General features: G+C 34.3%; 6 protein-coding genes across 11 annotated transcripts; 5 read left to right on the top strand and 1 right to left on the bottom strand.

Annotated features, from left to right (window-relative positions):
- The first annotated feature begins 2,396 nt into the window (after window positions 1-2,396).
- LOC126815192 (probable E3 ubiquitin-protein ligase HECTD2) lies at window positions 2,397-34,792 on the top strand. Its single transcript, XM_050540751.1, has 18 exons — window positions 2,397-2,423; window positions 8,884-8,955; window positions 12,540-12,601; window positions 19,539-19,584; window positions 20,713-20,822; window positions 21,852-22,000; window positions 23,782-23,899; window positions 24,004-24,100; window positions 25,577-25,684; window positions 26,216-26,348; window positions 28,065-28,153; window positions 29,110-29,271; window positions 29,802-29,876; window positions 30,921-31,008; window positions 31,125-31,231; window positions 31,551-31,666; window positions 32,293-32,433; window positions 33,213-34,792. Exons 1-18 carry the CDS (start codon window positions 2,397-2,399, stop codon window positions 33,331-33,333), a joined length of 1,821 nt encoding a protein of 606 aa, XP_050396708.1. The 3' UTR covers window positions 33,334-34,792.
- Window positions 34,793-40,224: 5,432 nt separating this feature from the next.
- On the bottom strand, window positions 40,225-44,896 carry LOC126816014 (3'-5' exoribonuclease 1). The gene is made up of 6 exons (XM_050542143.2): window positions 44,684-44,896; window positions 43,242-43,390; window positions 42,816-43,026; window positions 41,977-42,060; window positions 41,443-41,558; window positions 40,225-40,703 (listed from the first exon to the last, which is right to left on the bottom strand). The coding sequence occupies exons 1-6, from the start codon at window positions 44,777-44,779 to the stop codon at window positions 40,226-40,228; spliced, it is 1,134 nt and encodes a 377-aa protein (XP_050398100.1). The 5' UTR covers window positions 44,780-44,896; the 3' UTR covers window position 40,225.
- Window positions 44,897-48,675: 3,779 nt separating this feature from the next.
- LOC126815499 (uncharacterized) lies at window positions 48,676-57,910 on the top strand. Of its 3 annotated transcripts, none has more exons than XM_050541178.1 (5): window positions 48,676-48,758; window positions 52,704-53,019; window positions 53,973-54,111; window positions 54,308-54,462; window positions 55,001-57,909. In XM_050541178.1, the coding sequence occupies exons 1-5, from the start codon at window positions 48,682-48,684 to the stop codon at window positions 55,328-55,330; spliced, it is 1,017 nt and encodes a 338-aa protein (XP_050397135.1). In that variant the 5' UTR covers window positions 48,676-48,681; the 3' UTR covers window positions 55,331-57,909. The 3 variants fall into 3 exon arrangements, 1 of the variants encoding a protein (XP_050397135.1); XR_007677941.2 differs by lacking the exon at window positions 48,676-48,758 and adding an exon at window positions 48,790-49,049 and having other exon boundaries at window positions 55,001-57,910; XR_007677942.2 differs by lacking the exon at window positions 48,676-48,758 and adding an exon at window positions 49,081-49,789 and having other exon boundaries at window positions 55,001-57,910.
- A 12,130-nt stretch (window positions 57,911-70,040) lies between these two features.
- Window positions 70,041-95,238, top strand: LOC126814847 (cytosolic purine 5'-nucleotidase). Of its 4 annotated transcripts, XM_050540248.2 has the most exons (18): window positions 70,041-70,198; window positions 78,126-78,325; window positions 78,531-78,604; window positions 79,458-79,575; window positions 85,502-85,597; window positions 85,739-85,827; window positions 86,155-86,212; window positions 86,848-86,941; window positions 87,181-87,260; window positions 87,447-87,507; window positions 87,813-87,848; window positions 88,020-88,124; window positions 88,507-88,573; window positions 89,147-89,369; window positions 92,085-92,145; window positions 92,325-92,382; window positions 92,658-92,776; window positions 93,026-95,238. In XM_050540248.2, exons 2-18 carry the CDS (start codon window positions 78,228-78,230, stop codon window positions 93,272-93,274), a joined length of 1,686 nt encoding a protein of 561 aa, XP_050396205.1. In that variant the 5' UTR covers window positions 70,041-70,198; window positions 78,126-78,227; the 3' UTR covers window positions 93,275-95,238. The 4 variants fall into 4 exon arrangements, with proteins under 4 accessions (XP_050396205.1, XP_050396206.1, XP_055955509.1 ...); XM_050540249.2 differs by lacking the exons at window positions 70,041-70,198; window positions 78,126-78,325; window positions 78,531-78,604 and adding an exon at window positions 84,607-84,735; XM_056099534.1 differs by lacking the exons at window positions 70,041-70,198; window positions 78,126-78,325; window positions 78,531-78,604; window positions 79,458-79,575 and adding an exon at window positions 83,327-84,735.
- Window positions 95,239-98,966: 3,728 nt separating this feature from the next.
- On the top strand, window positions 98,967-103,744 carry LOC126815716 (myosin regulatory light chain, smooth muscle). The gene is made up of 7 exons (XM_050541600.1): window positions 98,967-99,096; window positions 99,668-99,687; window positions 100,566-100,733; window positions 101,157-101,232; window positions 101,356-101,536; window positions 101,873-101,921; window positions 102,885-103,744. Exons 2-7 carry the CDS (start codon window positions 99,676-99,678, stop codon window positions 102,990-102,992), a joined length of 594 nt encoding a protein of 197 aa, XP_050397557.1. The 5' UTR covers window positions 98,967-99,096; window positions 99,668-99,675; the 3' UTR covers window positions 102,993-103,744.
- An 8,844-nt stretch (window positions 103,745-112,588) lies between these two features.
- On the top strand, window positions 112,589-116,603 carry LOC130012305 (myosin regulatory light chain, smooth muscle-like). Its single transcript, XM_056099908.1, has 7 exons — window positions 112,589-112,656; window positions 112,857-112,876; window positions 113,808-113,942; window positions 114,216-114,291; window positions 114,419-114,599; window positions 115,920-115,968; window positions 116,289-116,603. Exons 2-7 carry the CDS (start codon window positions 112,865-112,867, stop codon window positions 116,394-116,396), a joined length of 561 nt encoding a protein of 186 aa, XP_055955883.1. The 5' UTR covers window positions 112,589-112,656; window positions 112,857-112,864; the 3' UTR covers window positions 116,397-116,603.
- Window positions 116,604-119,250: the final 2,647 nt, after the last annotated feature.

Below are 119,250 nucleotides of genomic sequence, written 5' to 3' on the forward strand. Positions count from 1 at the left end.
CTTACATTAATAATGTAATGTAATTTCGATGATTTGGTTAATAATTCAGGCGACAAGGTCTGATATTTTATGTTGCGAAAAAAGATGTTAAATTACTTCCCATATTTACATTTTAAAAAAAGCAACACAAAACAAACGCAGGTGCATAATAACAAGAATGAAATAAACGCGAGTTCTGTAAGATGGTGAATTGTTGATGAAAAGAGACGTTAATTAGGTATTCTTCATGTTTACATTTAAGAAAAAAAAAACCACAAAACAAACGCATGTGCATTTTCAAGAATGAAACAAAAGTAAGATCTGATAAGATGGTGAATTATTGATGAAAAAGTTGATTGTTTGGAGATTTAATCAGACGATCACACCACGACAGTATAGTGCCTTTGTATTGATTGCGACTGTACTGAAAGATTTTTGTTCTATCCACAAAATAAACTAGGAATTATAAATGTAAATGATTCTCCCAGACCGAGGGAAATGGGGCAATCTGTCTTGCAGTGAAAAGAAAAACATAATTTAGGACATTTTCCATGTCAACTATTCAAGGTTTTGAACCTTAGCCTACTTAAAATAGTGCAGTTTGTATGCTCGGTAAATTAATAAGAAGGACAAATCAGTAGTCATAGTAATTATGTACACACATCGATTTTTATTTGACGGGCACGTGTCAAAACAAAGATGGCGGCTTTGTCGAAGCGGGTGACTGTGGCATTGGCAATATTGTAACTGTGTTGGAATAGTAATTTTGACAAATATGCATTTAAAAGGAGTATGACAGCGGCATGTGCTATGCCCATGGCTACAATTTCAGATGGGGAAACGACTGTGATAACTTGTCCGACGTGTGATCATAGTGTGGCCCAAGCAGCGGGGTCAAGACGAACGATTTGTCCAAATTGTGGCAATTTCTACAATAATGAAGCCGCCGAAAGACCACCGTCCTATAATAGGCGATCTCGGATGGTTCAAGAGCGTAACAAAGACAACAACAATGTAAGATTAAGTAGCTGTAGTTTCTTTCAACCGTGGCGTAATAGGGATATACTATAGCGAGAAGTGAAGCGTTTTCTGTTGCATTACTTACGGTATTATCCACCCAGTTCAGTGTTCTCTTTTCTGTCATATTTGGCAGACTGAAAGTGAAATTGACCGTCTGGATAACTTACTTGTCAGTCAATTTACATGCTATGAAATTAATATATTAAAGAATTTAACCATGAAACAAACTAGATAGTGTACAGTTTAATTTATCGTTTTTATATAGGCCTGTAAAGAATTGAGATAATGCTAAAAATTCTCATATCCTTTGGAAAAAGTATCTTGCTAATATGTCAAAATTAACTGGCTGGCAAAATTATAAACCCTGTACATACATGTCTTTCATATTATATCTTTGTATCCATTGACCTTTCGGAATAATAAGAAAGACTGAATTACTGATTGATCAGTTCAGAAACAGTGTAGCCTATGCCAGAATTGTGACGGTACCTGCTGTCGTTGGGGCAGAATATTTTATTTAATTATTAATCTTTTCAGGTTTGTAAGGGATCAGTATACTGGGTATAATAGTAAACAAAGAACTGAAACAAGAAAAGTTTTCTTTTATATAATGTTATTTGTAAACTCTCACATACTTCAATCTTTCTTTCAGGAAGAATCAAGTCGATCTGGAGGAGGTCTTCAAACTATCACAAACTTTTTCAATAATCTTGGTCCCAATCGAAAATCTAATTCTGGATCATCTAAATCAAATAATGAAGGAAACAAAACTGAATTACCACCAATAAATGGAAACAATAAGGTTACAAATCGCAGTAATGGTCCTGCATATTTGTCACCACGTTCACCAGCTGGCAGCCAGTCTTCCTCAGATAATCCTGCTCAACGAAATATAGGCAGCTCTGGTTCTAACAATAGAGTTATCTATCCTGTTAGAACCAAAACAGCTGAACAATTAATGTAAGTATGACAATTTTTAGCCTTGAGTAGGATCTACTTTTATCAAATATATTAAGAGATTAATTTGTGAGCACTTTAAAATTGCAGTTAATCTAGTTGAAGAAAGCAGGGGACTATTAAATTGGGGTTAGCTGACTCCAGTCATCTGTATATACATCTGTCTTTCACACTTGTTGAAACTCAACACAATATCACTTCTCAAACTTCAGCTAAGTAGAGATAAACAGTTTGAGTGAGAGTGATGATCAAAATTCATCTACACCTGGAGTTCATTAATGACCATTTTCTGCCCAAGTTAAACTTCTGAGTTATATGAGCTGTTTGAAGGTCGAGAGTGATGATACTTGCCTATGTTCGATGATGAGCGATTTCTGCTTAGGCTATGTAGATAAGCAATTTATTGGTCAAGATCTTGGAACACAATAACTGCTTCTATAATGGAGGTAGAATTACCAAGACTTGATGTAGATGTTCATTAGGTGAATGTCTTGCCTGAGCTCAATGATGAACATTTTCTGCTTAGGCAAAGTATGGATAATCAATTTAATTTCATGTTGGTTTGGGACACAATAACTGTAATTCTAATTGAGAATGATGAAACTTGGTATACATTATACAGTTTCAAACTTTCATTACATCAGTATTTTGACTAAGTTTGATAATGAGCATTTTCAGCTCAGGATAAGCGATGTGGTAAAGAATTTGATTACTCGATGCTTTACAAAAAGATAAATGAGCAAGTGATTAATTGTTTGTTTATAAATTAGATAGAATGGAAGTCTGATCTGATGTTGGAAATAATTCATTCCATTCGCAAGAACATAAACACAGGTCTATGTGAAAATGCTATTGTGTGATGTTTTTATGTACAAATTTTGTTGTGTGGGTGCAGAAAGTATTCTGTAATTGCTTCTGTCTTGAACTTTATGTTAATTTTATGTTAAATGAACTATAATAGTTATTTATTTTAGACTTTTTTTTATTTATTTTTTTATTATAGCGGGGATATACAGGCTGCTTGGGATTCAGAGGACTGGAAAACTGTAAAAGATTTTTATACAACAACATTTGAGTCTGTTATAGAATTAAATGCTGCCTTTAAGGTTGGTTTTTTTAAGAGTAGATAATTTATATATCATTTAATACGTTCATTAGCCCATATATTAATATTGTTATCACGCCCATAATTGTCCATCCCTCAAGTTACATCAGTTTTCACATAAACAGAACTATTATGATTTACATGAGCACGGATTTAGATATATTTAACAATGGATCCTATTTTCTTTTATAACCTAGGCTCAGTATAAACATAGAAAATTAAGTGATAATGGATGCAGGGTTTATATCGTTTTTGCTTCCTATTATTGCCAGTTAAAATGAAACTACACTAGGTATTGATTTTTTATAACAGTATGATATAACAGTAGAATCAATTAAATACACACAGAATAAGTCATGGAATTATTCATTTATTTTCACCTTTCTTCTGTGTTAAATAATGGTAGATAGTATCTTGATATACTACCAAGTGCAAGATACATTTGTAACAAAACATAAGATTTGTATCCAAATATATGACCATAATATTATTTTTTTGTTAGTATTTCTTGGAGAAGAATGAAATATGCTACATGTTTTAGAATTGGCCTTTCTCTGTCTTAAAGTTTTAATTTGTGCTTTGTGTTTACAATATATAATGTGATAAATATTGCAATGAGGTCGCCCTTAGGCACACATAAGGTAAAGCTGTATACAATAAATTTTATTGATATTGTTAACAAGAGTATCACAGAAATTATTGATCAAAGAATTAAACAGTTTTATCCACTGAAATATATATGGGCATGGGCTGTCTCCTTTAAAGTATGTTTTTGCAACGTGTAAACTAGAGTCTATTCCTTGTCCTATGATATATTTTCCTGTCTTGTTTAATCATAATGAAATATGATGCCAATAGTGACACCTGGATGTAGCAAATAAATATTTTCCTTCGTACTCACAGTTAGTGATAGTGCCCCTAGAATATTGTTTCTGCAAAATAAAAGTAGATATTTACAAAGTACTTGCGTGAAATGTGGATTATCTTTACTGCCAAAAAAAAAAAATAGCTTATTTGGAATATGTAATTCTCACAATTTCTTGGTAAGAAATTTTCACTAATCTCTAGTGTTTATTTTTAAAATGCCAACAAGACTGTCATACCACTGTTTACAACTTTTTTCTGTATTTTTCTCCAGACACATTAAGGATTTAATTATTTTTTTTTTTTAATAAGATTGGTCTTAATGCTTTTATTTCCAAAGATAGAATTAATCCTTTTACACTGTATAATGTGTCCATATATATTGGTTTTGTTCTAGAAAATTCTCATTGAACGTGTCAATACAAAGTTGGTCAAATAGAGAATGACGATGTGGACATATTGTCAACATCGATAAGATTCCCAGATACTATCAGACATTCATTATTAATTATCAACAAAACATTCAATATAATCTTCTGTTGACGACTATTTATACAGGATCTGACATATGACTTCTATAATGTGCACTTACCGGTATCTGTACTGGCCATTGAATTTCGAGTTAGATGGTGGAGGTCGATTGTAGCCATGTTTGAAAATGAGGTTTTGAAAATATGCTAGTTTTTATGGTGTGTAAATTGATAGATGGGTCCTGAGACATTTTGGTAAATTTATTAGACAAGTGGTCTTGACCAGCATATATGGCTAACTTGAAAGCAATGTCTGCCATCTAACAATGTTACATATTAATTAAAAATAGTATTAGGAATCTGGAATGTGTTTAACCTATTCTGCCACATACCGGTATGTTAAAGTGTAGGACAGCAACATTGTCCATCAAAGATTGATTGCCTATTTAGTTTTGATACAGTTTTTGACAAAAGTTGAAAAGACATTGGTAGAATGTTATTTGTGTTCAACCCCGTATTGATTTATTTAACATTATTTATTTAACATCATTAGTTTCCCATGGTTAGTTTCATGTGATAGACTATAGAAATAACAATTCCTGCTATATATAATGTAGGTAGAAAAAAACAATAGAGATGAGACATACTTAACAATTTCATACCAAACCATCTCTTTTGTTAGATAATATATGTTACAAATTTGAATCAATTCAAGAGTATGGGAGAGCTAAGTGATGTCATAATGTCATCGATATCTAGCTCAAAAGTATAGACGACCAATAGTAGAGCGCATTGGCGTTCATGATGCCATCATGGTCTCCAAATTACGTGAGCATACATACACACTGAGATTTTTAAAGAGAGAAATCCAACAACCCTTCATTGATGTCTATACAATAAACTTCGCATAAGTCGGATCTAAATGGACTGACCAATTTTATCTGAGTTACGCGAAGATCCGAGTTAGCCGAAGACCTAGTTCAGCTCTGAACGTAGGTCTCATTATCGCCCTGTACATTCAGGAACCGTCCTATTGAATCCTTGTTGAAATAAAATCGGTGCGCAGTCAATTTTACTGGGCAATTTTTTACTCTGAACGGTCGTGTGTCAGTCTCTATGAACACCTGAACAATGGAAAGGAACATTTAAGTGAGAAAATAGGACCTTGCTTACCTGGCTAGAGTCAGTATGTGCAACACAACATGCTGTTAAAAATGTGTCCCCTTCTGCAAAACGGCTTTGGCATTTGGCGGAGGGGGGATGTATTTTTGACAGCAAGTTGTGAACATACTGCCGATCTGACTTAGGCGAAGGAAAAAAGCCGGAATTGGATCTGCCCTGTTTCTATATTTGACTTTCTGTTAATCGATTTCAACTAAATTTTGTACTTACTACTGGTAATTTAGAAGATTTTACATCCCCGGGAGCCAAGCAGGGGTACTTCAAAGGGACTGAGACTAAAATCTTAATCATTACTACCAGAATCTATAAAAATCTGAAAATTAAACTGTTCTTATTTTACACTATAGACAATGAAATAAAAACTTGACATAAAAATAAAAGATAATATTAATAATCGAAGATGTGCAAATTTGAATGAGTTCCAACTTAAGTCTGTAGAGTTTGATGAACTGCCAGATATGTTATAAAAAATCAATTAAGCCAGAACTATATTTAGACGGAGATTGATTATGTCTTAAATATAGACAATATACTTGTTACTTAGCGTACTTACTTTTATTCTATAAAGGATATTACCGGTAATGAGTCATATTATAGATTCTGTGACAATATTTCTATGAAGTCAAAAGTCAAACAAATAACTTCAATAAGGCATGATTGTTATATAGTCAAGTCTTAAGCATTTAAAAGAACACAATATATAGCAAATACTGAGTTACAACAAATGATTTTGTTTAGGGTTGTCAAGGCTCAGAGGTTTGGGGGGATAATTTAGTATTAAGTAAGAACTTTGATATAGCAAATTGGGATAAAATAAATACGAATAAAATGACCGTTAAAGTATGTAAGTCTATCCTTACACACAGACACTAAAAGCATCCAATATAGGATGCTTAGCCAAATTAGGAATTTTTCCTGTTAATATAGATATATTTCAAAGAATGACTATGTACTATAAAAGACTAAATGAAAATAGGAACATCTTAAAGATAGGTTCCCAGAAAAGTAATTATCGGGTGGTTATTTCCGTAAGGGTTTCCCAAATCGTCAGCCCAACGATTAGGAATACCTGCACGTGTGACGTCGAAGGTTGCATGCGAAGATTGAGCGCTTGGTGTATATGTTGATAAACTTTTGAAGAGTTAGACATACAACACTTTCTGAGATAAAAATCACGGAAAAAGACGCGGGCAGTGGATAATCCGAGTATTTAATTAGGATTAGATATTTGTAATAAATAGTCAGCGATTAAAGACAACATAGTCTTGTGTATACAATGAATTCTCCTCTGACTTCGGCCCCGTTGCTATAGGTACCGAGAGAGGTAAGTCACGTGACACTGAAACATGACCTCTTTTGATCGATTTTTATAGCAGGGTATTCCTTGGCAATTACAATGTTTTGAGAAGGATTTGAAGCAAAATTATGATAAATTAATCAGTTTGAATATGTTTTTAGTCCAAATATATCATCAAATCACCCAGTTTGTACGCGGGAATGTATCTTTAAGTAACTCATTACTTAATTATGCATACAAGGAAGACATAAAAATTTCGCAATCAAACCCAAAACTCTCCTGGTATGCGGCTATCCAAAATATCTTCAAAAAATATGACCTCTCTCCAACAAAAATTTTGAGACAGAATGTTAAAATTCAATAGAAAGTAAGTTCTATCTCCTTGCTGAATCTTGCAGACCTAACCATAAACTCAGAACCTTCAGATTATTCAAAAAGAAATTCAGAAACACCCCAAAATATCTAGAGGTTGTTAATAATAAGAAATTCAAAATTGCGATGTCTACCCTACGATTAAGTACTCATCAGCTTGCCATTGAAAGGGGTTGGTGGGTAGATATCTTAGCGATATCTCACGATATTGGTAAAATAAATTATCGCGATATCGGGGATTATCGTCCGGAGTTAATTATCGTGATAATTAGAATTATCGTGCTTCAAAAATTCAATATCGTGATAATTACTGATCAAATCTCCAAACAGTCAATCAACTTTTTCATCATTTTATCAGATCTTACTTTTGTTTCGTTCTTAAAAATGCACCTGCGTTTGTCCTTTGGTTGTTTTTTGGTTGTTTTTTTTTTTTTTTTTTTTTTTTGCCAAATGTCACATATTGTTATTTATGACATGTACATATGTTTATAGTGTATGCTGTCCTCAATGGATATTTTGATACAATAAAATTTTATCTACCATAACTTGCGATCATTACTAGCAGTATGTCAAAATATAAATGAAATGAAAGATATATCCAGTACCAGGTATAAAAAAAACATTGGCATTTTTCTTGTCATTGTCATAAAACAAATTTAGTACTAAAATTTCTAATGGTTATTTTTTCAAATTTTGTAGGTAAATGTTTTAACCCAGCTTGAACCTTGTCCCACAGAAAGACATGAACTTGATATTATGTATAGATACAGAAATTAGGGTATTGATTTCCTTTATATCATCAGAAATTGTTAGAGTAATGCCCAAATAAATTTGTATTCTTTTTTTATTGTAGAGAGATCCTAACAAAGAGTATAAGACTATAGATGATTCAGGATTAAAGTTAGATTTTATAAATGTTGTTTATGATAATTTGATACAGTTGGTAAGTATCTCAAAAACATACTCAATAGTAAACACAAATTACTCTAAACTAAATGTAATATAGAAAACGTCAGGATTCACTAGGAACAAAGTACATGTATTGGTAATCTTAATGTTCTTGGGGTGACATTCTAAACAATGCCCAAGACTCTGATATTTGAGTACAGTCGGCATGAAACTTGGCATGTTTGTTGTTTGGACAATAGCACATGGATTGACAGACATCATAATTCCTGCCTGATTCCTTATTCATATACTTGTTATAGTTTAATTTTTGTTGAAGTTGTTCTTATAAAATTATATTATAAAGAGTATAAGACTATAGATGATTCAGGATTAAAGTTAGATTTTATAAATGTTGTTTATGATAATTTGATACAGTTGGTAAGTATCTCAAAAACATACTCAATAGTAAACACAAATTACTCTAAACTAAATGTAATATAGAAAACGTCAGGATTCACTAGGAACAAAGTACATGTATTGGTAATCTTAATGTTCTTGGGGTGACATTCTAAACAATGCCCAAGACTCTGATATTTGAGTACAGTCGGCATGAAACTTGGCATGTTTGTTGTTTGGACAATAGCACATGGATTGACAGACATCATAATTCCTGCCTGATTCCTTATTCATATACTTGTTATAGTTTAATTTTTGTTGAAGTTGTTCTTATAAAATTATATTATAAAGAGTATAAGACTATAGATGATTCAGGATTAAAGTTAGATTTTATAAATGTTGTTTATGATAATTTGATACAGTTGGTAAGTATCTCAAAAACATACTCAATAGTAAACACAAATTACTCTAAACTAAATGTAATATAGAAAACGTCAGGATTCACTAGGAACAAAGTACATGTATTGGTAATCTTAATGTTCTTGGGGTGACATTCTAAACAATGCCCAAGACTCTGATATTTGAGTACAGTCGGCATGAAACTTGGCATGTTTGTTGTTTGGACAATAGCACATGGATTGACAGACATCATAATTCCTGCCTGATTCCTTATTCATATACTTGTTATAGTTTAATTTTTGTTGAAGTTGTTCTTATAAAATTATATTATTCTGAAAGTGAACCTAGAGTCGTGGTTTGACTTAATATGTAATACTTTTCTGCACCTACCGAGAAGATGCATTGACCTGATAACCGGTTCGGCTTGGTTCATTCTGCCTGTGGAAAAGCATCAGTTACATATCTGCTTCTGTTTTCACATGGAACATATTGTATAACAGCCTATAACCGATTTATCATTGCTTTACTTTTGTTTTCTCGAAACGAAACACTCTGCTCGAGTGCTCTTCAACAACCCAACTGTTTATTCTTAGTAGAAATCTTTGATGGTTTTTTTTGGTTTTATTGTCCCCTGCCTTTAGAAGAAAGCAGGAACTATTAAAATGGGTTTGTCTGTCAGTTGGTCTGTCTGTCACATCGATCTGTCACACTTTTTGAGATGCTATGACTCTGCTTCTAACTGAACTAGAATGTTCAAACTTGGTGTAGATGTGTATTAGCTTTTGGACCCTATAGAGGTCATAATTTTTATCCGATTCCAAAAACCGTTTTAGTATATCACCATTACACCCTAAGGATGGCAGAGTTCGAATTTCGTGAAAATCGGACCAAAACTGACTGACAAAATGGCCGCCCATCGTTCTCAAATAGCGTAAAAAATATGGTATATCAAGGTTGTGGACACTATAGAGGTCACAATTTTTTTGAAACTTGAAATGTAAGTTTATTACCCAAAGATCTCAGTTCCTTTCGATATTCGCGCATATCGCAGCGTAACTTCCTAAATTATGGCCCCTGATTGTACGAAAAATCACGTTTTTAGCTTGTGGACCCTATAAAGGTCATAATTTTTATCTGATTTAAAAAAACGTTTTAATATATCACTGTTACACCCTAAGGATGGGTGAGTTCGAATTTCGTGAAAATCGGAGCAAAACTGACTGACAAAATGGTATATCAAGGTTGTGGACCCTATAGAGGTCACAATTTTTATCCGATTTTGTTGAAACTTGAAACGTAAGTTGATAACCCAAAGATCTCAGTTCCTTTCGATATTGGCACATATCGGACCGTAACTTCCTGATTTATGACCCCTGATTGTACGCAAAAGCGCGTTTTTAGCTTGTGGACCCTATAGAGGTCATAATTTTTATCCGATTAAAAAAAAAGTTTTAATATATCAAAGTAATACCCTAAGGCTGGTTGAGTTCGTATTTCGTGGAAATCGGTTCAAAACTGACGGACAGAATGGCCGTCTCTTGCACTCAAATAGTGTAAATATATGGTATATCAAGGTTGTGGATCCTCTGAGGCCACAATTCGTTGCTTGTCTGGCGAACGGACGAATCTGAAATATTTAAGTATTGAGAATTAGGCGTTAACAATTTGCGTTCTGTTGTTATCTCTGTAGCCATCAAATATTAACATTTATTTATGATTTAATATTTCATACATATACATCAGGACACGGTACGTCATTTACATAAACGTTATTATTTGATGGACATAGAGATAACAACAGAGCGCAAATTTCAAACTCATAATTCTCAATACTTAAATATTTCAGATTCGTTGGTTCGCCAGAACAAATTTTGATCCGATTTTGATGAAACTTGAAATACATGTTTATAACCCAAAGATCTTGGTTCCTTTCAATATTCATGCATATCGGATCATAACTTCCTGAATTTTGGCCCTTGATTGTACAAAAAATCACTTCTTTTTTTGAGCTTGTTCTCTGTCCATCTCTTGCAAAATGTGGGCATATCTTGCATGGCAACTGCTTGTTTATCAAGATTTGATTTATATGTTTTTTCTGGGTGATAAAAATATAATAGGATTAGAGTTATTGTATTGTATTATATAATAGGATTTTATGCCTAATAAACAATAGGCTAGATAAAATTACATTGTGTATCAGATTACCTGTTAATAATTCAAAGTGCGATGACTGAATTCTCAAGTATACTCAATCAATTGAGCTTGTTCAGCCGTGCAAGAATTTAAATTTGCTATATGCTGTTGATATTGTCTTTTTAAATATTTCAAAAATAGTAACAGACTGTGATGATTTACTGACTCAAATGTTAACTCCAGGAAGAACTAAAAGCCAACTATATCTGATAATTACTTTATAGGACCTTATATTGATAAGGTTTTAGTGTCTGTTAAATGCCCCCATTACCAAAAAAATAAACAGAGTGAGCAATAAATTGATGGATAGATGCTTTATAAAAAGATAAATGTGCAAGTAATTAAAGATATATATGTTATATTTAAAAAATAGATACCGGTAATGAAAAGGGAATATGTGAAAAATTTCAGTCAAATTACTTCCTTCTGAGCGAAGTTATCGTCAATTGCAGAACAGTGTAGTCACGATTGTCATTGCTACCATTGTTATGATAATCAGCAAAGTCTTGATTATCTATTTTAAAATTAAATCATTAACTGCCAATCGTATTTAAATCTGTTGAAAATCTAGAGCATCCGATGGCATTGAAAGTTGAGTATGGTGGTATTGGCAAGTTAATAATAATTAATAATTTAGATAATATTTAAGACCTAAAGAACGACCTGCAATAGGCTGAATGTCATCAATTTATTTTTTCCATTGAGGCAGTTTGGACTTGTTTACTGCCTGTGATCAACCTGAAAAATCTTGCGGTTACTAGAGAGATTAAAATTATCATTTGAGTGCAATAACCATAATGGATTACTCCAATAACTTAAACATACATTATGCAAGAGCTAAATCTGATTATTGCAAGTCTTAATTTAGGCTTCAGATGTTATAGAAATTATAAATTAGATCTTTATTTAAACAACAAGCCCCAAATCAACTCTGTAGACCCATGGATGGCTTGGCTACAGCTCAGATTTAAATAGGATTTCACTTATTGATTAAATCAAATATGGCGCACCCTGATAAGAATACGTCAGTTAGATCGAGGCTAAATGATAGAGTGTACTAAGCGAGGCCGCTGTAGAGCGTTTCCGCATGCCATTGAAAACTTTACTTGATAATCGAGATATGTAGCTGGAGTTAACACCTGTCAAACAAACGATCGGCCAAGGTTAAGGCACATTTCACTACCATTTCTAGTCAAATATTACAACGATGATAACTATGTTCAGAATAAAGTAATTTGACTGAAATTTTCAATATATTCTTCTTTCATCATCTACTTTTGAACTGTTATAGCAAGAATGGCCAACTCTCTATAAAAATCTCCCATAATGTATCTTTAAGCTGCTGTGGGTATATTTTTGTTGCCTGGCAACCACCTTTATATTTCATATTTTGATAACATAATTGAAATTACTTCAGCCTCAAGATGTACAAAAAGATGTTTTAAAAGCTATTATTAACAGTTTGCTCAAAGATAAAAGGTAAGATAGAAATACTGAAAACAACTTGTAATTTTTAAACCGGAAATAACATTTATTTATGGTTCTGATAAAGTAATTAAACAAATTTGTTATTAATAGATCTTTGCAAATAAGACATCTAATCATTTAAAGGACAATATTGGTGTCAGTCATTATCACATATGTGATAGAGCTGGTGAAACATGTTCCAAACATAATTTTAACAGAGATCATTGCTACGATCGATACGTAATGTAGGTTTCAACAATCGTAAGTGACAAACGCAAAAGCAAAACATGAGTTATCTCTCTATATAACTGACTAAAGTGACGAGTGATAACAGATACGTCGGCAATTTTCTGCTCACTAATAATTCCTTCGAAGACCAAAAGTTGTTGTGTGAGACTGTGAGAGAATATCTGACAATTCATAAAAAGAATCAACTGTCTCACTAGATAAGAGAACACGAAAGAAAAATAGAAAAAGTATAGAATTAATAAAAACAAGGGAATATATGCATTTAAAATAAATCTTTGTATCTTTTATGCAAATCCAGACATAGAGACCATAGAGTTTGGTAAGACATTGTTAAAACATTGTTAAAAATAAATGTTGTATGCAGTCAAACTGTTTAAAGGGGATGTCATTATTTAAATTAAGGAAATAATCCTTTTCTAAATCATTGTATATAGTTATAGATATTCATATCATCACCTTGGAAAACATTCACACATTGATACATATTCCTTACTGCTAAGGTAAAACTTCAGAAAAGTAATTGATTTTGTTATTATTTAAAAAGCCCCCCCCCCCCCCCAAAAAAAATAAATAAATAATGACATCACCTATCTATGTGCTACCCTGATGTAGTTTTGTTAAATGCTTTTATTTTGATAATATTATTTCAGTAGAGTACATTGCACACATTCTTTAGAATTAGTATCCCAGTATGGTGCTACTTATTTACTGTTATTACAAGTACACTTGTTATTGTCATTATATTTATGTAAAATCATGTAAATGTGAAAACTTGAGAGATTTGAGTTAGATTGAAAGAGATGATACAAATAGGACCTTGTATGGAGGTTACTGTGTAATATTGTACAATACATGTGTTAAAATGAATCATTAGTCTTACATGATAATTAATAATGTATTGTAATTGATTGAATAATTCTATAGGGAAATAGATTGCTTGTCAAGACAATAAATTTCCATTTCTATATTGTTTCTTATCGAACATGAAGATGATTTATGATCACATTAACAATACACAATTTTTATGGGAAACAATCACTGCTTTTATTCTAAAATATTGGTGTTTCGACAAGTATCCTCTTATCTTTATCAAACACAATGACATTCAGTAAACTTGAGGTCAATATATAAGATATGCATGGTGAAGCCATTAAACACTCTTTTATATTTATCTTTAAAGGGCTAATCCCAATATTCTTTTGTTAAAATCCCTTAAAATCTTCTACCTAAGGGTCTAGGAATTAACTCAATATATGTAATACATTTTCAAACAACTTAAACCCGTCAGTTTGCATCTGGAAATGGAGACCAGTGTCCCAAGCTGTATTATTTTATAAAAATAATGTGTAGGTGAAATTTACCTTTCGTTATCAAGTACAGCACATGGTTTATTCACTGTATAGACCTCTAAAGGAATGGGAATCGATTATCAGGTCGCCCAACAAGAAAAATGACCGAAAATCGTAAAAGGGTTACGTGTCCGGATAAGCAGTTTTGACATTCATGTCCAAACAACTCAATATTTTGAACTTAAATTTTGAGACAAGTTAAATACATCATTCCTCTATATTTTGGCACTTAAATTTCATACATACTCCAATTTTTATTTCTGAGACTCTGTTCAAATCGGGATAGACCCTTTAAATTTACTGATCTGACCAACACACGTAACTGCCACACCCTCAACAATCATATTTTTTCTCTTTTATATACCACATTCCCATCATGTAGGCCTACAGTTTATAGGAGTGATGATTTTCCTGCAAAATAAGAAAAATATATTGATATGACCCCTTCAATTTTAAACTTAAATATCCTACTTTGTACTCTAATTCCAAATTAGATAGTTTATGTTTCTCTAAAACCTAGTCAACAAAAGTTCCTGTATCCAAAAATGACACTTTTTAAAATGGAAAATCATCACCCCTATGTTTTAATGGCTAGTGCATGTAATTTAATTTTGCGCCAGTGTTTCATAGAACAAAAAAAACAAAACAATTGTTATTAAAAACCAGAGAATCAGAGTTGTTTGATTTGCAGATATTGTTTTCTATGACTTGAGAATATATACTGGGGTATTGCCTTTTGTCTGCTTGGCTGAGAGGAATTGATTTGTCGGTTTTCTCGCCATCAAGTTTATCAAGGCTGTATCTTTCCGGTTTTCGATATAAATAATCAAATTGATATGATGGTTACAATAGATAAAAGACATTTTATTCGATAATAGATTTTGATTGCCCTAATTGCTCTAATATGTATCAGATATCCAAATCAAAATGTTTTAATGGAATGAGAAAGTTTATTTTTTCATAGTACAGTAGAATCTGCATTAAGCAGCCACCCAAGGGAATTTTCACAACTGACCGCTTAACGGGAGTGGCCTCTTAATAAAATCTCGTTGCTTTTTGTGTGACATAAATTAAATATTACGCTTGAATGCATTGGAAGCGGTAAATTTGGCCGTCGCTGAATCTTGCACCGAACGAAAATTCTTTACTCAAATCTCGGACATAACTTAACGGGAGTGGCCTCTTAATCAAATCTTGGAGCTTTTTGTGCTGACATAAATTAAATATTACGCTTGAATGCATTGGAAGCGGTAAATTTGACCGTCGCTGAATCTTGCGCCGAACGAAAATTCTTTACTCAAATCTCGGACATAACTTCTGTAAACTTGTCATTTTGTACCAACCTTCGATACTACTGTGATGCATTCGGTAATATTTATCCATTTTTGTGAAGAAAATCGATGAATTCATTTTATTTTATCAAAAAAAAAACATCGCTAATTGTGTCACCTATTTACAGGGGGTGTAACTCTGTATGTAATATTATAGGAGGCGCTAAGAGAGATACTAGATGATCGTGACAAAACTCGGTACTTTTATTTTATTCAATCAGTATAAAATAATGTGTCGTTACGCGTGAAAACAATGATCAGGTTAGTCGTTTAATAAAACAAAAGATTAATTAACACATAATCCTGGGTTGATTGTTATTTTTACATTTCTTTTTACCTGATCAGTGGGGGTCCAGTTAATTAACTACTACTCACGGGATTAGCGGGGGTGTCACAAAGAACGACAAGATGGTATCATTCAACAATGGCCGTTGAATGGGCGATGTTTTGTTGAATTTATTAGTAAAATAGTGACCGCTGGCCGCGTTAGAGGAGTGACCGTTGAATAAAGAGATGAAACAACAGAATTTCTACGGGGGGAATTTATCGTGACCGCTTACAAGGAGATGTCGCTGAATAGGAGTGGCTGCTCATACAGATTCTACTGTACCTCCATATCAAATTCCAAGTTGTTGCCCACTTTGCTATTTCTGAGTTAGTGTAAAGTCAGAAATCAATGGAGAATGTTGACAACAACTATATATGGAACTATTATAAAATAATATTGATGACAGTTAACATGATGAATGCTCCCAATAACACTGTTAATCGATTCCAGGACTTTCATGGAAATATGTTTACAATAGAACTTTATTCCATCAATGTTGTTAACTATGAAAAGTCTGGTAGAATGAAAAATATTAGTATTGATTAAAGTAATAGTTTTCAGTAATTAGTGGTCTTTCTTCTTGATTGTCGAAGATAATTAAAGAATTCATTGTTAATTCCAAACCTACAAATGTAAATATTTCATTTTAAATGCTATCAGATATTTTAATACAGTTTTAAATGTAAATCAAACACTAGTAATACTAGATGTTCGATTGTAATGCCATTAACAAACGGAATATTGCACAACCTCAAAATTCTGAGCTATATTGACAAGCACAATTTCTGATTGTAATTGTGTAGCGACGGACAAGTGAATCTAAAGAACCCCTTTCTTATTACTCGTTGGAAAGCAATGTACAAAATAAAAAGTATAACCGGAACACAACTGGTTATTGGTATTTCTTTGAAATAATATCAACCAGCTTCAGATAGTTCATTTGGAAACTAGCATAAATTGTTCGAAGTAAAGCTTTCTATACAGAATTAACAAGTTTTATTCACTGGCATTTCTCCTTTAAAGATGCATTATGTAAGAACTAAATCTGCCAATATTGCAGGTCTTCTTTTTGGCTTCAGTGTTATATAAACTATTATTTAAAAATTTATTAATATGACAAGCCCATAATCAACTCTCTAGGGCATCAGATAGCACCGGTTTTAAGTAGATTAGAACGCTACAGCCATTTAATAATTTAATTTAAAAATGGAGAAGCGAAGTTGTCTCGAATGACAATTACTGATGTTACGATAATAAACAATCAATGTCACAGAATGTCAAAACTCCAAACAGTGATGATTTTTATTGTTTTTGCATTATCTATTTTAAAACTATTACATCAAGAATGGCCAGCTCTGCATCTAAATTTATGCATCTTCAATATGCATTTGGGTAGGTTTTTTTTGTAAAGAAAATAAACAAATGCTTTGTAAACATAACACAAAGTGCTTTTTTATTTTCGTTATTTATTAATTATAGGTAATTGCAACATTAACACATCAAAACATTAACATGGGCATATATTACTGATATTTAATAAGCCTTTTCTCCCACACACAGAGACAAAAAAAAACCAAGCCAAAAAATGTTACGTCATAACTTTGTGTAAATATTATTACTCAGCAAATTTATAGAACAAAGTAAACATTAAAAATATTATTAGATAATTATAAAATGCTTTTCATCATTGATGATAAATTTGCATATGTGGTTGGTTGGTGATAAGTGTTTCTGGGCCGCAGTTTCAAAGCAACTAATTGTTAGTAACTATATATTTATATATATACTAATTAATGAATGTGTAAAAAAGCTTTTGAACTAGCAGAAAATGTTTGATGAATTGGGACAATAAAAGTTTGTTGATAGAATGCGTTTATGACTTGATTTTATTAAATGTTCTTATTTTGTAGATGAATTGTCATTTCATTAAATTCATCACTGTGATAAAAGTACAATGAAATCAATTAATCAGGATATGCTAAAGGCATCTTTATTGATGAAATGTACATTTTTTTTATGCACCCACATTTTATATGGAGGTTAATTAATTGACATTTCCCGTGTTTCTTTGTCTATCAATCTTTTTGTTGTGAACACTTTGTACAATACAGTTCTTGTTAGCTTTTATTAAGATTTGAAAGAATTGTTTCTTTGGTTGTAAGTGAATGGATCCTCCATTGAATAAGGAGTTTTGTACAGCTCTGTTGTGTTATTTATTGATTTAAGTAAAACATTAATTTTGTGAAAGACATTCTCCATTTATATCTTTAGAAAACAGTTCTGATATAGTAGACGTTAAAATTTGTCTTGTAAGAATAAGAAAAGAAATTTCTTTATAACATATTGATTTAGAAAGCTTTTAGGATAATTGATGAGAATATTTTAAATACGATCAATTATTGTACGAAGTGTGTGTTGTGTCATGAATAAAGGTGATTCACACCAAACAGAATAATGTTATAGAAAATATAGCAATAGTTTATGTACAATAAACAATAAAACACAAGTGCAATAGGTCTACAATAAAAACAATTGTATCTCTTCTCTACATGTGTATCGTTTAAATTGTTTGAACAGCATTTAGTAACTGAATGGGTTGAATAACACATGAAACAATTATATGGAATACAAGTTACTTAAAAGATTTATTTCTGGTGATGTTTCGACCAGGATTCTCTGATCATTATCAAGCAAAGAATGACAACCACAGTACAGTGAATATATATGTATAAAAATATGGAACAATGAAAACATTAATGTACAATGAGAGAACCCTCATCAAAAAGCTTTTAAGTAACTTGTATTCCATATAATTGTGTTATTTGCATCGTTGTTATGCATTTCTTATATAATTTCATTTTTGTCATCCACCTTTCTAAAAAATGTTTGGGACTATTTTGTGCTTACTTAGGCTTAGCAGATCTCGAGATAAGCAATTTGATTTTTCAATGCTTTGAAATATGATAATGCTGATTCTATTTGAGTAAGACTAATGAAAATTTTGTTATAATAGACACATTACATCAAGACCTTGACTAAGTTTGATTATGAACATAATGAACACGATAACTTTTGATTCTCATTGGGTGAGAGTTTCATTACATCAAATCAGTACTTGAGTAACTTCGATAATGAGCATTTTCTGCCCAGGTGAAGCAGAGTGATAATCAATTTGACTGCTTAATGCTTTATAAAAAGATAAATGTGTAAGTAATTAATGAATTTTGTGATTGAGGTGAGGGGACATCAGCCGCACCGTGTTGGCTTGTTTATATTGTTTTTAATAGGATGAATTTACATGAGCTCATTCAATGTTGTAGAATACATGTAACAATTTAAATTAAAGAGACACAAACAGATAGCACCATATCAATTTCTCGCAGTCGAAATCTACTTACAGACATTGGGACCGGTTTATCCTGAACTAAACATGGTGGACCTCCTTGAAAGGATTTAAAATAAACAATCCCTGGTATGATATCATGTATTTGGAAATAGATGTTATTTATCAGAAATGGATTGCTGGCCAAGAATGCACATATAGCTGCCAAAATGTCAGGGACAGTCAGTCGGGCCATAGACTTGCCCACAAATGATCTAAGGCAAACCCAGCAGGGAAATGCAGTAGATTTGTATTTTGGTGTTTAGAATAGCACCTGTTATTGTAGTAAATACATGTTTTGATATTACAGGCCTCACTCCAAAGATGATTTACGAGGTTACCTGATATTATTACAGGTAATCAATATTTTATACATTATACCAATACTTCATATAATCCATACATTTATCAAACAAACAGCCTCCATAGATAATCCCAGTACTTGTCGCATAATCCCCAATAAATATTGAAAACACAAACCTTGGAAAGAATTGTGAAGGAGATATATGCAAAGGGGAGAACAAGATAATGCATTTCACTGATTGGCAACCTTTTTGGTGTCACTGCTCACTGCTATGGAGGTCCTGTGGTCGATCTCTGCGTTGCCCGAGAAAGTTCATCAGGATTTTACGCCATGGTTCCTTCTTGTCAGTGGTGTAGGATGGAGAGCCTGGCAATCAACAACTTATGGTCGTTCAGATGGGACGAAAACCTGAAGTCCTGTGTACACATTGGCATGCAAGTGAAAGAACCCTTAATGGCAGTTGGAATGTGAAAAAAAGAGTAGGTTGTAGCACCGCTATTCAGGCAAAATTTCCCATGTAACACACTGCATGGCATATTCACTTCTTCATTAACCCAGTAGGATGTTAAACCCCATTTTATTTCATTTGCCACTGCCAACTTTCGCATGGAAATTTTTCCACAGCCCCCCTTTATAGTAGATACCCAAAAGAGTACAAAAATATTGGTTTGCAGGTCAGTGTACTGTGTACATGTACTTAACTATCTACAGAGAATGTTGTAAAGACTTCTGCACATCTAAACAAACGTTCTAAAATATCAATCGTAAAATAACGGTTTCTTGAAGCACTTGCTTTACTAGTACCAAGGAAAGGTTAATCTTTCGTACACCCATAGTGTTTCGTCACTATTGTATATAGCGCATATAGAATATACCAGTACTCATTTTTCGGTTGTCAAATACAGATTTTGATGCTCAAAATACCATAACGCCCACTAAAATCTCAAATGGCCACCATTTTGTGCACAGTTGCTCACTACCCACCTAAGAGAGGAAATCAGCCACTGGTGGGTGAAACCACAAAGGTTGAAAAACCTGGCATAGCTATATATAGATATAGTAGATAGATACCTATATTATTTACCTATATAGATATTTTCAAAATTGTATAAAAGTTTTTATTTGTAACGTATGGTTATGTATACATGCTTGCCGGTATGCAATTTTTTTTAAATTACAGAATCCTCAGTTTCGTTCTACTACAACTTATGTGATATTTGCCCATCTCCTTCGTCAAATAGCCGCATTATCTGATCATGATCACCATTTCTTGGTGCACTGGATCAAAAAGTGAGTTTTAGTTATTTTTTTAAAAGACTTTTTACCTGGGCTCAGATTCACACAATGTTTATTTGAAGTTGCTGATCGTCATTTATGTTTTTCAGACAAGATCTAATTTTTCAAATCATAATCTATGCTAAAATATACTCATTGATTAATTAATTTAAAAAAAAAACAAATCAAGATTTACAGATGGCGCTGGCCATCCTTAAACATTTATTCATGACAGCCTCGACTTTTAGTCAGAATGGCATAGATTAATCATAACAGCCATAAAAAAAATTTAAAGGACCAATTAAATGCGTATTATTTAATGTTATTCACTAACCTCCAAATGAAAACCATGCTTGGTCAATTAAACCTTAAAATAGACCCTGGATAGCATTATCATCTGATTATCAGTAAATCTTTTTTATTATTTTTGATACTTACTTCATGGCCATCCTCGGTATCCCCATTGGTATCTCTCAGTTCTACTCCACAAACCCCTGGGAGACACATAGTAATTATCCGCCCTCAATAATTGTGCTATTTTTATCAACCAATAAAAAAAATTTCATAAATAGAAAGCCAGTGGGCAAAGGGAAGTATCTTGCATTTTATTGCAACTAAGATCACCACTTGTTGCAAACTTTGTCAAAATATTTTAGGAGATCATTTTGTGTGCATGTCAATTCTTTGATATTAAATTTCTTGCAATTCTCATAATTGAGCATGCAAGCTGCTGTATTGTAGTGAAAGTAAATATTGAAGCTGAGACTGGTATGTAAATTGTTTTTGATTGGTTAGTAAAATCAACGAAATGATACATGTACCATTGGGGATACCAAAGATGCTTCATGGCTTGCTGTCCTTTGATTAGCTTTTGATGTCTCGTAAATGTTCTCATTACTTTCCAAAGAATAAAAATATGACAGCCCTTAAGGATGGAATACTTTGGATGATTTGGCTGCTTCAGACGTATTTTGTTGCCTGGCAATCTAACTTATTTGAAAATTGTACATGGTTCATTTTTTGGGGTTCATTTTTGTTTTGCAGATTAGAGAAAGACAGATTTAAGGGCTTGCTGGACAGACTTCATAATTTTATATCTGTACGCTTATTTCCACCTCGACCTCAAGATTTACCCCCATTACCTAAATGCTCATGGTGGATACCAAGTGCCACTAAAGTCATGGCTTTACTGAGTACGTAAATTAAGAGATATAATCTGATAATGAATAATCATTGAATATTTTTTGATGTCACAAACACTTGAATGTTTGTGTACCATAGTAGCTATTGTAGCAGTTGAAATAATGCAAACATGCCAACTCCAGATATTTTTTTAGAGAAAATAATCCTTGATTGGTTTTACTTTATAAATAAATTCCAACTTATTTCTGCTTTACACGGAAAGACATATTTTATAAGAAAGTCAAGGTTACATATCACCTGTCATGTGACAACTGTTTGATGCAATTTCTTGTTTGAGTTAGTTCTTGCATGAAGTTAAAAGTGAGAGAAATTTGTTGGGTATTTTTTATCTCTCATGGGGATCTCATTATTGAATAAACTTCTTGTGGACCACCCTACCATAGAAAAACATTCAGTGATTATCATTGATTTTACTGGTATTATCGATTTACTTGCTATACTACAATCTTTAGAGAATTGTTTATTTTTAGGTGAATTTCATAAAAAGTTAATATATTGTTCAGCATGACTTGACAATCAATTGTTATTAGATAAGATGTTTTTATTGTTCTATACATGTTGACATGATAACTTAAACCATTAGACAACAAAGAGTTGATCAGCCGTGTCAACATAGGCTTGGGACTTAAAGTGGCCCGTTTTGCTTGTTATGCTAGGTAGTTCTAGTCTTAATTAAAGATACATTATGGGAGATTTTTATAGAGAGTTGGCCATTCTTGCTATAACAGTTCAAAAGTAGATGATGAAAGAAGAATATATTGAAAAATTCAGTCAAATTACTTTATTCTGAACATAGTTATCATCGTTGTAATATTTGCCTAGAAATGGTAGCGAAATGTGTCTTCACCTTCGCCGATCGTTTGATTGACAGGCGTTAACTCCACCTACATGTCTCGATTATCAAGTAAAGTTTTCAATGGCATACGGAAATGCTTTACAGCGGCCTCGCTAAGTACACTCTATCATTTAGCCTCGATCTAACTGACGTATTTTCATCAGGTTACCCCTTATTTGATTCAATCAATTAGTGAAATCCTATTTAAATCCGAGCTGTAGCCGAGCCATCCGTGGGTCTACAGAGTTGATTTTGGTCTTGTTGTTTAAATAAAGATCTAATTTATAATTTCTATAACATCTGAAACCTAAATTAAGACTTGCAATAATCAGATTTTGCTTTTGCATAATGCATGTTTAATACTAGACTATGTCTTTATATTAATACAATACAAAATTTTCAGTACCTGGCAGCCTATCATTTTATGAATACTTAATATGAAAACATTTTGTTTAATCATTTTTAAAAGTCATGCTGGTAAAAAAATATAAATGGAAATCTGTTCCATGCCTCTTAGCATATGTTAGTAGACACATAAACATTTTTCCATCGGTAAAAATTATATGACAAAATTATATATATTTAATACTGATTTTTATAATAAACCAACAATCGTACAAAATCTTGATTTAGTCCAAGGAAATTTCCACTTTGGTCTTGAGTCATGGAATGGTGTATGCTCTTTTTAAAATCTATTTTTTGTAGTCTTGGTCCATAAACTGACAGTCTAAAGTCACATCAATAGTCAAAGCAAAGCTAGATGATCGAGTCTATTGTTGTACTGGCTAGAAACTAGTAGGTGTAACTTTCGTTTCGTAGAAACCCATGGTTAAAATCATGAAGACTTTGTTCTATTAGAGTACCAGTATGATTTATTAATGTTTTTTTCATAGATTTGTTTCGTGAGTTGTTGTACCATATTTTGATTTGTTGTAGATGCTGCTAATACAGTAACACCAGTACTACCACATACTGCTTTCTATAACAGTACATTAGATCATCTAGATCTGATGGCAGAATATTACGCTTGGCAAAATCCTAGTTCACATGCAGGGTATGTTATTGTTTTTATCAATATATTTAATTTGAATTTGAGCTTTCTTTAAAAAAAAATTGAAATCAACCAAACATGAATATATATAAACCTTTTTGTTCCAGATTTTCTTTCTGCCAGTATCCATTTATTTTAAGTATTGCTGCCAAAAGGACAATATTACAGAGAGATTCAGAACAACAGATGATTATAATGGCAAGAGTAAGTATTTATTCCCCCCCTGCCTTTCCGTTAGTCTATCTGTCCATCTGTCCGTCACACATTTTGGAACACAATAACTTGCCTTCTAATTGAGCTAGAATGTTCCAAACTTGGTGTAGGTGTTTATTAGGTGAATGCCTTGATGGAGTGCAAAGATGAGCATTTTCTGCTTGGGGTAAGCAGAGATAAGCAATTTGATTCGTTGATGCTTTGGGGCACGACAACTTTAGTTCTAATTAAGTGAGAGTGATGAAACTTGGTGTAAGTTTCATTATATCAATACCTTGACTAAGTTAGATAATGAGCATTTTCTGCTCAGGGTAAGCAGAATGATAAGCAATTTGATTGGTCGTGACTTTAGTGCTCGACAACATTGATTCTTATTGAGTGATAGTGATGAAACTTTGTGTATAATTTCATAACATCAATACCTTAACAAAGTTTGATGCTGAGATCATTTTCAGCTTAGGCAAAATAGAGACTTCAGTCTGATTGGTTGAGAATATTGTTCAAAATTGGTGTAGGTGTCTGTTAGGTGAATGCCTTGACAGAGTTCGATCATGCACATTTTCAATTAAGGCCAAGCAGAGATAATCAATTTGATTGGTTGAAACTTTGGAACAAGATAACTTAGGTTCGAATTGAGTGAGAGCGATGAAATTCTGTGTATAGATTCATTATATCAATACCTTGACTAAGTTCAATGATGAGAATTTTCTGCTTAGGGTAAGCAGAGCGATAAGCAATTTGATTGGTCAAGACTTTGAAACATAGCAACTCTGCTTTAGATGTTCAGTAGGTGAATGTCTTGACTGAGTTCAATGATTGATGTTTCCCGCTAAAGCTAAGCGTATCATCAGGTCTGTCATTGAGTCAACTGGTGTGGTTTTGATTCCCCTGTTGTATGTGACAGGGAGTAGGGCCGTCTGTTTAACCTCATGGGTTGTTTTCTCCGGGTCCTCTGGTTTTCTCCCACTGCTAAAGACCCCTATGCCCAAACGAATTATTGAAATAAAATTGAACCATATGTTAGTCCCATTATGCAAGAGCTAAATCTTCCTTTTGCAGGTCTTTTCTTTTGCCTTCAAATATAAACTATAATTTAGACATTTATTCACAAGACAAGGCCATTATCAACTCTCCAAACCATTGGTTGGCAGAGATTTATATGGATTGAAACACATTTGCCATTTAATGATTAATTTAAAAATAGAAAATCAAGACATAGTCTTGATTATCAAGTACCTTTCGTACAATAATAAAGAATCTATGCTACATCTTGTCTAATTTGAATGAAATTTTCAATATGTTAATTTTCATTGTTTATTTTTGAACTGTTGTGGCACGAAAAGCCAGCTCTTTATCTAAATCTTACATAATGCATCTTTAGAATATACAAAAACACTTTTGATGTTTGAACTATAAAGCATTAGATGTAGATGTAAAACTAATTTGAAATCTGTTTATTGTCGACAGAAAAGTTTGGTTGCAAAGGTGCAGCGTCGACAGCTACCAGATATTGGAATGTTATTTTTAAACCTGAATGTTAGACGATCTTATCTGGTATCAGATTCATTAAATGAGGTATTTATGTCTTACTTTTATGTCAAACTCATTTTGATTTTACTTTAAATTTGGTTTGAAACTTGCTAAACCCTCAGTCAGTTTACCATGAATACAGTATGAACATGTTCTCTATATTCTGCACATGAAGAATGAATTTTCTGCAGATCATCACCAGAACAGCTACAGAGGATTGCAGCAACACAATTTTATAATGATTGAAGGTTGTCTCAGATTTTTGTATGCAAAATCTTTTCTTAAAATCTATCTTCGGCTGATGATCGGCGCGGAACATTGGCTAAGTATATATAATGTCTTAGTGCTCCCAACCATTTAGATTATTGCAAAGTTTTAAACTAATTTCATGATGTAAGTGCAGACTTTGTACTTTAATTATCTATGTGCTCACTGAAGATATTCTGGTGTACCGAAAGTGCCTTGCATGACGTCATTGCATGCCTTGTACTATGTACTATGTAGCAAGTGATAACACTTTGCTGTGGAGAATTTTAGTGACAAAATTTCTTCTAATTGTTATTCGTTTACTTCTAGATTGCAAGAAAACAACATGATTTAAAGAAGAAATTAAAAGTAACGTTTACTGGTGAACCAGGTTTAGATATGGGAGGTTTAACTAAAGAATGGTTTTTACTTCTTATTAGACAGATCTTTCAACAAGAACATGGTACTACATTCATGTTTTATCTTCACTGCATGCAGATTTAATGTTAAAGTTAAATGTTATAAAGCAAGAGAAAATAATGAATACACTTTATAAGAATGTTAATTTCAAAGTTTGGTACTGTGTAATAGTTTTAAAAAAGACATATAAAATAAGAGTGAATGTTTAAACAAGAAATAAGATAACTATATTAAATAAGAGTACATATGTTGAAACAAAATATAAATACATATATTTAAACAAAGTATAAATTAACATACCTCTAAAATATCAGTACATATATTTAAACAAAATATAAATTAACTACTTATATTTAAACAAAATATACATTATCAATACAGATATGAAAAATATCAGTACATATATTTATGGTAAACAGGATATAAATTAACTATTTATACTTAAACAAGATATAAGTTAACATTACATGTTTAAACAAATAACTATTAAATAATTGTACATATCTTTAAACAAAATATAAATTAACTACTTATATTTAAACAAAATATACATTAAGTGCTTATATTTTAAACAAAATATAAATTATCATTCTTGCTTAAACAAGATATGAAATAAAATTACATTAAATCAGTATTAAAATAATGGTACACATATTGGAACAAACTAAAAATTAACATTACATGTATTTAAACAAACTATAAATTAAAAGTACATGTTTTAGAAAATATAAAACAATTATTTATATTTATAATTAACCAAAGTAATAAATAATAGTATACATAATTAAACAATTCTCTGTAATAAATGTTAACGATTGTCACAAAATTGGACTTTTGATCCTTTTGGGATTGACTTACGGCTGTGTACTTCTATAATTCACATTAATGTAAATAATTTGTTCATCTAATGGATTTTTTAAGCCATGTAATAATCCACATCACTGATTACACAACGTCACACCTGATCGCTTTGATGATTACTTGAAGAAAAAAAAAACATGCACGCAGCAATCAATAAATAAAAAATTAATCTCTATGAGGTGTTCAGTTTAATCACCCCACCACATTTCACATGCATTCAGTTCAATCGCACTTGCAATCAGACATTCACGCTTACCAAATAGTACCTATCATACATCTTATAAATAAACAACAAAACCACATGTTTTAATAAATCAGACTTCATTATTACATAATTTGAAAAGTGTTCACCAGTTATTATGAACTGTAATAAACAACTATAACCAGTGCTGGACTGGCCTAAGCCTATAAAGAAAAAAGAGAAAGAAAAAAGAAAAGAGAAAGAAAGGAGAGGGGAGGAAAGAAAAGGAAGGAGAGGACAGGACACAGGACAGGAGAAAGAAAAGATAGGAAAAAAATGACTGACAAACAACACAAAAAACGGAATGTACTACAAGACTGCTTTGGTCTGAAATGCTTGGAAAATGGGTTTGCGGTTGTCAATTTTCAAAATTTTCTTGGGGAGAGAAAGTGCCCATCCCCCAAACCCCCCCTCGGACGCTAGCGTGCCTTCGCCGCGCTCCTGACGCGACTACGGCGCGTACTTGTGTGGGCCTTGGTCAATATATATAGCTGTGACTTTGAAATACAATCTAATACCCGCATGAATGTACAGAGACTGTTGGGGGCACTCGTGGCTAACTATCTTGTAATTTAATCTTGCTTTAATAACTATATTATAGTCATTATTCACAACAATGTTGCTAAACTATTTGCTAAACTATTTTATATATTATAGGTATGTTTCTATATGATAAAAAATCTGGAGTATATTGGTTTAATCCATCTCCAAGAGAAAATTACCAAGAATTTAATCTTGTTGGAGTTGTATCCTTTTGTCAATATGATTGTGATTAAAGATATAGTGTCTACATTTGTTTCAAACTGATTCTAAATTTATAATAATGACTACTTGCTGTTAAGTTTGGGAACATAACTTTATATGCCCACATTTAATGTGGACTTAAAATATTGCTCGCACTTGCTTCTGTTGCCCATCAGTGCATCTCCAATATCTTGCAGAAACTCTACGGGTGGCCCCAACGAGTAAGGCATTGGCTCACTAACCAGAAGGTTCCGGCGTCAATCCCAGTATTGACTGAGAAAATACCTCAGGGTTTTCTAGTATGGTTTTTCCTTGCCAGTGGGGGATCTCGCTGGCTAAGTGGGTAAGACACTGGCTCGCTTGTCTGGAGGTTGGGTGTTCGATCCCTGCATAGGCCAAGAAAGTTCATCCAGATTTCCCGGCGTGGTTCCCCCTTGTCAGTGGTGAAGGATGGAGGGCCTGACAAGGACAGCTGTCTAGGCATTCAGATGATACAAAAAAACGAGGTCCTGTGTACACACTGGCGTGCACGTAAAGGATCCCTTGACATTTGGAATTCGATATAAGAGTAGGCCATAGTGCCGCTGTCCGGGCAAAATTTCCCCTCATAGCACACTGTATGGCGTATGCCAAGTTTTCATTTGCCCAGTTCGGAGCAGAACAGTAGGACGTTAAACCCCATTTCATTTTAATTCATTTCCTTGCCAGTGGTGCAGGATGGAGGGTCTGACAAGGAACATTGTCTTGTTGTTTGGATGGTATGAAAAAACGAGGTCCCAACGAGGCAAATATGTAAAAACCTTTGACATTTGGAATTCGAAAAAAAGAGTAGGCCATAGTGTTGCTATTTTGACAAAAAAAACCTAATAGCAAACTGATGGTACGACTTCATTAGTCTTGTTGGTGTAGAAAAATAGGATGTTAAATCCGATTTCATTACCTTAACTATATGTGTTAGCTAATGGGATTAGCTGTTTATAATAGTATTAATCTGGATGTACGATTTCCTCCATCTTGTTATAAAAAACTACTGAATCCTGCTGTTGTACCATTTAGTAATCCACGAGCTACTGTTGGTGTAACAACCTTTACATTGGAAGATCTCAAACTTGCTCAACCGGTAAATATTGATGTTTATTATTGCTGTTGTTCATTAACATGTTTTTTTTAGACAGTTACTATCAGTAACAGGTACAGATAATCTAGATCAGGAAGTTCTTTTCTATGCATTGATGAGTTCTAGTGATGTGTCGTTGATCAAGTTATAGCACTTTAAATGAAATCTGTGGCTGTAATTTTGACACATTCACCGGCTCAAAAGGGGATAGGGACAATGCTGAGTTAGCTCTTACATCTAAAGACAAAATATTCACTTAAACCCAAGCTATTAATTAATTGTAATATTCAGCTGTTCAGCATCCTCTAAACGAGCCAGTCGTACCCATTAGTGTTGGTAAAATGGGTCTCTTTTTAATTAGTCAGGTGATTATTTAAGATTGATATTTTTGTTTGTTTTCTTAATTTGATGTTAAATAATCAATATTAGTACCATACATTTTAATGTGAATTAGGCTGTGAAAAACTATTGTCCGAAAATGCATGATCGGTATCAGAGACTGTTAACTTAAAAATACTATATTTATATTATAGGAAGTAGCTAAAGGTTTACAAGATTTGTTAGATTATTCTGGTGATGTTGAAGAAGATTTCTGTCTTACATTCCTGGTAAGTCATACTCCATTATAAACTGATCATAATATAATTTAAGCTAGGTAGTACCTAAAGTATCGGGGGTGTTGGATGGCCAAATGGTTAGCGCGCTGTATCATATGGCCTGTCATTGGTGTGGTTTCGAATCCCCGGTTGTACATGACAAGGAGTAGGGTGGCCTGTCCAACCTCGTGGGTTTTCTCTGGGTCTTCCGGTTTCCTCCCACTGATAAAGACCCATATGCACAAGCGAATTATTGAAATAAAATTAAACCATATGTTAGTCCCGAAATGACCTTGTTTGTGTCCAGTGGACGTCAAACCCCATTTCTCTCTCTCTCTCTCTCACCTAAAGTATCAGATAAGACTAAAATTTCTGATTGTAGTTGTGAAATAAGTTTGTTGATAATTATAAAACCATACCAAAACATATTCTAATAGGGAAATATGAACGTTGAGTAATAAATTAGGATATTTATATTCTTTGCTTATTTTATACTGCCACATTGAAATGTAGCTGTATATTGTCAACAATGTCCATTTGTCTGTCTTGAAAGTTGTATCCATTGTGTATGATCATGAAACAAAAATGTCTATTGATTTACATAGTTTTGAGATAGTTATTGTCATGGAGTTATGGACCTTGATCACTTAGTGGTAAAGTTATCATCTTCTTTATGATTTTGAATAAGTCCACATTGTTGATGTTCATGAGGTGAATAAGCCTTTTGATATTCAACAATTTCTGATAATTCCTGTTAAGAGTTATGACCCTAGATCACTAGATATTGGAAGAATTAGTAACCAAGCTTGGACAAACTTAACTGTTGTGAGTGTATATATTTCATTACATGGTCATCTATCTTTAAGTATGTGAGAAACAGGCCTGTAACTGTGAACAAATTGTCGACCATAAAAACAATAGATAACGTTGCCCGTGAATTTTACAGCACCCCTGAGAACACTTCCCGCCCCCCCCCCCCCCTCGTTACGACCCTGGTGAGAAACATTATATTTTGTTCACAAGACCTTAAAACAGAATTGTTTTATTATATTTTAGGCATCTTATACTGATATGGGTAATGTTATCACCACATCACTAAAACCAGATGGTGAAAAAGTCAACGTTACTGCTAAAAATAGAAAAGGTGATTATTAAAGTTTAACAGTAATGTACAGAAACGTTTTATTATTATATAAGTTATTTAATTTTATGTAACACAATCTTTTACACACCTTAGTTTATTTTCTTTTCTTTTTTCAGAATATGTAAATCTGTATGTTGATTGGATACTGAACAAGGCTGTATATCCACATTTTCAAGCATTTTATCATGGTTTTCATAGTGTATGTGCCTCTAATGCACTTATTGTAAGTAGAATTTATTATAATAGGCTTTATTATTAAACACATTTAATCTCCTCATTGCAAATGCATAAAAATAAATCATTTTTATTTCTATGTTTCATTTTTTGAGTCATTCGAATGATGGAAGGATGCCTAAAGATTTAGCAGTTCCCCAAGTTTTGGATTTTAGCACCAATCGTTAAAATTCAGCAATCTAATGCTGAGTTTATGTCACATCATTTTCTTTGTGCTTCTAGGTCTTACTTTAGAGTATTCTAATATCTGTTTTAGTGAAAAATACTAATGTTTATATATTAAATAGCTGTAATTAATGTATTTATAGATGTTACGACCAGAAGAAGTAGAAATGTTAGTATGTGGTAATCCTACTATAGATTTAGCTGAATTACAGAAAGTTGCTGTTTATGATGGTTATAATGCTACAGATCAAATAATTAAGTAAGATACAAATTTTTATATCTTACAAACATCCATAAGTTTCTTACATTCAATAGTCTCAATTACATCATTTGGTCCATGCTCTGACGGGAGCCACGGTGGCTAGGTGGTTAAGACGCTGGCTCACTAGCCTGGAGGTCGGGTGTTTGATCCCTGCATTGGCCGAGAAAGTTCATCCTGATTTTCCAACGTGGTTTCCCCTTGTCAGTGGTTCAGAACGGAGGGCCTGACAAGGACAGCTGTCTAGTCCTTCGGATGATACGAAAAACCGAGGTCCCGTGTATACATTAGAATGCACGTAAAAGATCCCTTGGCAGTTGGAATTCGATATAAGAGTAGGCGATAGTGCCGCTGCCCGGGCAAAATTTCCCTCATAGCACACTGTATGGCGTATGCCCGTCTTCATTAGCCCAGTATAGGAGCAGAACAGTAGGACGTTAAACCCCATTTCATTTTCATTTCCATGCTCTGACCTCAAACTGTGATTACCAGTATTGTGAACCTGTAGATTAGCCAATTGCAGATGCAACTGGATTTCAACTGCAGATAGTCTTCCTCTGTCACAAAGAATGCAAATTTCTAGACCCAATAGTTGTCAAGATCTTCTTTATCTATATATATTTCAGAACATTTTGGGACCTTGTAATAAATATGACAGTGGATTTACAGAAGAAATTACTATTATTTACAACTGGTAGTGATCGAATACCTATAGGAGGTATGAGTGAGATGCATTTTAAAATAACAAGAGTTGATGGAAGTGAACTGTAAGTAATTATTTTCCAGTGTTTAATTAATTTCATTGTTTCAAATGTGTTCTGTTGATTTATATTTTAGGTTGTATTAGCAAGGATAAAATTGTTGAAACACTGATAAAATTGTTGACACTGATGTTAGGTTTAGGTTTAGCAAGGGTAAAATTGTTGACACTGGTGTTAGGTTTAGCAAGGATAAAATTGGTGACACTGATGTTAGCAAGGATGAAATTGTTGACACTGCTGGTGGCCATAGAGTGGTGTGTTCAGGGCCCACTGTTTGGGGCTTGACATCATAACATAAGCTTTGGAATTTGCATCTGATCAACTACTGATGATTAATTATACATTGGAAGCAAATTGGATATCAAGATCGATAGAAGATGGTTTGAAATATATTTATCTTTGAGATATGGTTGAAAATTCCTACACACTAATGTTTGTTATGGTAGTAAGAATACACAGCACTGATTAGATATTTAAAAGATAATTTTGATAATAAAGTTACTAAAGTAAAACAAATAGAATGAAATATGAATTTTAATATTGGCAGATATTTAGATATTTAAAAAGATAATTTAATTGTTATTTGTTTCTAAATGCACAAAAGAAAATATTTTCAAAGTGGAAACTAACTTGGTAGCGAAGGAATTTACAATTGTTTTCACTAACAGAATAAAAGAAACATTTTGCTTTAACAAAAGAGGATTATTTTTTATTTAAAACGATTAGTTTGTAAAATTTATTTATATTATTTGTTAAATAAAGAATGTAATTTATGTCTATTCCAGGTTACCTATGGCTCATACATGTTTCAATCAACTTGTTCTGCCACCCTATAAAAGTCGTAAAGTCTTAAAACAAAAACTTCTTAAAGCTATTAACAATGCTGAGGGTTTTGGACTAGAGTGAAGTGAGAATGGTGATTACCATTCGAATCTTGTAAAGATATTATGATGTACATGACAGAATATGAAACTTATTTTTGTAATGTGTTATAGCTGTGATCTTTAATGACAACCGTAAAGTATTTTGTAAAGTCAGAATTATCCGTCCATGTCTTTAGAGAGTATCTCTATGACTACATGTGGAAATTATTAATTCTATATACATTATTTAGTGCCATTATTTTTGTTACTGCTGTCAGGAATGGAGATAAATGATGCAGATATTATTGTATCTCCAGTCGATATTAACAATTGATGAAAATTTCATAATCCAGAGTTCATTAAACTAAATGTGTAATCAGGAAATATGCACCACACTCTGTTTATGATTTTTAGAATTTAATGATCAATTTTAATACATTCCTTGTTTGATTCATTGACCAATATTGACTTGGTACCTGGTTTGGCTCAGTCAGCGCGGGATTAACCATTGTTTGGGCCCCGGGGCCTTGAGCATGTTGGGGGCCCCCAACCTAACACAAATGACCAGAACTTAGGCAGTATTATTCCACACACGTGGATGTAACTACATCAAGCCTAATTTGAAATCAGTCAGTGATAAATAAGGGGGGACCTTTAGTCATATCTGCGAAGTAACTAACCAGAGTTGATTTTTGACGAATGGCGAAATATCGTAAGTAAATAATGTGAAATATTACACATATTATACACACCAACTTTCAACTAATTATAGTCAGGGGCTAAACATTGAAGAATACAATGCAGCAAAAAAACAAAAAACAAACTATGTTCGGAGATTAATGGGTTCAGAGTTACTTTAATTGCACCTCCAAGTAGCACAAGAAACTGTAACCAAAATATTGCACTTAAGGAGGATTTTAATGCATTTTCTTGATACACTTTTCCTGCTAAATAAACAAAAAAAAAAGAAACACGGATACAAGGCGAAAGTATGACATGGCATCGCCGGATTACACCGAACTCTCAGATGTCAACCGCAACACAAGCCCACAATGGATGGAAGGGGCCCCACCATGCTCTGTTGTTAATCCGACCCTGGGCTCAGTACCATATCATCTTTAGCATAGGACCATACTAAATAATTATGTTTGTCTTTAAAATGTGTGGATAAAAAAAGGCACTAAATATATTTTTGGGTAGTTGAGGGTTGCAATTCCCTGCTTGCCTGTATCTGCACTTGATATTATGTTATGTGAAATAATGTCTACAAGGATTCTTCATATGTTTATATTCTTTTAGTTTTTGTCCTGTTATTGATGCTGCTGGTTTAGCCTTACATGTTGTAGAAAGATAAACAAGTGATGATGAAATTCAGATAGATCTGATTTTAAATGTTTTAAATGAGTGTTAATAAAATTTCAACACAGATATTAATAGATATATAATGTATATTTTTAACTGTGCAATCAATTTGAGGAATGATGAAAATTATACTGCGAAAATTGGACCATACATTATTAAAAAGAACTGTTTCTTTGTTACAAATTTTTGATCAATATTTAATTTTGATTCATATTTAAGTTGTTATTAATGTTAATTTGTAGAATATACAAGTTTTACTCTTAAAATAATTGATTTGTTTGTTAAAATGGTAAATTATGTGCAATATAAAGAAACTTACGGTAAATGCATAACTGCATCCATAAAGTTCTGTATTATATTTGAATTAATGTCTTCATGCATTATGTTTGAGAAAATTGTGCCAATATAGTAAGTGCTTTTGGACCTATAAACCAAACTAAATTTGACTGGAAAAATAACTGCTGACATACAAACCACTCTTACAACTCATATCGAAAAGTTAAGTTTCTTTACAGTTAAATCAATTATTTAAACAGAAGGTTTGGTTTTAAGGTCAACATAAGGAAATACATAGTTTTATTGGAGCTGTTGAATTAAAATATCAATGATTGATAATCCGAGCGGATTAAAAAGACGTCCATCAAAAGTTTTTAGCAAAGATTATCAGGGGGGGGGGGGGGATTGTTTTTTGACCTTATATCTCATTTAATTGTGCAGAGGACATCTAATGTTGACAAATTTTCAGTTCATTACTTTGTAAATACATACTAAACTGAAATGAACCGTTTTTGAACCGATATTCGATTTAAAGATTCAACATTCCCAACATTTTAGTTCACAAAGAATAAACAACCTGATAAATGATGGTCAGAGACTTTATTATAAAATAATATATGGAGTATTTATGTTGTATATCAGTAGTGCTATTTAACATAACACCGCTATAAAAAGTTAGTTGAAAACATAAAAATGATGTCATTATCTAATAAATGGTGTCTTACTTTTGCTAAAATTACAAGAAGCCACATATTTTAATAAAGAGTAGGGTGACTGGTTGATGCCATATGTTGACCCCTTTCAGGTCACATTAATTACACAACACATAATTAATTTCTTGTCTTACACTAACTAATGATAATCACAAGGTGTATACTTACATACATCTGATACCTGTATTACATTACCTAACTCTAAAAACTTTTTAGGAAAGATATAAGAAACACTGTATATTAGAATTAAAGAACATCCAACGTGTGCTATTTTACATTAAGACCTTGTCTATAGGTACTGTGAGGCTCCCAGAAAAATAGTTATATGTTATGAGTCTGGTGACAGTGTTTATTTTGGTCAAGTATGTCGACTCTACACATGACTTGGTAACACTACTCTTGTTTATAGGTCCATTAAAACAGTCAACATAAGCTGAAAGAGAAGGACTGTCAAAAATTCCAGTCAATTCTTTATTTAGTAGTCAGTACTAAAATTGTGATATGTAATAATAGTCTATTGTTTTACATGATGAGGTTGAAAAATATATGATATTGAAATTCGTGTTTTATTATTTTAGAGTGTATATTAGTGTGTATATTATAAATAGATGTATCACTTATAACTGTTTTTATGCTGTAAATGTGTACAAAATGTTGAAACACATGTTGCCTAGAACACTATTTGCCTACACATGATTCACTGTTCTGTATTGTTGTAATATTCACTAGTTTAATCTGTTAAATTTGGTTGTTAAGCATGGTAATGTTATTTATCTAACAAATCTGTAATTACCTAGATTATTAAATCAAAACTTGTATATCTAAAACTCATGTATGTATCCTTTCAACACTATAAGGCAGGGGTTAACATAGCTTCATATGAAGTTATCATGTTATGTTTTCAGTCTTAATATATAGGGGACTTAAGGGTTATAAGCCTTATCATGAATTGTCAGTACACATTTTTAAGATAAATGATTCTGGCAGTGAGTTCTGATAAAAATATTGGTTAAAGGCCTTTGTTGCGTCTGAATTGAGCTCAAAATATTTTCCTGACATTGGCAAACCGTCTGGATTGCTAAATATATCTCCAAATGCATGCTTTGATAGTAGAGATAGTTTATTTAAGCCATTGATATTCAAATCACTTTGTTTAAAATACAGATGTGACGTCACCCATTGATGTTGGCTTACCATTATTTCAAATAATCGTATGGCAACTTGCCAATAATACATTATTTATACTAGTGAAATATTAGACTCGCGTGACGTATTTTCACTGTAAAAGCACATGCAGAGTGTCTGTATTTTAAGTCGTTTAATGGTTTCGAGTTTAAGACATTGCGTATGTAATATATTGTCAAAACACTCGGGGCCCATGGCCCTCTTGTTCTCTTGTTGTTACAATATATTACTTAATGTCTAGCTCTTGACCATTAAACAATACATAAATCACACAGTTTAGTGTTTACATTTTAAAACAGACATTGATGTATTATTGTTCTAGACTTTTGTAAAAAGATAGAAATCAGATCCAATTTTATCTGAGAATACTTGAAGTGTTGTTTTCATCATAGACAATTGGTAGCACGTCATTTCGGTCCCGCGTCATTTCGGACTCAGCACAAACGTCGTTTCGGACTCAGTATGGCGACTTTTTAGATAATTTTAAAATGGAAACAGTTTACTACCTTGAATTCCATGCAATCTAATTTTTCTCACAGAATCCTTTAAGGTAATTCATGGATGTCTTTTTCTACCAAACTTGAACAATTTCATAAATCAAACAAAACACTGTGGAGTGTGTCTCTAAAACTACTGTATTAGAAAACCTGTTGAAACTTACTTTAAACAGTTGTATTTAAGAAAACAATTATTTTATCCCAAATGGGGGTTTTGCTTGACCTTTATTTATTATTTGAAGGTAAATTGACAAAAGCTAGCTACTCTTTCCCCACAAAATCTTTTGGAACTTTAAATGAAAATTGATTGTTTCTTATCTCTTTAAAAACATTTGTTTTTATTCCTGGTTATATTTTGATATTAATACATGTATCAAAAAAAAAATAATTAATTTGTCCCCAGGGTAATTTATTTTAACATTATGTATATTTGTCTATTAAAATGGGTTCGTCCGTCTGTCTGTATGTCAGTCCGCCTGTCCGTCACACTTTTTGGGACACAATAACTCTTTCTAATTGAGCTAGAATGTTCAAACTTGGTGTAGGTGTTTATTAGGTCAGTGCCTTGATGGAGTTCGAACATGAGCATTTTCTGCTTAGGGTAAGCAGAGATAAGCAATTTGATTGGTTGATGCTTTGGGACACGATAACTTTAGTTCGAATTAAGTGAGAGTGATGAAACTTGGTGTGTAGTTTCATTACATCAGTACCTTGACTAAGTTTGATAATGAGCATTTTTTGCTTGGGGTAAGCAGGGCGATAAGCAATTTGATTGGCCAAGACTTTGGAACACTATAACTCTCCTTTTAATTGAGCTAGAATGTTCAAACTTGGTGTAGGTGTTTATTAGGTCAATGCCTTGATGGATTTCGAAGATGAGCATTTTCTGCTTAGGGTAAGCAGAGATAAGCAATTTGATTGGTTTGATGCTTTGGGACATGATAACTTTAGTTCTAATTAAAGCGGAAATTGCAAATTTTTAAGTTATATTTTTAAAATTTATTAAAATAAAGCCTGAAAATAGATGGTATCCATAAACAGTCCTACCTTGTTAAAGAATAATCCTATTAATCCTATAATTCACTATTGCCAGCTGAGAAATTGGCAAAAATATCATTTTCCTCTTCTTTTTTAAACGTTTGAATATCGCTACTCCATGGTGGAGAATAGAAAACAAGGGAGGTAATTGGGAGGTAGTTGTGTTATTATTTCCTGTCTAAATGAATCTTAAGTGTAAGAATGACACCTATGATCGTATAATTGTGAGTTGACAACCTATTGAGCAAAAGACATAGAAATAATTACATTTTGACTTTCTTAGAAAATTTGCAATTTACGCTTTAAGTGACATTGATGAAACTTGGTTTATAGTTTTATTGCATCAATACCTTGACTAAGTTCAATAATGAGCATTTTCTGCTCAGGCTAAGCAGAACGATAAGCAATTTGATTGGTCGAGACATTGGAACACAATAACTCGCATTCTAATTGATGTAGAATGTTCAGACTTGGTGTAGACTTTCATTAGGTGAATGCCTTGATGGAAGTTCGATGATGAACATTGTATGCTTACGGTAAGCAGAGATAAGCAATCTGATTGGTTGATGCTTTGGGGCTTGATAACTTTGGTTATAATGAAGTGAGAGCAATGAAACTCTGGATATAGATTCATTATATCATTACCTTGACTAAGTTCGATGGTGAGAATTTTCTGCTTAGGTTCATTCTTTGGAACATAACAACTTTAACAACAATGTTTAAACTTGATTTAGATGTTCATTAGGTGAATGTCTTGACTGAGTTCAATGATTAACATTTCGAGCTGAAGCTAAGCAGAGCTTATCAGTTTCATAATCTTGATTCTATCTGATAGAGAGTGATGAAACTTAGTGTATAGTTTGATTGCTCTATACTTTTGAAAAAAATAAATGTGCGATTAATTAATGTGTCATCTAATTATTTTGGGATTTGACGGGGGACATCAGCCTCACTGTTGGCTTGTTTTATTTGTTTTCCCAATTTAAAAAAGTCACTGTATGTGTATTGTTATTTGTTAAATAAAGAGCTTGTTAAAGAGATTTTCTTGTTGATAATCTGTATGAAAATTTGAAAATTTAGAATCTTTGTGTCAAGGTCAAATATTTTTTTTATGGTCATTTTAATATTGGTAGCCATGCCTATTTTGGTCACATTTAAATGGACTGTATCTCAAAAACCAAAATTTTTTCAGCCAAACTGAATCACTGGGTGATTTGACAAGGAATGACCCTCTATTGCCCTAGATTATGTTGCAGAATCTTGTTAATGGTGATGCAGGTTGGATTCCAGCCTTGGCCTAGAAAGTTCCTTTGGGTTTTCCAGCCTGGTTTCCCCTGCCAGTGGTGCAGGACCGAAGGCTGGGTAAGGATAAAAAAAAAGTATCTTGTCAGTGAAGAAAACCAAGGAACGTCCATATACTCATTGATGTTCACATAGAAGAAACAGTGACTGGCAGAATTATATAAAGAGTAGGTGGAAACGCAGCTGTCCAGACATTGCATATGGCCAACTTTGTTGGTCAGGTTGGTGCAGAAAAGTAGGATATTAAATCGATTCTATTTCTTTTCAAATGAAGATTCTCAGTAAAATGGGCACGTTTTGTTGCCGAGTAACCTATATTTCAATAATCAGAGTCTGTTCAAATAGGAATCATCTATTGACTTGTACATATATTGGCTATGTTTGTCTTTAAACTGTTGAACTAGTTAGATGTCTGTTCATTTAAACCCTTTTTTTTAATCCCTGCAACCTTGAGCAACCAATCAAATTGGCCTATACAAACTGAGCAAACTGACATTAATTTGGCCAAAGACCATATTCAACAATGATATAGAAACTACTGGTAATCTTTTTTTTCAAAACTTTAATACCGATTTATAGATTTATAAAATGCAACAAGTTCTTCATCTTCTTTCAGTTGCAATTTACGTAATGCTTCTCTAACTTCTTTATCTTTAACTTTATCAGCTTCAGTTTTAATATTCACAGGTTTAATTTCAGGTATTTCAAAATCATTACTCCTACTATTTTTCTGAGGTTTTATTTCTTGTATTCGTCCCTTATCATTGCCTGAAAATGACTGATTTACATGGATTACACATCCATCTTTAATTAAATGTTGAGCTATTCTAGCAATGTTTCTTGTATCATCCATACCACAGTGTTGTCTACCTTCAAATACTAGTCCTAAATGAGATAACATATTTTCTATATTTCCTCTTTCACGTTTATAAAAGTTTCCAAATAATGAACGTAAATTCACCCACTTTCTTGCCCATTTTGGAAACACTAGATCTGACATTTGACACTGATAATATAAAAACCTCCTCATATCCCACGGTCTGAAACAGAAATATAAGCATATAAAGAATATTTTTACAACATAAGATGTAATTTTTACTATTTACAGATTGCTTAATGTGTGTGTCCACTCAATACCAGTGCAAGATCGTGTGGATCAAGAAATTAACTCATATCAAGAAAGTCCCAAACTGAAATTTCAGAATTAGAGACCATGCCAACCTTTTTTTGACAAATGTGTCTTAATCTAACAACACACAATAAGGCCAATATGATGGCCTATAAGATTATATACACTAGTTACATTTAAAGATGCATTATGTAAGATTTAGATAAAAAGATGCATTATGTAAGATTTAAATAAAAAGATGACTGTTCTTTCTATAATAGTTCAAAATGGATTATGAAAAATAAATATATTGAAAATTTCATCAAATTACTTTATTTTGAGCTCAGTTTATAAGTGTTTTTTTGTTAAATTTTTAAATCTTGCGTGAATTCTAATCCATTTAAATCTCAGCCTTGAGATGATCTAGAGAGTTCATTATAGGTTTGTCATGTGAATAAATGTCTAAATAATAGTTCATATAACATTAGACACCAAAAAATGCAGAATGCATCTTTAACAAGAATTTTCAGTTTACTGATACATACAATCATACATAACACCATTTCTGTTAAGGCTAGTCATGTTTAAAGATGCAGACACTGATGTGGCAAAATATTTACCTTTATTGCACAAAACATTTGAGTCATGTATTGTTAAGCACAAAAACTTACCCATCAGTGGCTACTGCAAATTTAAAACCTCTTTTACCACCAAGACGATGAGACTTTAACCATTCTTCAAATTTCTGTAATACTACAGGAAATTCTTCAGCTGTATCTACTTTGTCCTAGTGTAAAGTGGTATAATATACTGTTTTATTACTTCTGGAATGCTAATTTATTCGGACATTGACTTTGGGATTAATTATATTTTTTAAAGTAGTATTGCCATTAACTTGATATTTTAGATAGTACTGTCTATAAACATCTCAAGGAATATAAAATAAATACTGAATTAGAAACATAACATAATTGTCAAATACCATGTACGAATCAGAGGCTTAGGTAAAAACTGAACAGTTTGACAATGGTTATAGTTTAGACTACCATACACTTTGTTTTACTAGGGTCAAATGATATAATGATAGAGACCAGACAGTGGCATTTTCAACTCATATTTTTTTATTATGACTCTTCCTGTACTAATAATAGATACAAGTATTTGGTGTGAAAATAAATGATTAAAGATAAAGAGAAAATAATGACCTGTGTAATACCAGTAAGTTCTGTACAGAATTTGGTTAACTTAGGATTTTCTATTGGTTTACAATATGAGCGAAACTCATCTACCTGTTTAGATACAAAACCAATACACAATTATTGCATATCTAAGTCTTCCTATTACTTTCATATTTAGACAAATCTCTCACCCTGGTTATTTTTAGACTAAATTGATAATCCTCATACTACTTTAAAATTAGATTACAATAGGGTTTTTTCTGGATTATTACATTGTAATCTAACCAACTGTCTATTAATAGCATATTCACACAGATGGTGTGCTATATTTACAGCCGAACAGACAATTAGCTGAAATCCTTATATACACTACATGGAAAGTAATTCAAATTGGCTGATTACGAGAGATATTAATCATCATATTTAATTTATTGTCTAACTTTGAAGTTTGCTACAAGAAACAAAAAGATTTTATCAGCTATGCCATGCTCGATTTGTTGCCAGAGGCCATCATTCCCATGCGGAATTGTAGTCCCAAAAATCACATACAGATAATTTATTGGTCAATTACGTGATCTGAAAGCCGACATCAAAGGAAATATGTGAAAATGTCATTGTACATCATAATTAAAGCGAAAAAAAATTGACATCTGATTTCAATCAGATTTACAGTAATTTAAGGGAGTAGACTTGTTTAAATAGCTAAAATTTTATATGCACTGTTAAAACCGTAAAAAGAAATTTCTTGAAAAATCCTGATGATTTTTATGCAAAGGATTCAAACCAGGGACATTCCAGTCATGATTTCAGTGTTCTATTTAATTATAGTACTAATAGTAGGATATTAATTTACTGTATGTACTTACTAATTCACCATTAGGCACATTAACTAAAATAGCTGGAAATTCAATAATTTCATGTCTATAGTTGAAGACATCAGCTTCACATGTTGCTTCATAATCTATAACAACTATATAATCAAATTTAGACGCATTAGAATCTGATATACTGACATCATTTAACTTTCTTTTCTTATAACAATTCTTCAATCGTCTTTTCAATATTTCTGTTGTTCCACTAAAAAGAAACACAAAGATGACTACATCTACATGTAATACAATGAAATATTACTCAAAGATAGGTGTCATGCCCAGTTGCCCATAAGATACCACTTCCAGGGCAGAATTTAACAGGAACAACTTCCAACAAATTCACTATCAGAGAGAATGGTTTCCAAGAATGGAAAATAAGAAAAGCATGTTTTTATCAATCAATTTGATTTAGAAACTTACTTTGTATCCATGTTATATTTAGTTAATCTTCTGATTATCTCTGGCCTTTTCATTCTGTTAACTTCACCATTAAACTGGGAAATATTTTTATAAACAGGATGGGAATAATCATTTTGCTTTTCATTTTTATTTACTTTATTTTCTTCTTTCTGAAAAGAACATATTCAGGTTGACAAACAATGAAAGATATACCGGTAGACCAAATGTCTACCTGCAGTTCCTAACTGTTTTTGCTATTTCAATGCTGAAAAGTATTAAATAAAGACCTATTTTGTACATGTAAATCTGTGGAATGTTAGATATAATGACTATAAATATCTGTTTTGATAGCCTAGTTCAGCTCTTAACGTCACTGGTCTCAGTCAATTTTACTTGGCAACTTTTTACTGCTGAACGGTTGTGTGTTAGTTCCAATTTTGTATCACCTGCTTACCTAAATTTCGTTTATCATATATGGCCGAGTTACGTATATTTTTAAGAAGGGGACGTATTTTTAACAGCATTCTGTGTCGCACATACTGACTCTAGCGAGGTAAGCAAGGTCTTATTGTCTCACTAAAATATTCCTTTCCATTGTTCAGGTGTTCACAAAGACTGGCACGCTACTGTTTAGCAGTAAAAATTGCCCAGTAAAATTGACTGGGGGGAGGGGGGCGATACTTTTTCGTCAAGGATTCAAGCGTTGCTTTTATCAAAATTGATTCAGACATTCATAATTACGCCGTATTACTACTGCGCAACTCTGATCAGATGGGTACTTTGATTGGCTATTGCACACGAGGCCCTGCCTTTATGTGTTACAGACGTAAATTTAAAATGTCGGAAAAAAGCAATCTACTGTCGCTTTGATTTAAAAAGAGGGGATTTGTACCCGTTTCAGGTAGGATTATATGCTTAATTGTAGTTGGGTGTGGCAGAAATATTATAAATAACAATAACCAATTTAATCGTTGTTTTGATTAAAAATATTGTCAATTTTGTTTACAAATGCCGGGTGTGAATCGCTCCCGCATGCGCTACATTGAAGGTAATAAATAGCATCATCTCTTATCTCGAAACAAGAGATAAGGTTTGTTATCTAGGTATGCCGGGAAAATGAATAATAACAATAACAATCGCTTGTTCATTGATTGTGTGTAGAAATTTCAATTTTTTTAAAAAAAATTTTATCATCTTAATTATAGTTCAATGAAACTGAAGATTACATGTATCATTATAATAATACCGGTACTAAAATATACTCTCTTATGGCAATCCATCGACCATATCATTAATTACACTTTTTTAACTATTTTAAAAAAAAATTTATCATCTTAATTATAGTTCAATGAAACTGAAGATTACATGTATCATTATAATAATACCGGTACTAAAATATACTCTCTTATTATGGCAATCCATCGACCATATCATTAATTACACTTTTTTAACTAGTAGTATACCGTTTGGTCTTCTTTACAGTCTTTAGTTTCGTTTTCTGAACACTCAGTACTCTCATTCTCTGAAGATGATGCGTCAGATATTCCTTTTTCTGCCATGATAAATGTTGTGGAGTGTATGTAATTTCAATAAAGAATCAATCCTGTTTTTAACTTCTAAAAACACGAAACATAGTTTTAAAGCATCCTCGTGTTTACACGCGTGAATTGCCTCCCCTGCATAATATCCGATTAACCAGTCTTTGGCATATTCTATTGGTCTCTCCAAATTTTGGGATTGACGATAGTTTCGTGGAAGCGAAAATTTATGACCAGGTACGAAATAAAAGGAAAACATTTCAGCACATATCAATAACTATTATTCTCCAGTAGCTATATCTCCTGACTATTTAGAAAGTACTTTCAACCTGAATATGACAAGAACTGATAATGTAGCTTTTATAATTAAGTAAACTGCTGGTTTTATTTATTTGTTTGGGGTAGGGGGTTATTGTTGTGGGTTTTTTTATTGTTGTTTGGGTTTTTTTCTGTTTATATTTTTAAATGGTTTGCACTGTTTAGTATAAATAGTTTATCATTCTATACATATTGCATATCGACAGAACCCCAGCCTTAAAAAGCCTAATTTATTTGTATAATCGACAGAAAAAGTTTGATATGACCTGAAGCTGACAATTTAACAGACTTTCGCCTCGTCAATTTTGAGGAAGAAGGAAAGAACATAGCTAAAACAAGATGAGGTAAAGGTTGAAGAGTATCAAAACACCCACAAATGGCGGAAAGGACAGCTAATAAACCTGTCACAGCAATGGGGGAAGTGGGGGGGGGGGGGGCGTGATGATTTGTAGGTGTAGTAGTTTCCTCAGCAAGTAAATACAGACCAAACAGCAGGTCTGAATTTTGTGAATAAACCAGACGCGAATAGGAAGCGTCGTAGGTTCATAACGGGTCAGTCCAGGGGGTAAAGCCCCGGATATTTTTGAACCGATTTTGCTGTTACAGTATATCCCTACCCAGAACACATCATATTTGACACAAACACGGCCCATATCTGGCAACATCATTCTGGTAAAATGATTGGGTCGGAGGCATACCACAAATGGCATATCTGGACGGACGTGGCCCAGTCGGAGCCATATCTGACCCACAGTCGCTATTGCACACTCCCGCATTGTATGGGCCAGACCCGGCTAACATCTGGCAAAGATATGACATGCCACATGTAGGCCAGCCGCCAGAGATGGCACAACTGGCCCGTGCCTGGTCTAAATATGTCCCACGCATGAAAATCATGCCATGCCAGATGTGGACCAAAGATGGCAACCTGAAACCATACATTTATTCCCTGACCTATCCCTTCTTAAAGAGGGTGTTTGGTTGGTTGAGTATGCGACCCGTTAAATCATATGGTCTGTCATTGAGTCAAGTGGTGTGGTTTTGAACGCCCGCTTGTACGTGACAAGAAGTAGGGTCGCCTGTCCAACCTCGTCGGTTTTCTCCGGTTCCTTTCCTCCCGCTGCTTAAGAACCCTACGCACAAGCGAATTATTCAAATAGGGTTGAACCATTTGTTAGTCCCGAAATGACCCAGTTTTTGTTAAATGGAGTTAAAACCCATTTCTCTCTTTCTCTCCCCTTCTTAAAGTCTCTCCAGCAGAAACAGTCAAGACTTTCTTCCACGTTCCATGATTTTGTACTCTAGATGGTAGAACTTAGGATGCATGCAGCACAAACAAAAGCAAAATCTTCAATTATAAAATTTATTCATCTATAGTATGTCAATATCACCCTCTCCCTGTTCCCTCTCCCGAAGCTGTATTTTCCATCGCATTCTTGTGGTGGAGTTTGATCACACCTGCAATAAATGCAAAAAATGTACATAAAAAAACCAAAAAAACATTTTTACTTATTTATATCAAGCATGGTTTGTTTCTTGCAGTGTGGAGTGTGTTGTGATGTGTCTTGGGGTTTGTATAATCGTGGGCTGAGGATTAACTGGTTCTATGTCCACTTTTCACTAAAAATGAGATATTTGTATAAAAACTCTTTGAATCAACAGGTGCTATGTACTGTGAGCATGATTTAATTCAGAAGCGCCCTCTAGGTTAAATTGCCAAAAAACACATAGGCCTTTGTTTAAATTTCAATCCATTCCCCCTCACAAAGTTCTATGTCCACTTTCACCAATATAATTCCTGGGTATGGTGTCATGTGGTCTTTTGACAAAATGGCCGAAAGAGAAACCAGCATGGCTGTATTTCTAGAGCAGAAAACTCGCCGTAAGGCCCTCAGAATATTGTCCCAGAATGAAATTCTTAATCTGTTAGAAAGGTAGATTGTTAGGCAATTTAAGAGAGCTCAGGCCTAATGTTTTGTTGAAACCCTATTTTTATTTTGATTGATCGTACACAGTAGTTCAGTGCATAATGATGGAGATGGAACTAGTTGACATCAAGGCCCAAGGGATCTTTTACGTACATACGGGAACTCGGTTTTTCGTCCCATCCGAACGACTAGACAGCCGCTTCCTCCAGACTAGCGAGCCAGCGCCTTACCCACTTGGCCACCGTGGCTCCCTATACCATCATAGGCTTATTACAGTGTAATATATTTATGATTTTTATCAAATGTACATGTCCTTGGCGGTAAGCTAAGAGTGAGGTTACCTGTCCAATCAGTGGACAATGCTTTCTCTTCGTTAAATTTTGGGCCGGAAAAGGCTTTTTGTTATGTTTAATGCTTCAGAGTGTTATGTGTTACTTTTTTCCGAAATCATATTTTTGTAGCTATTCAATAAATTGACATTCATGGTTAATCTTCGTCAGGCGAAAATGTAGCATGGATTTCAATAGTAATTTTCATGAATTAAACCCATTTTGTTCTCCTGTAAACAAGAGTAACTTTAGACCTAAGGGGTTACTTTGGCATAGGCTGAATATGTTTTACACAAATATAAGGATTCTTAACCTGTGACAATGTAATCCCTGGGCTAGAGTTGCCCCAGTTTACGGGTAGGGTTTTTTTTTAAACAATGAGGCTGGATATAGAACTATGTAATTCGGACCGTCTTGAGGCACAAAGTTCTATCTCCTATAGATAGAACTTTGTGCCTGACAAATTCATAAAATTTTGTAAGTCACAAAGTCCTATCTCCATTTATCGTATTTCGGTTTGACCAGATCGGATACCACTGCATTAAAAAGCACAACACGCCCTGCCAGCTGCTTATATTGTCAGCTTCCACAACATTGAAAATTTGGTAAAAATTCAATGAGTTTCAAAATACAGCGATGCAAAACTTCACACCCATTTTTCTCAGTTTGACAAAAAGTGGACATAGATCCAGTTAATCCTCAGCCCATGTAATGGGTTCCTGTGGTTTAATGGTCGAGAACAAAACATTAAGTTATAAATTGATACTGCACGAGGACGTTATTCCGAGTGTTTAATTAAATATATTACGCAAAAATGTCTTAGTCGAGACCATTAAACCACTTAAAATACAGACACTATCCCTCACGCGCATTCGATTAAATTGTCACGCGATTCTTATATTATTTCAATCATAGAAATATATATTTATATATTTCTATGATTTCAATAACGTACGAGTGGAACGCGACCCCTTGGAAATATTGGTACGCAAAGATGAAAGGGTAACGTCACATCTGTATTTTAAGGTTGGTTATCTCTGTTCATTGCGGTTCTCCCGCATTTACTACTACTCCCAGCTTAGTGTTAATTTGAGAGAGGGGTTGTCCAAGAGAATTGTCTCCTCAATTAATGTTTCTGTCATATTTCAAATTATAAAAGCAAACGCAAAACACATGAAATTTGACAACAAAGTCATTATTTTCTTAATATAACCGTGTAATTTAAATTATTTACCATCTAAATCTAAAAACGTGTAAATAACACATTTCTGTGCACTTTTATTTTTTTCTCGGTGTATTTCCTTTCGTATTATATTATATTATAAAAAAATAGAGTAGCTTACACAAAATGGATGACCAAGGAAAAGTGTTGTTTGTAAACAAAATATTAATTTTGTTTTTGACAACGTCATTTCCAATTAATAGGTGAAAATAATATGTAACAGGCATTGCCTGAGTAGAGCGAAGCTGATTATTGTCAAATATAAAACCTTCATAATTAATTTTCTCAAGTGATACAAAAAATGTTAAATAATTTAGTTTTTCCAAATTGATTTTCATTTAGATCTAAATTGTATACATTAATTTTGTTTTTAAAAAAAGAATAAGAAAGTGTGAGAATTATTTTCATTGACATCAAAAATATGTGACGTCATTGATTAGATGCGTCATAGAAATAGTTCTATGAGGCGCGTAATCTCGCTTGGGCGAGATTTGGTAAGTTGACATGCGCATTGCCTGTTTTGCCCAGTGTATCCGGTTCCAGTCTGAATTTTTTTTTAATCAACAGTCTGTGGGTGACAATTTCAGTTCCGCTCCTGTGTTACCGGAAAAGAGCTTTGCTCAAGCACCGCGCTTCGCGCGATGCTTTAGAGCTTCGCTCTATATTAAAAATTTATTTACATTGAAATACAGATTTATCAAATGAACAGTTGTCATTCAGTCCAGTATCAGGGAGTGAGCTAGCTACGAGAACGTATAGCTAAAAGTAAAAACGTTGAGATATACATGATACATTACTAGCTACGAGAACGTAACTAAAAACGCTGAGATATACTGCGATGTGCTTGTTTTTAGCTACGATTGAATGCCTTTAGTTCCAAGTGGCAAACTCAATTTCTTTATTAATGCATGTACCATCTTAAAAATAAGTTAATTATATACTATTAGTACTTTACACATACGCAGTCCAATCTACTGAAACAACATTCATTTATCAGCAAATTAACAATAAAAAAAATCAAGCGTTGTTTTTATCAAAATTAATTCGGGCGTTCATAATTACGGCGTTCATAATTACGGCGTATTACTACTGCGCAATTCTGATCAGATTAGTACTTTGATTGGCTATTGCACATGAGGCCCCGCCTATGTGTTACAGACGTAAATTTAAAATGTCGGAAAAAGCAATCTACTGTCGCTTTGATTTAAAAAGAGTGGATTTGTACCCGTTTCAGGTAGGATTATATGCTTAATTGTTGTTGGGTGTGGCAGAAATATTATAAATAACAATAATCAAGCGTTGTTTTGATTAAAAATATTGTCAGTTTTGCTTACTGAGGCTCGATGTGATTTGCGTTGGGCTTTGCTACATGGAACTATATAGCACCATCTCTTATCTAGAAACACAGAGGGTTGAGAGATGAGGTTTGTTATCTAGGAGTGAGCGGGATCTTTGAAAGACATACAGATCACTAGTTCCATTAGGAACTGTCTCTGACTCTGAACTAACAGTGCCTACCGGGCCCTATATGCTGCAATATGAAAATACCGCTCTTCTCCACCTCTGTTCTAAGGCTATTTTGGAATCACCTACTATTTGTCACCTTGTTTCTACTTTATTCGCAAAAGGAATTATTTCTTGCCTCAACTGAAAATTTTGTTGAATCATTATAACTGTGGCAAGAAATGATTCCTTTGGCGAATAAAGTAGAATCAAGGTGAAAAATAGCAAGTAAGGATTCCAAAATAGCCTTAGAACAGAGGTGGGGAAGAGCGGTATTTTCATATTGCAGCATATAGGGCCCGGTAGGAACTGTCAGTGGACATTGTCGAAAGGAACTAATGGATCATCTCAGTTGAGTACAGACGCAAAGTGACCAAAACGTGCAGTCAATGTTTCAATCGCCTATCTTTAAAAGCAGACTTATGAAAATTTCATTTAGCATGGATTTTTCTATTATAATTGGCTAATTATACACATTTTCTTACGTTTGTTGTTGGTTTCAGTGACAGACATTGTGTGTGAAGCTACTGTATAAACCATCTCAAATTTAAACAAATTTCTTCGATTATGAGAGAGGGAGAGAGAAATGGGGTTTAACGTCCACTCGACACAAACTAGGTCATTTCGGGACTAATATATGGTTCAATTTTATTTACATAATTCGCTTGTGCGTAGGGGTCTTTAGCAGTGGGAGGAAACCGGAGGACCCGGAGAAAACCCATGAGGTTGGACAGGCGACCCTACTCCTTGTCACGTACAACCGGGGATTTGAAACCATCTTCGATTATGAACAAGCTACTTAATTATGGTTATTAAAAACTTGCCTGTGTGTTTGAAATCACCTCAGGTTAAATAAGATCCATTGTACATTTAAAATCCCAACGAATAAAAATGTTCTCTTTTACAAAATTGAACTCCTCACAAACTTTGACATCGAGAAATACAAAAAAGGAGCAAGGCGTGTCTGTCGTAATGGTGTGTGGCTCTTTAACAACAATTAAAATTTTTTGTACGAATAAGCTATTACTCTCAGACCCAGTATGAACAAATCATACCGCCCATCAGTTTAATTATCAGCAGATATATTCATTCCTCTTCGAATATTTCTGTTTATGCAATAACTGTTTAGAATTTTATAATTGTGTATTCCCGTTACACAATTAATTTCCGAAAATTTTAACCACAAAGTTGCCAAACAGGGATGTAAATTAATTTATGGGAATTTACAATTATGATGATGTGAAAAGCATCATTATATTTACGAGTATCCGTTTAATCGGTGATATATCATTGTGAATAAAATTTAATAAACTGATAATCAAAATCAATTGTTTCTGAATTCATCTCCAATGCCATTGTCTTCAGTTGATATTTTTGCTGCCCAGACTCAATTGATCGAAAAGATAGTGCATTGTTTTGATTGAAACACATGTGGTTATCAAAATTTGTTAACTTTTTCCCCCCTTCAACTCTTCTGGTGGTTTCGCTCATCACGTGACATGTGCAATGTTTGATGAACTCTGTCGATAATACAAGCAAAAACCTCAACTTTTTAAGAGAGAACTTTTTCATTTGTTGGGATATTTAATTGAACACTGGATTTTATATAACCGGAGGTGATTTCAAACAAATAGGCAAGTTTTTAATAACCAATATTAAGTAGTTTGTTCACAATCGAAGAAATCTGTTTAAAATTAAAGACGCTTCAGTCACACAGTAGCTTTAAAATTTCTAGGCTTCTAAAACAAGCCAACAGTGAGGCTGATGTCCCCTGCCGAAATCCCAAAATAAATAGATGACACATATTAATCGCACATTTATTTTTTTCAAAAGTATCAAGCAATCATACTGATTATCAACTATACACTAAGTTTCATCACTCTCTATCAGATAGAATCAAAGTTATCTTGTCCCAAAGCAACGACAAAGGAAATTGCTTATCTCTGCTTAGCTTTACCTCGATATGTTAATCATTGAACTCGGTCAAGACGAACATCTACATCAAGTTTAAAAATTCTACCTCAATTAGAAGCAGAGTTGTTATGTTCCAAAGTCTTGACTAATCAAAATGCTTATTGCTCCTTAGCCTAATAAGAAAATTCTCATTATCGAACTTAGCCAAGGTATTGATGTAATGAAACTATACACCAAGTTTCATCACTCTCACTTAATTAGAACTAAAGTTATCGTGTCCCAAAGCATCCGGCAATCAAACTGCTTATCTCTGCTTACCCTAAGCATGCTTACCCTAAGCAGAAAATGCTCATCTTCGAACTCCATCAATGCATTGACCTAATAAATACCTTCCCCAAGTTTGAACATTCTAGCTCAATTAGAAAGAGAGTTATTGTGTCCCAAAAAGTGTGACGGACAGACAGACAGACAGACGGACGAACCCATTTTAATAGTCCCCTGCTTTCTTCGAAGGGTGGGGACAATAAAACATAAATATTATTTCCATGGCTAAATAAGTTGTCCATCAAAAGATACATGTATTAATGAAAATATGACAATTCCTGTTCTAAAGCTTATGAAACTTTATTTTAGTGATTGATTCTTATGAAATTTTATATTAGTGAATGATTTTTTTGAAATTTTAATTTAGTGAGTGATTATTATGAATTTTTATTTTTGTGTGATTCCAGTTGTAAAGGAGTACAGTTTTGTTACCAAGGTGATATTGACACAGCAAGACAGCCCTATAATGAAGATTGTTTAACCGGAAAAAGACATCTATCTGAAGGGATTGCTTTGAAAAATGGTAATCACTCAATTATGGGTTCTAAGACTACAGAAGGCCCAAAACAGGAAGATACCAAGCGTTTCTGTCTTATATTCCAATACTTTGTCAATGTTATACTTGGTAAAGAAACTCATATGTTAATGACAAACACCATGCCTAAAGCAAATTTCTCTTGTGATCATACTGGTATTTGTAAAAGTGATGGATATTTCAGTAAAGTGAGTAATTTATTAGCATTATTATATTTTTGCCTACCTTAAGAATTTATTATAGCCAAATATGGAAATTTCTTGGATTCTGATTGTCTGGGAAAAGTTGCATCAATTGGAGTATAAATGTCCCCTAAATTTCATAGAGCAACTCACTGTGAATGAACAGGATATATCTACAAGCGACTTTACATTCCAGAGTTATGCCCCTTTGCAAAACATTGTGAACATGATACAGGTTAAGGGGTCATGAGATGATAAACCCTATAGATATTCAGCATTCTGCGACTTTCCACTCCGAAGTTATGCCCCCTTTTAAAAAAAGAACACTCTGTGAATGCGATAAAGTCTATAGTTTTTAATGGATCTTTTTCATATTTGGCTAGATGAACCCAATTGATAGCCCATTCAGCGTTCTGTGACTTTCAATCCCCTTTTCAAAATAAAAACTTGTGAACATGATAAAGGCTATAGTTTTTAATGATCTTTTTCATATTTGGCTAGAAGCATTTGGGTAATCGATATTCATATCTGCAGCATTGCGTTCCTGAGCTATCCCCCCTTTGCCAAAGATCTTGTGAGTTATGCCCTTTTCCCCAAAAAACCTTGTGAACGCGATATAGGTTATAGCTTTTAATGGATCTTTTTCATATATGGCTAGAAGCATTTGGGTCATCGATATTCATATCGGCAGCATTGTGTTCCTGAGCTATCCCTCCTTTGCGGAAAATCTTGTGAACGCAATAGAGGCTATAGGTTTTAACAGATTTCTTTTTCCAAATTAGTTGGAAGCAGTGGGGTCATAAGAGGATGAACCCTAGATATTAGATTTTTCCAAGGATCCTAGATCCTTATCAAATTTGCTCAACATCCAAGTTACCTTTTATGTAAGCTGCAGTTGAGACAAAGCTACTGCTTTGCATGGCTATCTTAATTTATGTAGTTGTGTATTTTCTATTTAGAAATCAATGAATGGTATTGAAGGCAGTTTGTATTGTTGTTCTGATTCTGATAATTGTAATAAATTATCATTAATGCCAGGGGTACCACCTAATCAACAGTTATGTTATCAGACTAGTGGCAATACAGGCAAGATAACAAGTAAGCATACATTACAACATTTTACTTTGGATATTTTTAGCTCAATGATCAAATGTCCTGTTTTCAAAGATTCTTATTAACAATAAACTGGATCATGTCTCATGGCACTAACTGTAGTTTTATGTTAATCACATTGAAGTGCAACAATTTATATCTAAAAAATAATGCATCTTATTTTGTCATTTCGTATTAACAGATACAAAACTACCATGTACAAATCCTGAAGATTGGTGTGCCAGTTCTACCATCACCAGTGGTACGAATGTAACTAGGTCATATTATTGCGAAAGAAATCGATGTATCACAAATGATATAACTCATTTCAGTAAATCATTCAGTATTTGCAAAAATGTAAGTGTCTTTTCTTACATGTAGTTAGTTCTATTTATTTGTTCTTAGTGGATTGTTGAAGGACTAAATCTGGATTTTTATAAATTAATTAAATCAAATCTATGAATAAAAGGGTGTAATGTCTGATGGTAGGAGACATTATAAGCCAAACTATATTCCAAAATAAATCTACATGTACAGTTAGTCCTGCCGTATGCCAATATGGCTCTTAAAATCCATAAAAATTCTGTTTCGAGAAATTGTTTTCAGATATTTGATCGAGGGTACATATGCTGTTGTGGGTTTTGTGGGAATCCATTAATTTATTACTGAATTATAGCCCTTTGTTGACCTAAAATGAATGAACTTTCAATTTTCCAGAATTTGTTTAGGTTAAACTTGGAGGTACTGGTATTTGATTGAAGGCTGGTACATACTGCTGTACATTGGGAGCACATGAATTGTTTACTAAAGATCTTAAATTTTGTTTACAATCTCTCATACACGGAAATCTAATGTTTATATATTAACATTAATTATGTTATTTTATTGTTTATAGATAACAAATGGAAAAATAAGAGAGGAATTATGTTGTTGTTTACACAATGGCTGTAACAAACCTCCACAGCAAATGTCAACAGAAATTGAACCACCTGAACCCAACACTGTTGATAATTCTGACCAAAAGCACAGTCATGGTCCTAAATTCATATTGATTGGTATACTGACAGGTTCTATATTGTTAATAGGAATATTAATTGGGGTTTGTTTGGTGGTAATAAGCTACCGACGTAAAATTAAAGCTATGCGTGAAAATGCTGTCTATATGTCTTATCAACAAATCAATGCAGATGAAGTCTCAAATTCAGAAACTGCTCACATTTTATAAGACTTTCAGATCTATAGAATTGATCTGAATTGTAAGCTTATCAATAATATTGAAAAGAAGAGCAATGAATTCTAGTTAATGATAAATCTTGTCAATTTTTAAGATTAAAATTGTTTATTAAATACATTTAAAATGTAGAATAATTGACTGTCTCAGCATGTAGCCACAATTTTTATGTGGGTTTGACATGTCATACACCATGTTAGCTATAAACAACTCATCCTTTTTTCTTATTCCTTTATATTAAGTATTTATTCAGTGGAAACTGTATTTCTCTTGTTTTGACCTCTTTCAATGTTCATTTCACATTATTTATTCATCAAGTAAGAGTTAAAAGATGATGCCATTTAAGAATATCTCTATGTATTTATTGTGTTCACTGTTTGCCTAGTCTTTCATTTATAATTATAGTGATATACATTTTTTGTAGATTTTAATATATTATGCTGTATGTCCTAAATATGTAAATATCATGATTTAATGTTAAAGGGAATTTCACACCTTTATCTAGTCTCACCAGATTGAAAATGAATATATAATGGGTTAATTTTGCTAGTTTCATGTGATCGAGAAGTAGGGACACCTGTTGAATCTCATGGGTTTTCTCCGGATCCTCCAGTTTCCTCCAACTGCTTAAGACCCCTATGTGCAAGGAAATCATTGAATAAAATTGAACTATACATTAGCCCCGAAATGACCTAGTTTGTGTATAGTCCACATTAAACTCTATTTCTCTCTCTTCATTTGATTGAAGTACAGTTGCAGTGGACTATGAGAGAAAAAGGACTGACCGACTAGTATTTTCTTTAAGAATTGCAATATTTGTGTAATAAGCTTTTGTTAAAAATAAATATGTTAATGTCTGTTACTGTCAATTGAAGCATATCTATTTATGTGAAGTAATTTGTATGATTTATATTTAATTGCCATAAAATATTACTACTAGTATTGGTATATATTATACACTGAGATGCAATGAAAACACACCAATGAATTGACTGAATGCAGCTGACAATCAACAAAACCCCTTGGAAACTATAACTTTACAGTGAAATGTAGGTACAAGGGGTAAAAATCAGACGTCCAATGCCGTCTATCACTAGAAGCAAAATATGTGAAGAAATGTCAAGATATAGAGGAGATGAGCCCTGAATGGCAACTTGTATCCTTCTCCACTATCCTTGCTATGCTGCTTCCAGTCGCTCTGGTACTCATACCAACTTGATTTAATGCAATGGCACATTCACAGTGTTCAGGTGTCAACCTGGGCATATCATTGTGTCTTCTAAATGTAGGAGTTGTACTGAACCTAGCTTTTTAAAAGAAACATTTGTACTCCATGTCTGCACCATAAAATTATGATTTTCAACATTCCATTCTGTCAAATTCAATTGACCTGTGGTGCTTTAATGTGATCATGAAAACATGATTCTCATGTGCTATCATCATGGTCTAATGTTGTCACAGCTATCATCATGGTCTAATGTTGTCACATTCAGAATCGCAAGATTAATGTATCTCTCAAACAAGATTTAGAATCATCCATTGATAACGATAAGAGGATACTTGTTGAAACGTCGTGCTTTTAGAATAAACCAGTGATTGTTTCCCATAAAAACTGTGTTCTGTTAACATTTTCATTGCGTGTCAGTAAAGCAGTGGACACACTAGCCGAATGATTCAGCTGAATCAATCAGTGCCAAAATTCACTGAGGGTGTCCACTTCGCCAGATTGTAGAATTCAGTAGCCAATCATCACTCATATCGAGAAGTCACATGATTATTTGAAGACATGGTCACTGCCATGTTTAATCATGTGACATGAAAGGTGATGCAATCGACTGGTGAATCAGGCAAAGGACTGTCTAGTGTGTCCACTCATGTGGCCAAATGAATTCAGCAGCAATTCGGCCAATTGATTCGGCAAGTGTGTCCACGGCTTATCAACACTTTCATTTACTTTAAAGGGACACAGTGGCAGTACTATAGATTGTTTTCTTATTTATTTATTGTGAGCTTATTAATTATTTTCAGTCTATAATTTTATTTTTCTGGGTCATAAGAAATATCATGCTTTTATTTTTTTTAGGTTGCACTAGGGACCTAATTAATCTCGAGGGAACATATCCTTAAATACAACATTTTACTGTATTTCCTACTATATATATTGAAAGTGTGTTATTACCTCCATATGTGATACTGTGTAGAAAATGTGACTTTATTTATATACCAACATGTGTTTATAGTTTATATTATTATATTTTCTCAATGAATTCAGTTTGTCCTATATTGTAGATTTTATTTTTACTTTCTTATCCTGTTCTTATAACTGATTATATGTACTTTGCTAACGAATGACCCATATTATATTAAACAGTTCTGGTACTACAGGTAACAAGAGATTATTTCAATACTGCCTTATATACTAAAGTGTTTTACACTATAACTTATTACAGTATTAGTGCTAATTAAATTGTTGAGTGTTGAAATACAGCTTTTTTCATTTTGTACATTTTATTAAAATCTATGTGATGCCAACATTTTATTTTAAAATAAAGATAATAAAACTGAATGAAAATTGCATATGATGGTACATATGCCAAAACCAAAAATAGCCTATTCATAACAAAACACAACACAAGGTCATTTTCTGCTTAGGCTAAGCAGCTGTTCATCACATCTTTTGGAACCTTTTGGTGTTTCCTTATATCCATGACCAACGCCGGATTAACCATGGTGGGGGAACTGGGGCCTGGAACATGTGGGGGGCCCCTGATCAACGACCGCGGAGCTGTGGCAGGCGAAACCGGCCATCGCGAGCGCCGATGACGCGAAGCCCCGCAAGGGGGGTCTCGGGGGGGGGGGGGGGGGAATTTTCAGAAATTGGAGGCCGGAAACGTGATTTCCTGAGGAATTCCAGCCCGACCGCCTCGGCCGCATCTCTCTCAAATTTCGAGACGGGGCACTCTTGGCCGTCTCTTTTCCCCCGGTCCGTCATTTCGTTCTCACAAGTCCCACACCGATTGCGTGTAGACACGGGCCGTCGGGCAAACGGGTAAAAATTCTCCCCCTTCTTCTCTTTCTTCTTCTTCTTCGGCTGGGGCGCGCGAAGTGGAAGTGGAAGTGAAGAAGTAGCTGAGAAAAACAAATATACAGAGAGAGAGCTCTGTCCGTCTGAAGCGGACAAATCTTCTAGTCGAGGGACAAGTCTCAACGCATCGCAGCCACAACAGGCCGCTCTATATACCAAGTACGACACCCCGACTCGCACAAACCCTAGTCGTCTGCAAGCAGATTTACCTGCCTTCGAAACACACAGGTCGGACACACACCACCCCGTTCGCCCGTTAAATCCGCCACTGTAAGTCAGCAGAGCTACATCAAACCTAATTGTGAAGTCGCTCAGTGATAAATAACGGGGTCACTTGATTCGGAATCGTATTATATCCCCCACGATGATTTGATGAATGGAGGCCGTAACGTTACGACCAAGCCGGACTCGATTTTTGACGAACGTCTAACACTGTAAGTACCAAATGGTAATACGAGATTTAATCAAGAAATCTGAATATTTCGTGTGATCATGATGTGCATCTCATCAAATTCAGCTTATACCCACAACAAATATCAACAACAACAACTACAGCTTATATACAATCGTACGTCAATCTGAGGCAAAATTCGATCTACTCTAAACGATGGGGACGGGTAATTTGTTCGAGTTATACGATAATTCGAGTTAGACGATGTTCGGTCCGATAGAAGATCTCACGACAATAAAAGACCATGTGTTACACCCTTAGATAAAGCCACAAAAAGCGTTTATTTTTCAGATCTTCAAGTTTCCGGGAAAGTTGCCAAGGCACACTCTCCTGCAAGATCCATTATTTACAGTTCGAGTTAGGCGATGTAAATATAAGACTTCGATAAGGATTTTACCGGAAATTTGGTTCGAGCTATGCGATAATTCGAGTTACAGTTTCCGAGTTATTCGATGTTTTATAAAAGGGAAACGAAAGAAAATATTCGTTCAACGAATTTTGTTCGAGTTAGCGATAATTCGCGTTATCAATGGATGAACACTCTTCTATTTTTTGCCCCTGGCGAATTTTGCAATAGTTTCTTCGGCATTGATGTTGCGCAGGATATCGCTTTCAGAGGCCAGCCGAATCAAATACACTAGCCTATCCTGACCCATCGTAGACCGGAGATAATTTTGAATTTGGAGAAAGATCTCTCCCCAGAACAATTAGATATCATCATACACAGATATATTCTCAATATTGCTTCAACGTTGGGGAATGTGGCCCCAGGGACTTCCGATGGAGGGCCCTCGGAGCATTGGAGGGGCCCTGTCACTGGCGTCCTCGGTCCGACCATGCTCGAGGCGCGCAACTGTGATTTTTGTGGGGGCCCTCTAATGTGGGGGGCCCTGGGGCCTGGGCCCCATGGTTAATCCGGCGTTGTCCATGACCATGACTAGGATCGATAATTGGTATTTTCTGCTCTGGTCAAGCAGAACGACAAACAGTTTGATTGCTAGATTTATAAAAAGATTGCTTATTTATGTAACTAATGGGTGCCATTTATTAACTGTTGGCTTGGCCGTTTACTCGTGAAACGGTGAATAATTTTCAGAACAAAAGCCATGCTAGGGGTGTAGACTATTGTGGCGCATGCATACAGATGCCTACGTTCCATGACCAAAACGACCCTTACGCCAGAGCCTACAGAGGTATCTAATTTTAAGGATATTCCGAAATTTGTATTGATTATTTTGTCTAAAAAAAATAGTGTGGTTGTCAGTTCGAAATATATTGGATATTTCCCGGTATATTGAAACGAAATATCAACTAAAATGTTTTATTCATGCTGCAGGATGATCTTGATCATGTGGATCTTCACTAAATTTCCTCCTTCAGTTGTTACCTTCAGAAATCATTTCTATCAAATGAGATATAACCTTGCTAGTGTTATTTACATAGGCGTAGGAGCCGGGGGAAATGCCCCCCAAAAAATTTATTTTCGGGCAATGAAAAATTCGACGACCTTTTTTTTCTATTAACGTTTAGAGAAAAAATATAACTAACTTATTTCTATGAGATCCACACTGCCCGAAAAGTATTTTCTCGTCTTTTTCTTGTCTACTGCATGCCCGAAAATATGCCCGAAAAAATGGTATTGCCCGAAAAACGGGCATCGGGCCGGAAAACGGCAGAGGAAACGAGCCAGATGGAAAACTGCTAGGAAACAGCCAATTGCCAGGGTGGATTCGCCCGTTTTCGGTGGTGCGGCAGTGACCAAGAATTATATTGATTTATATTATATTATATTGATTATATATAATCAATATAATATACTATATATTGATCATATTGATTTCGATATATATACTATATTGATTATATTATATTGATTTCGGGCAATTGAGCTCCTACGCCAATGGTTATTTACTAATACAGAATAATGGCGGTGAGTATATCTGTTCCCGTGTTCAGACATTTTGCATAATCAAGTTTGATACCACCGTTCACTTAATTACAAAAATAGGTAAGAAACTATTTTTAGTATATTTCCGGCTCATATTCGAAGTTGTGTTTTGTATACTGGGTAATTGTATTTTGGGGAGATTTTGTCTTTCTTGCCCTACATCAGGAGCAAACCCTAGACCTTACTCATTGAGTCGTCTTCATTAACCCAGTCGGGGCAGAACAGTACAACGTTAAACCCATTTCATTTCTTACGCATTGAGCCACCACGACTCCCATCACTGGAATGTATTACTTACAAGTAATCTGTATGGTGTGACTTTTATTCATGGGGAACAATTATTTAAGGAGAAAACAGCAATATTTTTAATTGACCCATGTGAATTTTAATCAGTGGGTTGACGAGCTATACTATTCAAAAAAAGTAGGGGATATTTGATTTTGGGGGCATAATACTAAAATATGCAAATGACTACGAAAAAAGTCACTATAGAACCTAACAGAAAAAACATTTCCAGTTACATGTGACGCCCAAACGCACCAATAGCTACCGCATGGAATGCAGGTGATGCTTGGGATCATCATGGGGGTCCAACCCAAGATTTGCACGACTCTGACTTTGAATGTTACAGTCATTGTGGCATTGAATTCCAGGGTGGAAACATCAGTTTAATTGTTTTAGTGACCAGAAAACAAATTTTGATATGCGTCGGCTTACCCAAAATGAAAGGTTACGTGCCCTTGGCATGCTACAGATCGGCACAACACAGGCGGTTGTGGCGCGGACGATGAATGTTTCTCAGTCTGTCATAAGCAGGCTATGGTCCAGATACCGTGATACACAATCTGTACAGGACAGACCACGCTCAGGTCGACCAAGGGCGACAACTCAAGCCCAGGATCAATTTATCCGTACCTTGGCCTTGAGAAATCGTGTCATCACAGCAAATCAGATCAGCGCTCGTCTTCAAACAGACACTGGTGTGAGAGTGAGTGGCCAGACGATTCGGAATCGACTGCATAGGGGTCACCTTCGCGCCCGACGTCCTCGCGTGATCCCTTGTTTGAGAGATCATCACATTCAGGCAAGACGTCGTTGGTGTAGGGATCGTCAACACTGGGATAATCGACGCTGGAGCAATGTGATGTTTTCAGATGAGTCAAGGTTCACTGTTGATTTTTTGGACAGACGTAGGAGGGTGTGGCGTCGTCGAAACAAGCGCTTCCAAGACGTTAACGTCATCAGACATGATCGATTTGGGGGTGGTTCTGTTATGGTGTGGGGAGGCATCACTGTTGCTGGAAGAACGGCTTTACATGTTGTTGCAGGGCATGTTACAGGCCAGTACTACCGGGACAACATCTTGGCAGTCCATGTTGTGCCGTTCGCACGACGTCATGGCCGCCGTTTCATCTTCCAGGATGACAACGCAAGATGTCACAGGGCCAGGATCGTTACAGGTTACCTCCAACAACAGAACATCACCACATTACCTTGGCCAGCACTGAGTCCCGACCTCTCCCCCATCGAGCATGTCTGGGACATGCTTGGACAGAGGTTACGTCAACGTCAACAACGTCCTGCCAATGTCCAAGAACTTGCTGCTGCGTTGCAACAGGAATGGGACAATCTGGACCAAAATGACCTTAGACGTCTCATTAGGAGTATGCCACGTCGGATCAATGCTTGTTTGGCAAACAGAGGAGGATTTACCCGTTACTGACTTGGTTGTGATGCTGTGGTAACTTTGCTGTTTGACCCCGGGTATCATTTTACCCTTATAATGGTCAGTCTGTGCCTTACTTAGTCTAACGATCATTTGGAATAAATCGATGAATGTGAACTTCATTTCATTTTGTCATTTGTTTCTTCGTCAGTTTCATTAGGTGACTTTAATAACACTTAAAAATCAAATATCCCCTACTTTTTTTGAATAGTATATGAGTAGGAGTGAAATGGGGGAACGCGACCCTTGATTCTGGCCCAGTGAGGGGGCCCCGTCTCCGAAGGGGTCTGGTTGCGATAAATACTTTATTCTAAATTATATCCTGATGTTTCTTTTTTATGCACACATTTAGCGTGTGCAAGTCCCTTACCAATTCATCAAAAACACGACGTAAAATCAAGATCAAATAGGGACACCACCGAGTAAAAATATTAAAGGGGCTTTATGGGAGATTAGAAAAAAAAAGATGGCAGTTCTCAGTATATAATAGCTAAAAACTGGATAAAATCATCAATGAGCCAGCAAATCGGATTCAAATCGAGATTTGATTATGGTCTGGATAAGTTAATTAATGTCTAATTAATAATTGAGATAACATTTCAGGCCTAAAGAAAGACCTGCTATAGGCAGATTTAGCTCTTGCATAAGGTATCTTTGACTTCCTAAGCGGGTGGGGGGGGCACCGGGCCTACCATACTCATTTTTTTGTACCACCTGAAGAACAACTAGACACAGTTTTGTTACTTGCCTTGACCCTCCGTCCTGTACCATGCACTGACAACCGGGGGGGGGGGGGGGGTCATAGGCTGGAAATCTTGAAGAACTTTTCTCGATCAACACCGGGACCTAGTCGTACTTATTTCTGAATGATGATTGGGTGGTGTCATGTCTATAAGCCCGTTAAAAAGGTCAATAATCTCAGCCTTGCACTCTGTTCTTAAGTACGTATAGACAACTGAATCAACCGACTAACCTCACAGAATATACAGAAGTGATTCTATATCAGAGTTGTATATATATAAATAGATCGTCTAATAATAATTTCATGGCACTTTCCCTGTTATAGGTAGGTTGGGCTTTTTTTTAGTTCAAGAGCACGGTTCATTCTTGGGCTTTGAAACAGGGGCGTGCTGGGGCGTCCGGAGGAGGGTAGGCAGACCAAACTTGGGGCACTTCAGCGGTGTGGCTATATGCTAGAATCTATTTTACGTATATCTGAGCCATAACATGCCATACACTGAAACTTGGTTGAGGGATTATGAATAAATCCTGAAATCGGAACATGAACATAGTTAGCAGCAACAATCAAGAACTAAACGCCCTACAGGGCCCATCGAGTAAAGAAAAATAAGCACCAAAGGGACTGGTATTCCTTACAAAGGGTACCTGTCAAGTTTCATTCGATTCTGTTAGTTAATGCGGGAAGAGTAGCAGTTAAGAGTTAACAGACACATTCCTATTGCAAGAACCAGAAGATGATCAAGATTTAAACACCGGTTGAGTGATCGGTGTAAAAAGTTAACTATTAAGCCTGGCCAAGGAAGTTACTGATGACAGAATATGCTAACAGCTATAAACGTTTCCGTTTAGCGAAATAAATAAAACAAAGACAGGTTAATAATTGATTCTGAATATTATTATGAAAATATTAATCCGGCTTTGAAATCTAATCTGGAAGTCATCTGTGGAAATCGGGGCCGGATTAAGCTCGCCTATACCCACCCAGCATGCCTCTGAATTGAAAATATAGTTGACACATTTGATTTCAAATAATAAATTTAAATAGTTTGTCTAAAAACATTGTATATTCGGGAAATTATTCAGCATGCGATAAGAATTGATTGTTTGAGTTGACTCTTGTCAACTTCAGATTAAAGATACATTATGGGAGATTAGATATAGAGCTGATAGCTCTCACTATAATAGTTAAAAACTAGATGATGTAAATGGGATTTGCTGAAAATTTCAGTCTAATTGATCCACTCTGATAAACCAAGAATTTAACGATTGAATTTTAGGCCTACCCTCGATCATCATTACTAAAGTCGGCACGATAAAAAGCATAGTCTCGATTATCCATTTTTTGATTTAATCAATGAGCGTTAAGCAGCAGATCGGGTTCTAATCAGGTAAATATCGCAAGCTAGCGATGACATCGAGAGTTGATTATGGTCTGGATAAGTTAATTAATTTCTAATTAATAATTTAGATAACATTTCAGGCCTAAAGAAAGACCTGCAATGGGCATATTTAGCTCTTGCATAATGTATGTTTCACGGGCGTAATAACACTATCTCATTGTCTTTTTATATAACCGATTGGTTGAATGATCGATAATTTATTAACATTCATTTTTTATCATATTCAAAATCTATTCAGAAATCCACTTTGCTTTTAAACGTTAAAGGACAATATTAGTGTCAGTCATTTCCACATGATTGTTGACGAGATTGTGGGTTAGGGTAAGGACTAGGGTTGGGGTTGGGGTTAGCGCTAGCCCTGTTTACATCTCATGACCTTTGACGAAATATGCTGTGGGCCTTAACTTTTAGAACTAACCCGTGGCGGACAAGCAAAATTTACTGCTGATCAGTTTGTAAAAGGTTTTCTTGGCTGTTTTTATTTTAAATTCTAATGAATTTGTATTATGTCAAGATACATAATTTACTTCTTTGATTCTAAATTTGGTTGTCATAGTTTAATACTTGCTATAATATGTAAATGAAAAGTAACTGAAGTGAATATTGTAATTGGCCAGTATACATGGATTTTCTTAAATGTAATTTATTACATTTACATTATACCCATTCCGTTCGAAATCTCTCATTACTCATTACAATATAGCCATTACTTCAAAACATGTACTCATTGCATTCCATTACGGTTAGTAAAATTGTATTATAACTGCTGTTACAGTTCCTATCGTATCTATTTTTTAACTCCAGGGAATGGGTTTACAATAGCACACACCACTCACGATAATGACTGGTGAACATGTGCTAACACAGTGAACATCATACCCTTCACTGTACAATATTCCTAAATGTATTTTGGACCGTTTTTCTTGTTACATTTTGAGAACACGTCATGCATACTGTTTTATTTGGCAAAAGCAAGGAGCGTCATCTAGTCAAGTGCGTCATGCCCAAGGATACTATTCAAGTTCATACTAAAAGGGTTTAATAACGGGGATTTACACGAAACGGCAATTCGGGTCATGTTTGATATATCGTCAAGAGAAGCAATGCGCGAAACTTTCACACTACACTGTCCATGGTCCTCGAAACCTAGCTTTTTCATTAATAGTGCTGGATCTCTATATATATATAAAATCGTAAAGAGAGAGAGAGAAATGGGGTTTAACGTCCACTCGACACAAACTAGGTCATTTCGGGACTAACATATGGTTTAATTTTATTTCAATAATTCGCTTGCGCGTAGGGGTCTTTAGCAGTGGGAGGAAACCGGAGGACCCGGAGAAAACCCACGAGGTTGGACAGGCGACCCTACTCCTTGCCACGTACAACCGGGGATTCGAAACCACGCCAGTCAACTCAATGACAGACTTTATGATACAGCGCGCGCACGCTAACCATTCAGCCATCCAACCCCCCTCTAAAATCGTAAAGTACTGAGAGCGGTGGTGGGGTGGGGTCGTATATAGATGTTTGCTTGCAGGAAAACAGGTTATGTATAGAAAGAGGCAGTTGACAGTTTATGGTGAATGCTTAACGAACGAAATGAAATGACATATAAAGTTTGACGTTCTACTGTTCTGCACCGGGGGGTTGGATGGCTGAATGGTTAGCACGTGCGCGCTGTACCATAAAGTCTGTCATTGAGTCAACTGACGTGGTTTCGAATCCCCGGTTGTACGTGGCAAGGAGTAGGGTCGCCTGTCCAACCTCGTGGGTTTTCTCCGGGTCCTCCGGTTTCCTCCCACTGCTAAAGACCCCTACGCGCAAGCGAATTATTGAAATAAAATTAAACCATATGTTAGTCCCGAAAAGACCTAGTTTGTGTCGAGTGGACGTTAAACCCCATTTCTCTCTCTCTCTCTGTTCTGCACCGACAGTACATGTACTAATGATGACGGGCATACGTCATGCAGTGTGTTATGAGGGAAATTATGTCCGGACAGCGGCGCTACGGCACTCTTATTTCGAATTCCAACTTCCAAGGGTTCTTTTACGTGTACGACAATGTGTACAATTTAAGGGACCTCAGATTTTCGTCACTTCCGAACGACTACATGCACTTTGTTCCTTGCCAGGTGCTCCGCCCTCCACCACGGGAACCAAGCCGAAGTTCAGAGAACTAAATAAAATGGAATGAAATGAAATGGGGTTTAACGTCCTTACTGTTCTGCTCCGTCCTGGACTAATGAAGACGGGCATACGCCATACGGTGTGTTATGGGGGAAATTTGGACCGGACAGCGGATACGGCCTACTCTTATATCGAATTTCAACTGTCAAGGGATATTTTACGTGCACGCCAATGTGTACACGGGACCTCGGATTTCCGTACCATCCGAACGACTAGACAGCTATCACTGACAGAGGGAACTACGCTGGAAAATCTGGATGAACTTTCTCGGCCAATGCAGGGATCGAACACCCGACATCCAGGCTAGCGATCCAGCGCCTTACCCACTTATTATAGCCAGTTCAGAGAACGAGAAATATATGTACGTTTGGTTTGTAAACTACACGACACTTAAATTTTAATATAATTTGTTTTTTCTACCGATGAGTCTATGACTAACGAAATAAAAAAAATCCAATTTGAATTTGATTGGGGAATCCTATATTTTACGTAATAAAAACACTATTAAGGGTAAGTGGTCACAACGCGATGGGTGAAGGTAGTCGATAGGCTGTAAATTACACCACTATATCACTTGGCCAAACTGTGACCTTTGACCAGCACGAACATTAAGCTGACAGGATAAGATTTGATTTCTTTCTTATATTAATGTTGTGCATGCACTAACAGTCAGTCCCTGTCTATCAAAAAATGACCCATATGGAATTTGGCTATTTCTCGGCAATTGATATTAGGAAATATTTTTGGTATATCGTGTAGAGGGGTCCATTAGATTTACCCAAAACAACTTTACTCTTTTCTTTGATAGGCTGTTTCTTCCCAACCAATCTTTTGATAGGCAGGGCCCATGAGACGGGGTTGAGGGGGGAGCAGCTGGGACACTTGTCCAGAGACCCGGTGCCTAGAGGGGTCCGTCGTGTATGTAGGCCGAGTAATGTTTTAAAAAATATTTGTTGGTATAAATTAATAAAAACAAGCCAAAGGTGACGCTGGTGTCTCCCGCCGAAATCCCAAAATATATAGATGAAAATTATTAATTAATTGCACATTTATCTTTTTCAAAAGTATCAAACAATCAAACTGATTATCTAAGCATAAAATGTTCAAGATAAAATCAGTCAAAGTTTTGAAGTACCTCGGTAGTGAAACTACACCCCAAGTTTCATCATTCTACATCAGTTAGAATCAAAGTTATTTTATCCCAAAGCATCGACAAATGAAATTGCTTAGCTCTGTTTAGCTCTTGACCAATCAAATTGCTTATCACTACTTAGCCTGAGCAGAAAATTCTCATCATCGAACTTAGTCAAGGTATTGGTCGCTCCCACCAAATTAGAAACAGAGTTCCAAAGTCTAAACCAATCAAATTGCTTATCTCTGCTAATAGACACCTAGGCTACACCAAGTTTGGACATATTCTACCTCAATTAGACTTTGTTAAGGTACTTATCAAACTTCCCACTTTAAAATGCTATTGCATTTCTAATGATTTTAAATTTATCCTGATATTACATGTATATATGTCTTTGTAGTTTAGGAGGGACCTATGGAAGATTAGGTTTTTTTTTGCAAACTAAATACGTTGCCTCATTAAATAAAGTTTTTATTATTATTATTATTATTATTGATGTAATGAACCTATACACGAATTTTGACCACTATCACTCAATTAGAATCAAAGTTGTCGAGCTCAAAAGTCTCGACCAATCAAATTGCTTATAAATTGCTCTGCTTACCCGAAAATGCTCATTATCGAACTTAGTCAAGGTTTTGATGTGATGAAACTAGACACCAAGTTTTATCATTCTCACTTAATTAGAACAAAAGTTATCGTGTCCCAAAGCATCAACCAATCAAATTGCTTTTCTCTGCTTACCCTAAGCAGAAAATGCTCATCTTTGAACTCCATCAAGGCATTCACCGAATGAATGCCTACACAGAATTTGAACATTCTACCTCAGTTTGAAGGAGAGTTATTGTTTCAAAGTCCCAATCAAATTGCTTTTCGCTCTGCTAACCCTGAGCAGAAAATGCTTATCACACTTAATCAAGGTATTGCTGTAATGAAACTACACACCAAGTTTCATCAATCTCACTTAATTAGAACTAAAGTTATCGTGCCCCAAAGTATCAACCAATCAAATTGCTTATCGCTGCTTACCGTAAGCAGACAATGCTTATCTTCGAACTCCATCAAAGCCTATATACACCAGGTTTGAGTTCCTGTGTCCCAAAATGTGTGACGGACAGACCCATTTTAATAGTCCCCTAGCTGTTTTCTTCGAAAGGCGGGGGACAAAAATGCATGTTACTTGATCGTAAAGCAGAAGAAAACCGGTGACTTTTCTGAATGGGGTATGGCCAGTTAGACAATTTTGAAAATAATTGTTACGGTCTTTAGTTTTTTCTCGGAATATCTTTTCTTTCATAAAACATCGTCTTTAATCCTACAATTTTAAGTCTATAATTTCCGATACTGTACAGTACTCGTCGCATGTCAATTTACAATGTCTATATTAAAAAAAGAGTAATTAAATTTTAGGAAATAGTATCATCAAACATATATATTTAACACGCGTTTTAGAGAAAAATCAAGAAAACAAATAGCATTTTCTTTTCTTTTGGTCAACATCGCGCCATTTCAGGTATTAACGATGACATTTTTTTTTATTGTAGATATACTATTTAATTTTGTTTATTGATTGGATATTTGCATTGAAAAAAAAAAGTTGATGTCGAAGATTTTTTCTTTAAATTTGGCCGTCATTTTTACTGGAAATTATTTTTAAAATGTCTTTATAATCTAAATAGGCATATCGCCAAAATAAGCCTCATTTTAAGTAGAACTAGTCGTAGCTGGGTGTTGAATAAGATTGTTGAAACGCCATGAGAAATATAGATTATTTTGTTAAAATAGAACGTAGAAGTACGAGAACGATAGCTCCATAAATTAAGGTCAGTCAGCGCCACCTGCTGAACCGATTCACGACGATATTCTGCCCCGAAAGAAAATACTTTCGATTTCCTAATTACATAAATTTTATTATCTGTAACGACTATTGCTATTTACATACTAGCAAGGTGGAATTGGGAAAGCAGGTGAATCATAACACACGGATTTATTATTTTTTTCAGAGTATGAAATCATAATTGCAACATTGCGTAGAGATACATTTACAATCAGCTGTTACTAAAGCGTATAAAACAAGAGATGGTTCCGCGAGTAAGAATTGGCTTTCTGAAAGTGGCAATATTGGTTTGATTAAAGTGAACAAGGACACATATCAAACTAAAAATTACTATTAAAGACATATCTACCGACTGGTAGGTATAATTAATTATAATTAATGCACGTGTTTGGAACATTTTGGTATGGTAATAAATTGATACTGTGAGTGTGACTGTATCATCATTTCTAACTTGTTTAGTTAGAAATGACGTGTGAACTTGAACTGTCAAAATATGCGTCGTCTGCAATAGGCCATTGACAAACATCGTAACATGGACGGGGAATCTTCCTTTGTTCTTTTCGTTGAATAAGCAGATTGTTTTCCATCTAGTGCTAGTAGTAGATTGGGTGGAGCTAGACATGTTCACCTACTTATTTTTATTGCACTCTTTTGCTGGTTTACACTAGTTTTAGTAGAAATCATATAGATCTAGAGAAGTGGGGTGGGTTTTCTGTGCAGTAACAACAAGCATGTTGAGAAAGTGTCAATGTTTCAAGTCATTTATAGCACACTTCATTCTTTAACAGGTTTAACATCTCGGCCTATGGCCTCGATTTTTAAATCTGTTAACTCATGAAAGCAGTGCTATAAATATAACTTATTGCAGCACATGTTGATGTTAATATGTTATCAACAACTAACGAAGCTATACTGATTTCAGTTTTACAAGAATTCATTTTTAAAATGAATATTTTACTTACCATATTCAATATTTGAATTTGTTACACAATGTAGCCTATGTTAATAGTTGGGGGTCACGGTGGGTAAGGCGCTGCTGGCTTGTAAGCCAAGGTTGGCTGTTTGATCCCTGCATTGGCTGAGAAAGTTCATCCAGATTTTCCGGCGTGGTTGCCCCTTGTCAGTGATGCAGGACGGAGGGCCTGACAAGGACAGCTGTCTAGTCTTTTGGATGGGAAGAAAAAACGAGATCCTGTGTACACATCGGCGTGCACCTAAAAGATCCCTTGACAGTTGGAATTTGATATAAAAGTAGGCCGTAGTGCCGCTCTCTGGGCAAAATTTCCCTCATAGTACACTGTATGGCATATGCCTGTATTCATTAGTCCAGGGCGGAGCAGAACAGTAGGACGTTAAACCCCATTTCATTTCATTTCCTCTGTTAGTTACCGTACTACTTACTGTATATCCAGGGATAGAACTTTATTTGAAAACACACAAGCAAAATTTTGCTTGTTGATTTCAAATGTACAAGCAAAACTAAGATTCTAAAGAAATTCAAGGGGCAATTTTTTCTTTAATGAAAATACTTTTATTATCTTTGGATTACATGTACAAGCTATGTTTTACATTGGAGTGTACACATATTCCTTACAATTTCATTAAAAAGCTAATGGCTAATAAAACACAAGAATGAACACACAAAACTGCCCTCAACACTAGAGCTGGGCGATATCCCTGAAAACATTGCGATATAATCACTATATTGCAATATTTTATAAAATGTCAATACTTTCAGTTTATCAGGGGTTTTTTTTTAACGTAAATAAATATATGCATAAAAAGTTGGGAATACCACTTGACACTTTCTAGTCAATATTATTATTTCTAGTCAATATTATTTTTAGCATACATTACTGAATTTACAAACAAAATTTACAAACTTGCAAAAGTTGTTGTTTATAGTTTTAATTTTCAAAATATTAATTATAATATTTTATTTAACTTAAAAATATTTACATATGGAGGAGGCACAAAAAAAAAATAAAAAAAAGTTTGTGTTCTTTCGTCCGTGCATATTTATTTTTATAGCTACCCTTGAAAACTCGTTTTTTTCTCACTCAAGCGTACACCTTCTTGAAGATGCATTATATAATACAAGGATAGTAAATTAAACTATAAAACATAAGTACTTATGTCAAAAAGTGCCCATTGATGTCAAATACTGAAATAGCAATTTTTCGGATCACGGACCGCACATCCGCGGAATGATAATCACTAATCAATCAGTCTACCGGAACTCTCAAAATATATAGTTGGCAATGTTGGCATTATTTATATTTCTGCATTATTAAAATCTATTTCAATCTGAAAATCAATGATTCCTTTGGAAAATCAAAGTATCGATATGAACAATTTGTCGAGATGTATAGAAATTGAACAGAAACAGTAGTCCAGTCAATCTAGCTGAAAAAAGGGCCCAACCCAAAACAAATTGCAATAGAATTTCTTTTGGTGGTATGCATTTCCGTAAGGTCTCCTGCACATCATACTAAAAATGTTCCAAAATATTTTTGGTGGAAAGGGGTCAAATTGCGTAATATGCTTATTATCATAATTTCATGTTTCAAAAATTGATTTAATGCTATTATTTGGCTATCAAATGTTCAAATTTGGTGGAAATTGTATCCAAACCCATGTTTTCGTGGCCAGGGACATAAATGAACACATATGGAATATACTCACATAATTACCTGATGCGCAATATGCAAATTAACAGCCGCCATTAGTGAAAAACTTATTTTCCCCCCTAAATCTGAAACTCTTTGACTTAGCTCCATGAAACCAGTACCTATGCCCATAATTACAGGGTCAAGGGTCCTGAAAAGCACTAGAAGAACAGCATAGTTATATTGCATAATATAGAATATGCAAATTAGACACCTGGGCCATGACTGAAAAACAAACTTTTAGTCCAATCTCAAAAAACATTTGCAATAAGTATGACTTATTTGAAAAGCATGCTTTACTCAATAACTTCAATCAGATTCAGTGCACTAATTTGTTTACAATTGTATCATTAACGATTCTTATGGGGGTTAAAGGAATCCAGTGAAAACTATTATAGTTCATGTAGGCATTTGCGTTACAGACATTATGGTCTTTAGACCCCCACCCCACCCCAAATTACTTTCATTGAGTACTAAGACCAATAATTTACTGCAAGAGAGTATCGTCGCTGTATTACTAAAAGTTTATTGTTATACATTTCGTTTAAAGTAGCTAAGTCTCTAACCCAATATCATCCAAATTCTTCGACATTGAAAACACAAATTATTTGTCAATATAAATCAACATTGATGTTGTCCATAATAACACCCACTCAGTGACTACAAGTGAATATTATGAGCAATACCACGTAAAAAGTCCAACACATGGTGAATTTTTAACTTATAATGTCCAGTACATGCTCTGTTCAGTCTCTATACTTCGTGTGTTGAACAGGCTGTTCTCCAGCTATTATCTGTTCCATAGTAACTTCTTGTAGTTGTAGAGCTTGGTGTTTCTTCAGGGCATCTAGAAACTTCCATATGTTGACATGGCAACAGCTAACTGGAGTCTGAAATCATCTGTGCCACCCTTCTATATTGTTGTTCGTTCTTGGAAGCTGGACCATAGTTCAATTGTATACATATTCCTACGGTTACGACTATCCGGTCTCCAAATGTCGGTATCATTCTGAAGTCAAGATTGGATTCATTGTCTGTTTGGTAACGTTGATGAGGTCCCTACGTCTGCAATTTACAGTATATCTCAGTTTCAGGAAAAGCTGTGTGGATAGACTTTTTTTTATTAATCTCAAAGTCATTAATGGCAGACAACAGACGAAAATCTGACTTTAATACTAGCAACTGGGAATACACCCGGAAATTGGTATCCCCAGTCTTGTTTTTAAGTAGAGCACCAACACGTGGAACTATGTGGTTGTCGATAGGAGCATGTATGGTGTAAATCTGGTAAAATATATCAGGTGCAACTTTAGCGGTCTTCAGCCAACCGATGAACGGTTGAGGTCGGGACCCTCAGGTTGGTCACTGTTGAATGTAGTAAAATTTCACCTGGATTGTTTGAACCACTGTCAGACAGAAGGAAAGATTCCCCATTAAATTTTCTTTGTATTGGTCCGGTATTTTCATGGCCTGTTGAGTTGGTGGTAGAGGTACCAGCTTTCCTGGTAGTAGTCTTGAAACATCTTATAGTATGTTTGAGGTGTCTAATAGGTGGAAGCCGGGAAATGGTTCCTTCTGGTAGTTTTGAGACTGCAGCAGTGACCATTGGTTCTGAAATCTCTTGAGTTCCAATGGATTGACTCTTTATGGTATTTTTCACCCCAAGAATCATTTGAGTACCGGGTCACCAGGATGAGTTTGTTCACTTTTTCTGACTGGCTGACCTCTTCTCTCTGGATCTTTACTGTAGTTTTGCATTTACCAAGTCTGCGTTTCTCGCAGTCCCAGACAACAGCACCATTAGCAAGAACTTTTGTAAATTTACTGTTCATTTTATTATAAACATTGTGCTCAATTTTCAATTGTGCTTATGTGATTAACTTTGAAATAAAATTAACAGCTATGTTATAATGTTTTGATAATGATTACCAGGTAATGTATAGATACATTATAGTGTGGATTCATCAATTAATAAACTATATTAAAAACAAATAAAATTACTGACAGTAAGATTAACAGTTATGTTTTTATAATGATTACATATAATGGTGATGAAAAACGTCGAGGGTTCTTGTGACTGTTCAGGTGTAACTGTTAAACTAGGTGTGGCACTGATTGTGCACTTATAAAAAACATCGACTGGACTGCACTGACATACTTGTGGAGACTTCAAAGAACATAGCTGTAGCACCTCCGAAACCAGTTTTAGAGAATTCTGATGATAAAGTTTTGATAATTTTTTTTTTGTTTGTTTTCATCAGGGCTATGTGACACCCCCCCCTCCAATGACAACAGTGCTATGGTACTAATGCAATCAGTCAAATGTTCTCCATAATGAGGTACAGATACTTTTATTACTTTCTTTGAAAGTAATAAAATGGGTGTGGGAACTTGATTTTTCAGGTTATTGCAAATGCTTTGAGTTTGGACTAATAGTGTATTTTTCAGTCATGGCCGAGGCGTCTAATTTGCATATTCTATATTATGCAATACCACTGCGATGTTCTCCTAGATACTGGTTTCATGGAGCTAAGTCAAAGAGTTTCAGATTTAGGGGGAAATATAAGTTTTACACTAATGGCGGCTGTTAATTTGCATATTGTGTATTATGTAATAAAGTGATTATATTCTTAATGTGTTTATTTGCTTCCCATGCCATGAAAACCTGGGTTTAGACACAATTTCCACCAAATTTGAAATTTAATAGCCAAGTTATAGCATTAAGTCAATTTTTGAAATATGAAATTATGCTAATTAGCATATTATGCAATTTGACCCATTTCCACCAAAAATATTTTGGAACATTTTTGGGATGTTGTTTAGGGGACTATACTGAAATGCATCCCAGTGAAATTAATTCTGTTGCAATTTGTTTTGGGTCTAACCCCAAATTGACTGGACTACAGGGATAATGCTAACGGCTGGAAAAGTGAGCGAGAAGTCACGTGACGTAAACAAAGCTCCTTATCGGCATTTGCAACTTGTGGAATGAATACTGGGAGTTTATAACAGTATTTATTCATCAAGCAATAAAATATCGTAAATAACATCAAAAGGAAAACATTTTTTCAATACTTATGTTAAACATCATCCAGAAAAATCAAAACGGTACGTGTTTTTTTACTACTAAAACTGTTTGTGTCGCGTGAAAGCCATTCGCCAATAACGTACATTTTTCACCGATGTTGGAATTTGTTTGATGGAATAAAACGACAATAATGAAAGGACAGATGGTCGAACACAAAAAAAAAGGTCAATTATGATATGTGTGTATATTGGGTTTTTTTATTGAATAATCATATTCAGTAACAATAAGCGAAAAAATGTTACACGCATTTTTTTTCGTTTGACATATTTTGTAACACGCTGTCCACAAAATCAACACGCATTTTGCGTGTTAGCGTCTGTCAAATTCGACCCCTGTGTATATCCATGGACCTTATAAGGTCCATGCTAAAATCAGATGGATAGGTTGTCCACCTTGCTTCTCAGACTTAGTCCTTTGACCTGTTGCAGTCTTCATGTTGGGCTTCTGGGCACACTTTTATAGTGGCCCTTGCCCAATCACTCCCATACATGCAATTGTACAAATAAAAATACATACTTTCTAAGTGGCCACTAAACCTTGCACATGTACATGTAGCTTCCAGCGTGTCTGTCTGTGAAATCTGTGCCTTTTATTGATATATAGACTAGAGATAACCTTTACAATTCTATAAAAATCTGAAGACTTATAAAAATGCAGTGGGGTTTAATGTCCTACTTTTCTGCATTGTGAAGGCTTTTGACACTGTACTGTGTTTTTATTCCGCCATGTCTTCCTCCTAAAAATAACATGATATGGTCATTGAAATTAAGTTGAAGGTGATGAACCGAAGAACTTTAAGGTTTTGCGAAAAATCCATGTAAGCATAGCAATTCTGTGTCTTCTGTCAAATCTACTTCACTAATGATTTGTGTTACTGCATACCCAATTATGTAAAGGACTAAAGGTTTATTAACCGTATAACTTACTATTAAGTGGGTGTCACTCACAAGACAGAGTATGATTACTCTTTTTAAAACTTTTGATACTTTCTTGCCATGGTAACAGCATTTACTTTGGTTCATTGCGCTGTTGGAGTGTATGTAGGAGACTGATGAATTTTATGGGTGGGGGTGCGAAAGTGAAATGCCGGCCAAGTGCACCTCAAGTAAAGAAGCTGACATTTTGCAATCTGCAATAATTTGGTATACTGTTGGGAAACAATAGAGCAATCAGTGAAGCGTGTGTAGAGAATAAGGCCTGATGTGTACAGCTAGCTGACAAGAAACAAACTGGAAGTGAGATCGGCTAACCTTTCCAGGTCATAAGCCTCCATGTCCGCCATATTTATTTCACAAATTAGAAACAAGTATGGCAGCTTGGGGGCGTTAACTTTTTTTTATTTAATTATTTCAGTATTTTTGTAACCGGAGTTCAGCTTTAAGGTCATGAGACGAAGAAGCCTATTGATTTTCAGCGATTTCCGATAATTATGGCCCTTGATCACTTTGAAAAATCTTGTGGCGCTCTAGAGGCTAAAGTTAATATCCGATTGACTTTAAATTTATACACAGTGTTTAAGGCCATGAGATAAAGAATCATATTGATTTTCGGATAATTTCTGCCAGAGTTATGGCCCTTGATCACTTTGAAAAATCTTGTGACGCTCTAGAGGCTAAAGTTATCATACGATTGACTTCAGATTGATACACTGAGTTTAAGGTCTTGAGACGAACAAGTATATTGATTTTCAATGAATCTTTATGAATTGAACAGCTAAATGCATGATGTTAAAAGTTTCGTATACTAAACATTAGCATGGGGCAATACTTTATAAAAACCAAACAAATTCTAATGGTTTTCTGATAATTACTTAATGAGTTGTTACTCTTAATCAGATTTTAATGTATTATAAATGTTTCATTACTAAAAAAAGTAAAAATATGCGACAACTCTTGTTGACTGCCCGGACGATATAGCTGCTGTGAGCGTATGTTTCATTGCCTGGCAACCTATCTTTGCAATTGAGTTTGTCTGATTATTTTTGAAAATTGCCCCCAAAAATTGTTCTTGCACACTATTGCGGTTTGCAAGGAATTAAACATCCCTCAGATATCGATCAGAGATTTTAAATTCAGGTTTATGTTTATTCATATAAAATAGAACTGAAATTATTAAAGTGTACATATCTTGTGAAGTGAAAAGTCTCCATAATATTATATAATGAATTGTAAATTCTATGTTAATTAATGAAAATAATGCAAGAAAACTACAATACATATATTATTATTATATACTTGTCAACTTGCAGCATTATAGGTTTCGTAGATTGTGCTGATTTATTCATAAATGATTAAGGAACATTTGGGTTTTTACCCTGATTTACATTATGTTAACCAATTATCATCAATTGAATGATTACTGAATGAGATGATTGAATACAGTTTTATCACATCCAATATAGGGTCATGTTCTTTGGAAGTTTCACACATAAAGCATATTTGAATTTGTCTGAAGAAGACAACCTACTGCTACACTGTCTAAATTGTTAGATACACGCGATTGAGATATTGATTTTTTATTTCCAGACTTCACATCTTTCTATAAGCTTACTAGAGACTTTAAATATACTACTGTTGGGTACGTTCAGAAGAATTTACAGTTAAAGTCCTGAACATTGGTTATCCAAGATGGAAGTTGAGAATGGTGCTACGATGAATGGCTTTCACGTTAATGGAAATGGGGATAAAATACACACCAAAATGTATAAGAGGGACCCTTGTCACAGGTATAATTTTTGAATGTGCTAAATATAAATATAATATAATGTACCGTAATACCAGACCATGTTACGCCATGTAAGAACAAATCTGGATTAAGAGTCCGCTGATGAAATAATCGAATATCTTCCTCCTATATAAAGCTACATATATGATGTAATATGTATACCATATATTTTCATTCAAATAATTTAAAATGTATGAATTTTACAGGATTTTTGTCAATCGGAGTTTACACTTGGAAAAGATCAAGTTCTTTGGTTTTGACATGGATTATACCTTGGCAGGTAGGTACTAGTGTGTTGTCTTACCTAATTCAAAACTTGTTTCTTATGAGTAGAAGTCAATTGGGATTGAATTTGGGCACAATTGCTTTTCTTGTTCCAGCTTTATATCCCTTTAATTTTAGTTTTTCCACTCTTGAAGCCACATTTTTGATGAATATTTTTTAAACCTTGGGATAATGACGACTAATTATTGAATATGAGTGCAATCGCTATTTCTGTTCCAGGGATATGGCCCTTTAATTAGCATATTTTTGCACGTTCACTCTCTATAGTCCTGATAGTTTTTGCTCTGTTAATGCCAGACAAAACTATAAGGGTACCCTCACTTGAGTGTCAAGAGATGGAGGTACATGTTTCATAATGTCTTTCTATAGTATAAGATAAAGATAAATTTTGACTAAAACTTTAATATTATAAGAAACTTTGTACATTGATTCTTGTACTGAAAACTAATTTGCCTGGGTTTTCAGCTGTAAACTTATCTAATACTTATATGTTGTTACGTTAATGATTATTTTCAAAGGAAAGTGTGTCCGAATTAGGATTTAATCTCAATTCAATCTTAATTAGAACACTTGGAACAGTTCATACATGTACTGTGGACATTTTGAAGAAAATTTGATCTTGTCCTAATGGGTTAATGTAATTGTAGATATATTTAAATTTAAGTTGCACACATAATTACTATTAGCAATTTATTACAACTGTTTTCAATACTATACTAATTTTCATATCCCTAAAATCTAAACTGGTAGAATGATTTTAAATTTTCTGCTAAAACTATTGTATCAACCAATTGACAACCTTCATAATAATATATTTGTTAATAAGATTTTTTAATTTTTCTTTTCAGTTTATAAATCTAAAGAATACGAAGCTCTTGGGTTTAATTTGTTGAAAAATCGTCTTTTGGAAATTGGATATCCTGCTGTTATAAATGAATTTGAGTATGATCCTACATTCCCTGTCAGGTAAGATGATACATCTAAGCCTGTAGAATACGTACTATCAATATATAATATTTCTAAGAAACCTTGGGATTATTTACTTTTGGTATTATTTAGTTATGTTCAAGTTGCTCTACACATGTGACACTTACTTAAGGTAACGCAGAGTTCTCTGACAGAAATGTACAGTGATCACAAAAAAAATCTGTATGCTAACATGATTAAGCAAGATGGCATACTGTTTTTGTGTAGTGTTAATGATTATAATGGTACTATATATGTACCGGTACCTCATGTCTTTTCTCAGTACTACTGGTAATTGTAATGATTTGTGATTTGATACTGTCTCCTACATAAGGTAAATAGGAGTATGAGGTGATTCTTTTCACAAACATTCTTACCTTTTAAAGAGAACTCTGTACTTCAATTGAGAATGTTAATTCCTCTATTTTTATCCAACTTAGACATATTGATTTGAATTTTCCCCTAAAAATCATTCTTAATAATTAACTTGTCAGTACTCTATAGGATTATCTGATTCTTTTAAAATCTGATTTTGATCACAATGTTATTACAAGATTTCTATTTTGAATTTTCCATTTTTATTTATGAACAATCTATTGAACTGTAATATTATGATGCTAAATGAACTGCGATATTATGGTGCAATTTATGCAGATTGAACGCTAGTAAATTAGATTAGATGAGCTATTACTGCAAAGTGCAAAGGTCTATTGCTTTGAGCTCTTTCAGTTATGGATTGCCAGACAGGTATAACATAATCATGGATGCATTTATCATTTACAATTCTTATGATGGTTATTATCCGCTTCGGTAAAACACAGTCACTGTTTTTTGAACAACAAAATGCTTTAATGGATACAGTTTGGTCATCTATTTTATAATATTCCATGATAATATAAGAAATTGTTGAGAGTGTAACTTTGCCATGGCAGCGGCACAAGTATAAACGAACATGAAATATTCAAAACATTTTTATTTTCATTTGAATGGCAATTTTTTTTATAGCCTTCAAAACATTTTGTGATCATATATATTGTCATCTGTCAGTTCATCTATTCATTGCATAGTTTACGCTCTGGATTAGGTTTTTACTTGGTTTGCCTAAAATGATGGCTTTCAAATTTCAATTTGATGTGATAAATTTCCAAATTTATAAGCTTACAAAGTGTTTATGTCAATGAAACAAAGATTTTTAACAGTCATTACGGTTGTTAATAACAGTGTTACATAAACTTTCAGTGGATGACAAAGCTGATGGTGGGTGTTTTTGTTGAGTTACTTCTTGACAGCCTACACAATTTTTTTTTTAATCTGATTTTTTAAATTAAAAACAGTTAACACTTTGTCAGTGGTCAATATTTAAACTTTTGCTCGTAAAGAAAATGTGACTTTAATAAATTTCTTGAATCCTTACTTGATTATTATATCATAATATTTACTATATTCCAAGAATAGTCTTCTTGTGCTTCTTTCAAAATTCTGATTTTCATTAGCACACTTTGTGCAGAAACCTCATTTTATTTCCTACAGAATTTGAGTTAATACTGCTACTTTATATTTCAGTGCAGATACAAACTTATTTTAGAAGTCATATTTTTTTTTAAAATACAGTTTCAAAGTGTTTACTGTTAAAGCTTTAATAGTCATTTTTTTGTATTATGTAGGTCAAATCGTAAGGGTCATATTGTCACAGCCAATATCAAAATTATTGATCAAAATATCGTATGTGCTTCTATGCATACAGTACCAAAATGAAATGAATATCTAGGAACTGAAAAAGAAATATTAAGAAATGAAATAGAAGTTATAGCTACATTATGTTCATTTTGAATATATGTAAACTGGGTACCATACTTCCTCATATAGTCACTATATAGTCACTAAAAACAAAAGAAAAATAGACTGGAAATATTGTTTTCATTCTAAAAAGGCAGTATGACCCCAAAGATTTTTAATGTAAATTATTTTATATCCATTGAATGTATACATGTAGGGAAAAAGTCATTATGTGTATTGCAACTTGATAAAAACAAAACACAAAAGAAACTTTCTGAAATTTCACACAAATTAATAAACCCTTCTTTTCTTAAAAATTAGTAGATTCCCCTATTTTAATTGATGTTTATGAGCTTAAGAAATCATTAATACAGTAACACTGAATATATTTATGTAATAATAATAGTCAGAATCTAATCTTAGATCCATGTCGGATACCTATGCAGAGGTTACATCACCAACTAATTCTATATTACATTGTGACAGATCAATGGGTTCACTAATCAATTATTTAATAAATAACATTTGGTTCTATCAAATATAATGAACCCAATTAATAACAGGCTTTATTAGAGGTCAGGAAAAAAAATGAAGGATACACACCGTATTGAAAGGTTGCCAAATTCTTTAGTTTGGATTAATGCCATCGTTTCATATACATGTAGAATTAGGCTAATAGAGTTAGCATGCCTGTGTATGTTAATACCCATTTGTTTTTCTCTACATGCCCTGTAATGATAATTCGATATATAGTTAGTAAGAAAAGTTCCTAATATAAATAATAAATAAACATCAAGAATTTAGAGAGCATTGAAAGGACCATGGCATTGTCTTACTTCACAAACTTCTCTTTATTTTTAAATGAAAAAGCTGAACTTTGTATGCCTGAAAAATGATTTCTATTTTTTAACCATTATTTAATTGTGGTGATTGAATATCTTTATTACAAATGCGCTAATGGGTTACCCTAAACTCGTATGTTAGGACTTTTGGGTATTTTAGATATTTATGATTGAATAGAGACAAAGTAATTCTACAGATTGACAACAAGTTTGTAAAAATGAGCCTGGTCATTGCTTTATGCTATTAGCTTTGTTTATTTTAAAGTCAAGTCTCAAATTTGAAAAGATGTGTCCAATATTCTGAGTATACAAGTCTAAAATAAAGTTGTTTTTAGTATGTATTGATACATTTCCATTTAAAGATAAAAAATATTATTCCAGACAGCACCCTAAATTATAGTACTTTTAGATAAAAAGTTACTTGACGGTACAAAATATCAAAACATTGAATGCTGATTAAACGAGTGTAAAGTCTTTGTCCAAAGTGACTGATTAACATACAGGTCTAAAAAACAAAACTTGGGGATTATATAAGCTGGAAGACTGGGTAAAAATGTTTGCAATAAAAAACAAATTCATCTGTATAGTATATAACATCACGTATAACTACATGTATACTATTCAAAAAAAGTAGGGGATATTTGATTTTTAAGTGTTATTAAAGTCACCTAATGAAACTGACGAAGAAACAAATGACAAAATGAAATGAAGTTCACATTCATCGATTTATTCCAAATGATCGTTAGACTAAGTAAGGCACAGACTGACCATTATAAGGGTAAAATGATACCCGGGGTCAAACAGCAAAGTTACCACAGCATCACAACCAAGTCAGTAACGGGTAAATCCTCCTCTGTTTGCCAAACAAGCATTGATCCGACGTGGCATACTCCTAATGACACGTCTAAGGTCATTTTGGTCCAGATTGTCCCATTCCTGTTGCAACGCAGCAGCAAGTTCTTGGACATTGGCAGGACGTTGTTGACGTTGACATAACCTCTGTCCAAGCATGTCCCAGACATGCTCGATGGGGGAGAGGTCGGGACTCAGTGCTGGCCAAGGTAATGTGGTGATGTTCTGTTGTTGGAGGTAACCTGTAACGATCCTGGCCCTGTGACATCTTGCGTTGTCATCCTGGAAGATGAAACGGCGGCCATGACGTCGTGCGAACGGCACAACATGGACTGCCAAGATGTTGTCCCGGTAGTACTGGCCTGTAACACGCCCTGCAACAACATGTAAAGCCGTTCTTCCAGCAACAGTGATGCCTCCCCACACCATAACAGAACCACCCCCAAATCGATCATGTCTGATGACGTTAACGTCTTGGAAGCGCTCGTTTCGACGACGCCACACCCTCCTACGTCTGTCCAGTGAACCTTGACTCATCTGAAAACATCACATTGCTCCAGCGTCGATTATCCCAGTGTTGACGATCCCTACACCAACGACGTCTTGCCTGAATGTGATGATCTCTCAAACAAGGGATCACGCGAGGACGTCGGGCGCGAAGGTGACCCCTATGCAGTCGATTCCGAATCGTCTGGCCACTCACTCTCACACCAGTGTCTGTTTGAAGACGAGCGCTGATCTGATTTGCTGTGATGACACGATTTCTCAAGGCCAAGGTACGGATAAAACGATCCTGGGCTTGAGTTGTCGCCCTTGGTCGACCTGAGCGTGGTCTGTCCTGTACAGATTGTGTATCACGGTATCTGGACCATTGCCTGCTTATGACAGACTGAGAAACATTCATCGTCCGCGCCACAACCGCCTGTGTTGTGCCGATCTGTAGCATGCCAAGGGCACGTAACCTTTCATTTTGGGTAAGCCGACGCATATCAAAATTTGTTTTCTGGTCACTAAAACAATTAAACTGATGTTTCCACCCTGGAATTCAATGCCACAATGACTGTAACATTCAAAGTCAGAGTCGTGCAAATCTTGGGTTGGACCCCCATGATGATCCCAAGCATCACCTGCGTTTGGGCGTCACATGTAACTGGAAATGTTTCTTCTGTTAGGTTCTATAGTGACTTTTTTCGTAGTCATTTACATATTTTAGTATTATGCCCCCAAAATCAAATATCCCCTACTTTTTTTGAATAGTATATAACTCAATGTTCAGTATGGTATAGACTTAATTATGACATTGTGTGTCATTGGGACTTTAAATAAGCTTATCTTTAAAGTTAAGGTTGTAAGTTAAGAATTGACATAAACTTGTTACTGTAAGTGTAAGTTATAAATTATGAAATGATGATTGTCTTAAGCTCTAAGCACCAATATATCACCAACCCAACTTTATTATGGTGTAATAAAGCTCATATAAATATTATCCGCCCTTCACTTATTTAACCCATCAGGCCATTAGGCCACATTATTTTACCATTGCTTTATGTGTTACTGTCAGGAGGAATATCATTATGTTATGAATGAACGGGATTGAGAGGTCACCGACCCATGACTCCTGTTAACCTATGACCTGGTCGCCAAGTCAGCAACCTGATGCTAGCTCCATACTGGGCTTCCATAAACCATGGTGACTAAGCGTGTTCAGTTTTTAATATTTTTCGGAAAAGTAATGTATTTGAAGAAGAAAGACTTAAATACTATGGTAATGAAAATATAAAGAATCTTTTTTACTCAACATAAAATGGAAAACCTATGACATTGATATTTATTTAATTAAAATATTACCAGTATGAGTATATTGATTTTAGCCTGCATGTAGGTTATATTTAATAGATTCTGAGTAAATAAAATTTCTCATGGATTACATGGTGCCATCATTATATAAATCCAGGCTGTTTAGTAACAGTTTATTGATTCAATGAAGTAAACAATGTAACATGTACACAAGCATGTTCTGATCATGTTACCATACATTGGCAATATACATACATCATTCATGCAGGGTATTATTTATGTCTGCTTTGAGTAATTTGTTAAGTCTTTCTTCTTCAAAATTTTGAAAAATAAATAAAAAACCCAGCTTAATGATACCAAGTAAAAGAAATATTTTTATACACGTAACTGTGTTAAATATCAATATTTTTTAGAAAATAATTTTATGTAACTTTTTTTTTAAAATAATGAATTCATACATAAAGTCCAAATAAATTTATTTTTATTCCAATTTTATAGTAGTAGTAGATTTGAATCTCAATTTATTTCAAATTCATATTCAGTTCATTTTAATTAGAAATTTGGCAGTCCATGTTAAAAAAAATTTTAAAAGTCAAGACCCGAAAGTAAGCTTATTGTTTAAGTTAAAGATCTACATTTTTCTAATGTTTTTCTTTCAGGGGTTTATGGTTTGATAAACTACATGGAAATCTGCTGAAAGTCGATGCCTATGGAAATATATTGGTCTGTGCACATGGCTTCAAATTTCTTAAACCGTAAGTAAATCCTTGTGCTATTTATGAATTATTGATACGAAAGGTTATTTGAATATCCTTTAAAATTAGATTATGAGTAATTAGAGACTCAAATTTCGTGATGTTTTACTTGAGAATTTTTTTTATTATTTTTTTTTCCAGACAAGAGATTGCACAGATGTATCCAAATAAATTTGTACAATTAGATGAATCCAGATTGTTTGTTTTAAATACACTCTTTAATCTTCCAGGTAACTCGATTTTTTTTTTCTTCTTTCTTTTTTTTAATTTCAAATTTTTTGTGTGAAAAATTTGTCAAGTTCAATAATTATCATGAAATAGTCTTTATTTGTTATAAGCTAATTTATGAAATATGATAGAACAGTTCAAACATGATTCACATGATTTATATATCTGATAATACTTCTATTTGGGGTATATTTTTTTTTATGAGCTCATGGACAATCAAAGTAGTTATAAAGGAGAAATAAGAACTAAAAATAATCATTGCCTTAAGTTATTTTTTTGACTCAGAATGTTATATAAATAGAATAAACTATTTATTCCTTTCATTACAGAGACCTACATGTTAGCCTGTATCATAGATTTCTTTAATTCTAGCAAACTTTATACTAGGTAAGTATAGATCTTTGTATCCCAAAATAAAACACATGATATATTAACCTTAATACATGTATAATCTTGTCTTTTATTGACTATACTGTATATCATTGTAGTGTCAAGTACAAAAGGCTTACGTATGACATACATTTATTCATTGTATATTGATTTCTTTAAGCTAAAAATGGAACAAGTATTATTATGAATTTTTCATATTAAATTTAATATAATATCTTTAATTAGGATCACATATTTTCAGAAAACAAACTGCTCATATCAATTCCTTTTAAAATAAAAAAAAAGTTTTTTTTTTTTTTTTAGAATAAATTGCACAAATTTAATTTAAAATTTAATTTCAAGTGTTTCCTAAGGTTCCTTGATATTGATGTACTAACTGATATATAAGTAAATTTGAAGACATTTAAAAAAATAATTTTACACTCTACCCTACTTAAATAGAAGAAAAGCACCCATTCTGACCATTTTTCCCATTCGTGGTTTGATGTGTCAAAATTACAGGCTATGCATGAATTAAAGTTTGATATTATTACTATCTGACATTGTTTGGATGAAATTTTTTTCAGGTATTGACTTTACTTTCAAATGTATTTTGCACTTGATTAACTAAATGACATTTTGTTTTCTTGTAGAGATAAACACGGTATTAGAAGTGGTAATCTCTATTTTTCGTATAAATCTATTTTTCAAGATGTCCGTGGAGCTGTTGATCATATTCATTTCAATGTAAGTAAACTATGGTATCGGCTAATACCGTGGACACTTTTCAAGCAAAATTATGTCACAATATGGTGAAAATTAAGAGCATTCAATTCCTTGAGAAATATGAATTTAAAGACAACCATATGGTGCTCCAGATAAAAGATGTATTGTTCACACGTATGTCATTAATTTGTGGAAGAACTGTTTACAACAGCCTGTTTTCTGTAAGCCATAATAATATTTTGGCGGTATTTTGTTTACAGGGTGCCTTAAAAGATGAAACCACAAAAAATTTAGAAAAATATGTACAACGAGATGAACGATTACCTCTATTGTTAGAAAGGTTAGAAACAATTATATATTCTTTTTTAATGGTTATGTTTATGTACTAACTGACTATTTCTGGATATTTTAAATATTTTATTTTGGCCAAATTGTGTGATGCTGATTTTCTTTATTTTCAAATAGTGCCAATAGTGCTTACATTAGTACTAATTTAATAGAATGTTGATTACCTTTTCTACTTTAGAATACAACATCATGGTGCTAAGACACTTTTGATAACGAACAGTGATTATGATTATACTAATGTAAGTATTTATTTCTTTGCCATGTTACAAGAAGAGTAACATATTTGTCACCTCTCGGTTTTACAAGGATACCGTCTGTGATCAAACATTATAGTTTCATTTTAAAGTATTTTGCCTGTAGAATGGATTTCCGATATTTCAGTAGAACTTAATATTTAAAGGTGAATAACTATAGGTCAAAATATAAATCAAATATAATAATATTACTTAGTTAGTAATAAAATGTTGCATTAAAATCCTATAATGTAGACATTTAAAATGTGTTTTCTAAATTTCTTCATAAATTTCAAATTCATTTTTTGCAGCATATAATGAAATATTTAATGGACTTTCCTAACTCAGTAAGTATTACTACTAAGCTCTAATTATATTACTTTATTTTGTTGTAATGAATATGTTATTTTAATGTTAACCACATTTGAGAAAGTATCATTAATGTACCTTAGTAACACTGGAACAGACATGTGTTGCCTGCAATAATGTCATTATTTCAAATATTTTGTTCACTACAGAATGGAGATGTTCGAGAATGGTCAACATATTTTGATTATATTGTTGTTGATGCCAAGAAACCGTTATTTTTCAAAGATGGTACAATTCTACGACAAGTAGATAGGGTAAGATATTTATATTTATTGGTTGTAGTGCTTTATATGATTAGTTTATTGCGTTAGTAATCAGATCTTGCGTAAATGAGTTCCACTGACTATTTAATGTACAAGGGCACATGACTGGTGGCAATCATTTTAACTGGAGATGAGTTTGCAAGAGTAGATAAATTTAAAAGAGATTTTCTGATGTTTAATTGATAAATGAAGGTAATATTTAACCTTGTTAGTTATCGTTTGCACACTTTATTATGCTCATAAGTTTAATTTCCTGGTTCTGTTATGTAACAATTTCCAGAAATAAGTTTGTCTAGTGTTTTGAAGGAATAATATGTTCTGGGCATAAGACGCTTTTATACATTATTCAGTTATGTTAATTTATTTTTTGTAGACAACTGGCTCATTACGAATTGGACATCACTGTGGTCCTTTAGAACCAGGTCATGTATATTCAGGAGGTAATTATCAAATTTTGCAATAATATAAAATACATGCTGTATTATCATGTACTGAGCTGAATTCAGCCTTCTAGAAAGTTTGTCATACCTTAGCATAAAATTAGTTCCTATAAATATAAATAATTGGTGATTCTTATTTCACTGGATCAGCAAAAGTAAATTATGTTGAATTAACAAATCAAATTATATTTGTTATGTATAATTTGTATCTAGAGAGTGGACAAAATTAATCTAATCTTTGATATAATCTTAAAATGTGATATTATTTTTTTTTTTAATGAATAATGTAACAAATTTAATCTATTAGTATTCTTCTGATATTTCTATTTTTGTGATGGTAGAATGTTTTGACATTTTGACATGGTGGTTGATATATCTCTTGATGGATTATGGTCTAAAATAAAAAAAAAACTTCAACACAGATAGACAAGAAAACCTACTTGAGTACTAACAAACTGTTGTAATTAATTTAAGAGCTAACGTAATCATAGTTTGATTATTATACAATATTAAATACAGCTAAAATAATACGATTGTAGACCTTACTATGTATATCAAAATTATTTTGTTTAGGTTCTTGTGATGTATTATCTGAAGTTATTGGTGCTAAAGGTAAAGATGTCTTATATGTTGGTGATCATATTTTTGGTGATATTCTGAAATCCAAGAAAATGCGAGGTTGGAGAACGTTTTTAGTAATACCTGAATTATCTAGAGAACTTCATGTGTGGACAGACAAACATCAGTTATATGACTGTCTTGAAGATGAAGAATCTAAATTATCAGATGTTTACAAGTAAGTTGATATAAATATTTATACAACTCTGCAGCTACAGAAATATTAAGACTTCTAATACCTTGGAAAGTAAATGCAATATTTTATTGGATAAATAAATGATGACATCTTTTAGCGGAGTGAGAATTTGATACTTGTTATCGTTCACATTAAAAAAGTGCATGGAACATGGTCTGAAGGAAATTTATATTTAGTACTTTTTTTTTAACATTTAGTTAGATTTTTTTACACCCACATGCATGGAAATGTGGTCGTATATTGCCATCAACTCTGTTGGACCGTCGTCCACAATTACTTGTGAACACTCTACAGACTACCTTTTTATACGCACACATTTTCATGTGGACGTATATTGTCGTCGCCCCTGTCCGTCCGTCCACAATTGTTTGTGAACAGTCTACAGGTCACAATTTTTATCCAATTTTAATGAAACTTGAAATATAGGTTTATCACCCTAAGATCTCGGTTCCTTTCGATATTGGCATGTATTGGACATTAACTTCATGGATTATGGCCCCTGATTGTACGAAAAATCACGTTTTTAGCTTGTGAACACTGTAGAGGTCACAATTTTTATCCGATTTAGTTTAAACTTGAAATGTATGATTATAACCCAAAGATCTCGGTTCCTTTTGATATTCGCGCATATCAGAACGTAACTTTCTGAATTATGGCCCCTGATTGTACAAAAAATCGCGTTTTTAGCTTGTGGACCATATAGAGGTCATAATTTTTATCCGATTTAAAAAAACGTATTATATCACCGTTAGACCCTAAGGACGGTTGAGTTCAAATTTCGTGAAAATCGGCCCAAATTGACGGACAAAATGGCCGCCGTTCATTCTCAAATAGCTTAAAAATATGGTATATCAAGGTTGTGGACCCTATAGATGTCACAATTTTTATTCGATTTTGTTGAAACTTGAAATGTAAGTTTATAACCCAAAGATATAGTTTCCTTTCTATATACGCGCATATCGGACCGTAACTACCTGAATTATGGCCCCTGATTGTACAAAAAATTGCGTTTTTAGCTTGTGGACCCTATAGAGGTCATAATTTTTATCTGATTTAAAAAAACGTATTATTATATCACCGTTACACCCTAAGGATGGCTGAGTTCGCATTTCGTAAAAATCGGCCCCTCGTTCTCAAACAGCATAAAAATATGGTATATCAAGGTTGTGGACCCTATAGAGATCACAATTTTTATCCGATTTTGTTGAAACTTGTAATGTAAGTTTATAACCCAAAGATTGTGGTTCCTTTCGATATTCGCGCATATTGGACCGTAACTTCCTGAATTATGGCCCCTGATTGTACGAAAAATCGTGTTTTTAGCTTGTGGAACCTATAGAGGTCATAATTTTTATCCGATTTAAAAAAAACTATTATTATATCACCGTTACCCCCTAAGGACGGCTGAGTTCGAATCTCGTGAAAATCGGCCGAAAACTGACAGACAAAATGGCCGCCCTTCGTTCTCAAATAGCATAAAAATATGGTATATCAAGGTTGTGGACCCTATAGACGTCACAATTTTAATCCTATTTTGATAAAACTTGAAATGTAAGTTTATAACCCAAAGATCTCGGTTCCTTTCGATATTCGCGCTTATCGGAACGTAACTTCCTGAATTATGGCCCCTGATTGTAAGAAAAATCACGTTTTTAGCTTGAGGACCCTATAGAGGTCATAATTTTTATCCGATTTAAAAAACCGTATTATTATATCACTGTTACACCCTAAGGACGACTGAGTGCGAATTTCGTGAAAATCGGCCCAAAACTGACAGGCCAAATGACCGCCTTTCTTTCTCAAATAGCGTAAAAATATGGTATTTCAAGGTTGTGGACCCTAAAGAGGTCACAATTTTTTATCCGATTTTGTTGAAACTTGAAATATAAGTTTATAACCCAAAGATCTCGGTTCCTTTCGATGTTCGCGCATATCGGACCGTAACTTCCTGAATTATGGCCCCTGATTGTACAAAAAATCACTTTCTTTTTAGCTTGTTCTCTATCCATCTCTCGAAAATGTGGGCGTATCCTGCCTAGCAGCCGCTGGTTATCGTATCATTTTGAAATTTATATATGTTGTTTACATTAGTGAGTTGAAGAAGCTTATTTAATTTCAACAATTTCCATTAATTACATCTAGAGTTATGGCCATTGTTTCACTTTGTTGAAGCCTGTGAACTCTCTAATGACATATGTTGTCATCTGATTTGTATTAAATTTATATTTTCTATTTATATTAGTAAAACAAAGAAACCTATTGAATTTCAGTGATATCCATTAATTACTTCTACTTCTACTCTAGAGTTATGGTCCTTATTTCACTTTGTTGAAGCCCTAGTGAACACTCTTATGATCAAAGTTATTGTCTGAATTAGATTAGTAGAATCCTGTTGAATTAGAGGAATTTTTATTAATAAATTCTACAGTTATGTTTCACCCTGTTGAACTTTGTGAACACTAACGACGAAAGTTATCATTTGATCTGTATGAAATTGATATCAGTGTCTTGTAAATACTCTCATTACGTACAAATGAATAAATGTGACAACCCTTGTTGACTGTTGGAGGATGTAGCTGCTGTGAGCGTATGTTTCATTGACTGGCAACCTATCTTTGAATTTATGATTACCATCATCCAACTAAGTAACTTATAATTTACACTAAGTAACTTACAATTTACTTTCATTTTATTTAGGGATCTTGATAGCAGTACCACAGAGAAACCAGATATTAGTTCTATGAAACAGAGATTAAGGGTATGTATTGGATGATACATGATATTTCATTCATTCATTTCTTTTAATTATCAGTCTTAAATCTCATAGATATTCCTAGCAAGAAGGTTACTTTGGAAAATATATCTTCTGAAATAACCTGTAAGGCCTCATATATTTGTTGAATTGTTAGTATACAGACCAAATTCCTTTATTTGTAGGATGTTACCCACAGACTTGATATGAGCTATGGTATGTTAGGAAGTTTATTTAGAAGTGGTAAGTTTGTTATTTCCATAATACATATTGATAAGATAGATAAAAAAAATCATTAATTACACTAACATGCATATACCTATTGTCATTATCATGTCAGTTTTTGCTTCACATAAAAGATTGTATTAGTTTTGTGTATGATAAATGAAGATTTTTAAGTTGTTTGATAACTTATTTAGATTACAATGTCAGTTACTCAATCATTTTAAGTATGTCATCCATCTTATCAATTTTACATGTTTTCATAAACTTGTATGGTTATTTTTGTGTATTTACAGGTTCACGTCAGACATTTTTTGCTGCTCAAGTTATGAGATATGCTGATCTTTATGCAGCCACATTCCTAAATCTCTTACACTACCCGTTCTGTTACATGTTCAGAGCTCCGCCTATGCTGGTATATATCTTATTACAACTTAAAAACTACATCAGTGTTACTCTAAACTCACCAAACTTATGTTTCTAGAGACATTCATAAGAACAAAAAAATAATATACAATATTAATATCACTTCAATCTCAGTAATATAAATTAGTGTATGCATATTTAGATTGAGTAACATTATGGAGTAGACATAATGTTCAGTTTCAAACCTGATATACTTTCTACTTCAGTATGTTGAAATATTTTAAAATGTTCATTACAGATGCCCCACGAATCTACAGTTGATCATGAAAATACCTTTGAGGGTGAAACAGAGGTTTTTTCACGTACACGTGAGGATGAGGATGAGATTGATGGTAGTCATAAAAGAGTACGAAGGTCAAGTTCTTCAACAAACCATGTTCCACATTTACGAGCTAACACGCCAAAAAAGGTCACTCATGTACATGATGAAGATGGTGACTCTAGTGACTCGGAACATTCTAGCACTCCGAGTGAAAAATCAAACTAAAAAGTCATGATATAAAATCGTAGTTTGAAATAGACCCTTTACAAAAAAAATGACTATGTAGGAGAAACATAAATGTGATCAAATATACATTTAGGAGTAGATGTTGCATTAAAATTCTCAGCTTTAAATTTATATTATATTGTTATTACATTGGTGCTGGCTAAGAAATGTAGAACAAGATAAATTTTAAATTTGTGCATATTCTTACTTAATATCAAGTTACCAAATCCTATCTTATTTGGAAGAGGCAGAATGTGATAAGGACCAAAACTTTTTTCTTTTTATATTCTAATAAATTTACACAGAGATTTCATTTAACAGAAAAATTGTCATTTCTACTTCTAGTAATACTTTTACACTGAAAACCATGTAAGAGATATATAAAATTTATTTTAAAACTATGAGATAACCCATGTTAATACCCAATTATGTTTTGTTTACATGTTATTGCAAATAATTTTCAGTAATTAATGTTTTTCAGATTATATGTTATCATTCCTAAAATTTTATATGTCACTTTGAAAGAGTTGAACATTATTCTGATATCAAGAACATTTTCTTTGTTGTTATTTTATTTTTTTGGCTCATTTTGTTGCCCAATTATTGCATTTATATTTCTAAGTTAATGTTAAAATATACTGGTAATTGTTGTTTAAAACATTATTTTTCTGCAATTGAATTTTGTTAAGAAATTATTTTCTTTCCATCAAACAGATTCACTATTGCTAGTCATGTGTTCAATTTATAGTCCCTTCTTTATAAATTGTAATTTTTTTTAAAACAAAGGTTTAAAGTGTGATCACAAATATTGTGAAAATTTGAATGTATATAGTTGACTAACAATACCCAAAGTGTACTTAAACTTAAACATACCACTGAAGGTTATGCAATATGATGTTATAAAATTAGCTGATTTTATATTATTAAACTTTGTCATAAAAACCATTGATATAATTGTTATGATAAAATATTTTGTCTTGTATTTTGTACTGTAGATATTAATAATATATTGATTTTTTGATGCTCATAATATATAAACTATTATGTATGTACATGTATGCTTTTTATACCCAAATGTATTTAAGTCAAATTATAATGGTTATTTGATATAATATTGTTTTGTTTATTGTTTTTGAAAGAATTCTGAATTTAACTTGTTTAAAAGGCTCATTCAAGAATACCAAGCCTTAGATATTTGTTAATGATTGTTATTTATATTTGTCTTGATTTTAAATGTACCGATGTTATCTATAGAGTTCTGTTTATATATTAATATATATATATGTAGTTTCATCATTTTTACCATGTTTAATTGGTGCATTATTTATTTCTTTATTACTATAAGAAAAAAACATTTTGAGCTCATACACAATATGTGTTGATGAGGTTATGGTGGAATAGTTTAGGGATTAATTGATTATGGATCTTAACTCTTTGCAATGCTATATATTTACTGGCTTTCAGCTTTTTGGGAATTTGGTATGGTATACTATTGCAACTTAGATTGTAAAACTTCAAAATAAGTACTTGGTAAGAAACCACACTGTAAAAGACACAGGACACTTTATCAAATTTATTATTGTACCATATTTAGAATACCTACCATTATAAACAATACTCATATTTAAAATTTTCTTAGTATTTTATCAAATATCTTCATGGATATTCTTTTTGTTGATATTTTAATTGTCTTTTTCAAATTTTGTTTGGGTGGTACATTTGTTAATGGTTTAATCTAATGAAAGATGATGCTCATCATAATGAAATAGTCTATTAATGATGACTACATGTTACAGTCTAATAAGATTAGGCCATACTTTCTTTTCTCAAATTTTAATTAGATTTTTATTAATGTTATAGGATATTTATATATGCTTATGTTTAGAATGTAAATTCACTTTTAAAGTTTATTTACAATGGGTTATTTTATAGCTATAAAGATATTAATAAAAGGTTAAAACAACGGTATTTGTTATTACTTTATCTATGCATTTGGTTGAAGACCCTTCAAGACTTTGCAAACCGCCTTTGTATTTGTCCAGAGTTATGCCTACATTGGTAGAAAAAGCATGTTTATCCATAGACCATATCCAAGGTTTTTCTAGTCTTCAGAATTGTCATAAAAAATATGATCTGTGTATAATATTTGAGACAGTAAAATCCACAAGTGTAAATGCTAATGCTAATTGTAATCTACCATCTTCATGTCTTGTAGTGAAGCATGACGAGGGGGTCTTATGACATGGGTACTGATTACTAGATACAGTATCGTAAACTACATGGACAGTAACATACTTTGACATGATTTCGACTTGATAATTAAATGTAATTATTGTTTATATATCATTCAAATCAACCCTATGTATAAATTCACCTAATTCCTGATATCAAAGCACCGATATACATATGGGAATTTTATTAGTCCGTGGAAATGCACTGGAGGCTATAATGAGTACAACTCGCGGATGCCCAATGAATAAATGGATGTAATATAGCAGTCGGAGACCTTTCAAAAAATAAATGATGGTAGCGATAACCATATGGCAAATACGAAACAGCTCATCACGTCCTGCGAAATGTATTATTGGGTGGCAATTAGCTACAATTAAATGTATCGGGCTGGAGTAAGGCGGAAGACATCAGTATATAATAGTGGAACCATTTCTGTGGCAATGTAGATCGTCTAGATTCGCATTAATAATATTATAAACAACGAGCGGGACAATTTATTCAAATATCAACAACAGATATTTGTTCATTATATTTTGAATGAGATTGGTTAACGGGGAAAATATTTCCATTTAACTGCTCACAACATAATATAAGATTCAAATTATATTTTATAATGCACCACACTGTGAAATGTCTCGTGTATTTGTTGCAACTTCCATGCCTACGAATGTAGTTGTGAATAAACTATTATTATTATTAGGAAAGGGATGAATACCACTGATTCCTACTAAGAACAAAAGACAGCGATTGTGATAGTTTATGACACCTTAATGTTTCTGAAAGATCACAGAAGATAATTATATTTTCTGTTCTCCAATATTCTCAAAGTGCAATAGCGCCTAAAATTCTTTCTAAAAACCCGAACATTGTAAATATTAAAGGGGCATTATGGGAGATTAGATAAAGAGTTGACAGTGTTCGTTATTATAGTTAAAAACAGATAACGTAAATAGAATATGCTGAAAATTTCAGTCAAATTTCTCCACTCTGAACCGAAATATTGGCTTTTAAATTTTAGGCTAGCCTCGACCATTATTACTGAAGTCGGTACGATAAAAAGCAATGTCTCGATTATGCATTCCAGTCCACTAAATATCGCAGGCTAACGATGACATCGACAGTTGATTATTGTCTGGATAAGTTATTTACAATCTGATTAAAACACAGATCCTATTTCGTTTCGTTTTTATAGTTCAAAATTTCGTTTTACTTGTCTTCACAACACTAGGATCTGGAAGAGTTGTTATATAACAGGCGTTCTAGTTGGTGTGGGGAATTAGCCAGTGAAGCTGTGTTACGGCGAGTTCTTTGCGTGCTCTACACGGAACTGTGGCTAAACCCATAGAAACGTCAACGCTGATTGATTAATCAATGTCTGACGTCATAGGGTCAAAAATAGCTCGTATGACACCTGACGCGACCCCCAGTACAACTAGTCGGATCTTCATGTAGTGTAGGCCATCGAAAGTTTAAAAAACGTAACGGAATATAGATCTGTATTTTAATCAGATTGAGTTTATTAATGTCTAATTAATAATAGGCAGATTTAGCTCTTGCATAATGTATGTTTAAGTTGTTTTAAAATAAAAGTATTAAAGCTACACAATATTCAGTCAATTATTTTCACTCATGACTCATGAATTTATATGAAGTGCCAATTAATACCCCCACGAACGGGTTATTTGTAAAGGAGTATTTTATAAGCTTGCTACCTTTTAAATCTAATCTGTCGTCCGCATACGGCGAGTTGCAAATCTAAATGTTTAATTTATAACTGTATATGTTATATTTTGACAGAATGGAAGTCTGCAGAATGAAACGTTATCCAAGATGGCAAAAAATTCAGGCAGATCAAATATGTCACAATTTCAAATGATATTGTTATATACCATTGTATAAGGTTAGATCTAAATATTAAGGACACCTGCAGAATTCGTCATGGTCACGAGATGTAAACAGGGCTAGCCCTAACCCACAATCCTCGGCAACAATCACGCACCCTAATCGTGTTTGCATCTAGTTACCTTGACGAAATCTGCAGGTGGCCGTAATAAATAGATCTGACCCTTTGTAGATGTATTTTCAGCAATCATGCTTAACCGATTAAATCAAAACGAAGCGAAGAAAATCGAAGATCGGTCACATAGTTTTGCAAATTAGAAACGTCGTCTCCATTACATAATATTGCTCAGAAAATATTTCTGTGTTACTCTCAAAATGAACTAACATACGGCAATTTGGAGTACGTCTTGATTTTGTTAATTTTCGGTGTGCCAAACTGGAGTTGCCTCCCTTTGTTGACTAAAATCAGCAATCCTAATAAATGCTACACCCGATATATATATATATATTATTATTATTATGTCCGGTATACTAGTAAGAAAGTTGCATCAACAGGAAATTTCTGTCTCTTTTAACATCGAAATAAAAATTAACTTGGATTTGAAAATAAACATCACAACGACATGTGGCAAAGAAGGGCAAGTATTTTTTTTTTAAAGGACTCTGGGCATGGGGTGGGGTGGGAGGAGGATGTTGTTTGGCCGGTGTCCGACATACCTTACAGGTGTTTTGAGATGTCCACACCTTATGCTTTGTGTGATGTTTACCTACATATTCTACTTTCCATCTGTCAAATAGTCCCAAAAGTACGTGGTTTTTGTTTAAAATTATCGGTATTGCCCAACTGCTTCTTTATTATATTTTTAACAAAGCAGTCGGGCAATTTTGCTTTTAGCAGTTGGTCATTTTCCCCACTAGTTATTGTAGCTGCGGTGCCGTCGCTGCCTTCCTTAGCGATGCTTTCCACAATAGTTTCAAAATGAGTTTAGTAGCACACTAACTAAAAGTTCTAATTAATGTTTAGTTCTTTTCGGAACGGTCTTTGACGGACGAAGTCATCTGACCAGGCTCTGTCCACAATGACATGAAAATACAGCTAATACTGCTCTATCCCCACTTTCTATTTTTCGCCGTATTTCTTCAGCGTCCGTCCAGAGACCTTCCCGAAAGGAACTATAGAAAGTTGAACTTATCATGTTCCAAAAATCCTTTCAAACGCTAATATGAATGCAATAACAATTACATGGGTTCTATGCGTACATTTTCAAACAGAACTTTAAAATACCCATACAAGCCATTTGATGTTATTGATGTTGGTATCCTCAAGTTTGAATTATTTTTCGGCATCAATTTTATTATCTCTATAATTCGTATTAGAAAAATCTCCGCCTTATGTTATCATAAATGTAATATAAACATGATGTCGTAAATACATTATGAGCATTGGCAGCTATATAATTTATGCGTGAAACGAGATACCAACTTATCTAACAGCAGGTAATTATATCATCTTATTACAATTAAATCGATCCATTACATTTATCGTCTCTCCAGGATGCTAAACGTATACACATGCGGGGAGATGGTCATTATTCCTCATATGGAATACACGAAACGTGGCATCACGTGACTAGAGGGTTTAAAAGGATAAGCATCAGTTTGAACTCCACTTTTGAGCGTCGCTCGTGTTGCACCCCGGTCGCTTCTTGGAGTTACTAACTTTCAGGGACTATACTTATATACTAAAGGTAATTTTATGATTTTTATTTAACTTTGTATCTCAAAAAATTACTTTTGACAAAGTTTATAAACTTTTTAATGCTCCAGAACAGATGGTTAAGAAATCCTCTTTATCGTTTTCTGTTTATCGTCTTCATTAGCACAGTTTCCTTTCATTTCTCTTAACGTTTTATATCATAAATCTGAAAAAATGGACTGCTGTATGAGTTTTAGTACATTGGTTAAATTCTGTTCGTGGCAGTCTGTGTGTTATTGATGAATATGTTAGATAAATTGCAAATGCAAAGACTGTTACCATCCTAAATTCTCAGAAGTTTTGTTTAATGCAATCTATTCAAGACCGAATCGTTTACGCCATTTCAAATGATTAATGCCGATCGACGTCAACGGCAGACATATCATTGGTTCTTTCTGCTTGCCAAAATCCTAAAGCCACCAGGTCTTACGTTTACGTACAGTTACATAATTAAACTGCCTTAGACAACCAAATCTAACAAAATCTATTTCATTTGACACCATTGTAGACTAAATTTCATTATGTAACAATTTTGTGTAATAAAAAAATATTCTATTTTTCAGAACCAAAAATGTCCGGATTGGTAAGTGTTTCTATTAAACTGTATTTTGTTAAGTATTTCGATGATCATCTGCGAATGCAAGATCCACGATTTGCACCCAGAACATTGCATTTTAGCGTTGCAGGCTAGGTATCGTTTCCGACTGTATCACCATAATGTTACTTCTATACGTTGGATGTATGAAGTATCTGTCAAACAAGCAATGTACTTGCGGCAAATGTAACTAACATTTATCTTCGACTAATTATTGGTAAGCAGTCGGTATGTTTTCAATTAGCTATAAATCGTCTCACTTTCCACTTGGCAAGCTTTGTCTAATCGCTTATTGCCTTGCCATATCCGTCTACGTTTGATGGACAAATTTGGTTGCCGTATACTTCTGGTGAAGCCATATGGCTTCTTCATTAATGAGATATTTTTTTCACAGTATGTAACTCAAATATTTATAAACCTGAACATGGCAGATATGTTTATGGTACCGCAATGAATCATGTTGGTAGTGATTTATATTTTACACAAAAGCTGCTTCGCTTGATATATACCAGATATGCTTTTAAAAATTGGTTCATATGAGTTATAAGAAAGATGTTCATTTAATCCAGAAGAACCATGGACAAATTTGGTTGCAGTACTTATGGTAAAACCACATGGCTCTTTCATTAATTAGATATATGTAACTGAAATTTTAATAAACTTCAGAATGGCAGATATGTTTATAGTACCGTACTGCAACCAATCATGTTGGTAGTGATTAAAATATTTTACACAAAAGCTGCTTCCCTTGATATATGCCAGATGTGCTTAAATAAATCGGTTATATGTTCATTTCATCTCGAAGAACCATTTCATTGAAACAGATTATCTTTGATTATTAAAACTTATAGCAACTAATTTTTCAGAAAAAAGCAGCACCTGCAAAGGTTGACCCCAAAAAGCCAGAACCCAAAAAAGAAGAACCCAAAAAAGAGGAGCCCGCTGCTGAAAAATCTGAACAAAAACGAAGCCAACGTGCAACTTCAAATGTGTTTGCTATGTTCCGGCCAAATCAAGTACAAGAATTTAAAGAGGTGCGTAAAATCCAGTATGAACATGTAGCAATGGTCGTGATACTTGTCTTAGACTCATATTCGATGATTTGTAAATAATATACCCATTCTATTTTCGAAAGAGAATATAGTAATTTCACAAGGTGAAAAATAAATACAGTATCTGTAATTTCGTGATTTATTTAATATAAATTTCGACTTACTAAATAATCTAAACTACAACCACAGTACAGTTTAGGGATACGATTAATGTAAAAAAAATCGTTATGTATTAATGTGTGTCGTCTGTTTATACCTTTAGCGCCTCTAATCTCGATCTCACAGTTTGATACCATCTGATATGCCCTTCCAGATTCTTTAAGGAATTGCAAGAGTATCTCTTACACACTTATAATATTTATGTTTTTACTTCAAATTTTTATGTTTTACTTTTTTACCCGACAGGCTTTTACTATGATTGATCAGAACCGAGATGGTGTTATTGATCTTGAAGATCTCAAGGATATGTACTCAAATTTAGGTAAGTGAGAACTATAAAATTGATTGATAATAATCATTAAAGTAAATAGAAAGCTTCTCAATACTTTACATGTATATGCCACGGTTTAATAAATAACGAGTAGAACTTTTTATTGTGTTTCAGGCCGAATTCCCCCAGATTCAGAATTAAACGAAATGTTGAAAGAAGCTCCCGGAACTCTTAACTTCACAACGTTCCTTAACTTATTTGGTGAAAAAATGGGCGGAACTGACCCAGAAAATACGATCGTCGATGCCTTCGCCATGTTTGATGATGATGGCAAGGGATGGTTACCAGAAGAGTAGTAAGTATATTTGTCAATTTTAAAGGAAATCTGGTTTCTTAAACAAATGATTTTACCTAAGATATAAGGACTATGGGTGGTGCTGTATCCTGTTCCTAATATCGTAGATATTCTATCCCGATTCTCCTATATACTATGGGTATAGGAATGGGTATTGACTGGCCCTCCGCGACTTCTGACTGAAAATGTACAGTTACCTCGAACCTTAAGAGACCAATATATTGCAATCCCCTAATCTTTGTTTTCACACCGATAAAACACGCCCTTAACTCTTGTATGAAACGAACTTGGTATAATTTATCATTTAACATTTTGTATTTCTTTCTTCGTTTACAGTGTGAAAGATTTACTGGAAAATATGGGTGATAACTTCACAAAAGACGAGGTACGTTTACATGATACATTTCTTTTGAAAACCTTTTTACAGTTTGTGACAAAATCCAGTAACGAAAGGAAAACACCGGAAATTGCTAGTGGAATTCCTAAAAGGCAATATATAAAAAAACAATCAATGATGAAATAGTATCAGATGTTCCAGAAAAGCAATATACGCGCATCTAGAGACCTAAAGGATGCAATTTCTTTTAATTTTACAGAGAGGGGGGGGGAGAAATGGGGGTTAACCCACTCGACACAAACTAGGTCACTTTGAAACTAACATATGGTTCCATTTTAATTCAATAATTCGCCAGCGGTGGGAGGAAACCGGGGGACGCTGGGAAAACCCACAACGCTGGACAGGCGAACTTATTCCTTGGCACGGGGATTCGAAACTGCGCCTTTTGAATTAATGGAAGTCCTTATGCTCAAATGTTCACGCGTCAACCATTCGCCCCCCCCCCCCAATTTCTTTTACAATATTATATTTATAGGCTCCATGCGTTACTTGCATTTTCGCTAAAATATCAAATTTCCACGGCTTAATACACGCTGAATATGTACTCAAGATTGATTATTTAATTCTTATTTAAGAAAACAACATCAAAATACCAATCTCCCGGCTTAGATTCAACCGGTTTTAAACTAGGCCCATTAGGTTTCTCCGCTACATGGCGCGTCTTGTTATAGACTCGAGCGGCATAGATCGATGAAATTTCAATTTATCATAACTTCGTAAAAACTGTACAGATTTGAACCATTTTTGGATTGATATTACTATTAGAGATTAAACTTTCACACTGTTGCAGTTCGCAAGGGATTCCTATAACGTTATATATATATGACGCATCGGACCTTTAATTGGTATTCTTTTTAGTGTTTTATCCTGATGATTTTAATATGTTCCACAACTCCTTTACCAATCTTTATATCGGGTTACATATAATTATGTATGTTTGGCGTTTTTCAGATTAAACAAACGTGGAAGGAAGCACCAATAGAAAAGGGCAAATTCGATTATAAATCTTTCACTGGTTTGATCAAGGGTAAACAGTCAGAAGAGGAAATAGCTGCATAAAAGACGAAGTCCATCCATAAACTTTATATATTTAATCAACCCCGATCCCCGGCGTGTGACCCTCTTAGTCTTAATGACATGACAAACTGGGAGCAGAGAGGATTATTCGCGACATGGGTGAACTGTAGTGATATGAGAAATTAGAATATAAAAGAAATAAACCAACATTAGCGGAATCATTCGGGCCAAAGAGTGTTCAGCATTCCATTACTGATATTAGATGACGGCAGGACAGAAGTTTCCAAATTAATAAAAAAAAATAAATAAATAAAGTCTACCGGGCATCATCATCGAGCGCTCCTAAGTCACTCTGCATTTTAGACCTTCGCTTCTGTTCACGGTATGTGATAACCTAATTAAGAAAGTGTTATAAGAAACGGTATTGTTTGATCGAGGCTTGCCTCACCCTTCTGTTGGCCCGAAAGGTTACAATGATGTCCCCAAGGAAATCATGGACAATAATTGTTGCTTCAAGCAACGTAAGGATATATGATGCTGTTTTATGTACTATATATATGTAAAGTCTGACCTGTTGTTTTCTATTGTGAGATACATGTGTTATATACATTACATAAACATACACTGTACCGAGCATTGTGTGATCTCTCTAGATTAAGCGCTTAATACACTAAGCAAGTACTTGCTGCTGGGGTGCAGCTAATACCACCAGGCAGCACCTTCTGCATGTCTTTTCCCTGATGTGAAATGTTTGTATGTGTTCTAATTTATTAATAAAACCTGTGCACAGTGAATAGTGTCTTTAGTTTTATATTTGGATTATGAAAATTGGAGTTCAATATATAACTATATTAATGGATTATAATAATTGAGTTTATGATGGGAATAGCATTGGGAGGTAAGAAATAAGAACTGGGTGGATTAAATAGAGAGAAATTTAATGGGGGACTAAGAAATGGTAAAATTTTATTTCAATAATGCGCTTTGGCGTAGGGGTCTTTAGAAGTGTGTGTGTGTCTGTGGAGGAGGTAGGGCACACGAGGTTGGGCAGTTGATCCTACTCTTTGTCAAGCACTAGACGCACAAGATCGAAACAATGCTACTTGACTAAATGACAGACCCTGTTATCTAAAGTGCACGCGTTAGACCATTCGATCACGTAGCGCACAAGATCGAAACCACGCCACTTGACTAAATGGCAGACCCTGCTATCTAAAGCACACGCGTTAGACCAATCGACCACGTAACGCACGTGGGTGGATTAAAGGAAATCAGGCAAATATGTATGAACATTTCATGTATCTGATATCCTTAATGGTGATAATTTCTAGGCTGAATATGTATGTTGTTTCGTCACCCGATTAGATTTTATTACATACTTCGAGAAGGTATTTGTTGAGTAATAAAACCTTCTAGTAGTTTATCGAAGGCTGGCCGTCCTTACCGCACGGTACAAATATTATCGCCACTAAAAGCAACAAATTCCAGAACAAGCCAGAACTCATACCAAAATGGCCGCTTTATACAAATGAGTATTTAGGGGAATACTAACCCGAACCCTAACCCTAACCCTTTTAAGAGAAGTAAAAACTAAATTAGACCCAAGTTCAGTCTTTTAAAAAGGGTTAGGTTTAAGAATTTGGGGGAGAGGTTAAGTCTCCACATAAGCACTGACCTAGGATGATGAAAAATTAGTTCGTGATATTTCCTAGTTTTATTAAAAATACATACAATACATTAGATTTATATACAAAGGCGATTTCACTGTTTATTGGTGTTGGTGGCGCTGATGGTCTTCCTTGGGTGGTGCTTCTGGTATTCTGGTATTATTGTTTCTGAAGAAAAAAAGAAAATAAATTTGAGGTTCTCGGGAGAGAGAAGTAAAAACTAAATTAGACCCAAGTTCAGTCTTTTAAAAAGGGTTAGGGTTAGGGTTCGGGTTAGTTATCCCCAAAATTCTAAAATTCTCATTTATATAAAGCGGCCATTTTGGACTCCGGAAGCACCCGAACCTCGATAAACTAGGTTTTATTTGTACCGTGCGGTAAGGACGGCCAGCCCTCGATAAGCTACTAGAAGGTTTTATTACTCAACAAATACCTTCTCGAAGTATGTAATAAAATCTAATCGGGTGGTTTCGTCGGCTATATTAAGCCCAAATCTTGGACGTCTTACTTTTCTGCACTGACTGAGCTAATGTAGATGTGCATAAGCCATACAGTGTGCTATGGGGGACTGTAAAGGGTTCTTTTATGTGCACGCCAATGTGTTCACGGGACCTCTGTTTTCGTCCCTTGTACAACACAGACACTGTACTTGCGAGGCCCTCCGTCCTGCACTACTGGCAAGGAGAACCCGCGCCTAAAAATCCCAAGGGTCTTTCTCGGCCAACACCGGGAGCGAACTCGAGACTTCCTCTAGAAACCCTTAGCGTTAAATTGGGTTAAAGTTTGTCCTTGAAATCTACAGACAAGCGTGTGAACTAAACGCTGCTATTAACGCCCATTCTGCTTTACTCTTAGTCCTTTGATACAGAAGTTTTTACATTACTCCAAAACTAAGCTATTATGTCGATTTTGAGAACCATATTGGAGTTTCGTTCCATCATAGCATATTTTTTAGCTGTTCAGATATGAATTCGGCGACCCCGAAAACCTACAGTTTAACGTATTGCACCATCACATTACTAACATCGAAATGAGACCACCATTATGAATATACCGGTCATATTGGAATACCTTTTGGTCGTAATATATGTTATGTTAATATTTGAATTAGGGGACTCAGAAAACCTATATTTCAATATTACACACCTATTTAGCAGACTTTGTAATTTTCCCGCCAAAATGAGCCCCCAATTTGAATTTGGCCACTGGCGGAGTTAGCCGTCACTTTTGGGAGGGATACCCTAGCTCATTGGATTCAGGGTTCGAACACCTTCAAACCGAGGTTCGAGATAATTTGTCATGAATTTTAACCAAATAAATAACCAGAAAATGCCTCATGATGGCCATCTTGAATATTCAAATTTCACCAAGGGTGCCAGGGTGGCATCAATCAGATTCTGAATCTACACATATTGAAGATATATAATCCATCAAATGAGGTGGACTATATTTCTAGGTTTGGAGACCTGCTGCCGGATTATATTAGGATATTATAGCGAAGATAAATTGAAATGTTTGGAAAATGTGGATAGATCCTAAAAGGATAAACAAATTAGTAAGTTTCGTAAACAATGTTCCGTTAAAACGGCAAAATATAGATAGGGTTCCCAAAATATGTGGATGTAGATAAATGGAAATGCAATATGCAGGTCTGGAAAGTATTTTCTTTGATATATCATTGGTTACGAGATGGCATGATAATGTGTTAGTTGGCACACCAAGTTAACGACAATATTTCAACACCTCATTAATGAGGATTCAAAAACCAGACTGATGTGAAAAATAGGAAAGTAGAGAATATGTCAGCATGTTAAAAGTAATGTCGATTAACTGCACAACAGCTGCACATTATGTATAAGAAACTAATAGTTGCCGATATTTTAACATATCAGCTAAATCTGCCTACTGCAGGTCTTTTTGGGGCTTCACATATTATATAAAGTATTAATCAGGCATATGTTCACATAACATGCCCATAATCAAATTTCTAGATCATCGGACGACCGTGATATTGAATGTAGTAGAACAGCACAGGCCAGTATTAACAATGTAGCTGCAATTTTTAGCCGAGATAATTCTTATCTACGATTGCAATTGATACACTATTCGACTCTTTACGCAAGTAAAATTAGGTCCAGTTACAAATTTGTCAACACATAGCATCATAGTTTGCATGGAAATAAGTGATTATGTTACAAAAAGTGAAGAGTGGAACACAGAAATCTTAATTTTATCATACCGAACAGTTTTTCTGTATTTTCGAGTGATATAATATGACGTGATTCTGGTACGGCGGCCATTTTAACTGAACAAAAATTTCGCATAGCAGTTGGGTTAAATCAAATCATATAATTATGTGGTAAGGTTTCACCTTTATTTCAATGAGAATTGTTTTTTTATATGTTAAGCTATGTACAGTACAATTTGGGGTCAGTGTAATTGGAAAATAAGGGAGTTATAGGCCAGTAACTTTTTTGTAGTCAAATGACTACAAAACTTGCGCAAAGGAAGGCCTAAGGACGGTCCACTACTGTGGCTGGAGTAATACGTAAGACATCAGTAGTGGAGCCTTTTCTATTAACAATGTTGATCAGCTGTCATTTTGTTTGTACTTGTTGACGACATTTCCAGTGCTATCATCTCACAATACCCACTAGTTCTAGCACTTCCCAACGTTTTTATTGCCAACGAGATTTCATTTGATTCCTATACAGCTTCCAATGTAATTACATTTGTTATATTATGTTACAGCGTTATTAAGCACAAATCAACCCCGAAGCGCTATCACTTGGCCATCATCATTTTATTTTAATCCCTTCAAGTGCCTGTGTAGAACACCGGTGCCATTTAATAATTTAACGTTAAAGTGGATAATCGAGACTGTTTATTATCGTACCGATGCTACTTGACAATCGAATCGAGACTACCATGTGAAAACTTAAAACACCCATGCTTGGCTCAGAATCAAGTCATTTGAATAAAATTTTCAATATTAGAATATTAAAGCGAGAATTTCATATTTTCTAAGAAAGTCAAAACATAATTATTTCTATGTATTTTGCTCAATAGGTTATCAACTCACTATTATACGATCATAGGTGTCATTCTCACACTTAAAACTCATTTACACAGGAAATAACAACACACTTACCTCCCTTGTTTTCCTATTGAAAACAATGATCAGCCATTTCCTCAAGGTTGGAATTTGAAGTTGAAAATGATATTTTTGCCAATTTCTCAGCTGGCAATAGTGAATTATAGGATTAATAGGATTATTCTTTAACAAGGTAGGACTGTTTATGGATACCATCTATTTTAAGGCTTTATTTTAATAAATTTTAAAAATATAACTTAAAAATTTGAAATTTCCGCTTTAATTTTTGAATATGGCGACCATTCAGGACAGAGTTCCATTCCCGAAGTAGATAGTTCTCTGTATGCAGAATGAATTTAATATTGGCCACAGCATAGCTATCCCTTCCAAACTATAGGTGAATAAAGGGAATAGGCCTACCCGTCCAAAATTGTTGAAAATAATGATAAATTGAAAAAAAGTTGTAATCTAGCTACTGTGATCTTATGGTAATTACAGTTTACTGTCAAACAAAAATTGTTCTATTTTTTATTTTCCCTCATGTTCAAATTTGATTGTTAAAATTAAAACTCTGTGACTGAAAAAGTAGATTTAGTACTTTATAACGTAAATGACCGGATAATCTAGTCAATGGCCTAGTTTTTCTCAAATGTAGACAACCCATCCATTTTGTCTGAATGATAAAGACTGCCGATCTATTTATGAGCTCAATAACGCACAGCACAGGCTGCCGGACTAAGATCGTATTATGTATGTAGAAAATCAGAATGATACTGAGGAAACACAATATTAAAGATAACAATTTAATTACCGTACTGTTGCAAACCGGCAAACATAAATGAAATGTGGGTTTAGTTTTCCGGACCAACCGGGTTAAAGACATCCTCGGTATCCCTAGTGATCTCATTTCGTCCTACTTAAAGTAGCCAAGTCTCTAACTCAATATCATCCAAAATCTTCAACATTGAAAACACGATTTATTTATCAAATTAAATCAACATTGATGTTGTATTCTTACCGGAAAAAGATGGGCTTTTGATATCCAATATTTAAGACAAAATAAACATTTTACCATTGGTACACGAATCGTGTACCATAATGCGCTTCAGTCCCAGTTGTATCAAGAGACTTGAGGGACGAGGCTAGACACATTGCACCAAATCAAACGGCGTATGTAGACTGGAATAACCAGACGCTAGAAATTTGCACTCGCTTGAGACTGCTGGCTTATTTCGCCGAACATAATTGATTTGAAATTGGAGTAAAAACGGAAACCATTGAATGTAAATCAGTTTATATACATTCATATTACAGTATTATATGTGTTGCGACCCACTTTTGTCAATTTCTAGGTCCCAAATGTTAGCGATTTAGCTCCTTTAACTATACCCAGGCTTCATCCATGGCGTACTCACGTATTCAAATTATCTACCTTACAAACCAGCCTTAGCCTCATTGTTTACGTTCACAACAATATGACGGCTCGATTATGTGAAAGTTTGGAAGAAATTTAATATAAAAGAAGTGACATGCACATAAAAAGATATCCTAAAACATCGTTTTGGTGGGAAATATGTTTTTATGTCAGTTTAAAAAGGAAATGGCAAGTCGTCATGCTATCACGCGTATTGGTCGATAAAAATAGCACAATCATCAAGGGCAGATAATTTGAATTATTATTATTATTATTATTGTTCGATTTATATAGCGCTTCATTACACATGAGTGTTTCTAAGCGCATTCACAACAAAACAGTTCAAAAACATTTTTGAAATAAGTATGTTTTTAAGTTAGTCTTAAAGCTCTGGATGGAAGAGGACTCTCTAAGAGTTTTTGGAAGATCATTCCACATTTTAGCTGCTCTGACGGAGAAAGCATATTCACCAGAACACTTATTATATTTGGGGATCCTCAATATGCTACGATCACTTGAAGAACGAAGGTTGGATCGCCGGGGAGTATAGAAATCAAAGAGTACTTTTAAATAATTGGGTGCGGTGTCAGAATAAATTGATTTAAACACATTCACAAGAGCTTTAAATTGAACCCTCGCTCGAACTGGAAGCCAATGGAGTTTCTGTAACTTAGCAATCTGACCCACTCCTCTTGCAGTGCGACGGTCAATTCTTGCAGTGTTGTCGGTTGACGTTGACGTCGACGAACACGTCTCCCGATCAAATTAAACGTAACACACTAAAGCAAAGCTACGCTAAACAGTAAATCTTATGCAAGAACCGATAGGAAAGCAAACATGGATAGATAAACCAGCACGCGGCAGTTTTCATCAACCCCTCCTTGAAGTGTCAAATTTGACAATGAACCCCTCCCACGGGTATGGCGCTATTGCGTGTCGCATGTGCAGCTCAGTGGTTCTGTTGGGGCGATAAGTTCTTCATCTGTGAACATACTCTCAAAGCATGTCAAGTGTCTATGGCTATTTATCATATCACAACCTGCATAGGCTGTGCCGGACTGGTGGGCGGAAGGCCCACCTCTCAGGTCATTGACCAAGGCCCAGACAAGTACGCGCCGAAGTCGCGTCACGAGCGCGGCGAAGGCGCGCGAGCTTCCGAGGGGGGTCTTGGGGGGGTTCTCTCCCCAGGAAAATTTTGAAAATTGACAACCGCAAACCCATTTTCCAAGCATTTCAGACCAAAGCAGTCTTGTAGTACATTTTTTTCCTATCTTTTCTTTCTCCTGTCCTGTATCCTGTCCTCTCCTCCCTTCTTTCTTTTCTCCCCCTCTCCTTTCTTTCTCTTTTTTCTATTTTTCTATTTTTCTTTTTTCTTTATAGGCTTAGGCCCACTTTTTAATGAGCTTAGGCCCACCTGTCACGGACAGGTGGGCAGGTGGGCCCAGTCCGGCACTGTGCATATAGGTATTTGCATTTCAGTATCCCCTACTTTTTTTGAAGAGTATATTACCACTGTGTCTATCAAAAATAACGCTCAAGTTTTTAATAAATGGAAATATCCGAAGATTGAATGTTAGTTTCCCTGAAATCAAAGGACACTTTTGAAATCTTCTGTTTTGGACTTGGTGGTTGTACAAGGTTTGTGTGACAGGGTTAATATTTCGACAGAAAGCGACGGACGACTTCTATGACCAGTGGGGTGCTGAAAGAATTGGACAAGGGTGTTAAGAATGGAAACAATAATCGAACGCGACATCGGATTATAAAATAAAACACCTTCTGCTGGTTAATAATAATAAAACAATGTCCCACAGCGAAAATGTAAGTTGAAATTATGTCTATCCAGTCAAAATTAGATAATGAAATTTGAAGATGTAGCGCGGATCGTTTATCGTAGCAACTATACTTGACAACCGAGGCTTAGTCTCGATTATCCATTTTATCGTTATTTTTTTTTAACCCCTCGGATATTTAAATCCATTTAAATCTCGCTTCTCCATTTTTAAATTAAATTATTAAATGACTCTAGCGTTCTAATCTACTTAAGATTGGTGCCATCCGATGTTCTAGACACTAGAGACTAGAGAGTGCTTGCCATGTGAATAAATTAATGTCTAAATAATAATTTATATAACATTTGAAGCCAAAAGAAAGACCTGCTTCAGATCCGATTGAATCCTACCCGAGAGATTATTTGGCGTTTGTATTTTGATTTTGTTTTCTTAGTTAAATGTTAAATAATCCTTTTGGATACATAGCGTGGATTATGCCGTGGGAAATTTGATATTTTCCGAAAAATGCAGATCACATATCGTTACTTTAAATTTTAACTTACACTTGCTAAACCCTAAATAATATATAGGCTCGAATAATCCAAATTGATCAAAACACAGATCCTATTTCGTTTCGTTTTTTATAGTTCAAAAGTTTGTTTCACCTGCCTTCACTACAGTCGAAAGTATAAAATAAACGAGGCAAACTATAGATTTGTATTTCAATCAAATTTCGAATAATCACACCGTTTGAAACAGGTGTAAATGCCTTGACTAAGTTAGGCTAAGCAAGGATAAGCAATTTGATTGGCCGAGACCGGGACCACAATAATTCTGTAGTGTTTCTGTAATTGAGCTAGAGTGTTTACGGGACTTCTGTTTTTCGTCCCAGCCGAACGACTGGGCGCTGTTATTTACCAAGCCCTCCGTCTTGCAATATTGACACTACTTAGGTGAAACCACACTGCAAAATCCTGATGAACTTTATCGGCCAACACCGGATCGAACCCTGGACCTTCTGGTTAGCGAGCCAGCGCCTAACTCACCGAGCTTCAAATTATTTATCTTACACATCTATTATTATTAAAGACTTTTCATTCCTACAGAATATTCAAAATGATATACGATAGAGGTAACTTTCGAGTCTGTTTTGTATTAATTTTCTTATCTGTCTAAGATGTATATAATATTGTGTAATATTTTGAAACTCTCTATACCTAATGCTATCCTAAATATAATCTAAACATCATGTCGTAAGAGTGTGAGTACAGGGCTAATACCACAAAAGGCCCATTTTAAAGACCCCGTGTGTATAATAATCATGTACAAATAGGGTTTTCTCTTTATCAAGAATAGAGTGTGGGCAAATGTTTATTTTAATGTAACCAAGAGGTGTTATTACAATTTGAAATCTAACTGGACATAGACACATATACGTTTTGATAATTTTTCAATAATAAATTGTGGACTGTAATTATTTTGATGTAATCAATATGTCTTATGTTTGGTAATTACATCACCTTATTACAATTAAATCTAGTCATAACAGTCGTCTTCTCTCCGGGATACTAAACGTATGCACATGTGGGGAGATGGTCATTATTCCTCATATGGAATACGCGAACGTAGCATCACGTGATTAGAGGGTTTAAAAGGAGTAGCATGGGTTTGAACTTCATTTTCGGAGATTACTCGTGTTGTAGCCCGGTCGCTTCTAGGAGTTAAAATCTTTCAGGCAATATACCTATATACACTAAAGGTAAGTTTATTTTTCGAGCATTTTATTATTTTCATATATCTACACAAACTGTTACAGACATCTATATGTATTGGCGCGCATATTTAGACTAAATATCATTATATAACAATTTTACTAATGCAATATTATCTTTATTACTTAGACTAAATATCATTATATAACAATTTTACTAATGTAATATTATCTGTTTGTATTTTTAGAACCAGATATGTCCGGATTGGTAAGTGTTGCTATTAAACTGTATTTCTTCTGGGTTATTGTGGAATGGGGGAGCCACTGTGGCTAAGTGGGTAAAACGCTGGCTTCCTAGCCAGGAGGTCGCGTGTTCGATCCCTACATTGGCCGAGAAAGTTCATCGGGATTTTCCGACATGGTTTCCCCTTGTCAGTGGTTAAGAACGTAGGGCCTGACAAAAACAGCTGTCTAGTCGTTCGGATGGGACGAAAAACCAAGGTCCCGTGTATACATTGGTGTGCACGTAAAAGATCCCATGGGAGTGGGAATTCGATATAAGAGTAGGCCACAGTGCCGTTGCCCGGGCAAAATTTCCCCAATAGCACAATGTATGGCGTATGCCCATATTCATTAGCCCAGTGGGAGCAGAAAAGTAGGACGTTAAACCCCATTTCTTTTAATTTTTTATTGTGAATGTTCAAGCCCTAAAAGGAATGAATATCAGTCCAAAAATGTTTCAATTATTTTCGGGTTTGGCATCCTGTGCATACGATGTAAACAGAATTTGGTCAAAACGGATATAAACAAAAACGGCCAAAACAATTGGACAATACGTGGGTAAATATATATATTGGTCGTTTTGATTTTTTTGTGGCCGTTTTGACCAAATGTTATAGGTTGTTTTGAATTAAGACCCTTTCGTTTACAATAACCCCAGTATATAGCTAATGTCTTCTTTAAGCCGATTGAATCCAAACCAGGAGATTATTTACCGTTGTTATTTTGATTCAGCTTACTTTATTAAATATTAAATAATGAATCTGAGAATATCATGTAAGACGATCCTTAACCCGAAAGAACCATGTCATTGAAACAAATTAGCTTTAATTATTGAAACAAATTAGCTTAAATTATTGAATCAAATTAGCTTTAATTATTGAAACAAATTAGCTTAAATTATTTATACTTATTTCCAGAAAAAAGGAGCCCCCGCAAAAGATGATCCCAAAAAGACAGAAGAGGAGAACCCTACTGAACAAAAACGAAGCCAACGTGCAGCTTCAAATGTGTTTGCTATGTTCCGCCCAAATCAAGTGCAGGAATTTAAAGAGGTGAGTAAACCCCAGTAAACTTATGATACTTGTTTAAGATGAAAAATGACTAAAAACAAGTGCAGGGAAAATAATAATGTACAGCAGCGTTATCCATCACTACAACTCGTTTCTTAATACTTAAAACTAATGTAACTTGATCCCACAGTTGGATACCATCTGATATGGACATGCCCTATCTTATTTCTTTTATGGAACTGTGAGAATCGAAAGAGTTAGAATATCTAATTGGTTTCATATTTTAATTGTACCATTACTTTATCTACACCACAGGCTTTTACTATGATTGATCAGAACCGAGATGGTGTTATTGATCTTGAAGACCTCAAGGATATGTACTCAAATTTAGGTAAGTGAGAACTGTAAATAAAATTGATTGATAATAATCATTAAAGTAAACAGAAAGCTTCTCAATACTTTACATGTATATGTCACGGTTTAATAAATAAAAAGTAGAACTTTTAATTGTGTTTCAGGCCGAATTCCCCCAGATTCAGAATTAAACGAAATGTTGAAAGAAGCTCCCGGAACTCTCAACTTCACAACGTTCCTCAACTTGTTTGGTGAAAAGATGGGCGGAACAGACCCAGAAAATACGATCGTTGATGCTTTCGCCATGTTTGATGATGATGGCAAGGGATGGTTACCAGAAGACTAGTAAGTATATTTGATAATTTGAAACAATTCCGGCATATCTGAAGTGATATCGCAAACAACAATGGTGGAGGAAGCACTCAATTTGTCGCTGTGCAGACGAAGTATCGTGAAAATGAAATGAAATGAGGTTTAACGTCCTACTGTTCTGCTCCTACACTGGGCTAATGAAGACGGGCATACGCCATACCTTGTGCTTGGAGGGAAATTTTGCCCGGGCAGCGGCGCTACGGCCTACTCTTATATCGAATTCCAACTGCCAAGGGATCTTTTACGTGCACACCAATGTGTACACGGGACCTCGGTTTTTCGTCCCACCCGAACGACTAGACAGCTGTCCTTGCCAGGCCCTCCGTCCTGCATCACTGACAAGGGGAAACCACACCGGAAAATCTGGATGAACTTTCTCGGCGAAACGAAGTGTCGTACCTTCATAACGTCACTAATTGAGGGGGGTTGGATGGCTGAATGGTTAGCGTGCGCGCGCTGTATCATAAAGTCTGTCATTGAGTCAACTGGCGTGGTTTCGATTCCCCGGTTGTACGTGACAAGGAGTAGGGTCGCCTGTCCAACCTCGTGGGTTTTCTCCGGGTCCTCCGGTTTCCTCCCACTGCTAAAGACACCTACGCACAAGCGAACTATGTAAATAAAATTAAACCATATGTTAGTCCCGAAATGACCTAGTTTGTGTCGAGTGGACGTTAAACCCCATTTCTCTCTCTCTCTCTCTCTCTCTGTCACTAATTGAGAAATTAGCGTTTGAAATATCCAATGTTTTCATCAGCTCCATTTTAGTATTTTGCGTGTCATAACCATAACCAAACTGTGCATGCACAAAGTTCGAGGTCAGATGTACGACATATTACACCAGCAATTGAAAACTCACATTTTAACCTGTTCTGTGTAAATTATTTACAATCCCAGCTCAATCAAATGACGCGTCTTCATTAGCTCAGTCGGAGCAGAGAAGTAGGACGTTAAACCCCATTTCATTTCAATCAAATGGATGTGTTTCAGAGAGTTTGGCGCTGAAAAATTATCAAGTCAGCCGCGGGTTCGATTCTGATGTTGCCCGAAAACGTTCCTTGAGATTTTTCAGTCTGATTACCCCATGTTGCAGGGCAGGGTGCTTGACGAGGAAAATATTCTAGTCAATGGCGTTGATGAATAGGCGGAAACTTGCCCCATAGCACATTCCATGGTGTATGTAAGCTAGATTTTATTAGCCCGGTTGTTGAACAAATGTTGGATATTAAAGGCCATTTCAGTTTACTATTGCATAAAATGCCATTTCACCTACTTTATCTTAATTATTTTTTACAGTGTGAAAGATTTACTGGAAAATATGGGTGATAACTTCACAAAAGATGAGGTACGATTAGACAATACATTAAATTTTGAAACCTTTTTACAATTTTTGTCAAAAATCCAAAAACGAAAGGAAAAACCGGGATGTTGTTTATAGTGAAATTCCTAAATGGAAATATGTCAAAAATATGGAAGTGTTCTGCAAAGGATATATATACGCGAAATTAGAGACCCAAAAGGTGCGGTTTCTTTTCAATATGTATTTAGTTTGCAGTTAATTAGTATTCTATCTAGTGTTTTATCCGGTTGATTATAATATTATGTTGAATTATCCAACTCCTTGACCAAGGCTATATATAATTATGTAAATTTTGTGTTTTCCAGATTAAACAAACGTGGAAGGAAGCACCAATAGAAAAGGGCAAATTCGATTATAAATCTTTCACTGGTTTGATCAAGGGTAAACAGTCAGAAGAGGAAATAGCTGCATAAAAGACAAAGTCCATCCATAAACTTTACACACATTAATTAACCACCCCCGACGCTGGCGTGTAACTTTTGAGTAAAGCATACTGTCAGGGAAGAATTCACAAGGATTATGATATATAAAGTCTGATCTGGTGTTGTCTATTGTGAGAGCATTGTGTGATCTCTCTAGATTTTAAAAGCGCTAAAATGCAGTAAGCAAGTACCATCAGACAGCACCCCTGATGTGAATTGTTTATATGTGTCCTAATTTATTAAATAAACCTGTGCACAGTGAATAGTGTCTTTAGTTTTATATTTGGTATGGATCGTGCGGTTGTGAAAACAATTGTATATCTATATAAATGCTATGGGAAAAACTTTAGGGGTAAGAAATGGGTTGATTAAAGAAAAATGTGCTGGTGTTTGGGGAAATTACCAAAATATCAGTATATTTGTCTAGCTGCTCGTGGTGCTTTGATAAATCAAGTTGGAGTCTTTGATATAGTACGATATATACTAACCCATTGAGTTTATCAAACAGCAAATAGGCCTTTTAGGTTAGAGATATAACTTAAGATATGTGTTAAGGATCAAAAGATTTTTGATGAGTTCGATTTTGATGCGCATTAGACCGCAACTTATTAGGTTATGTGAAATATGCGCAAAATTTGTTGGCCCTCTAGATTTAGATGAAACTTAAAATATATGTTAAGAATCAATGGATCTCGGACGAATTTCATCTTGGTACTCATCGAACCTTCCGTTCTGGAGTTATGCCCCTTTTTCCGAAACCCCTGTGAACGCGATAGAGGTCATAGGTTTTAAAGATTTATTTCAAATTTGCTGTGATGCATTGGGTTCATGAGAAGACGAACCGTATCGATATCTAGTGTTCATCAACACCCCCTGGGATTCCCCACTTTGCTGAAAACCTTTTGAACGCGATTGAAGCTACAGTTTTTAACATATTGTTAACAACTTTGGCGTGAAGCATTGGAGCCATGCGAGGACGGACAATATAAAATAGTCAGCGTTTCGTGACCGTCCCTTTCGGATTACACCCCCGTCCTCATTTTTCCGAAAACCCTGTGAACGCGATCGAGGCTACAGTTTTTAACAGATTTTTGTTTCAAATTGGATGTGAAGCTTTGGGATGGGCCATATCACGTTCTCCGTCCATCTATTGAAAAATGTGGGCTTTTCTTGACAACCGCTTGTTATTGAAGAAATTCAGTACGTCATTTACACTTCCTATATGAGCTTATATTTATATTCTCACAGAAACAAAATGAATGTCGGCTCCGAGACATTGCTTCTGCAAATATATGTAAGCAATACTTTATGCTAAATTGTTTTGTTCCTTGGATTCCATTTGATTGTAACCTTGTAAAGGTGTGCAAAATGTTCTCTGGTCACCCGTCTAACATCCGTTAACTAGTAATTATTCCCCCCCCCCACCTCCTTTTAAAGGCTCAATACCACTCTTGTTGTAACTGAATAATATGTCCCAATCTTTATTCTGGTCAACAAATTGTACTATTTTACAATATTCCAATTAATTGATGATACAAATTTCTTCTTAACACACCTAATTTTAAAAAATTGGACAAATTCAACTAAATGATTTGAAAAGCCAAACGTAAAGCTTTTCAAATGTGACTTGGATTTAAAAATATTTTCGAACCCTCTGGACAAGTAAAATAGGATTTAATGGATAATTTACACAACAGGTAGGATACTTAAACATCTGATACTTAGAATAAGGCTATTATTTATTCACTGGAGCTGTCAAGCCAGCAAGAGTGTTATTGTCCCTTTAAGATATAAACTTCTGCTGAATTATTAAAATGATACTTGTTGTGACATTAATTCGAACAAGTATACATATTTTTAAATATTTTTGAAATGTGGCATTTCACGCCTACGATCAATTTTAATTTGAAAAATGACTCCTCAAATATACCAGAACTTACTATCCTTGTAGAAAGTTTACACCCTATTAGGCCAAATGAAATGACTACAGATTGGCGAGCAAATGTTCTTTTTTTTATCTTTCTGTATTACTGGATATGAACTCAGTTGACTTATTTTCTTGAGGATATGATAGTTTATGATTCACAAAAAGTCACAATTATTGATTTTTATATGAAATTACATATGGTACTGCTTCTTGTTGGAGTCTGGTGTGGTTGGGGTGGGATTTCGGTATAAACCATGCAAACAAAAGAAATGAAATGAAATTTGTTTGAAAGTCCTACTGTTCTGCTCCGACTGGGCTAATGAAGACGGGCATACACCATACAGTGGGCTATAAGGGAAATTTTGCCTAGAAAGCAGCGCTACGGCCCAATTCTATTTCGAATTCCAACTGCCAAAATAATCTTTTACGTGCACGGGACCTCGATTTTTCGTCACATCCAAACGACTAGACAGATATTTTTGTCAGGCACCACTGCAAAGGGGAAATCACGCCGGAAAATCGCGAGGAACTTTCCCGGTCATCACCGGGAGCGAACCCGCGACCACCATGCTAGCGAGCCAACGTCTTACTCACTTAGCCACCGTGGCTCCTGCAAACAACAGCCTACTGGTGCAACGCAAACAACAGCCTACTGGTGCAACGAAATACTGTTCACCTTATTCTTATGCGAAGGTCCTTATAGATAAGATCGACATCGCGGCGCTGTTGTGATCAGTTGACTTTTAATATTCTTCAACCAATCAGCCAAGTCTCGTGACATGCCAAGTGATTTAGAGCCCCACACCTTCTTGCTAAAAAAAAGAAATCCATTTATGCCCCTTGAGTAGATTAAAAAATGCCCTGATCAAATAGGAAACACTTATCTTTGTATTTTTATAGAATTTGTATAAGTTGTAC

Source organism: Patella vulgata, chromosome 3, assembly GCF_932274485.2.
Source record: "Patella vulgata chromosome 3, xgPatVulg1.2, whole genome shotgun sequence".
In the NCBI taxonomy this organism is placed as follows: domain Eukaryota; kingdom Metazoa; phylum Mollusca; class Gastropoda; family Patellidae; genus Patella; species Patella vulgata.

Bases quoted from the DNA above. Each gene is read 5' to 3' on its own strand.
- LOC126816014 (XM_050542143.2), bottom strand. From the start codon at position 44,779: ATGGCAGAAAAAGGAATATCTGACGCATCATCTTCAGAGAATGAGAGT. The intron at 41,559-41,976 runs GTCATTATTTTC...ACTTTACACTAG, and splicing joins AACTTACTGGTATTACACAG to GACAAAGTAGATACAGCTGA. The intron at 40,704-41,442 runs GTAAGTTTTTGT...TTTCTGTTTCAG, and splicing joins TTTGCAGTAGCCACTGATGG to ACCGTGGGATATGAGGAGGT.
- LOC126815499 (XM_050541178.1), top strand. From the start codon at position 48,682: ATGGATGACCAAGGAAAAGTGTTGTTTGTAAACAAAATATTAATTTTG. The intron at 48,759-52,703 runs GTGAAAATAATA...GTGTGATTCCAG, and splicing joins ACGTCATTTCCAATTAATAG to TTGTAAAGGAGTACAGTTTT. The intron at 54,112-54,307 runs GTAAGCATACAT...TCGTATTAACAG, and splicing joins CAATACAGGCAAGATAACAA to ATACAAAACTACCATGTACA.
- LOC126814847 (XM_050540248.2), top strand. From the start codon at position 78,228: ATGGAAGTTGAGAATGGTGCTACGATGAATGGCTTTCACGTTAATGGA. The intron at 85,828-86,154 runs GTAACTCGATTT...CTTTCATTACAG, and splicing joins TACACTCTTTAATCTTCCAG to AGACCTACATGTTAGCCTGT. The intron at 87,508-87,812 runs GTAAGTATTTAT...CATTTTTTGCAG, and splicing joins GTGATTATGATTATACTAAT to CATATAATGAAATATTTAAT.
- LOC126815192 (XM_050540751.1), top strand. From the start codon at position 2,397: ATGGAGGTAGAATTACCAAGACTTGAT. The intron at 31,232-31,550 runs GTAAGTAGAATT...ATGTATTTATAG, and splicing joins GTGCCTCTAATGCACTTATT to ATGTTACGACCAGAAGAAGT. The intron at 32,434-33,212 runs GTAAGTAATTAT...TGTCTATTCCAG, and splicing joins AGAGTTGATGGAAGTGAACT to GTTACCTATGGCTCATACAT.
- LOC126815716 (XM_050541600.1), top strand. The intron at 101,233-101,355 runs GTAAGTGAGAAC...ATTGTGTTTCAG, and splicing joins GGATATGTACTCAAATTTAG to GCCGAATTCCCCCAGATTCA. The intron at 101,922-102,884 runs GTACGTTTACAT...GGCGTTTTTCAG, and splicing joins ATAACTTCACAAAAGACGAG to ATTAAACAAACGTGGAAGGA.
- LOC130012305 (XM_056099908.1), top strand. The intron at 113,943-114,215 runs GTGAGTAAACCC...TCTACACCACAG, and splicing joins AAGTGCAGGAATTTAAAGAG to GCTTTTACTATGATTGATCA. The intron at 114,600-115,919 runs GTAAGTATATTT...TATTTTTTACAG, and splicing joins GGATGGTTACCAGAAGACTA to TGTGAAAGATTTACTGGAAA.